The sequence below is a fragment of the Melanotaenia boesemani genome, chromosome 1 (assembly GCF_017639745.1).
Source record: "Melanotaenia boesemani isolate fMelBoe1 chromosome 1, fMelBoe1.pri, whole genome shotgun sequence".
NCBI lineage: Eukaryota > Metazoa > Chordata > Actinopteri > Atheriniformes > Melanotaeniidae > Melanotaenia > Melanotaenia boesemani.
In genome coordinates, this window is record NC_055682.1 from 22,829,474 (window position 1) to 22,960,173 (window position 130,700).

At 37.4% G+C, this 130,700-nt stretch overlaps 8 protein-coding genes across 10 annotated transcripts; all 8 read left to right on the forward strand.

Moving 5' to 3' along the window:
• The first annotated feature begins 17,465 nt into the window (after positions 1-17,465).
• LOC121643964 (heterogeneous nuclear ribonucleoprotein C-like) lies at positions 17,466-59,440 on the forward strand. The gene is made up of 7 exons (XM_041991625.1): positions 17,466-17,648; positions 21,282-21,357; positions 46,325-46,375; positions 51,346-51,515; positions 57,232-57,345; positions 58,448-58,605; positions 59,005-59,440. Exons 1-7 carry the CDS (start codon positions 17,627-17,629, stop codon positions 59,041-59,043), a joined length of 630 nt encoding a protein of 209 aa, XP_041847559.1. The 5' UTR covers positions 17,466-17,626; the 3' UTR covers positions 59,044-59,440.
• A 122-nt stretch (positions 59,441-59,562) lies between these two features.
• Positions 59,563-63,633, forward strand: LOC121643972 (5-hydroxyisourate hydrolase-like). Of its 2 annotated transcripts, none has more exons than XM_041991633.1 (4): positions 59,563-60,623; positions 62,772-62,911; positions 63,010-63,145; positions 63,322-63,633. In XM_041991633.1, exons 1-4 carry the CDS (start codon positions 60,561-60,563, stop codon positions 63,409-63,411), a joined length of 429 nt encoding a protein of 142 aa, XP_041847567.1. In that variant the 5' UTR covers positions 59,563-60,560; the 3' UTR covers positions 63,412-63,633. The 2 variants fall into 2 exon arrangements, with proteins under 2 accessions (XP_041847567.1, XP_041847576.1); XM_041991642.1 differs by lacking the exon at positions 59,563-60,623 and adding an exon at positions 61,710-62,248.
• Positions 63,634-64,964: 1,331 nt separating this feature from the next.
• On the forward strand, positions 64,965-67,695 carry pdcd5 (programmed cell death 5). The gene is made up of 6 exons (XM_041986460.1): positions 64,965-65,164; positions 66,088-66,128; positions 66,273-66,334; positions 66,443-66,534; positions 66,631-66,702; positions 66,795-67,695. Exons 1-6 carry the CDS (start codon positions 65,099-65,101, stop codon positions 66,840-66,842), a joined length of 381 nt encoding a protein of 126 aa, XP_041842394.1. The 5' UTR covers positions 64,965-65,098; the 3' UTR covers positions 66,843-67,695.
• A 378-nt stretch (positions 67,696-68,073) lies between these two features.
• Positions 68,074-72,242, forward strand: mvda (mevalonate (diphospho) decarboxylase a). Its single transcript, XM_041986450.1, has 10 exons — positions 68,074-68,266; positions 68,433-68,503; positions 68,906-69,020; positions 69,132-69,281; positions 69,545-69,744; positions 69,917-69,991; positions 70,137-70,355; positions 70,725-70,840; positions 71,530-71,638; positions 71,733-72,242. The coding sequence occupies exons 1-10, from the start codon at positions 68,191-68,193 to the stop codon at positions 71,811-71,813; spliced, it is 1,212 nt and encodes a 403-aa protein (XP_041842384.1). The 5' UTR covers positions 68,074-68,190; the 3' UTR covers positions 71,814-72,242.
• A 1,071-nt stretch (positions 72,243-73,313) lies between these two features.
• Positions 73,314-76,017, forward strand: LOC121648805 (cytochrome b-245 light chain). The gene is made up of 6 exons (XM_041999585.1): positions 73,314-73,485; positions 73,781-73,850; positions 74,285-74,359; positions 74,471-74,554; positions 74,754-74,835; positions 75,203-76,017. The coding sequence occupies exons 1-6, from the start codon at positions 73,428-73,430 to the stop codon at positions 75,392-75,394; spliced, it is 561 nt and encodes a 186-aa protein (XP_041855519.1). The 5' UTR covers positions 73,314-73,427; the 3' UTR covers positions 75,395-76,017.
• A 1,418-nt stretch (positions 76,018-77,435) lies between these two features.
• Positions 77,436-97,936, forward strand: tcf25 (transcription factor 25 (basic helix-loop-helix)). The gene is made up of 18 exons (XM_041988879.1): positions 77,436-77,798; positions 80,379-80,522; positions 80,630-80,695; positions 80,943-81,064; positions 81,827-81,892; positions 82,037-82,119; positions 83,065-83,195; positions 84,067-84,166; positions 86,174-86,267; positions 86,414-86,506; positions 88,474-88,579; positions 88,677-88,836; positions 88,999-89,086; positions 89,309-89,467; positions 89,644-89,734; positions 90,600-90,679; positions 90,792-90,867; positions 97,511-97,936. Exons 1-18 carry the CDS (start codon positions 77,568-77,570, stop codon positions 97,676-97,678), a joined length of 2,058 nt encoding a protein of 685 aa, XP_041844813.1. The 5' UTR covers positions 77,436-77,567; the 3' UTR covers positions 97,679-97,936.
• A 5,718-nt stretch (positions 97,937-103,654) lies between these two features.
• Positions 103,655-104,626, forward strand: mc1r (melanocortin 1 receptor). Its single transcript, XM_041988891.1, has one exon. The coding sequence runs from the start codon at positions 103,655-103,657 to the stop codon at positions 104,624-104,626; it is 972 nt and encodes a 323-aa protein (XP_041844825.1).
• Positions 104,627-117,329: 12,703 nt separating this feature from the next.
• Positions 117,330-128,712, forward strand: def8 (differentially expressed in FDCP 8 homolog). Of its 2 annotated transcripts, none has more exons than XM_041992819.1 (12): positions 117,330-117,471; positions 119,492-119,614; positions 121,735-121,829; positions 121,972-122,121; positions 122,908-123,049; positions 124,188-124,352; positions 124,468-124,595; positions 125,884-125,997; positions 126,265-126,345; positions 126,666-126,806; positions 126,936-127,045; positions 127,236-128,712. In XM_041992819.1, the coding sequence occupies exons 2-12, from the start codon at positions 119,506-119,508 to the stop codon at positions 127,327-127,329; spliced, it is 1,329 nt and encodes a 442-aa protein (XP_041848753.1). In that variant the 5' UTR covers positions 117,330-117,471; positions 119,492-119,505; the 3' UTR covers positions 127,330-128,712. The 2 variants fall into 2 exon arrangements, with proteins under 2 accessions (XP_041848753.1, XP_041848762.1); XM_041992828.1 differs by having other exon boundaries at positions 126,717-126,806.
• Positions 128,713-130,700: the final 1,988 nt, after the last annotated feature.

The window sequence follows — 130,700 nt, forward strand, 5'->3', positions numbered from 1 at the left end:
GAGTACTTACCTTATTTCTTCTTTCAGCTTTTTAACAGCTTGCTCATATTAATAGGCCTCACAGACACTGGCATGCAAGTAAATAACATGATGGCCCTCAAAGAAATTCTATTGCAAGGGTAAGATTGAACAACAAATATGAACTCAATTTAATTATTTGTCCTCGCAATTTGTTTTTTTCTACCAGGTTTTATAAGGTAAAAAAAAAAAAAGAAAAAAAAACAATAGCATGAAAATGTGTATTTGTTAAGAAAGAAAACATTATATATATATATATATATATATCAGAGTTTTAAAAATGAACACAGTTTAATTTTACATCAAACAGTTATTCAGTCTAGTAGAAGGACTGCAGTGATTATTCTGCTCCTCCTCAATCACCATTAAACCATTATTCCTCCTTTCTTTATCTACACCATTCTCTTTCTCATTTTCTCTTTTCAATGCAGTCAGTATTGAGCAGCCCACAGCATTTGGATGCAAGATGAACTTTGATAAGAGTTAATGAGAATACAGCATTGTACAGGCAAAGAATAGCTCAGGCTGCACTCAAGAGGCTCCTCACCAGGAAATGGACTGGAAAGAGCAGCAGCCACCCACTCATCCAGGTTTGGAAACACAGAAGAGAGGAATCAGAGGAAGATGGCAGAGGAGGCCAGAGAAAGACACAGAGAAAAGACTGAGAACAAAGAAGAAAATTAAATATATGATTGAGGAATAGAAATGCAGAATAGAAGTCCACAGTACAAAAATAATGATAGATAATTACTATATTTACACAACCCTGTCTTAACAGTGTAAAATGGAAATGAGTTTTCTTGCAAAAAATATCCCTCTATGTATCACTGCATAAATTGTGCATATAACCAAAATGCAAGCATATAAATACACACATATATACATGCTTATACAGTGCAAACTTGTTAACACTAGTCTAAAAGGAAGAAAAAGTAAAATGGTTTCCACCAACATTTCTCAATGCTCTGGGAAAATGTATTTTATGTGTTCAGTCCAGCATCACACAATTCTGCAGTTGCAGGTAGCTCCAATCAGCATTTATGGTAACGCAACACCCTGGTGCATATTTTGATTTTCAATGAGGATATTGTGCTGTGGGTTTCAAGAATGCGTACAGCTCACTTTTCTTTACAGAAACACACCTTTTTCAACTGCCTTTTATTATACGGAGGCTATGAAGCGCAACAGCCACAATTCACAGACAAAAGAGACAAAAGTTAGCACAATTTTACTGTCTGCAAGACAGCTGCCAGCTCACCTGCCAAATTTGTCTAATACTGTAAGACCTTCCTTTTGTCATAGCTTATATACTTCTTTCCTAGAAGTTAGTGGTAGTAACTGGATTTAATATCTTTCTCTCAGAGTACTATGTGAACATATGACAGCTGCCAAGAAAATGATTTAATCAGCTTCTTTTAACAGGTATAGTATGTTCAGTTGGTGTAAACATGGTAATACATACGGCCAAAGTGATATAAATCACCCACCACCTGCATTTGGAGGTAAAGAAAACAGTGAGCACACAGGCTTATTACTTTGTCTTTACACTGAAAGACCTAATTTCCTCTTTTGTATTATTTTGTAGTATTCATTGCCATAATTCACTACGAATACACTGCGACATTGCTGTTTCTGATTGTATGTAGAAAATACAGTATAATACATTGTTATAAAGTATTGCTAAAATAAAATCGCCTGGTCAAGAAAAGTGTTTCAATGATGGCTGAAATAAAATTGAAAACTGAGAGTTTAATTGTTCAATGTTTATACTGCTGAGGTCTTTCTGGAGAATGTGAGAAAAGAAAATGGATATTTATAAAATCCAACAGGTTTAGCTTTACTGAACCTCCTGACAGAGTGGCTTGAAATTCAGTCATATTGGCTTATATTTTTTGGTTTTAATTGTTTTTTGTGTTTTACTGTACAGAACATTGAGAGACTGGGGTTGTTGTAAAAGTTGTTGTAAACGTGCTGTTTAATCAACTTGACCTTAACCTTGACTTTTAACAACACAAATCAGCAGCTTTTCTCTGCCTTGATCGTCCTGTGGCCTGGTTGTCAATGTTTTCTGGCTTCTCTGTAACGTTAAAATAATGTGTTATCATCTTAAAGATCATCCAGTGCTCAAAGAGGTGAACGTATGTTTTAATGTCTTTGTGCAAAAAGAACTTGGTTCATTAGCAGTCTCCAACTCTTGCTCCCAAGCTTTTTTTTTCCTGCAACCTGGTCCCTATTATGTAATAGTTTCCAGATTTCCTTGTAAGCCCAAATTCTCCAGGCAATGCAGCAAATGTACAACGTGTATGTTATCCACTGTAAGACTATATTAATAACAGAAGTTTTGGCACTGCTGGGCATAACTCTTAACAATTGCAGAACAGGACTGCATGTCTTCAAAGCATGCACTGGGAACATGGATGAAACCAGAAGCCAGAAAAAGTCTGACAAGGCCACAGCCAGGAGACAGCAGTGACTAGGGCCTACTTCCCATGTTGAAGTAGCAGATGCAAGCAATCAGTAGTCAGGAATGAGTCCTGCTGAGTGTACATTCATGATCACCCACCTGCACAAGGTTGAGCGACCAAGCAGGTGACAGCAGTTAGTCATGCTCACTCTCCTGTCCAGGTAGACTGTGGCTGATCTCTGGGTGGAACAGGCTTTGTTTCTTTTTATTATTTTTTTCTTTCTTTCTTGTTTTATTGTTAGACCTTCTGATCTTTTTCCACTGATCTTTGGTAGCAAATTAATATTTTTTTCCATTAGCCCTACTGTTAAATGTCTCTCTTCAAGTTGCACAGCTGTTTAGTCCCAATCCTGAGCTCTCTTTGCATCTGGAAATGCTTCTGTGGTAAACATCACTATCATATCTACTGTTGTATTCTATTTTGCCAAATGTTGAAACAAACCATGATAATTTCAGATTTTCTTCTACCACATTCCTCCTTCAAAGATGATGATTTGCAACATTATTAAAGCTTACAGGTTTTAATAATGTGTATGAAAATTATTAATTATTGTAAATAATAATAATTTGACCCCCTCTGAAAAAAAGGAACTTCTTTTTCACCTTGGTTCAAGTATAAATAAAATTCTTAGATTTCCATGGAAACAAATTACATGTATTTGACAATTATTTAAAACATGTTAAAAAGCAGAGAACTGAATTGTGATCAGTGACTTGGAAAATAAATGGTAAGAGAAAGAGGGATAATAAGTGGAAGAAGACTAAAAATAAACACATAAATAACAGGTTGGGAAGAGAGGACTTCTCAAGGTTGCTATATCTTAATTGAAAATGACAGCTTCAATTACAAGTGTAATAATTCTGACCGTTTTCTAATTAAAAGTGAAAAGACTGATAGTATTGACTCATTAACTTCAAAGAGTGCTGCAGTCTAACTGTGAGGGGGAAGTGTATCATTTGCTGAATGGAACACAGCTGAGTAGATGAGAAGTGGTGAAGAGGATGAAGAGGACCACTGCATTGAGGAAGGATAATCTGCTTGAAAAACAGCCCCTGGTTATTGAATGAGTGGTTAGATACAAACAAAGAGCAAATATTCAGCCATGGAGGTTATTATGCTTGACTAAAAGCAGAACCTTCAAATCAGTAAATGACTTTTTTCTTACTTTCTTTTCAATAAAAAGAAGCTTCATTGACAGTCTTGGTCTGAACAAACAATAACACTTATTTTTTCTTCTCTTTTTTTTTTTAACTTACCAAGAACACACACATTTGTATGTTGCTCATTACCTGAATCATTTACACAAGACCCTCTCCTCATGAAGAGGACTAACCCTGCTGCTGAGGCCATGCTCACTTCATGTGGGGATGACAGGAAATTGTTTGCAAAAAGGGGAGGATTAATAAGTTTTGAGAATTCTGGTGATGAAGGAATATTTCTTACTTTCCCCCTGGTTTATCTGGAAATTCCTGCTGATGCTGTCCGGAGATTCTTGCCTACAATACTTCATTTACATGCAGTGTGAGCATGAATCTTGAGCACTGTACTATTTAATGTCTTAATTTAATTTTATTGACAACATTTCTATAACATTCTTATTTTAAAATATTTTTGTATTGTAGAAGTAATTTAGTAGAAATGGTAATAATGGTAAGTTTTGGTCAAAACAAACATTTTTCAGAATTATTCCTGAATTTATTTGAATTTCAGAATCAAATGTCCCCTCAGCCTTCGATCAGTGTGTTACGGTGAACCCTCATGCGGCATTGCATTTAAAACAGGCATGATTCTGTCATGGGAATTATTGTAAACACAGTTCAGAGTGCCGTCCATGAATGGGAGTTAAAGCTCTATCATGCAAAAAAGAAATTATATGTGAGCATGCTCCAGAGATGCTATCTTCTCTGGGCCAAATCTAATTTAAAATGGACTGAGGCAAACTGTTCTATGATCAGACAAATTAAAATGTGAATTTCTTTTTTTAGAAACCATGGATGCTGCAGTTTCTGGACTAAAGAGGAGAGGGACCATGTGGCTTGTTATTAGTGCTTGATTCAATAGTCTGCATCTGTGATGGTGTGGAGGTGCAGCAGTGTCTTTGGAACTGGCAATTTGCATATCTGAGGCTCCATTAATGTTGAAAGGTATAAACAGGCTTTAGAGCAACACATGTGCTCATCCAGACATCTTTGAGGGAAGGCTCTGCATATTTCAGCAAGACAATGCAAACCTAAACATTGCATTTACAACAGGATAGCTTCATTTGTAGAATAATACCAATGCTGATATTTAAAGCAAATAGATCCAGCCCTCTGAAGCAGAAAGAATCCTACATCAGTCAAGAATGAGGTGACATCCCCTTAGGTGCAGTGCAGTCCACAGTTCCCAGTTATTTACCAGACTGTTGTCAAAAAAAGGATTCAAGGAATCTTTATTATCCCGTGAGGGCAAATTGTTGTACAGCCAGCAGTAAAAAACAATCAATCACAAACACACAAATAACGCAACATATTTAAAAGGACTATAATAAAAATAATATTTTTTTAAAAATAAATAAATAAATACATAAATAAATGAATAAAAAGTAAAACTCCTTGTTCAACAGGGCAATGGCTGCAGGGACAAAAGAATACTTGTGTCTGTTAGTCCTACATCTTGGTAGGATGTACCTGCGCCCTGATGGAAACAGCAAAAATTCATGGCTTTGGTCTGTAAGGATTAAACGAGCCTTGTTTAACACTCTGGCTTGATGCAGGGCCGAAAGGTCATTCAGGGAGATCCCTGCAATTTTCCCCACATAGTCTAACAATCCCCTGCAATCTATTCTTGTTCTTGAGAGAAAGGGAGCCGTACCAACAGATAAAAGAGAAGGTTAAAAGTGATTCAATAAAACAAGAATAAAACATTTGCATGAAAGTCCTGTCAACATTAAAACTACGAAACTTCCGATAAAAATACATGCGCTGGTGAGCCTTCCTGCACACAGTGTCCACATGAAGGTCAAAGGTCAGCCTGTCATCCAGATGGGTGCCCAGCTGGACAGCATGGTTTTTGAGGACCCGACCTCCAACGCCATCAGGACCAGGACTTTTCCTCTCCTTAACTCCACAAATAAGTGTAACAATGTTGCTCCTTTCGACAACAACACTACTCTGAGAAGAGACAATATTTCTAAAAACAGACAATTCTTCACTAAAAACTTTGACATTAAAACGGTTAAAAAAAAACTATTCAGTTCATTGGAAAGCACCAGGTCAGACCTTCCATTTAGGGAGACATGACATTTCTTTGGTGGCATCCCCATCATGGATTTCACTCCCTCCCATGCAGGGCGAGAGCTGCCTGCACTTAGTATACTCTCCACCTTGTCCTTGTACCTGAACTTTGCGAGTTTGAGCTCCTTTTTTAACTGTTTATGAAGCTCTCTCTGTTGTACAATATCACCTTGCGAGAAGCAAATGTTCCTTTGGGGGGGCTGCTACACAGTGATACATGCCCCTTTCCCAGATTTTTGAGACGTGTTGACATCAAATTCAAGATGTGCTTTTTTTTTTTAGTATTAAATGTGAAATTTCTCAATTTCAACATGGAATGTATTTTCTATATCTATCATGGATAAAATATTGATTTATGAGATTTACAAATCATTGAGTTAAAAAAAAAATGCATTAATAATAATCATTTATAATGTTATATTGATTTCCTGATGGAAAAATTTCCTGCTTTACTAACCTCTTCAATTATAAAGAATAGTGGAGCAGCTATTGAGCACAAGAGGAGAGAAGTGGACAGTGCAATCTTGTAGTTTTGGAATAAGAAAACATTTGTAAATTTATAACTTTTTATGATATTTGGCAGTATTTAAATGACTAGTCTGCCAAAGTTAGCTCAAAGATGATCTGGAAAATAAGTGCTAGTATACTGGCAGTGATGATGGAGATTATATACAGTGCATGTCACTGCTGTCTGGAAACACCTCTGAAACAAAAGACATACAAGGACAAGTAAATCAAAACCATAAATTAGTCAATGAAACATTTACCCAACCTTAAAATGGCAGGAAAGCAGTTTTCCAACTGAATGGCATCCTGTGTATACCCCTCTATTTTGGCCAAATAAGTACTGTTTGTGTGTTTTTTCTGTGTTTATCCTGCCATTATCATCCAGAATTTCAGTAAGTACCTTGTGTAATTTTTGGACAGTGGAGCCTCCAAAGTCCTAGTCCCAACCTTGATCTCTGTGATTGTGTATCACTTTGTAAGCAAAGCTTGTTTGTTGTTCCTTAACCCTAAACTGGGCCCCAGGATTATGCTTTGCCCCATTAGAATCAGGTTTTCCTCTCTCCGTGTAGTAATTGTCCAAATAAGGTCAGAGACATCTGCCCACACACAGAAGTCAATGCTTCTAAATGAAAATAGGCTGATGTGCAAGACAGAATCCTGACATTTTCTAGAAACACTTGTCTCCCACCTGAAATCCATCCTTTAGGTGGATTATTTCTAGCAAGGTTTTGAATCATGACTTGCAAAATGTTGCTATATGAAGAAAATAGAAAGCCTAACTGACCTTAATATTTCCAAAAACAAATAATTTTGGATAGAAAGAAAATGATCTAGTATCAATAGTACGTCAGAGAAAATCAAATGAGAATGAATGTCAAACACCCATTAACCCATCTACTTGTATTCACAGCACAAGAAGAGTGAACAATCACCTGACTAGAAGAACATTAATTATAGTTTAGGCTTTTTAGAGTCCAATGAAGTTAGCAGGTTACTATTTTACATCACATAAATACGATCAAAGCAGATTTTACTGATCCCTGAATGGGGATCACAGACATAATTTACAGGACAGTCCCAGAGACAAAGAGGATAGGACACAAAAACAAGGGGAAAACAAAGGGCAAGTTAAAAGTAGCATTGTTTACAATAGACACAGTGATGTACCCATGAGCTCTGTTCAACTTTAGAATATATAATAGAATAACGATGTGTTTAATCTGCTTGATCTTCTCATCCTCTCTGTTGTGCTGTAATCACAATGCAAAGAAGGTTCCAAGCCAAAGGCGACAAAGGCCCTTTTGCAGAGGCCCTAGAAAAAAGACGTGCTACCCTTTCTCGGACCCCCCTGCATATTATTATGCTGGAAAAAAATGTTGCCCTCCTAATAGTCCAGACACTGATGATAAAAACAAGAACTGGAAGAAGTTACTTCTAGTTTTTCCATTCATGCCAAACATGAGAGGCACAAACGTGCGATGATTGCACGGAGAGATCCTTCACAGAGCTGTAGCTGGTAATGCTACATTGACTTTAATTGTGTTTTTGTTGACACAACTAAACACATTTTTCTTTCTCATTTATCTGAAATTGAGACAAGATGCTGGGACATATACTGTTTCCTATCCTCGCTGAGATGGAAACTGAGAGATTCACATATTTTTAGTCAAATAGTTATGTCTTAAAAGATAAAACTAACTGAATTACTGTTATAATATTGCCTTAATTATACAGCAAATTCTGAAATCCTTGAAAGGTCTTTGTTGTATTATTTTCTCATGAATGTGCCTGCTAAACAGCTAAACAATACCCACCCCCGCTACACACAATCACTTAATTTCTTTTCTTTTAAATCCTTTAATTAGCCTTACTTTCCTAAATAATTTAGATTGTACATTTTGTTTAATCTGAGACAATTCTCCTTGTTGTAGGAAAAAATAATAATCCACAGCTTTTTATTTATTTTAGTCTCACTTCAGTAGACATCACGATAATTTGTTTTTCCATTATATTAATGACAAGTGTATTATAGATTACTTTACTCCTTTGACTTGGGGATTAATGGACCAGTATATAAAATAAAAATCATCCTTGGCTATGGTATGCATTCAGATTTGTTTGTTAGCAAGATGATTCAAAAACCATTCCAATTTTTATGAAACCTGGTGGAGCGTAGACAAGGAGGGATGAGTTAAGGGATGATGCACATCACAATCACTGCCTTGAAGACTGTAAGATAGAACAATCACTGTGATGGAGGATGCACTGTGCAAATGCCCCGATATCACAAAAACTATTCATGTAGGATTTACACAACTGTGGAAAATGGCCCTATAGTCTTCACAAGGAAAATATCGTATTAATAGATCAGTTAATGATTACTTGTTTTTATATTTTATCTGTAACATTGTTTTTCTTTATTTTCACGTTTCTCTGTCTGCTCAGATTTCTGTCAGGCCCCCTAGCATGAAGTCTGCATGTCTTATTAGTTAAGAGGGTCTTTATTTGTAACTGATGGGCAGTCCAAAGGCTATCCCTGACAAAGAGAGAAAGAGAAAGATGATGAATGGGGCTTTTTGAGAATGCAACTCAGTTCAGCCACACTCTTCACTGTGACTGTAACACTGCAGGATGCAAAGACAGACCTGTTAATACAAAATTAACTGAGATTCAGATTCTCACTATCTCTGAGAATAATTGAATTGTCCCTCTAATTACTCATCATAGATTGACCATTTCAATTGGATCACCCTCCCTGCTGCGTTCCTCACTGAGCTGGTTTCATTTGTTCAGGACATCATATGTGTGGCCTGTGTCCAGGAGGTGCCTCATCCAGGGAGCAAGAGCCTCATCCAAAACTGAGATCAACCTTAGATGTCTCATTTAAATTCCCAACTACAAAAGCAGAATCTGAGTCCATGTTTTGCAACACTCCTCCCTGGTCTACAATTTACATAGTTAATAAAAAGTCTCCACTTCATGGTTGTAAGTCCTTATGTTCCATTTTAAATTTTTATATCTTTTGAGGAAAAAAGTGAATCAATCATGCCAGTCTGTCTCACTGACCCCCTATTGAACAGAAACTCGGTTTCTCTGAACTAAACACAATTCTCATGTGTTTTTAACTTGCTGCCATTTAAATTCTGTTCACATTTGGGTAAAACAAATTATATCCATGCTTTTCAACGTATCAAAGAAATTGAATTTTTTTATACGACTTTTCATTTGCGAACAGCGCTTGGTTGTTCGAGGGGTTCTTTGAGCCCTCACTCATCTGTGAGATCTGTGTGTTTTGGAGTACCGGTAATGTGCTTGACACACGTGAGGTGATGTTGCTCCTTCTCCATTCATTTCCTATGGAACTTGTGCGATGAGGCGAAAATCGCTGCCCTCCTCCAGCCAAGCAACAGACAACATTCGTGCATGTTAAAGGTTGTGCTTGTTCACGTAGATGTGCACACAGGGCTTGTGATGTGACACAAGAAAATAGAAAATGTTCAATTTCTTTTTTGTTCAGGTCTCATTGAGTGACCAACGAGAGCAGGTTATACAGTGTCTGCAAACACTTTCAACATGGAGGAACAGACCATTTTAGCTCTGTCTGACTTTCCCATACTTTACAATACTTCATGCAAAGATTATAGAGATGTAAAGAAAAAGGCAGCAGCATAGCACCAGGGTGAATTTGTCCGAACGTAGGTTCTGGATTTATCTGGATTAGCCTTGAGATCCATCATTAAATGATGATATTCACTATGCTATTTCCATCCATTGTCTGCCGCTTATCCATAGTCGGTTCGAGAGGGCAGCCCCCTAAGCATGGAAGCCCAGACTTCCCTCTCCCCGGCCACATTCACCAGCTCATCCACGGGGATCCCGAGGCATTCCCAGGCCAGCCGAGAGATGTAGTCCTTCCAGTGTGTCCTGGGTCTTCCCCAGGGCCTCCTTCAGGTGGGACATGCCCGGAACACCTCACCTGGGAGACTTCCAGGAGGCATTACGACCAGATGCCCGAGCCAGGCAATTCCCAGCCAGACAGTTCCCATTCAGAAAGTTCCCAGCCAGACAGTTCCCAGTCAGATAATTCCCAGCCAGACAGTTCCCAGTCAGATAGTTCCCAGTCAGAAAGTTCCCAGTCTGACAGTTCCCAGTTAGGCAGTTCCCAGTCAGACAGCAAGTTCATTACAAATATTTTCTAACTTAAATCCATATAAATTTTTATACATTTGATTAGAGTATAAATTCTCTATTTGTATGTCTCACTTTTGTTTGACAACTTACAAAAAGTAGGACTTTTTTCAGAAAGTCTATTACAACTATATTATTATTATTATTATTATGTATAGTTTCAGTTTCAGTAGCAGTGGTTTGGAAGCAACAGTAACAGTCAGATTAGCAAAGGGAAGCAGATGAAACATAACACTTAATTCTATAACGCTCATAAATATAATATGAATAATGGGGGGCCTGGGCCACTGTAGAGCCCTATGTCGCAACGCGACGCAACGCCCCTGCCCTCAGTCTCTGTAAGCATAACTTATTGATTATGAAAGTCTTTTATCAGGCTCAACAGATAGATCCCGAATAACCTCAGCTGTCAACAATGAGTGGCTGTTATTTATTACTGCACATCTGAACTAAACAGGAAGCCTTAGTTTTAATATTGCAGGAACTCCTGTTTTAACATCAACACAAAAACTTAAATCTTGCAGCAGGCAGACGTAATTCAGTTCCCCAAAAATCAGTAACATTGCTATATATACAGGATCCACCTGCTCCACATTATGTCTCTCTGATAGTACCTGGATAGTACTTAATAGTACCTGCCTGCAGCACCAAAGGACTCGGAGTAAAGTCTGTCTCCGCCCTAGCAGCACCTGTCCTCGTCCTCTTCTCTTTCGCCTCATCACCTCTGCTTCTGTGTTATGGTAGATTCTCTGATGTTTAATGAAGTTTGCTGGCTTCACACACATCAAATTGTGAATTGTTGCTGTTTGTGGAGCTGAAATATCTCCACTCATCACTGTGTGTCGGACTGATCACTGAGCAGTGAATGAAACGCGCTGCTGCGATGTGACACTGCGTCTTTTTCAAACATGCCTATGGCAGGCACAAGAAGAAGTAGTTCCTACTTATCCTGGAAGTTTAATTATATAAATGTTGGTATAGAATGAATAGATATTTTGCTACTGATCCGCACATCACTACTATTTATTCTTCTCAGATAGATCATATTGTAGGCCCGTTCCCACTTATTTATTTATTTAGTTATTTAGTTAGTTAGTTAGTTGTTTCACTAGGACACCGGCCCACAAGTAACGTGGCTCACTGGGAATCCTGCCGAACCCCTCCGTTAGCCAACTTTGCTCTTGATGTATATTTCAGCATGAAAAATCGGAGGATTAGCATGAGAATTCACTCATATGTGAGTCTCACGGCCAGTGTGTGATAGTTGTCAGCCCTACTGTCAAATTTCTTGGAAAAATGCTATTTGTCACATCCTGTGTGTTTGGTTTCACGGTGGCGATGAGTTTCCGTCACTGTCGTTAGTCGAAATGAAAACGAAGAAGTAACTTGATCAGCCTCTTGTCAACTTGATCCACTGGTTATTGTTTTTAAAAACAGTGGTTGCCACACAAATTCAGCAAGAAGATCCAGATATCAGACAACACGTGATCCCAAACTTACCAGTCACAAGGGAGTACCTCTGTAACCATCTGCGTATCAGGGGTGCATATCAGGTCTGGAAGAGGTGCGTATGGAGCCTCTGTGGAGCTACGCCTAGAGTGCCTGCACTCTAGCTACGCCGAGCCTACGGCGGTGACGCAGATGCCACACGAGTATAAGGGGCCGTCCCCCACGACGCCAGATTGCAGCAAAACCGCTAAAGTATTTTAGCAAACCACCCTTTCATCCTCACGAAGCCAGGGATTAGCCTCCATGTCTGAAGCCAGGTACCAATGTAGATCGGTTTGAGTCCTCTACCATCTGCGGTACTGTGCGGACTGCAAAACCGCACAACTCTAGGATATGACGCCAATGTGATGAACGCGCCGATTCCCAATCCACCCTTCCTCGAGTTTTTTATGCTTTATAGTCAAGCATTTTTTGAAGAAGAAGCTCAGCTTCTTTATTAGTCCAAAGAAATGTTTCTCTTTTGCTTTGCAGTGAATCCTCAGCTATATTCTTTTCTCTGCTTCCCATGTGAACTTCCTGCAACACGCAGTGAGCCTTTATCTGCGCATGCGTTGTTTTGCGTTAGCTTTGGAGTGCTACTCTTTAGCACCCCCCACAGCCTGTAGTATGTACTACAGCGGTGTCGTGGGGATGTTGAAGCCTTTCTACTAGTTTTTGCCACCGTTTTCACACCTGAACTGGCTTCGGTGCCATGTGGACAGAGCCTAAATCTGCCTTTAACTGAATTTGTGGTCAGGATGGGTCTCAATCTTAGGTGACTTGGCAGTCAGGTGTGTATTACAATCCTCCAACCTTCTGACTTCTAAATGTGGGCTCTAAATTTTTGTTAAGAAAATGGTAATTGTAATGCACAGCATATCAATGAACATTAAGAGTAATTATCCCTAGAACAGCTCTTATTGAGCAGCTGATAGTGTGGGCAATAGCTGAGGGCCAGTCACAAACTGAGTAAATGAGGTGCTGCTTACAGTCTTGTGAACATTTAGCTGAGTACAGGCCTCTCATCTTACACTAAATGGCTCAACTACCACAGTCATTCAGCTCTAAAAAACAAAACAAAAAAAGAAAAAAAAAAAGAGGGAAATTACACTCTGATCAGGCCCTCTTTTATTCACACAGTACATATTAAGGACCTGTACACACAAACAGATATGATCCACACTCACTCAACACAATACAAGGCACACTGGTTCAGTCTGGGACTATAACTTGCTGTCCGATTGAGTTTGCAGGTCCAGCAGGAGAACATAATGAGGTTTTCGCACTGAGACACTCAAGCTAGAGAGTGGGGGTGGTGGTGAGGGGTGGGGGTGGGTGTAAGTCAGTGGGTGTGACACAGAGAAAGAAAGAGGGAGGAAAGAGAAAAGGCACTCAATGATAATGTATGAGCTGTCTGCAGAGCTCCACGGTGAGGGAAAGAGTGCAGTGGTGCATTTAAAAAGAAGATTATCATGTCAAGATACAGTACTACCTCACCGAACACTGATTCTCTTTGGTTGTTGGTCCTCTGCTCCATCTGCCTGGATGTTAACACTCAGAATGGCTAATCAGAATAAGAGGGTGTATGAGGGAAATGCTGGCTCCAAGTCATCTCATAAGCAGACCTAGAAGAATTAAAATGCGGGTAAAAATTGGTAGTGTCCTTTGTATTTTAAGGACAGACAGAGGTCTTTGACCAACCCTAAAGAGGCTGGAACAGATCAATTTTTATGGTTCATGAAAACATTAGCTGAACTGGTATAACATTTTTATTTTATTGAGCATAACACAAATATATACCCTTGGTGTTCCACAATGATTTATCTAGTTATTGCCTTTTTCACAAACATATGAACACACACATGCACAAACACTAATGGCAATAGAGCTGCTTGCCTGCTATCCTTAGCATTGACATTCACTGTCTGGACCAAGCATCTTGCAAACAAAAACAGGATGTAACCGGGATCCTGAAATTAGAAGTCAGCCTGCTCTTCACAAGTTGGCCTAATCTAAACTCTAAATGATTGCTAATGTTGCTGTTCTGTTGGGAGACAAATAACAGTGGACAAGTAGCACAAATTAGCTGAACAGAAATAATCCATCTCCAATTTTAATAATAATAAATCTACAATGAATTTGGCAATTTTCTGAAATTTACCAAATTTCTGTATTCTCAATAAAGTTTCTGCATACCTTGTGTCTTAATGCTGCTCTGGTTTAAAATTTCTTTATTATTTTACACTGTTTTACGGCTTCTTTATTTACTGCATTCTCATTACTTTTGCAATCATTCCAAATATCTCCTGTGCTGTAGGGTAATTTTCCCTTTCTTTGCCTTTATTTCTTTTTGCAGAACCCCACCCCTCTCAGTCTTTGTTTAGGTTAGTAAGACTGCTGGACTGCATCAAGCTCGGTTCTGCTCTGCTACATCTTTCCCTCCCTGTTGTGCCTCTCTCACCCCCTGAGCTTTCTGCTGTTTCTGTTTTTAATTTTGGTGCCTCATAGTGATCACTTAAACTTGAGCCAGAAAAAACTGAATCAAATAAAAACTATAAAGAAATCAAGATAATATTTAAGAATTCTAAATGTTTTCAATCATTTACGATTGGTGCATGTACATAATAAGAACTGCAAGATTATCTTGAACATCGAAAGCTTGTGTTGCTGTTTTACAGTCTGAACCATGATGATGTCTGGCCCAGAATCTGCGTCATGTGTGACCATAGATAAACAAATAAACCAGACACAAAACATATGTTTCAAGGCTCTGAGTTAGTCATACTAAGTTGGAATACAGAGAAATACAAAAAGTAATCTCTCTGAATCATGTCTTATTGCCGTGTACATGTGCGTGTAGGTGTATTTCTTTACAGAAACAGAGCCTTTATTTCCCCCTTTGTTTTTCCTTCATTTCATAAGTGCATAATGTTTGTAAACTGCAGCCTTTAGGAGTGGACATCAACCAGTTTTGATCAGTTTTAATTCACGTTTCTCACACACACATTAGCACTCAGAATGTGGACTTCCTTATAAACTTCTGCGACACAGCACCTTCCCACAAGGTTGTGTACTAGTGTCTATGTGCTTATTTGTGTTTTAGAATGTAAATCCTACAGTGACATGCAGTGAGATTCATGACTGGTGAGGCACTGACTCCTTTCGAGTCAAATTTATAGTAAAAATATTTGTTCAAATGGCAGCACACATAAGGACAGACAACTTGAGACCGACAAGACAAGAGGGACTTGGGCACTTTTAGCACTGGGCTCTTTATATAGAAACAATCCAATCCAACTTTATTTATAAAGCACTTTAAAACAACAAAGTTGACCAAAGTGCTGTACATAGCACACAGCAAAAAACAAAAAGAGCCCTGACATACTTTCCCCTCAGCACACTGTGGGGTGTATTGGCTATGAATTATGAGAGGTGTGTCCAGAGTCAGACATGCACACACCGGCACACACACAGGATGCTCACTTCACTTTGTCAGTAGTGATGGGATGTTCGGCTCTTTTCAGAGAGGCTCTTAATTTAGCATCTTTTTAGTTAATTTACATTAACTTCTCAAAAATTAATGAATTGTGTTTTGAAAACCCTTTTGTATTCAGCTTTTTTTTACAAGAAGCCTTATAATTGCCTCCTTTTGTGCATTTATTCTGATACAAAACCACTTACTTTTGTTTAATATTTCAACAAAAATCTTATATTTATATCCACAAAACAGAATGAAAACCAAACTGAAGAAAGCAGCATTAATGTCCTCAGTGTAGTTTGGCATTCAGAAAAATAAGATGCCTCATCTTGGATGGCTGATCCAGTGTCATCCCCCCTGCTGCAATACCTACTCACTGGACCAGCAGCTATTATTCCCTGGGTTTCTAGACTAACCCCTAATGTCCACCGGGTGCGTATGCGCTGTGTTCTGGCTCAGCCATGATTTTGTTCCAACCTCTGTGGGGGTCAATCCACACCAAGTGCGTCTCAGCACCCGTGAGTGCAGTCCAGCTAGCTATATCCGCGAAATCATGAAATCACAGGGAAATAGGATAAACGTCTCATCGTCCATGATGAAAAAAACAAAACAAAACAAAACAAAACAAACAAACAAAAAAAACACTGAGACACGCTGTATCGAACATGACCTGCTAACACTTTAGCATGGTAGCAACAAGCACCCACCAGCTCACGTGTGCCCCCTCGAAGTGCAGCAAAGTTCTGTCTGCCTCATTTAATGACTTTTTCCACAGTTTATTTTCTGATTAGCAAGAACAATTATGTCACACACTTACACTAAATACATTATACAGACTGTAGAAAGTCATGGTGTATAATAAATTTTTCTGTGCAGCTCTCAGATCAGCATGTCTGTTAAAATACGTGTAAGAAAGCTCCTCATGAAAGCTGTGATGGTTGTTTTTTATCACGTGTAAGTTATCAATAAATATATAGCAGCAAAAGTCTACAAAAGGATGTTTTCAAAAAGCAGTTTGCAGAATATATCTACAAGAACTGAAATCATGTTATACCTTAGAGACTCATGGCCCCTTTGCTGATTTAGCAGCTTGTCACAGCCCTGGGAGCACAGTTATTCAAGGGTTAACAGTTTAATAATGCAATTGTGTCTGAGTTAAGCGTAGTGTGAAAAGAGGTAATAATCATTTTAGAGTCAACTAAGATTAAAGTTAGGCTTGCAGCCAGTCTTACCCTGTGTTGGCTGTTAAAGGAACTAATTAAACCCACATAAAAGCCCTTCCTCAGGAGAAAGAGAGATAAAACATCCTAAAGTGTACTCCTACAGCCACACAACAAAAATGGAACAACCCCAAAGCATGCAGAGTGCATTATGTACAGTGAGTAACTAATTAATTGTAACAAGAAATCCAGCTATGAAAATGATGTGATAAGTGATATAATGACATCGCTAGACTTATACAATAAGGGCCTCACTGTCTTCTCCTCAGTACAATATTTCTGTTTTAGCATTTTTATTCGCTTATTAGTTCATGAAATATTTTTGCTTTACTTGATGGGATTCCTTTAGCTACTGTCTCACCTAATTACACTAGGGGGAAGACACTCCTTTCTTCATAGAGCATTTATACATGTCTTTAGTGTATGCATTACTGTCCAACTGCCTCTCTTAAAAAAAAAAAAACATTTTCAAATAAACCAGAGAACAGATCGCTTTGGTCTGCAGTGTTAACAAAATGTGAAGTGAAGCAAGTGGACTCAATTTTCTGACTTCTGCTCTTTGACATGTGTATTAAGGCACATGCACACATGCTACAGCACCTTTCCCTTTGCTTGGCTGGAATTTGTAAGCACTGAGCTTCAGCCAAGCTCCTGTTGCTGAGGGGGAACTAGCTGCACATTCATCCAGTTCTCCTGCCAGTTTTCTGGCTAGTGGAACAGCTTAGTGCATCCCTGTCCACCCCCGCCACAAAAAAATATTTGGTACAACCCATTAGTGCTTCTCTGGCTGGTTTGTCACTGACTCAGTAGTATCACAGCAGTCAGCCAAACGGCAGCCTCACCACACGCTCACACTTAGACACACACACAATCAAAACAACACACACCAAGAGTGAGGACATTACAAGAGTTACAAGAGAGAAACAAAAAGATCCTTTGGCTATAGCATCTACGCTCTCAGTCTTCTGGTGTTCTTGCATCTCTGATATGACCCTGTTTAGTCCAAGATGTGAGTATAGATGAACAAATTTCTGTATGTGTGCATATGTGTGTTAATGGCTGTTTGCATGCTGTTCTGTGTTTCTGAAAGACAATATTTTTCACAGTTCCTCTCATGGGTTTGCCACTGCCATTTTACCTTTTCAGGCATTTCAGCCTGTAGTTTCTCATCACTGCTCCTCATCCTGCAACTCAGGATCCTTTTCATTTCTCTCTGGCTCGCTTCATTTCATCACATGGATCCATTCATATGGTTGTTAGGAAAGGATACCGTGGTACTATATGGGAAGCTCTGTTTAATGACATTGAGATACAATCAAGTGTTGAGACAAGTTTATCTTCATTCCAGAACTGTGAGGTACTTGATCAAAGCTAAACTTGTTCTAACATTAGCAAGGACAGCACCTGGTATTTGAGCATAACGGCTTGTGAGACTGAAATTGCTGAAGGCTTAATTATGTCACTCCCAATCATTAGGGATGGATTAAGACTATATTTTCTGTTCTTTCTTTTAGTTTTTTTTTTTCTGTTTACTGGTATATTTTATGACCAATTCTTAATAAGCATGTTTAACTAGGAATGCAGGCAGATCATGTTCATCTACCTACAACTTTCCTGCTACTGTAGAAACCAGCCTCCTCTGGCTTTAGGCAAGTTCAGTGTTGGTTGATAGATTTCACAGTGAAATAAGACTCATCTTCAGCTGTCTCTGAGTGATTTTGGGGGATGTGATTTATCCATATAGCTTAGCTGAAGGCATAGCTGAAGGCCCTTCACTATAATACAAGAGCTTTCAATTGCTGCATCCTGTTCACAGCATCTGTCAGCATCTCTCATTATACCAAACCAGACTTATCTTTCCTATTTATTTCCTTTGTCTTTTAAATACTACAATGACAATTAATGTTATATGTAGACAATAGTGCCTGTGATTGCACTATTTAATCATGAGGTTGGAAATTAAGACTTTGTGGTTGCCACTTGGTGCTAAGCCTGACCTGAGTTTGGTAGCATTGCAGGAATATGTAGAGAATAGGTCATGTCAGCAAGCGGTTTGAATAACCACAAACTACCTTTAAATAGAATACCAGTAAGGCATGTAATAGAAGTGCTCTTCTTATTTATAAGACAAAGAAAATGTTAAATGAGAACAAACTGATAATCTGAATAATTGTTGAGGCAAAATGCAGAATAATGATTGCAAAATCAAATGAAAAATGTCATTTTGTTGTAATTAATTAAAAATTTTTGAAGAAACAGGCAGAGAAATAATGATATAGTACAGCAAATTTAGCTCTACTTTTATCTGATCATGCAATTATTCCATCTCCCACACATCGCTGGTTACAAGTGTGTGCAGAATATTGTGCAGAATTTTATCCGGCCAGCTAAAACAAAAATTGGTACAATTTGCTCCAACGCATGTAACACATTTCAGTCAGTGACTGTCTGGATGTTTTATTGTTAAGTGTCACACTTGAGTGTTATATAGCTTAAAACACGTTTTTTTTATTTCAACTGTGGTTCAGATTTTCCAGGTTTGAGGTGGAGTTTTCAAGGATCTTATTAGCAAAGTTAGTATTGAATGGTATTGCTGGTATTCAAAGGGAATCCAGACAATCTCAGGTCTCCTGCATCCTCTGGAGGCTCAGAATAAGAAAAGTCTTTCTGTTGTGTTGCTGTGTAATTTTTGTTTCCAGGTAGTTTGTTTAAGTCAGCTCTCCTTCTGGCTCTGTTTGAAGCAGAAGTCTGGCACTCAGCCCATTACAAAGCACAGCGACAGACTGTAGACTGTAGCAGAGGCTGAAGCTTTATAACTCATTATGACTGATTGCATGTGTCCTTGATTTGTCATTTGCTCCTGATTTACAAACCAACTCTGACTGTTAAGTTAAACTAAAATTTGATTAGTAAATCTACCTGCTGTTTTTTAAGATCTCTTGAAATCGTCATCCTAAGAAATCTTCTTAACATTATACAATGTTAAGAAGACTATATTTTTACATTTTTAGAGTTACGTTACTGTTCCAAAGAGATATAAAAAACATGCTAGCATTATTATTTAATAAAACAGTATTCAAAAATACATGTCACACTCTTTCTTCTTGTCTTAAATCTTAGTAGCTGTCCTGTAGTGTAAAAATATTCCTTTACAGCGAAATTTGTAAGGAACTTGTGATTTCTGGATGCTGCAATGGAGAAGATTTTCTTATATGTGGCCAGAACAGAAATACTGTATATACAGAAACAAAACAAAATACATTTGTATATACTGTATTGGTTCAGGTATATGTAAAGTCTGCATCAGTAAAGCTAACTATAGCATGTAGGATTCTGTTTACCAAAAGTCAGTCTGATTACCTCCTGAGGTTTTTGCTCCTGTTGTTAGAGACAACTGTGCTCAGCAGCAGCCTCATCTCTCGTCCTGTGTAATGGCTTCATCATGCAGTCAATCATGCAGTCTTCATGTTGCTTAGCAAATGCATCAAAAAACTAGTTTTGTTTTCCAAGCCCATATAAAGGATATTGCTTGTTATATTTTTAAAACATGGTGTGCATGTTGTTCTTTTTGTGCAAGAAACAGAACAAAAAGTACTCTTGTCTATAGATTGAAATTAGTGGAGCTGTCTCTGTTTGACCTTTTTTTTCTTTGTATACATTAAAATAAACTGCATTCACATTATTTTTAAATGGTTTACAAACAGCATCCAAAATTACTTTAATATGGAAACTTTTTTAGTATTTGAAACATAATTATAATCAGTCTGTATTTCTCATTTTCTATGTAAGAGTTTATTGGGTGTGCATAAGTGCATATAGAGAAATAATTGTTAAGGTGTCTGCAGCAGAGTCAGTTGCCCACCAGCAGAGATGTTGTTGGCTGCAGAGGAGCCATCTATCGGACACAGTTTGGCTACAAACTGTCAGGAAATTATCTCTGCTGTGGGAGGCAAAGGCGCATACACATGTCTAAATTTCCTTTCACACATTCAGACCCATACTTAATTAATTGTAGCTCCCAGCCATTTGACAATCATGCTGTGTGAGTGTGTGTGCAGCTGGCCTAGTCACACTCCATTCACTGCCCATCTGTCCATGTCAGACAGGGCGCCTCTCCTCTCTTCTTCTTTCCCCCTTTTCTCTCTTGTGATGTCCATTGATAAATCAACACTGCAGGACCACAGAGCAAACTCTAAACTGTTAGCACACACTGTAATCAAGGTGATTAACTAAGTGGGTGGGTGGAACATGTGTACACATATGTATGCAGAAGACATCCAAGAGGCAAAGTCATGAAATATAGATTTTCAGACATGAATGTACAAATTTTCTGATGCTTCTTGCAACAAGGAGAAAAACAAATGCGAGCAGCTTGTTTGAGGAGGCAAACAACAGGAAGTGAAAGAGGATGGACAGGAAAACAGCTACTGTCAGTCTGCTGGTCCTTGTGTCATTAACATGTCAAAAATGACAGCGGGCACAATATATTATATCTGTTTTGCTGAGATAAAGTAAACTTAGAATGAACACTGCAGATTAGTTAACCACCTTAACAATATTTGTGTGTTGTCCAATTGTTTTGTTGTGTTTTGTTGCTCTTTACTGTATCAGCACAAAGTTAATTGGCTGCTCTTTCATGCAGACATGAGCATGAGTGGAGATTTGAAGTCAAGCCGCTCTAGGGCAACCAGTAAGAGGGCCAGCAACACCACTTATGGGTGAGTATGACCCCCTCACATTAAACAGTCACACTCTCACACACACAGACACACAAATACTCACCTACCCCCAACAAGAGATAATCACGCAGTCTATTATTTGCTGCAGACCTTTATCTGTAACTCAATGGTTGCATCTCAGCTTTCCAATAAATTGCTATTAGCTTCATACCTGCTGTGCATGTAAGCTGCTATTGATTTCAGCCCAGAGTTTCAGTCTCTAGCAGTCAATGTTTTAATCTGTCTGTTGATGTAGTGCACACATATGATTGGAACTGATTGCTGTTTATTGCTGGCAGTTCAATATAACACTGTGGAGTAACACTGACTCTGTGCTGTGGCTAAGGAGGGGAATAGGGGGCTATAGGAAAGACAAAAGTGTGTGGACTAATTTGAATTTGCTTATGCCTCCATTACTCTTAACTCCAGCCAACTCCTTAAAATGAATCTCTTAATCTTTGGGCATGAGGTCCTCTAATGAGCACAAACTGCAAAATACTCTCTGTCAAGCTGAAGTACTCTTATTTAGTAGTTTTTAGACCTCTAAATCAAATAGTGCATGTCTGGCAGGTGGTCTATATATCAACAGATATAATCATATTCTGACCAAGTTGTTAACCACAAGTTTAACCAGCAAATCTCATTTTTATTCAAATTATCTAATTTTATTCTTGAGTTGACTTCCGTTCAATTGGATCTCTACATATGTTTGCAGTTCCACAATAAATATTGATATCCTCTTTTTTTTGTTTTGTTTTTTTTTTCGTATCATACAGCAGTATTTAGATTATATGTATACATGCTGTAGTATGATTCCCAGCAAATGTATTATGTTCCCAGCATGTCCTTCTAGTTAATCCAGCTCTCTGCCTGCACTTCTACCTACATCCCTTCTGACCTGAACCTAAAAGCTTATTCACCCTTTTCTTCATTCAGTTATTCAACAGCATGCCTCCATGCATTAATGAGTTTAATCATACAACACACATGCACGCACACAACAGAAAACACCTAAGGTTTTAGCCCTGCTATGGCCTGATGTAACCAACCTGATATTTTAGAGATGCTAAAGTTTTGTAATGAGTGTGTAACGCCTGCAGCATATTGTGCAGGTATGCATGTAGAATTTTCCAGGTATTTGTTGAAGGAAGGAAGGAAGTCGTGGAAGGATCTAAATCTGACATCATGCTGGAGTGAGATGGATCAGCAATGGTGATGCGTCTAGTCCTGAGGGATGTTTTTATTAGGGTATTGATATTTTGATACTTTCCTACTGGGTGACTGGTGAAAACTGATCGGCCTTTTTTCTCTTGATCCTTTTACCATCTGTGCAAAATCTGGTAACTCTACGTCCACTTTTTGTTAAGACACAACACTGAAAAATCCATAATCCACATTACACAATGCTGCCAGCTTGCTGCCTCTATCCGCATGTAAAACATAAAAGATGATTAAGATTTCTTTCATGATATTTGGACGTCATTATACCTCTTCAAATAGCATATGAAATACATTTAGTTTTAAGAAATAAGTACTAAAACAATGTATGTAATATTCCATCTACATGCTTGCTTCCCAGACACAAAAACTACAAAACAGCTACAGTCACAAATGTAAATCATGTAGAGACAGCTACCAAAAATCCCTTTGTCCAGACTCCAATCGTGCTGCTTGGCGCGCTGGCAGCAGAGTGGTCCGTCTGCTGCCTTCTCCACTGCCCTCACAAAGCTGTCCAACAAACACTTCTGCCCGTGGCCTAGATTATTTCACAAACTAACTTTAAAGCTCCCGTCTAAGACACTGTTGCAGTATAATCTGCTCATCCAATTCCATGCAGGCTAATAGAATCTCTTTAACTGCTACAATGTTGGGTTAGCAGTTCAGAAGCTGAACTTCAGTTCTGATCCATTGTAAAGCCAGTGAAAACTTTTGATTTCATGTTCTAACATAGTTCACATCATTTCCTGTCTTATGATACCAGGCCTGTTTTTCTTTCTTCTTCCTCTCTTCCTGTCTCACAAGTCTCCCCCAAGGCTATTTGCTCTAGAGCTACCCTGATGACACATGAGTGTTGTTATCATTTATTGTTACTTCCTGACTGCCGTGGGTCCCCTCCAGCTCACTGAGCCCCAGCTGTGGAAGCAGAGCTAGGGTGGAAAAAATGGCAAGCATTTTTCAACCCAGGCACAGGTGCTGCTGCAGCCGCTGTCTCTATGAGCTCTGATGCACAACTACAAAAGGTCACTGTACTGCACTGTGTGGCCTTTTACAGGGAGGCTCAGGTGCCATTAGAAAGATCTCAGAGACCTGTGTGTACCCATGTACATATATATATATATATACAATAACCCATGGCTAGTTGGAGGATGAGAAAATTGAAAGGCTTTTATTGTGAGGCTTTTTTTGTCTTTTGTGTTTTTATCCACTTACTTTTTAATAGAGAAGAAAAAAACCAAAACATTGCTCCAGAATTTGATATTTACTTAAGAAAGAGATCCATAAGCAGAATAGGTCATTTATCTCATCTTGGTTACCTCCTCCTACCCTTATTTTCACTTCAAATTTTAAAACAAACCTCATACTTGATCCAGAATTTTGTGGTCATAGCTTTTCTCAGTCTAAGTGACCATTGTGTATCAAAGTTATTGCTCATTTTATACTCCACTCCATTTTGCATCACAGTATTGAGAGGAAGGAGGGAGAAGAGGGCACTGGCCTTGTCAGTGAGTAGCCGAGTGTGGTGAATATTGCTGGTATTTTCATCTGCTTTCTCTGCCTGCCTCCCTCTTAATATTCTATCAACAGTTTTAATTATCAGAGGGGCCAGTCATAGAGGAGTTTGAGTAAAGCAATGCAGCAGGCCCATCTGTTGGTATGGGTTCAAAGAGGCTGTCAGGGGAGGCAGAGGTGGATTTGCCAGGAGAAGTCTATAAAGATGAGGTCTTATATAGGTGTGATACACAGTGAGCCAAAACTGAAAGAATAGCCTGATGGGCAGTGATGGAAAATAAGATGTTTGTATATGTTATGGTAACATTTGACCTTTCAAAGTTCCTAAAGAGAGAAGTTACCGTCATAGTGGAAAAGTGTGATTTTTGAACCAAATACCAAATAACTCAAATTTATAAAGAGGATAAAGCTTAGACTTGCCTTTTGTATTCAACTTGGACCTACCACTGACTTTTGACATGCACGATTTACATATACATTCCCATATCCATACACATTCAGATGCAACCCCTGTCACATTTCATTATAAAAATGAAGCCATGTCGTTGGAACTCAGCTTAACTTTGGTGCATGAAATGTAAATGTAACCAATAGAACTTCTTGGCAAAACGATTACAATAAAGAACAGTAATGTAAACCACAAAGATAGTATGGCAATACTGGGATTTATCTGAAAACTTACAGTATGTAAGTTTTTTTTTTTTTTTACTCCCCTCTATCTCATTTGCTTTCATGCAGCATTTGACACTTGTTCTTACAGATTGTATGTGTGTATACAGCCTGGGGCTTAGTTGGTTGACATCTGTAAATCCACCTCAAGCAGTGGAAAAGGGCAAATAGAGGCAAAGCTGAAGTTTACAGTTTTTTTTTTTATCATCACTCTTGTTTGTTACAACACAGCTGTCTTAAAGATGCTTTGATGTCAATACAGTTTTACATGTGTTTTCACAAAACTTTTATCATGTTTTAATAGTACAAAAATATTTTGCCATGAGAGTGGTGCATATTGCAGGAATGCAGTGGGGTAATTAATAACTTCCTTTTTTGTTGTTAATGTGATGAAATATGTTGTTGCTTAATAAATAGGCTTGTAAAACAGATGCAAAGATTGATTACTACCACCCTCTATGCTCATCCCAGCAGGCTGACTTTGTGTTATGTTAATTGTTCACAGTTGGTTCCTAATGAAGTCCAGTGTGAGCTTATGCTTGTGACGTAATCACATATTTGGATACAGTAAACATCCAGCAGATCAACTCATTCATTTCCTTACAGAACATAAACATAGTTTTTCTGCATTTGATTTGAGAAAAGGCCACTGGTAGGGTAGATTTTTATATATGAATGTTTTCATTTAGATGAGAATGAAGGGAAAAGTGACAAGAATGAAATTCACTATGTTGCAACATTACTTTGGTTTGTGCCAAGAAGCACATTGGAGTGTACTTCAATTTACAGTGATGAATTTCTCGCCATTTACTTTCTCCTCACAAATAGAATGCCAATTCTGCTTATGTCTGCAAGGCGGCAAAATGAAGTTAAAGCAAGTGTGCCCAGACTTCTTTGACTTCGTGACTAATATATCAGTGTTTTTACGTGCGTATCAATGTTGATCTGGCAAATGTTTAGACCATTCATCTCTTTAACAAATGATCACATTTAATATGATGGCTCACCCCCAGTCAATTGGATTTTAGTGTTATTCAACATACAATATAAAGCAACATGAACAACAGAATTTTGGGTTTACTCTATTATAAAAGCAGATCCTGTAAAACTTAGTTCATTAAAGCATTAAACTAAAGCATTCTGTGACACATATATTCTAACCCCAACTGTCTGTTTGGTACAGTTTAAACCTGACATTGGAAAATATAGTGAAGGATGGGAAGTAAATATGTAAACTTAATTTACCTCCACCATGTTTTCAACATCACAACACCCAGACTTCCGCCCACTTCACAAAAATTAATGTGACCATAGCAAAACAGGTGCAGTTACTGTATTTTAAACTGTAACTCAAACTCTCACCAATTGGATAAAATGGACAAAAATAAAATAACTATACATGGGCAGCAGGACCGGACAGGGATGCAAAATGAGGTCCGGAGTCATATACTCACTCAGGCCATCCCAGGCATATGCCCACACTTGCACAAGTACACATGCAAACACATATAGACTAACTAATCATCAAAGCTCCTTTTTCAAGACCAGCATTCACACAAAACTGCAAAATACAAGTTCAGTGTTTTTCTCTTTAACTTCATTAAAAGGTTCAATACAACAGTCAAATCATGACTCCTATATTAATACCTGATTGTATCATGTTGAGATAAACATGACTGTATCATTTTGTCAGCAAATCATTGAGATACCAGTTTACTGTAGTACATATAGTACACCAACATTAATATTCACCACAAAAGTAAAAACAAGAAGTAGTCAACAGCAATTTCATTCGATGTGATTTATGTAACATTAGAAAACTTTAGGAGGCGTTCCCAAACTTTATCATGCAGCAAAACACATGTGGAGGTATGTTTGGTTTAGCAGGACCCACCAAGTAAAATAAGCCATGTCATTACTATGTAAACAGAAAGAGATCCACCAACACACACTCCAGACATTGTCAATTAGCCAACAAGCTTAAAAACTGCAGTCACATTCTTTACAACCAGATAAACACACTGACACACTGATTAAGTTAAAAAGTTCCTTCATCTGCATTTAACCAGGGCTAATGAAATGTTCCTCACAGTTCTGCATTTCTTTCTAGGTTGGACAAGGACAGATGTGGACTGGCATTAGCCTTTTAGTGACAACTGACAAGAACATATAATTTAATCAGTGGGTGGATTCCAGTACCAGGCAGGCCAATCAAAAGAATCATGTTTACCTGAACAGAGGTGCAATTTAACACTTTAACCACGTTTCCATTGTCATCAACATTCCAATGTTGATGCCCCTTTTTTAAGGTAAGGCAGTCTGCAAATTGTTCTTTGGTGTTGCACCACAACACTTGCTCAACCTTCGGTGTCAGGACAAGTTCCTCGATGCTGTTTATCTCCAGATGGAGTCTTTTCTCAGAGACTGACTATGGATTTCTGTGCATCAGCAAGAGAATATCTCTGTGACACAGACTATGGGTGGAGAATGCTCAGCACTGCCACTTGTTAGTTCAGAAATTTTTTTTAGAAATAGTGCATTGTCAGTTCTATCGGACATTGCCACTGTTTCTCCAGCGAGTGCACCCTTCAAAATCAAATCAAATCAAATCAACTTTATTTATAAAGCACCTTTCATGCCACATGCAACACAAAGTGCTTTACATGATTAAAAACATTTATACATATAAAACAAAACAAAGTAGGAATACATAACAATAGAAACACTCACCAAAATATTTCCTATCACCATCCTACTGCCAGGAAAGAGGCACTTACTTTCCGTGTTCTCTCATAAGAACTATCAGGTGTCCTTCATGCCTCCATCTAAAAGATTACAAGACAAGGCAGATATAAAATCTATTCCCAAATAACAGATGTGGCCATGCTCCTCACATCCAACTTGAAAAGCTGATCTCAGTTTAGGTATTACAGTTGGGGAGAAACTTTGAGAGATGCTAATTTTGCGAAACGACTATTGTCTTTGACAGATAACTACCCCATGTAGCCAAAGGAACTCTGATGCACATGTGAGAGAATCTTTTTGCAACTCAGACACTTCTAACTTGTCAAACCGTCTTCTTACTAGTGTCCAGTGAGTGTGTTTCTTCAACTTTCTTGAACTCTTTATCCCTTCTTGTTTGGCTTAGTTAAGTCTCCTCCTGTCATAAATGCATCATCGCTGCCTCTGTTGTATCATCATCTGTGACAGCTGGTTCTATCTGAATGTTCTCCTGCTGTCAACTGAATTTGTTTTGCCTGCAATGCTACTGGGCTCCAAGAGTACCAGATTTTACCAGTTTTTATATTTTCCTGTAGCTTTGCCTGGATGCCCTATGACTTGCTGCGTGTGTAGAACCCCATCCTTGTACTTCAGAACTTGTTCCTTTTTGAGCTGACCATAACGTTCTAGCCCTATAAAGCCCTATATCAGCCCTATTGTCAGTATATTGTCAGTATTTCCTCCTCACACTGACTCTGCAGTTCCTGATTCCTTTGTTCTTGTTGAATGACATTATCATCACCTACCTAGACATGGCCATTGTCTTGAATATCCTGGGTTTACAAGGTCATTGAACCTCACTGCATAGTCATTTTCCATATCCAGCACGGTTTCTGCTCTTTTCATAGATGCCTTGCTCTGGAGAAGTGAATTTTGGCTGGGACAGCTTTCATTTCAACAAGACACGCAGTCTATCCAATTTTAGTATGGCATTTTCAATATTCTGGTTGAGTCGCACATTTTTCCATTTTTAAAACTGAAGAGTGTGCAAGTGTGGATTTCAGACTTCTTTAGATTTTTTACTTTATTTTGACTTAGCTTACTGATGTAGCTATCAAGCTATTCCTGTCCACACACAGGTGCATGCACTGTCAATTATGACACCACAAATGTGATTAGTACTGCTTTGACTTGTTCTGTGTTTTCCAACTAATGCTACAGCTACGTTTTAACATGTTGCTACTTTTTTAGTATCCTTTTCCATGTTTGTGAATATACACAATCACATCAGATCAAGCAGGACTTTTTTACTGTAAAATCTACGTGTTCATCTGGATGGGAAAGTATCAAAAGCTGAACACATCAAGAAATGGAATCAACCAAATGTCATGTGAGAGAATAGAAATCTGCAAATATAATAACTGTAATATTTTATGAAATACTTACTAAGCAAAGCAGGCTGAAGGCTGCACCTTGAAAAGTAAACCTTAGAGGTTCAACACTAGATTGCAGTAAACTCTAAGAGGTTGCACACAATCCAACACTAAACAGTTATAATTAAACTAGCTGTCTTGCAAAATAACACAACTGCCACTGAACACGGAAAGGCTACATCCTTTTATCCCCGAATGAGGCAGTAGCAGCAGCAATTGGTCCAGAGGGCAGTGAACCAGGGAGCAGGTTAGGAAGGTGTGGCAGAGTGCAGCAAATCCCTACCAGGCAACGGTACATAGCAATTTACATACAAAATGAGAGGGAACAATTAGACCAACAGCCCTAAGAGTGTCAGTTTTTGATCATGCTGCAGCCAAAAACAGGCTCACTAACTATTAATTTAAACCCACTGTTTCCTCCTCCTTCACTTTAACATCAGTTTTACACCATAACAGACACTTTCACTTATATGCCAGGCTTCTGTCTTTGTCCCTTGACAGTTTTCTCTCTGCATGAATACACAGACAATGTGCTGTTTGCAGTCCATTCCTGAGAGGTGACTGGGCTTGTACTGTAGGTAAAGGTCAGTGCAGTCTGAGGTGGATGTACTGCTGAGGAAAAGGTCACTCCCTGCAGAGAAGGGAGGAAAGTGCATCTGCTGTTTTCAGGAACAGTGACAATGCCTTTGAGATGGTTGAGAACAACAGAGAATATGACATGGTGGCTGCAGAGATGATGTTAGTGGAGATAAATTCATGAGCAGTGCTAGACACCAATGGTTCAGCTGAGACACAATAGCATGAATAAATACAATCACGTGACATAAAAATATTTTCTAGCTATTTCAGTGTGTGTGTGTGTGTGTATGTGTGCTGGTTTATATCCCTGTATACTGTGGCTCAATGTATCACCAAGCCAGATGAGTTAGCTATCCTCTCCTGCAGGCTTATCATTCTGTGTGGGTTTGTCCCTCTGCTAATGAAGTCATCTCTACTCTTCCTTCCTACTCCATGCTGCAAGGAGAAAAGTAAGGCAAGCAGGTGGAAAAGTGAGTAAAAAAAGCAAATAAAGATTGATGCAAAAAGGTAAAAGACAGCCAGGATGTATTACACAGCAGCCGAGGACAAGTGTGAAACAACTGAAAGAAAGAAGAGTACAGAACAGAGAAAAATGCAGAGAGAGGAAGAAATAACATCAGTCAGGGAGTGTGAGGGGTGAAGAAAGTGAAGGAGAGAAAGCAAGTGAGCACTGCACTGCGTGTCATTGGCCCCCTGGCATGAACAATCCATCTCAAATTGATCTTCCAGCTCGGCCCAGCAGGGCATTCTGAATCAATCTCAAATTGATCTCTGTGCCAGAGGTCGGGAAAACTAGCAGTGGAGCTTATCAGAAATATAGTGGTGCTGGGAGGATCTGACAGGGAAACTTATCACACTGCACAACAGGAAATGGGCTCTGAGCCCCCGGGGCGGCAAGAGGACGAGCCTGCTCCCTGTACACACACAAACTGCACACACAATCTCACACAGATTCAATGTCTCTGCATGTACGCAACACAGCCATTCACTGACACATGCTCCCCAGTGTTCAGCACAGTACAGAGATTCATAGACAGAAGCACATACACAAACTCACACAAGCTCACACACAGAGCCCAGGTGTCATTACACACCTAAAGGCTGCCTCAGAAAATACAAAGTTTGCCAGAGCCCAATATGTCAATATATTTTAAGTTAGATGCTTAGATTTGAGGCCTAGAGCTCTTAATGACTAATAACACATTTAATGTGTCCTCAGCAAGGCTGTGTGAAATGCCCAAGGAAGGACGATCAATACCAGCTTGCATTTAGACACTCAGTCAGCTTAGGGGGAGTAACTTGCCTCTTCAGGCTCAGTAAAAAAAAAACAGGCATATAAACAGTCGTTCAGTAGTGACTTTTGCCAGGATATCTGGAAATTCAGAAAAAATAGTTAGACAGTCAACTTAGTGCCAACCGTGCATGTCACAGCTTCTTTAGCTCATTGAAAAATTGCAGTTTTCTAAGTGCTGGTAGGTGCTGAAAAGAGGAAGCCTGTGGCCAGCAACATTTATGTTGCCTCATCTTACTTGTCATAACTACCTGGATTAGGCTGAACCTGAAAGTGACTTTACAGAGTATGACCAGAACACACAGAAAACTAACTGATTTAATTTTGATGGCAGAGAGAGCTGCACAATGACCCGAAGATAGGACAAGGGGGGCAATAAAAGCAATCAGTAACTGGGGGAGTGTGGTAAAGGAGTGAGAGGAGGGGTGTGTTTTTTGTGTGAGAATGTCAGCATTTGTGAGACATCAATAGAGCCTTTTCTATGGGACTGGAAATGTTCCTGGCAAAGGCAGTTTAGGTGCATGGGAACAAGCATCACCATCCATGACTCTAGTGGGCCCTCACATTACAGCCACAACAATAAAACCACTGACAGCTTAAAAAACACCTGTAAAGGGGCTGGATATGTTAGGCAGTATGTGCACTCAGAACTTGGAGCTAAAAAGCTGCAAGTAGAAAAAATATATTAGTACAAGAATTGTATGTTTTTTGCAGTAGTCACAGTAGTGTCATGAATGCAAAAAAAATCATTGGGTCACATAAAAGGTAAAGGCTGGTTCAGTCCCACAGAGAAGATGCTGTTGATCAAATGGCTGGAAAGGTTTATGGTGGATATGACAAATTTGTCAAAACTCATCTGCAGACCTGCCAAAGTACTCACCTCTGAAAGTGTTTACAGGAGGCTTATGGGTATCATGAAGATCATGAAGAAATGGAAGTGGGTACCTGATCTGATGAATCATACTTAATTATACTTCCTGTTAAGTGCATGTGAACAGTTTAACTGAGAAATAGATGGCAGCGGGATGCACTATGGAAGCTATAACAGTAGAAAGTGTGACGCTGTGGGTAATGTTTTGCAGAAGACACATGGCTCCTGAAATTGATGTAAATATAATTTTGATGTTTACCGCTTACTTTGATATCATTGTAAACATCTTACATTCTTTAAACGGAGGGGTATTCTGATGGCCATGGACATATTCAGCAGAAAGATTTGTTCATACAGAGCAAAATTAAAATTAAAAAAGATAATGAGATGACCCAGTTACCAGATCTCAATTTAATGAAGAATCTGAGCAATGTGCATGAAAATCCACAATCCAGAGAGGTCCCACCTTTTATGACATTCAGACTTTAAAAGATCTTTGTTTCTTAAGCAAACTGGAAATACACACATTCTTGACTGTCATCCCACTGACAGTAAACAGCTCACTCTAATATCTCTTTAAAAACAAACTATCAATATAAGTTTAGCAGATTTATGGAAACCACATATATAGTATATTGGGTCATTTTTCTAAAGCAACTTAATTAGCTAATATGCTGTTTTGTGTGACTGAGTTCTCTGTATTCTGTTTTAAGGGCAAATTTGATGATTTGTTAAACCATTTCAGTGGAAACTAATGGAAACACAAACTTTATAAGCAAAACAGGCATAAAATAAGGCAGGTGGGTAGGCTGGAAAAAATATCCTTGCCGCTAGAAAAACTGCACAGAAAAGGTTCAAGCCAGCAAGTTCCTAAAAGATGTTTGTGGAATGAAAAGATGAAAATAATAACAATAATAATAATAATATTAATAATAATAATAAAGTAGCAGAACCAGTGTTGAGAAGGCATCTTTGTCACAATTCAGGAAAGTGCAAATTTGACTTATTCTGCTTAAATAAAAACAGATCTAAACTGAGCTTGTAGAGTGCTGATCTGGCACTACCTTGCCACTCAATTTATACTTTCTATATAAATACTCTGCTCTTAAAATTCACTTTGCACTCTGAGGACACAGTGACAGCTAAAACCACAGTACTGTGCATGGAACACCCCATGGGATTAAATGGAAAAAAGTCCTTATCAGCTTATTTGTAAATTTGTACTGCAATATCAAAACACTGTTAAGGATAAAATAATTATATTTCTTGAAGATCAATTCAACAATGTCAGTGGATAAATGAAAAGAATTGGTCGGTTATAGGTCTCTCTAGAAAAATGCAATACTGAGCAAATTTGAAGTAGTTCATCATTGTAAAAGAAATAGTACACATAATCAGTTCTGTCATCAGTTAGTCCTGTTGATTGATTGGTAACATTTTCCACTGATGTGTTGCAACCGGTTTTATTAAAGGGACAATGACCAAAACATAAATGATGTAGAACAATATCCCATTACACAATCACTTAATGTAGTGGGTGATCTTTGAAAAGATCCTGATCAAAAGCCTCTATGCTTAAACAGTGTGTTAGATTTAAGTCCTCAGCTTATTTTCCTTAAGGACCCCTTTTCATGCAAACACTAAAAAGCCATGGTTCCCCTGCCCCACCCCATGCTGAAACCATAAGAGATTCTCACCATAATTAATGTATTCTGACTGAGTCCTGTCCCTCAATAAACCCAAAATTAAATGAACAACATATAGCATTACTTTTTTTTCTAAAATAGGGACAGCAAGTGGACATTAATCATAATGGTTCTGAATGTTCAAAGCCTCGGGGCTCCCTGTACTCTTTGATCATTTTGTTCTGCAGCATTTCTCTTAAATCTCCTTGAAATTCTGCTCTATATTCACATGGTTTTAAGTCATATAAATGTCTCCTTTCTGTAACAGATATCTACAGCCATATTCTGTCTTAACAAGAAAAAAGGAGGATGTTGACAGAGCTAAGCAGATGTTAGCTGAAACGAAAGTTTTGTCCAGTGAGGATTGCAGACTGCAGTCTGAAGTTGACTCAGCAAATGTCAGTCCTGTCAATCCCAGTTAAAAACCAAAGGTGGTCCTCAGGAGGATGTATCTGAATGACAGCTTATTATTTGTCCTGGATGTCCCGTAAATATTCACCTTCTCTTCTGATAGCTTTATTGTCTGTATGGTAGGATAACAAAGTCTAAAAAGACACAGCTGCTCATACACACTGACAGCATTTGTACTTTTGTTGCATCCTTGCGGCAGTGCCTTGTCTTTTTTCCTTTAGGTTGAAGAAAAAAAATGTTAATTTTAGCTCAGGGTAGCTATGTTGCTTTATTCTTCTTAGCTGAGCAAAACTGACTCTTAGCTCTTAATACTTCAGTGATTTCAGAACAACAGCAAAGTTCAGGACATGGAAATGATGCAGGGACTTGCAAGACTTGAAAAGGTTGGAAGGATTAATTACTTCAGGCAGCCTCGGGTAACCTTTTTAATGTGCCATTTTAAGTCTGTGATGGGGGCCCTGTTAGAAGGGGTGTGTTGATATCGCTGCTCATCATGCTCCTTAAAGGTAATGAATGTGGAGGGGTCTTTGTGAGCACTTTAGATGTCCTAAGTCACCTTGTGTTGTAATGCTGCTAACTGAATCTAAATGTTCTTATCTGTGAAATTTCCAGTCGTTGCTTCCAGCAAAACCACAAGCTTATGATGAATGGCACTAAAGCAGAAGATGGACTTCATGCATGCCTGTTTATAAAGGGATATGTGCATCAATGACAGTGTAGTGTCTAATTATTAGCATTACGTAGGTAGTTTAATCATATTTAGCTGTACTCAGCAAATTTAGGCACAAGAGTCTGTTTCTGTAAGTATCACAGGGACCCAGGAAACTCGACGACCTTTTAGAGCATGGTGGACATAACAGAGTATACCGTTACATGTTTTCATATGCAAGTCTCATAACTGGTTCCAGATGTTAGCTTAGGAATGTTCTTTGTTCGGGACTCTATATAAGGCCACTGGTATGGATAGTTAGTGGGACCTCACAGAGCTGCAGATCTGTTTAAGATGTCACTTTTTGTAATAACACCTTCTTTTTTATTATACATCAAGTTGACATCTGGAGACCTTTTTACCTCAAACTATTTTTCCCACATCCACTGCTTCAAGTAGTTCACTACAAAAAGGCATCACAAACGAGTCACCACACTATTGCATCACCTCAAAAACACTTAGATGACACGCTAAACAGTCCATGTTTCCAACTACTCTTTTTAATGAGCTTTAGTTCAAAAGCTGTCAAAAGGTGCTTTAAAATAAAAATGAGCATCATTTTGCTCATTTTGTTAAGTACTGATTCATATGCAGATGGTCTTAAGTCATGCAGAAGAATCAAACTTATCCCACACCAAACACTGTCTCCAGGAGGATTAGGCCACGCTGTCAACTGAGGGGACTTGTTTCTACTTCTAACACACATTGAGCTTAAATCCACACTTATCTCCAAATGTACGTATATATACATATATATATATATATATATATATATATGTATATATATATATACAAAGCTATATACAAACCTAAGCTATGCCCCCACATTGCTGTGCAAATTGTCATAACTATTGCTCTTTTGGTGATTTAAATTAATCTGCTGAATTTTTGTGGGGCTCCGTGATCTTTTATTTTTAGCCTTGCTTTGTATTTGTGTCAGACTGAGGACAGCCAACTCACACCTGATCAGATTATCTGAAGAGTTGTTGTGTGAAACAACAAATATCTACTGTTATGTTTATTTATTCACATAATGTCCTGTTGGCAAGCTTTACATGACCATTTATAAATATTACATTTGCTATGGCTTCCCAATTTTATATGTGTGTCCATATTTTGTATGTTTCAGAGCTCAGAGTAATTTGAATCTCCTCAATTATAATTTGATGTGTAATCGAAGCCCCTCTGTAAATTGTGACATTAAGGTTTAATGGTTACAGGCTACAATGGCTCCATTACTGTGCCTCTTGAATTTGCACGTGGTATAATAGTGAGATTGTTAGTTTTTCCATCACTGCTCCTTGCTAATAAGCAAGCCCCCCCCCCAAAACACACACACACACACACACACACACACACACACACACATACACACATAAGAATAGAGCGCCTTTGTTCTAACTTGCTTCTGACTTACTTCTGCTTCTAACTTCTGTTTGTTGCTGGCTGGCTAACTAAACAGTAACCATACCACAACTCATCCCTGCCACGGCTGATCCTTCAAGCTCATCATATCTGTGAGGAATGTCCCCACCCTGACAGCTGTAGGACAATCTGACTCATTCCTTCCAGCTGTCTATTTAACAAATGCTCCACTTTCTGTTGCTGTCCTATGTTGTGGAATTTTTTTTTTTTAAAAAAGGCACGATGAGAGGTAAAGTAAAATTTTCAAAAGAGAATTTCATTCTGACCAGAAGGCACACAGTAGTCTAGGGAGTGTTCCACCAGACACATTATCAACATTACAGAAGACAGGTGGACATATATCTAGCTCCGCTCTATCTGGCCTTTGTCCATCATGACACCTCAAGGACGGAAACCCAGACAGCACCGAACTGGACACTGCATTCTTTAAGCACACAACATAAGTGCAGTCAAGATAACTAAGTAAATATCAAAAATCTAAATTCCATTACATCTCTCCATTCTGTCCAATCTTGTTTAAGAGTACAAGTTGACCTCTTTCTGGATGAGTGTGAGTTTACAATGATGAGTATCCTTAGAAGGAGAAATAAAAGGTGAATTCTCATGAACAGTTGGGTTAGAGGCCCAAACATGAAAATGTCTCTCTCATATGGAACTCTCCATATATAGTCTCCTCCTCCCTGATGAGAGCCTGCTATCTGAAATTTACTGCCTGTTATGCTCCATCTCTACTCCTAGTGCCTGTTCAGTGCCTTATTGATGTTGAAGCACTCCTCAGCTCCCCTCTATGAATTTACTGCTCTTCTGCGCTTCTTTTTGATTGTGGCTGTGCAATCAAACCTAAAGGGCTGTCATCTATTCACTAAAGAGAGGAAGAATGACTACAATCTGGCACGTAACTCAAACCTTCATCCTGCCATCTCTCAAACTGAATAAATTGCACTCAGGTTGTAATTTAACCTTGATGCATGTAGGATATGAATTTATGAGCCTCTATTTCTCTGCAGACCACTAGACCAAGCAGTAACTGATGTGTAGAAGTAGGTTTCGTGATGATCTGTTATTGATCTGCTACTACCCAATTCATGTCATTGATCAAAGCAGCAGTGTAAGAATCTTTAAGTATGTTCCCAGTTTGTCAAATTTTAGAACTACCTAAATATTAGTTGTGATTGTGATATCTTATGTGTGTGAGGGGAGGGGATGGCTGAAATATTTTCCAATTATGTAATTGAATACATAATATTGTCATAATAATTCACCTTATTAGCTCATGAGATCTTTTATAAATGAATTATTTATGTGTTCAATAATGTCAGACTGGAAAAATCAGAAAAACCTTTCAACCTTGCCATGAAGCAGTCAAGCTTGCTAGTTTGAAAGATGACTTCAAATGAACAATAGACAAAGATTTGTGTAAACAGTATAACCAAAATGACTGTCAAGGACAGCGAAAACTGGCATTTCTAACATAAACATAATGCTTAAAGATAATAGCTATCTTTGTGGTTTACACAGAGCTTTGTTCTACTAGAAAATACAGTGTAATAGCTCTACAAACCTGTATCCATGTGTTCATTTAGGTACTAATAAACGTGTTTTTAAAGCCACTTGCCTTGAGAATCTCTGATGCATTTTACAAGAAACAAGAGCAGCTAAGAGGAGTAAACTGTGAATGTGAGTGGAACGGAGAGACAAACAGCGAAAGTGATTAAATGAAAGGGAAAGAGGGAGTAGATTAGCTCAGAGTCCGTCCTTAGAGAGTGTCTGAGAGGGCGAACGAGTTGCCAGCACTCCCTTCATCTTGCCATCCTCCCCCATCAAAGCCTCTGCTCTCATCTTGATCATGCTCATCCTCATCATCCAGTGCTCTGTCTTTCTTCTCTTTCTCTCTCTATCTTTACTCTAATTGTCAGTCTGTGAACGTTATCATGTTTTTCTCATTTTTCATTGACAAAAAAAAAAAAATCTTTCTGCTGTTTTTATATACATATCTCCTTTCTTCCTGAGTGCACGCTGTTGTTTTACTATGTGTGGGATCGAATGTGTTCTTGTGTCATTATTTAGCTGTGTTATGATTTTCATACATTTCTTTATAACTTGTAATTATTACAGGTTATAAAGACCTCAGAATGCAGGCAAAACGAAAGCAAGAAAACTTTGAAACTCTATAGAGATAAAACAGCTCTCAAATACTGAGAGCTATGAACTGCCATAGATGCTGCATGCTGACTTTTTTTTGATGAAATTCTAATACATTTTCCAAAGTTTGGCTCATCTGAGACCCGTTTCTACTCTACAATTTGACTGTCTCTCCCAAGGTTTCATTAGCTGCAATTTTGTCATGTTTCACTGCACTCAACTTTGACTCACACAGTGACGCAACCCTGTTTGACCTTTGCCTCTCTATCACAAATGATATGAAGCTCTGGGAGTCGGTGCTGGATTTTAAGAGACTATGAATCCCAGAGGGGACATAAAAAGGCTCATAATCATCCTCCTTCTTTTCTGTTATTCAGTCAAATCTTTACTTGAAACAAAACCCCCTTCATTATTTTACCTTTTAACCCCTTGGAATCTCTTAAACTGTATCCCCCTGTTGGCTAATTATGCGTTTGGCAAATTATAAATATTACCAAAGCTTTTACACATTTCTTTGCAGTTAAGACAAATTCAATTGGTGAATTAACATTAAAAGATAGATAAATAAAAATAGGTGTTTAAGCTTGGGGACATAGACCTTTCTAATAAGTGATAAAGTGCTATCGCAGATTATATTTGCAGCGAGAGCACTATTAAATTCTGCTTGCTGTGAGCAATCATCTAGACGTCCACCTTGAATAGATTTATTTGGTTTTCTCGGTATTCAGGACTTCCTGATTCCTATATGATTTTAAGATAATGAGCAGGGAGCAGTTTTCTGTGTTCTGTTGATTCAAAACAACATTTACATTTAGTCTTTTAGTAGATATTTTTATCAAACCCAACCCACAAGTGAGGAAGCAACATTCAAATCTTTAGAAAACCCTGGCCTGTACAGAGTGCTAGATCAGTATGAAGCTAACTAAATACCAGACTATAAATATCTGTCATACACATTTCTGCATTGGTGCAGTGGTGGGTAATGATCTATATTAGCTGACATGAAGAAATGATGAGATGAGATTAATGAGAATCAGAGAGCTGTTCGATGTTCAAAAATAGCAAATATACTGATCACACTTGTACACACTCATGGTAGAGGATACTGACTGATATCCCTTAAGCAGCTAAATTAACTTGGATATGAACCAAGCAATTTAGAAATGTACCCAGGTACCTTACCCTGTTGTGCTGCTTGACATGTAATTACCCGAGTGTTATTTTTAATCCTAGACCAGTGTTGGGGTAAAGTGTTCTCTGTTCCCTGCTCCTTGTGAGAATCACACAACTATTGGTTGATAAATTTATATGGAATAAATTCTATTGCCAAGAAGATACAAAATCATGGATTCATTTATTTGTTTGGCTTTACATCTAAGAAAGAAAGAAAGAAAGAGCATAATTTTTTAAGTTAGCATGAATAGACACATGTAAAATAACAGCTTTATTTTCTCTTCAAAAGTCTTCAATAAAATGTTATAATTTATAGATATTTTTTTACTAGAGATTTCTTGTGAAACCATGAGTGAAAAATAGACCTTTTTTGTATTTTCACCTGTGATCCTCACCTTCTGCTGGTGCTATAACTCTGCTGAGCTGGTTTTGCAAAGACATCCTTTGTACTGAATGAAGCTGCCATCAAACTTAAAATGACTTGAAATGCTCAGAAAGATTTCTTTCTCAAAAACACTTTTCTAAATCCAAATATACTGTAAATCAATAGCATCACTGCTTTGGACGCAATTATACATGGTAGATGTTTAGAGTCAACTGTTACTAATATCATTTCCTTCGCTTTACAAGATAGACCTTAAACATAGCTGCTTTTTTTCCTTATTTGTCCTTAAATCCTCCTATAGGTCTGTTTTACTGTAAGCAGCTACTGTATAATGTTTTGAATTATTCATTTATGTTTATTTTAATAATCACTTAAACTCTCCAACTTTTTAAATGAAAAATTATTCACACATAAGATCAGCACGGCCTAATTGTTTGTCACAAAGAACATTACAAGCTCCACCTGTTTAATAACATCCTAATAGTTTCACTCATACACAAGCATGCAGTCCTTTCAGCTGGTTATACAGAACTTGGGAATTTCTGATGTTAAATGTATACGTGCTGCAGGAAATTCCTGGAATGCTTTGTTCACAGAATCAAACTCATCTTTTCCCAGAGTGCACATAAAACAAACACACACATATGGGCATGCTGAGGCTGAGATGATTTATAGCCAGGCACGACTAATGGATTGTTTTGGCACTTGAGAAATTATGAAAAGAAATTAATTAGCCTTTAGTGACCCCGCCGTCCATCTGCTGCTCTCTCTTCTGGCTGAAGCGCTCGGCTGCTCTCTTCCTTTGTAATTGCAGTTTAATAGGCTGTACTTACCTGTCGCAGATTTATCTTGACTAAATCACATGAAAAAAACTGACATCATTTAATTACTGTACACTCTAAAAAACAAGAAAAGTTGAGAGAACATGAAAAAGTAAGGTGACCAGCTGCACAGCTTTTTTGGGGGTAAACTCAGCTAAAGGTTTCTGTATTGCACCAACCTAAGAGGGTTAATCATCGTGTAATGCTAAATTAGTCAAATTTATGATCAGTAGTAATTTTGTCAAATTCAGGATTACTTATTCCACCAACTAAAGGATTAAGAAAAATATCTTAAATTCAGATGTGCTAAACTTAATCCAGTTAATCCACGGAATGTCCAAGCCAGCAAACCTCCTTTTATCTGTCCCCCTCCTATATGGTTTTCTTGAGAACTAATATATTTTATTAATATCCAGTCTGACAAGTATGTGAAAACATTTTACCTGTCAGATTGTACACTAAGATTATATTATATTATATTATTTAGAAATATTTATGTTGGTGTAGTGGAATTGTTGCTGCTGCTGAAACATAAGGTCAGTGTTTCAATGAGTCTGCCTGTAACCTCATAAACCACATTAATTTGATAAAATTAAGGACATTTATAAACAAAATTGAATGTTATGTTATTTTTACTTAAATGCACAAGTAGATATGAGTAGAAATCTTAGACATGCTGAGATTTACACTTTGACTAATGTAGGTTGCTGCAATACAAAGGCAAATAAAAGTATTAATAAAGAAAAGCTTTGCAGCCTATCAGCTTACTTTTTTAAGTTCTTTAAACATTTTGTGTGTGTGTGTGCGTGAGTGTGTGCGTGTGTGTGTGTGTGTGTGTGTGTATCTGACAATTTAGGGACCTAAACATAATTTAAAAAATTAAAAAAAAATTAACTTGTATTTGTACATTTGTTATTATAAATAACACCTACACTGTTTTTTATAGAAAAAAGTAACAAAATGTAAATTTAATTGCTTTTTCCCTTCATTTATAATTAACTGCTGTTAACTGGATGATGTGCATTTTCCAGAAATGCAAAACTTAATTATACAACACAACTACATTCTCTTTCCTTAATTTTTCAAAGCCCGGAGGATCACTGCCTGGATCCAGGAGGTTTTTAAAGGATTCTTTACTATGGAGAGATAGGCATAATTTTTCTGTCAGAACTTCTAGCTCAAAAATAGAGCCCACATAAAAAAAAAAAAAAAAACTTTATTTGGAAGCAGTTTGCAGTACGATTGACTTTAGTTACATCATTGAGATCCAGAGGTGAATCTACTGCCACTATGTCACTAAGGGTAAAAATAAAACAAAAATGGAGATGAAGGCTGAGCCAGAGGGAATTCAGCAGGCCGCAATTTGCTACTTAGCCACTAGATATCGTTAAATCCAACAGACTTCTCATCTAGTATTTCCTATTGAAATACTTCAAAGTACAACATTAAACAGACTAGAATCCATTAGTAAGTCATAAATAAAAAATAGCCTATATTAGCTACATTTTTACAAAACAAGTGCAGTAATTTAACAGGTGGCAGTCTTGCCAGAGAACCCATCAAACCCATAAAAAGGAATAAATGCCATAACAAAAGCAATGAAAAAGTAAGTGAGCAGCAGCTTAGTTCCCCCTCAGTGAGGATTATGTTGAATAGCTGGTATTTTCCTTCTTCTACCTGAATTCACTCAGAAAAGGAAAAAGGTCAACTTAGCTGAGAAACTGAGGGAATGTTTTGCTCTATAAACTTGTCTGTACCTCTGTTACATGAATTCTTAACTGATGCAGGATGCAAAAAAAAAGTTAATTCTTTATAAAGTCCTTCTTATTTTTACATATTCAAATGCATGACAAAGATATTTCAAGTTGTTTGACCAGATAGGTTAAAACAGCACACAGAGCTTTGGATCAGAAAACAGTACTGAAGTGAAATTAAAATGAAATTCTACTTTGTATTTTTGGCAAGTGTGTCAGTCAGAAATGAGCACTTATTACGAATCATTTTGAAGTTTCCTATTTCCTGAGCTCTGAAAACCAGCTTGCACAAGACAGGAAAAAGAAAGAGAAATGCAGGAGATGTGATTACAGTTCACTCCAAAATAAGTCAACACTCCAGAGCAACATAAGCACACACACACACACGCACACACACACACACACACACACACACACACACACACACACACACACACACACACAGGTTGTTAGAATTGTTTTGTTTTTTATTTCTCTCTGTGTATTTACTTGTGCACACATTTGTCTCTGTGTGATTCTGACTATGTACAAGTGTCCACTCTGGTCCTCTGATATTTGTCCTGACAATAGCATTTTTTCTTAATGAGGAGCTGCAGACAGTCAGGAGACTTGCCAACCTCCCGAGAGATTGCTAAATCGATGGCTGGGACTCTCAGTGAGCTAGCTTCTTAAAATGTTGTACATATCCTAAGATAAAAAAAAATCACATTTTATTCTGACACTGATTCCAAAAGTTTTCAGTGAAGTTGATTAAATGGCACTACTGAACGTTGTCAGATTTCTCCATTTTGAAGACTCCAAATGAAGGCTAATTTGATATCCGTCTTGCTTCCTTTTTCCTCTCTGAGGTCTCTTCAGCCAGTAAAAGTCAGTTTAATGTTGAATTTTGTCTTATTGCATGCCTTATCACTTTCTCTATTTCTTTTCCTCACTTGACATCCAGTTGCTGGTGTGTGACATGGTAATCTAAAGCAAAACACAGCTATCATGTGATGCTCCAGGCTGGAATAAATAAATAAACGTTTCAGTATGTGATTTCTCAGCCGTGGGATGCTTCAGGGCATCAATGACTCCAGTAATGTGCATAATGAATGTTGGTGTGCCATCAAAATGAGACAGAAGCACAGTGTTTAAAAGGTTGGAAGCTCGTGTTAACATCAGACTGGCTGGATAGACCTCATAGAAGTAAAAGGATGTAATCCGGATGCCTAATTAGCCTTCATGAAGAGGCGACAAAGTGTAAAAATCTGCCAAAGTTTAGCTGTAAGACTCTACGTCAACTCCTGATTTTTCTATTGCATCATCATCAGAGAAATCTAATTTTTAGTAACTTCAAGACAATGTCTGTCTAGTGGATTCAGCCAGTCTTACAAATAGTGATGCACTATATGAAAATTTTCAGCCAATAACGATAACCAATAATTTTCTGCTTCTCATGGCCGATACCGATAAGTTAATATTTTCATGTTTATATTATAATCTGCAGTTTGTGCTGGATGCAGCAATGAAAAACTGATATTTAAGTAGCTCTAGCTTATTTATAACCACAAACAAAAGGTTTTGACTCTTCAAATGTTTATTTTTATATATATATATATATATAAATATATATATATATATATATATATATATATATATATATATATATATATATATATATATATATATATATATATATATATATATGTGAACAGGTTTTGCTAACAGCAATTCTATTGTCTTCTGCGACCAAGAAATATGACCATACTTGTGAAGACCATAGACTGTAATCCCCCCCCCCCCCCCCCCCCCCATTAATCCTAAAATGGATTTTTGTACCAGATTTTAAACATGTTTATTTCTGGCCTTTTTAACGTGGGGGGGTCTATGGGGATTTGATCTGTTTTGGAGCCAGCCCCTAGCGGATAAGGGGTGAACTGCAATTTTTTTTACACTTTTTTACACTTTTTTAGGTTTCACATTTCAATGCCGGAGGTTGCCGCTTGGTGAAGACATGCTTGCTCATTATTAGTGAGGCAGTGACAGGGCCAGGCTAGGAAGGGGCGCATAACCAGCGCTTTTTTTACCATCTTGGCCTGCTTTAGGCTACTCTGCATGAATAAAACACCCCCAAATTTCATTATTATTGGGGTTTTTTATCGGAAAAATGTACCTATTGGACCGGTTTAAAAAAAAAAAAAATCCCCATATTGATCGATATTTTATTGGTCCGATAAAAATCGTGCATCCCTACTTACAAATACAATGATCTCCCACAGAGAAAGTTGGAAACAGCATTCTAAAGGTCCACAGTCCACAACATCACAACATACTTTGGTCTATAACTTAATCCCCTGTAGTGCATCTAACCATACTAAGTGTTCAGTGTTTTTCAAGACACTGTTTTGGTTTTCTGGTCCACATTGTCACAGGCTTGGTTTCGATCATGCTTTTCTCTTCTCATGAGTGTAGACATGGGTGCAGCAAAATGCTCTTTTCAGTAAAATTGATAATATTTATAAACTGCTATTGGTATAACTGCTCAAGGATGTTACAGCATGTTACAAGAAGGGATAAGGTGAATTAAGGTGATGCTCACAAGAACACAATTATGAAATGTTTGACAAATGTATCAGACATTCCCAAAGGCTTTCTCAGAGAAATTGTGATTGAAAGGTAGGTAGAGACAGGGTATGCTTGAGTTCAATGAGCAAACAGTTTTACAAGATGGGAGCTACAGTGAGGAAGGCTCAATTTTAGCAGGACACCATCTGTGGATCTCAGTGGTTAGGACGGCACATACCAACTCCATAAATCAGAGATCTGTTTTGGTGCAAGGTCTTTAAAGGCTTTAAATCTAAACAGTAAGAGTCTATAATAAGTATGAAATATAAGCAGAAGCCATTGCAAGAAGGTATGCACAGAAGTGATGCGCTTGTGCGTTTTTGCCCTAGCAGTGCTAACTGCAGTATTTCAAATCAACTGGAGACAATAGAGGGAGGCTTGACAGACACCTGAATAAAGTAAATTACAGGACTCGGCGAGAACAGACAGAATGCATGACTTTTTGTAAGTCTGTAGTTAATAGAATTGACCTTGAGGGTTGGGGTTGTCTTAAGCTGAAATAACAAGATTGAACATGTTTGATCTGAGCATCAAAACTGAGGTTAGAATAAAACTCCAAGAAGATTGGCTAATAGTATTTGAAAAACTGGCAAGATAAAAAAAATGATTGAAAGAATTTGGGAGACAAAACAGATGACCTTTGAGTAATAACCAGTGAATCTATAGGAAACTAGGCTGTCCACAATTTAATGTGAAAAACAGGCAGGCTGTGAGAATCGCAATGTGTGTGTAGGATGTGTGGGTTTTATCTGTGTGTTTAGCTAAGTGTCATTAACATAAAAATGGCAATGTACGTTGTAGAAAGATGATCAACCTAATGTTTGATATGCAGTATGTAATCTACTGTCCATCATTCAGCATACGCAGAATTCAACTTTAGAACAGATTTAGAAATTAATGCTGAGAGTGAAATCAGTTTAACAAGGAATTCATAAGATAAATGGTAGAATGAGAAAGACAGACAGGAAGGAGTGAGTCATCGATACAGACAAAGAGACAGAATGAGGGTTTAGGCACATGGAGGGATTATTAGCGACTCATTGCAGAGATTAGGGAGGAATGCTGAGGTCTGACACACCAAAATGTGATTTTGCCATGGCTTAGTGTCATCTTTCTCTCCTCCATTTTCCTCTGGACTGTTCTGCAGGTATGCACCAACTACCTGCCCAAATATGTTCACTGTCACTTCCCACCCCGGCATCTAATTTTTTTCTTGCTCGCTCACACTCATGCCTCAAAGCCCCAGCAAGCTTACTCATCAAGGTGTTCAGTGGCTGGTACAGTTTGAGCACGATTCAGTTTCTATGGATTTTCCACCTGGATGCTGCAACAGAACAAATCCAATATTTTTTTCTAGCTGGCTGGAGCTTGTGAGCACTGTATTCTTTCCAGATGAATTGGTATACATACAGCTGTGTTATAAATAACTGTCCAGGTTAACACACATTAACTGTGACCCACACATGCCTTTTAAATTTATGACAATAAAGTAAAAGTACCAAATTAAGTTTTACAAATACTTTAGAAGCCTCTTCCTCTGACTCTTTCTCCTCCTCTCCTGCAGATCTGACTTTGATTTGGACTACGACAGCTACCAGGAGGACTACTATGACAGGTACTGTCAGGAAGCTAAGCATGGCAGCACACACGTTATTATTTGACCATTTGTCACATAAGGCTAAAAGAAAAAGCTACAAAGGATTCTTCACTCTGGGAGTCTGTAGTCTTCACTCATCCTTGCTGTCTGCCTCGCAGCCATCAGTCATTCTGGCTTTGTTTATAGTGTTGTCTGTTACTACTCAGCAGACAGCTTGAGTCTTGAGCTTACTAGTCACACTCACAAACCCTCAAAATATACATTTCCATTAGCATTACTGCAAGCAGTATTCTCATTTATGGATAGAGTAAGGATTGTCTTCTAATAATATTAACACTAAATCTTTATATGTGTTAAGGTGGATTTAGATTTGGTGATTGTAAATGCTTTGACGGGTAATTGATTTTTTTTTATAATTTTTCAGAAATGTCTAGAAAAGATTCCTGAAATATTTGACCATTAAAATCTGCATATAAATATTCATAATGAAGGTTTTGGGGACTGAAAATTGGTCCCCATTTTGTTGTCTGCTTGTAGTCTGCTTGTAACCAATCATGTAACAGGTGCAGTATGTGGTTTAGCAGTGTCTTGCTGAAATGTGCAAGGTCTTGCCTGAGAAAGATATCTGGATGGGAACATATCTAAAACCTGTAAATATCTTCCAATTTTAAAGGGGCCTCTTCAGATGTGCAAGTTTCCCATTATATAGGCACTAATCCACTCCCACACCATCAGAGAAGCAGGATTCTGAGCGCTACTAACAAGTCAGATGGCTCTTCAGTCTGGAGGACATGGTATCCATGACTTACAAAAATCGTTTTGAATTTTTGTAGTGATCTTAGAATCTAAACTCAAGAAATGGTAATGCTCCTGGATCATATTGATAAATGGCTTCTTCCTTGCATTCCAGAGCTTTAACCTTCACCTTTGATTTTAAGGTTCTTTTAGTGATTTTTAAATGTCTTAATGGTCTTGACCCTTCTTATTTATCTGATCTGCTTTTAAATTCTGAGCCCTCGTGGACCCTGAGGTCCTCTGGTACCAACATTTTGGTTATTTCCAAAGTTCGAACCAAAACCTTCGGCTGGACCTCCTTCCATCATTATGGGGCACATTAGAACAGCCTGCCTGAAGGTCTCAGGGCTGCAGACTGTTCAAAAACCTACCTTTTTAGTTCAGCTTTTAAATTCTTATTTTTAATTTCTATACATTTAAAGTAATCTATTTTCTCTTTTTTCTTAGTTATTAAATTTTGTATTTTTTCATTTTATTTATTTACTTACCTATTTATTTACTGATTTAGTGGCTGGATAGCTCAGTTGGCAGGGCATTTGCTCCCTTGCAAGAGACTCAACTTCAAATTCCACAGGGGACAAATATTAACACTTTCTAATTGGGTCCTTAGGCAAGACCCTTAACCCTTCTGCCACCTTCAGATGTAAGCTGCATAGGAGAAAAGCATCTGCTAAATGACTAAAGAATTTAATTTTGTATCTATTTTCAAACTGTGTCCTGTTTATGTAGTCTTTTTAACTCTGCTTATATTTTAACCAAGTGCATATTTTTGTGTGCTTTGATTTGTTTTGTGATGTATTATGGTGTGTGATTCTTTGTGTTTTTAAGGTTCAAAAACTGTTTTTTATGATGTAAAGCATTTTGTGCTGCTATTATGCATGAAAGGTGCTTTATAAATAAAGTTTGCTTTTATTTGTCATGAGGAGGCAGACTTCAGCATGACACAACCCCTTAAAGTCTAGGATAGCTGTGTGAAGTGTCTGTAGACATTTTGTAGACACAGACTAAGAATCATGAACATAATGATTTCCTTTTCTTTCTTTTTTTTTTTTTTTTACTTGCCCACATAATGTATTCCAACTCAGTGACATTCAAAAGGTAACTAACCCTGCTCTCATTCACTTGTAAAATGATGTTTATACAAAAACCTACCTCCAGTGGGTTTTGATTTCACCTTTTGCTCTTGTTCAGTTTAAGTAGAGAAACATTCCACAATGCCAGACTTATATTCCAGTCTGAGTCAGTTGCTAAAGTAAGCACTTTTACTTTGTGCCAAACATTTGTCCCATTAAATCTCACTGCAGCTGTTTCAAAGTGGTCGGTCATGGCATTTAGCCTAAATATGAAAAAAACATTTTTGTGCCTATAATGTACATTCAGATATAATGGAACACAGATCAAGGATAAACCAAGGATGAAAAGCGTTAAAGGGTTTATTAAGATTTTTCTGCAGAATTTGCTGTTTAAATTGCTACCTGGACAGCAACTTAAACTGCTGCCCAGGCAGCAAAGGCTTTAAAACAGCTTCAAAATACTGTCTTGAAAAACACTGAAATCAAGTGTATTGTTTCTGACCTTTCATGAACTCTTGGCTCAGCAGTCAGTCTGTGGTGTGTGTTTGCATGGTAAGTGCAGCAGTCAGGTATATGAGGCGGCGAGCAGAGCTTTATTCACTGCTTCTCTGTATTATTGGTCATCCACTAAAATTGCTTTGGGACCTCCTACTTCCCCACGGCTTAACTCATAACCACTTCACTCAGCACATCTGCGTAACAGGAGGCAGTCACATTGAACACACACTTACGTTTATATAAAATGGCATTTTATTTCACAACTTTCCTTGAACATATTCATGCTCAGTTGCTCTGAGTATATTCTCTTTTTTTTTTTTTTTTTTCCTAGCTCTGCATTTTTTTGTTTTCATTCAGAGTAGAACACTCAGTACCGATTTTCACTTTGTAACAAAGTGCATGGTTATTCCCCATGCTGCTGGCTAACACGTCCAACAACTGCATGTGCAAGAGAAATTCAATATTTATGTATGCATGTTTGCCTCAAGGTTTAACTTAGTAAAGACTGTGTGTATATGTGTATGTACATATATCTTACTTTGCTGTTTGTGCTCATCAATATTTGGGGAAGAGAGAAATGAGTGTTTTTGTCCACAGTCCTCTTGTTCAAACACAAAAGTAAAGTGTCTTTCAGCACTCAGATAACAGCTCTAGCTGACAAAGCTGCTTTCCGTGTGGGGTCTAATCCATAGAGACAAACACTCTCTCAAACACACACTCACACACTTTTCTGTAATCCTCACTCGTCTGCTGTCTCTCATTGTCTGAGCATCCATTCTCTGGGATGACACTTCAAAGCCGGTGTGACATCACATTGTGTATCTGCCCCTGCAAACTACTCTAAAAGACTTTAAACTCCCATAAGTCTTTGGTCTCCGTGTCTCACCACATGGACAATGCTCAAAGCCTCTAAGCTCACACACTTATGGTGTCCTAATGCACTTCATCCACATGTGACATTCGGATCTGTATACTGTGGATGTGCAAAGAATACAGTCTATTCAAAAAATTTCAATGTTGAGTATAGCGGCTTCACAGAACAGAACAGTAAATAACTTAAAAACCTTTTCAGGATGTCAGGCTATGTTTGAATGACTGGGTAACAGTTCAATCAGTGAATCTACATTACCATCTCACTCTTAAGTCCTTGCGGCTGACATCTTGTCTCCTTGTTGGCTTGTAATATACAGCAGAGGAGTTTTTTACTCTCCTGGTTTTGCAGACACCATTTGGGCTGCGCTCAGACCGTCCTTGATCCAGAAATATCGAAATTGTGACTAGATTTTAGTTGAATTCTTGATACCAGACAGATTTGCCTACAACTTCTCTAAACTGGTGGTCTGATTTGCTACTCAATCTGTTGATCATTTACAGCTCATACACCTACATAAAAAAGTAAAATAATTAATAGATTAACTGATGATTTGTTGATTTTGACGCTGTGGTTGTGTTTTATCTGGTCAGTGGGTCAGTGAGTGTTGCGGTCACGTTTTCAGTCACAACATTATTTCGTTTTTTTGCAGAAACAGCCATGCACAAAGTAACCCACTATAGAGGTTGACTGTGATACACCCCCTGTCACCAGCACTACTAGCCTGGAGGGGGGCTGTTGATTGGCCCTGACAGAACCAATTACATTCAGTGACAGATAAAGACATGGAGCCGTCTACAGGGAGGAGGCAAGAGCAAGAGTCAGACTGATTCATTCCCTCACTCTTGATAGAGCCCAAATAAAAGACAAAGAAACACTGAATATACGTACATTTATTCACATGAACAGCCATTTTCTTATTCTGCTTTATCATCTTTTTTCTTCTACCTGTATAATCTGTATGTTTTAGCTAGATATGAGTATGATTTGAATTATTTAATAGTAGTGCCAGCATATAATTTGATATTCAGTCTGAATACTGCATTGTTGTTTTTATTATGTAAAGCACTTTGTGCTACTTGGGTATAAAAAGTGCTTTATAAAAAAAGTAAGATTGATTGATTGATTTTTTTTTTTTTTTTTTATAGATCAAAGGTTTAAACATGTTCTTCCACAATGTTACGCTTTGTAATAAGCAAAATTGCATATATTCAGTGTACCCATGTAAGATTAATTCATAGATAAGACCCTAAAAAGAAGAAGTTTCAGACAGGATTTTTTTTTTATCAAAGAAAGCAATTAGTGGCACATATCCATCATATCTCTGAATAAAGCGGGGTTTAATACTTTACTTTTATTAAATATTCTACTTTAAATCAATCCTGTTGTAAAAGCAATGTTCTGCATCAGTTTTGCTTTCTGAGTAAAGGTTAAAGTGACCTTTTGTGTTTGAAACATTGACCACCTGTTGGCCCAAACTACAGCTCTGAAAGCTGTGCACTTTCCACAGGGGTTGTGGACAGCTCAAATTTTCTGCAGAACAATCATCTCTGCTGTCCATCCACTTGCACAGTTATGTTATTTTTCACCACGGTGTGCATAAATGCATCATTACCATGTTCATGTGAAAAGGCTGGGCAACTGAACAATGCAAGGTCACAAAAATATTTCTCACAAATACAGCAGAGACACAAGTGGGTGAATGGCTATATTTAAGGTTGACTTGTTTTTAAAAACTGCTTATTTTGCAGGACATATGACTACCAGCGTGTGCCAGCATCCCTCTCTCCTCTACCCTCGGGACCCAGTCTGGCCAAGAGATCGCGTTCGTCCTCCTACATCTCTGGGCACAGACGTAGTCGAGACAGAACCCACTCCAAAACCTCCAGAGCCCACTCCACTAGTTCAAACACTGCCAAGTGTGAGTAATATGAATGGGCTGTGACTGCGATTACATATAAGCTGCCTAAAAATGCAATGTAAAACCAAATAAAAGCTAAGAAAGTTTCTCTCGAAAGGCATTTCTGAGGAAAGGCAGCGTTATATACTGTAGAATATCAGATCAGCTTTTCTGCAATTAAACATTAAAGTTTCAAGATTAAATATGTCTGGTAAAAGCAGCCATCCAGTATAAGGTGCTGCTCTTATAAAGCAAAGTTGCAAATCAGAAACACTATTTCTTCAGCTGCTGTCCAAATTCATAACTCTATTAATGTGGGGTGTTTTAATTTAAGCATCTCAAAAGATTTACATGTTTTTAAACTTCTTTTTTTTAAGTAACAATTTAGATGGCCACTTTGTTTCCTAGAGTCAGATGACAGGATCAATATCACTCCTACAGCCAGAGTTTTCAGAATCACAGGGGTAACTTCCTATTAACCTGGCTGCCTGCGGTAACTGATGCTACACCCTTTCACAGTTTTATTCCTTAAAGCAGGCATGTCAAACTGGTCCAGCAAAGGGCCGTGTGGCTGCAGGTTTTTGTTCCAGCCAGCCAAGAGCACACAGTTTGACCAATCAGCTGTCTGAAGACTGAGATCAGTTGATTGAATCAGTCAAATCTGGTGTGCTGCTGCTTGGTTGGAACAAAAACCTGCAGCCACACGGCCCTTTGCTGGACCAGTTTGACATATGTGCCTTAAAGCATTCTTTGTGACTGATATTAGTTTTCGTTTTATGGTATCATCATGCAAACTTGTTGAGCTGTATCCTAGCAATGTGACAGAGAAAGGCTGTGCAGTTACAGTGCAAGTTGCTTTTGCGGCACAACCACAGGAATCAACATACATTCAGTTCAAAATATTCTGTTACACTTGGCATGTATTTTCTGTCAAGTATATTACAACAAAAGAGTTTGTTGGTCTTTTCTCCAATAACTAAAATATTCCTTCTTATATGGCAGATGCCTTAGTATCATGTTAACGTAGTAAACTTAATGCTATTTTTTTCTTTTTGGGGTTGTGTGAGGTATTGAATTGATGCATCACATCACTTGATAAAAGACGTCCTTTTTGGATGCAGTTGTCTGTTGCTTCCTGTGTTGATCATCTCTTGAATACATACTTTTTATAATGCAACCATCACTTTTATGGACACAATAAAACAACATGTTGTGACAAAATATCACAATTTCCTGGTTGCCTTTACCACTCACAAACTCCATCCACAAACACTCATCCACTCCCGATGGCCTAGATCCAGGCCCACCTCCTTGTAAAAAATTCAGCCACAAAATTTGTTTATGGTCCCTTAAGCAATTTACTCCCTCTTACTGTGAGCCTTAGCTATGGACAGCTCTAAATACGTATTGTTTAGGTACATCAAAAGCCATGCAGGACAGGGGGTGAAGTGGCATTTACTGAGCGGAAAGCTTTTTCTCAGCTGTAAGCCCTCACTGCATTACTCACCATTTTCTCAATGTCAAACCTGTCACAGGCGGGTTATTCAGAGTGAATGATGTGGGGCTAATTTCAAACATCTAAGAGGCTGTTTAATCCATCAATATGCCTGTGAGCTACTTGTTTAATATTTCATTTGTTTACCTTTTGTTTATTTTTATTGCCAATTTAATACCTCTTATGAGTGGTCTTAAATTACTTCTTTTTTTGTCTTTTTTAAAACAAAATTATTTATTTAAATTTTTGTTTTGCTTTGTAAAACACTTTAGATTGCACTTGCGTTTAAAAGGTGGTATATAAATTGAGTTAAACAGGTTTTGATCTTCAAAACCTAGCCACTGGGACACTCCCAGAATATTTGAATGTAAGGACCTGCAAACGTCATACAGCAAAGAGAGCATACAGGTTCACTGATCACTTTTATTTATAATATCTTTTGTGAATACAGTTGTAATGATTTTGCTGATGATTTGGATTTGGAGTGCAACATTTCATGACTCAATTGAAGCAGAAAGCCGGGTCCAATTAACAAAATCAATTTTCTCCATCTCATGTCCAACGTCTTAGGCCTGAATGCATGCTGTAAAATAAACCAGTAAAGCTTGAAGATTAAGCAGCTCAAACCTATTGTATAGCACACATTTTTTTAAGTAGGTGAGATATTAGAGGTATTTGCCAAGTAACACCACTGGCCTTTAAAGCAAATCCTAACTTTAGACAGATGTAAAAAGTGGAGCGTGGAATGTCAAAATGTGTACACAGGTCTTTGAAGGAGCACAACCCCTTCTTGTTATAGATATTCCCAAGTGTACATATGCCCTTTTTACTGGGGCGATTGAACTTAATAGGCTGACCTCCAATTAACAGCCTGATGTTAAAGAGCAGAGCATGGATTCCATCCTGAGATCGCCACATTATTTCTGAGCTACACACAGAGAGTACTTGTGATACAACAGCATTTTTTGCAGACTGGAATGCTCGAATGCGCAACACTTTTGAGGAAATATGGACTCACTAAGCTCTCCATGAGGGGCATTATGGACTCCGTTTTTTACTGTTCATGTGTAGTTGCTCTCAGGACCAGTAGAGGTCTCATATTGTTATGTTAATCTGCCTGGATGAGCATATTTGAGGACAGTCACCTCAGGCTACTCAAAGGGTATTTCATACCAGAAAATGTGGATTATCAACATGAGTGTAGTTCAAAATTAGTCTGAAGCACAAAACTTTAAAAGTGTATGTCCTTCTCATGTGTTGCTTTAATACACCAGGTCAGTACCACAATGCATAAGCAAAGTACATTTAAACTTATTTTTCCCCAGTGTCTTGAAAAATGCCTTGAGTTGCTACTGTTTTGTTTTTTTGTTTATGTTTACTGTAGGAGCCATTGTTTCTCTTTATTGTTTGGTCCAGGTTTATTGTGGTGGTGGCGTTTGTTTATGTTTGGGATGACACAGGTGACCTGTACTCCCCTTGACCATTGTGTTGAGGAGAAGTGGATAAAGGCTTGGAGATGACAGTGCACTGGGTGCTTGGGTAACCGGAGGTCGCAGGGTTTTTACCGCTTCTAAATGCTTTAATGTCTTGACATTTCTTACCGTTTTTCCACCGCCTTTCGCTATACCTCCATCCCTTTCATAACCTCTGGGCCATCTATCCATCCTGTTGCTGTATACCGCCATCCTGGACTTCAAGTCATGTTTCATTCATTCAATAAATGGGAACACACCCAAACTTATCTACAGTCTGGACATTGGTTTAATGAAGCATGTTATCACCAGGATCCCCTGCACCCAGAGCGACTAAAAAGGATAGGACCATATAGTCGCTACATTCACGTTAACCGTAATAATTTTGCCCCACCCCTCCTCCTTTTATTATTATTATTATTTGGCTACAGCTTATTTATCATCCCATACTTGCAATTCAAAGGATAAACAAGCTTATAAATTTGTTACTTTACACACAATATGTACCACCACTCATATAACATAAAATAGCAATATTAGTAAAAATTCTATTGTTAAAAGGGCGGTTACAAAAAACTTCATACATACTTAAAATGTAAACAGAAAATAACTTCCATTTTAATTAAATGTATCAGAGCTGCTGTTGGTCTTCTCGATATGTACTTGATCATTGGCTCTTTTCCCTTTGGTGCAGTGCATTATAAGATAAGATAAGACTTATTATTCCACAGTGGGGAAATTTACATGTTGTAGCAGCAAAAGACAATGAAAAAAAAGGCATAGGGCATATGCAATATCAAAGGTTCAACCATTCATTCCATACCACTTAGTCCAATTTATGGTCGGGAGGGGCTGGAGTCTATCACAGGATGGGTAGGTGAGAGGTGGGGTACACTCTGGACAGGTCACGAGTGTATCTTGGACAGGTCGCCACTTTCCCTCCTGGGAGAATTTAGAGTGACCGATTAACCTAACATGCATGTCTTTGGACGTTGTGAGGTGAAGCCGGAGTACCCGGATAGAACCCATGCATATACGGGGAGACCATGCAAACTCCACACAGAAATGCCACTGTTCAAATCCCTCCCCAGTTGAGGCTCAAATCAGCGACCTTCTTGTTATGAGGTCAGTGCTTACCACCACGCTACAGTGCAGCCCATATCAAAATATATTTAATTATTGAGAACAATGAACAATGTTTTGAACTAAAATAATGCACATGAATATTGCACATGAATGAGATCAAAGGCTGCTGCAAAGTAATGACATTGTCAAACTTCATAAGTGTGTGGATTTAATAGAGCTGTTATACAGTCTGATGGCCGTGGGCAGGAATGACCCACAGTAGAGCTCCTTTCTGCACAAGGGTTGTAAAGGTCTTGTATTGAAGGAGCTGTGTGGGAACATAGCTGGATAGATGACTTAGAGGATAAATAACGGAACAATCTTCTTCTTCGGTTAACTGCTTAATGAGTGTGTGCTTATTGTCAAAGTATATTGCAGTGCAAACCATTTTATTTTCATAGCTAGCTTCTAACTTCTTCCATTGTTTTTTTTTTATTTATTTTTTTAGTTTAACTTGTCTTTAGCTTGAATGTTGCTGCCACCATGTGGTCAGAAGTAGCTATACAGTAACCAAACAAATTAAATAAACTAATTGTTACACTAATTCCTTGTACCCCATTTCAAATACTTAAACAAAACAAATAAATTAAAAGATACCTTAAAGATACAACAAGCTTCTCAAGGTCTCCACAACAGAATGCATTGGGTGGAGTAATCAATAATGAGTGTCAGCTTAACCAGCATCCTTCTATCTGCCACCTCCTTGATGGTATCCAGTGGGCAGCCCTGGAGAGAGCTGGCTCTCTTAACCAATTTAAGTCTCTTTCCATCTCTGTCCATGTTGCCACCTCCAGCACACAATGGCAGAAAATACTGCAGACACCACAACAGTGTCTTAAAATGTCCTGAGTAGAACCCAACACACACCAAAGGACCTCAGTCTACTCAGCAAATGAAGGCAACTCTGGTCCTTCTTGTATAGGGCTTTGGTGTTGAGGTGAACACCCAAGTACATAAATTAATCCACTATCTCAATTTTCCAAGCCCTGGATTTTCACTGGTGTGGGGACAGTTTTCTTCCATCTTGCTGGTGTTTAGGAGCAGGTGGTTCTGCTCAGACCCGTCCAGAAAGTTTGTGATGCCCCCTCTGTACTCCTGCTTGTTGTCCTCTGGAACACAGCTGACAGTAGTGAATATGTTAGGTTAGTTAATCAATACTACACTGATTTTCACAGTGAATCAGATGCTGTAAGTATGTAATAGATTATATAAAATCTTACTTATACATTCAACAAACACTACAAAATGGAAACCCCATTTACTCCACTATCTAATGAGTAGTGAGGGATTTTGGCCCAACTCCTGACCCTATCAAACAAATAGTGGTGTTGGAAAACTACCCGTCATTTTCACACAGTGTTTTATACAGATTAATTAAAACTTATGACAAATGTTTTTTCGGAGAGAATAAGACTAGTTCTTTCTCCTGTTTCCAGGTTACAAACTGCAGCTCATATAAAGACAATAGATGTGTGTATTCCCAAAAATGTTCAAGTGTCCCACTAAATAAAATTATCTTGGCAGAATGAAGAGTGGATCTTTGTATTTCCAGTGTTTAACATATTGGCTATTCTTCAAACTTCTCTTTTTTCAGGTTCTGTAATTTCCAGTGTCACTTATATTCTCTCTCCCTCTATCACTGTAGTGGGAATGGAGGAGTTGCAGGTGATTAAAAAGGAGCTGACTCTGATAAAGACACAGATCGATGGGCTGCTTGACAGTCTTGACAGGATGGACACGCAGAGGAATGATCACAAAGGTGAGACACTTACTCAGAAAGACAGTGGAAGTAGATGGCTGTTCGATCAAATGATAGATAATCTATCCATGAATCAAAATCTTTTTAGGCCGATTTATGCCACCTTCAGATTTCTTCTTGATTAGCTTCTCTAGTCACAACCCAGTCAGAATTATTTCAACTCTATGCTGCAAGGAAACAGGGGAATGGAAATGTCCTGCGTGAATGGAGACACTCATGTTTTATTTGACAAATCAATTATTTTCCTCTGGCCAGAATAATAAAAAAAGGATTAATCTAGGTTGATGCCACCTACAGCAGTGGTGTGTTGATTGGAGGTTTTGAGCAAACTATGAAGCATAAAAAACAAAAAAAAACTGTGGTTTTAGTCTGGTGAGGCTTCACAAAACATACAGGCGTGTTAATAGAAGATCAGTATCATGTTGATGTAAGTGATGTTGCTGCCCTCATGTGGACATTTTGTATGTAATTACACTGGCAGCAGCTCAGGAAATGAACAAGACAAAGCTTTATTATCCTGCTGGAGAAAAGAGTTTTAACTGCAGCCTTAATTAAACTGATAATAAACTGAAACACAGCTAGCACCCCTCAGATGGTGCAGTCTACCCTCCTCTGAGATCCAAACTCTCATTTGCTGATTACACTAAAATATTCTCAACTATAAATGCTACTATAACCTTGAAGTCATTATCATAACAATCAACTAAATGTACATATAGGCAGTGTGCTAAAAGGAAATGGTGTGCTGGTCCACTGCAGTAGCTGCTGTGAATGGACATGTCTGCCATGTTTGTATTTTCCCATTTACTCTAAATGACCTTGAGCGATTGATAGCTCTCATCTTCATATTAATTTATCGTCTGATCCACTTAATTCCCCTGTCCCTCACTATCTATCCATGCTGTCTCCCACCTCCCTATCACTATCTGCACATTTGTCTTTCATCCTGTCACTTTCACTCTTGTGTTCTGCCTGTCATTCAATACAAAGCCAGCAGAAAGCTTTTAACTCAGACCAAACATGCAATTCCTTCATGTTGATGCCCGAAGTGGACAGTGACCTCTTAACTTTATGAGTGCATCTGTTTCTTCCTGTGTCCTAGGATCTCCCCTGAGAGAGGACAGTCCATTTGGCTCATTGTATGCTGTGTCCGCCGGCAGCCCAGAACATTCCTTCTCCTCCCTCTCTCCACCCAGTTCACGTCATCGGATCCACAGGGACAGCCCCAACATGAGGTTGTGCAGCGAAGATCACCACACGGTACACGAACCTTAACAATGACGCATGCCCTTTTCTTAATGAAAATATAAAGAAAAAAAGAGAAGACATCAGTGCACTCACTTTTTCATGACTGAATCACTTGCTTTTACTAAAAGTCAGGCTGACCCAGTGTTTTTTTTTTGTTTGTGTTTTTTTAGAAAATGTATGAATTATTCCAGTTATTTTCAGACATCATTGCTTTGGCTGGGGAAAAAAAATATCACATGCAGTCACATGCTGACAACCATGTTATGAGGTGCATATACATGTGACAAGAATTATGCGGTGATATGAAGTTATCAGAATAAAATTTTACTGAGTCATCCTGCCCCAGCCAAATAATGAATCTCTTCTTTGTTTTCCTCTCTCTACCCTGTCTAACCATCTTGTCTATCACAGATGAGCAACCACAGCTCAGACCCTGAAGAGGAAATATGAGGGAGAAATATGAGAAAATGTAGAAGATGTGGATTGAGTGCCAAATGTGGAGGAAGAAAACATAAACCTACGACCCACACCAGAGGCTCAACATAGGCTGGGCATTTAAAATGGCATTGAACATCCGACTGTATCATATCAACTTGTTTTTATGTGACCCAGAAATACTGATGCAGCTTACTTTTAAACCAAGTACATATATGTACACACATCTGATTGATAAGATTTAGCCAGTTTGGCCAGAGAGAAAAAGAGGGAGATTGAGAGGCTATCTAAAGCATATTTATAAAGAACAGCTGGAGACAAAGGGATAAAATGACTTGACGTTAATTCTGTTCTATTATGTAAGAGGATTTGTTTGAGCAGCAGTGCCCAAAAATGTCATCAAAATGTTGCAGAATGAAGCACCACTATACTATAATCTATTACCTGTTTTTACTCAGATTTAAGTTTGTTTTGTTTTTGTTTTGTGTTATTTTTTTTTCACAGAAAACAGGAAAATATTTTATGCATCAAATTATGTACATTATTAAAGTGTTTCTGATGCTTTACATACTGTTGCTTGGCCAAGAGCCTTCCTCATCAGTTTCTTACACACAGGTAAACACCCTTTGACTGGATGTTGCCAGTAATCCTTTGGTTGCAGTAAATGATGCACTCGCTATACCTAGTAAAAAATGACAGGACAACACAAAGTGTTTTATAGTGCTAAGTTATCATCAACTAACACAGACCAGGTAGGTAGTTTGAAAGGAGACAAAGAAATGCATGTGACTCTAAGAAGTGATTCACTTACTTTTTTAATGTCTTTATTTTTACTTCCAGTCTTTGTTTTTTCCACTTCCTTCATTCTGCTTCTGGATTCTACTGCTTTGTTTGGCATTCATACCTTCTTAAGCATTAAAAGTACTTGGTTAAGGTTAGGTACTACTTGGTTGGTTTTATGTATTACATGTATTTGCTTTAGGATAGAAAATAATCATGACTAAGTGTTAATACACACAATAAAATGTATTTTACTGCAACAAGCTTCACCAACATGTTCAGCGTGTTGAAAGGGTTTCCTCAGCATTCAAAACAAAATTCAGAGGGCTCCTGAGCAAGCTTTAGTTTTGATGAACTGAGAGTGAGGACAGGTTTATAAAAGTGTGTGTTAAAGTCTACAAGGTGACATTTTTTATATCATTGTTGGGCCAGATTCTGTTTTGATATATAGTGCATAAAAATATAGACATATCATATAAAACCCCTAAACATTGATCTTTATTTTATAGGAACTTTGAATCTTATTCATTTTCAATGTATTGCTATATCTGGAATAAATAAGAATCCACTTGTGCTTTGAAAACAGCACGCTCTCAAATGAGATCGATCAGAGATCAAAGTTTTTTTTTTCCCTAAAAGATCAGAGTTCACCTGCAAAATCATTCAGCAGAGGAAACTGTTTTCTGTTTTTAAGCATAGGTATGAATGGCCAGTTATACCTGTTAGACCTGTGAAAGATAAAGTGAGTGAATATGAGAAATGCCGCAACGCTCTTCCTCTGTGTTTTTGGCACTGTACAATGTGCAGAGGTCCAGGTCAGTGTGTAATATTGTGTATTATTGTAAACTTTACTGTAATTGTTTAGTTGTGTAATTTTAAACTTGCTTTAGGACTGCTCATGTGTTAATTTTCTAAAAAAAAAAAAATAATGATGCTATTATATAATTCCTATGGTGTTACATGTTTCTGTTTGCATTGTTACAATAAGCCAAGTGAAAATACTCATTGTCTCTGTAGTAAAAGTATTTTCATATTGAGTATAAATGCAGCACATTGTGGTGTGTTTTTATTCTTAGAGGCCACTACAGGAAGGAAGCTGTTGAAAACAAAAGTTAAAACTTGTTTAGGAAATTATACACTTACTGGGGCTATATTTTAATCCAAATAAAAATAAGAAAGAGCAGTGGGGTTATATTTCATTGCTTCAAATAGACTAATGTGAACTAGCATTTAATCCCCAAACAGCTTTTTGTCCAAGCTCTCAGACAGATGGTTTTAGTAAAGGTCTTTGTGAACTTCATGAGACTGTGCTAAGTAACATTCATGCAGTGTGTTTATTGATGTTTTTGATGAATGTTAATTTGTACAAGATATATTAATCAGTCTCAGACTGTAGCATTTTCCACCTAAATTATTTGCCTGACCACGAATAAACCTCTGTGTACGGCAACATAGTTGCTGTATTGACAAGAGATAGGTGAGGGACTCAGTGTAAAGACAGTTGTAGTGAAAAAAAAAAAATCTGTGTAATCATACCACTCATTGTCATTGTTTTCAGCAACTTACATCACTGTGCTAATTCATTATACTGACACAAAGTCTTGTTTTATGCAAGACTAAATAAAGAAGTGATCCCACCTGCAGCTTCTCCACCACCAGCTGTCTCTCTGGAGAGCCAGCTACACCAGAGGGAGATAAATCATTGCAAATGGGACAGATCATCAGATCTAATGAGTCCACACAGGAAAAAAGCCGCCTCCAACAACTTTAGATTAAGTTTACTTTTTTATTCAGTAGTGTGTAAACACAAAGAAAAGCAGCCTAAACATTGAAAATTTAATCATGACATTGTCCCTTTCCCCACTAAAGTTATTTTCTGTTGGATCCGTGCTGTATGCTAACAGTTATAAAATGTGTGAAAAATATGAGTATCTGTTATTATGATTGACACATGCACATATGTGCAAGTTCTAAATTTTTATGTCTGCAGATATCACATTTTAAAATATTATATTCAACACTTCAGTTTGACTTGCATAGCATTTTCCTGTTAGCTCATTTGTGGGACTTAAGCAGGAAGTTTGACCTTTTTAGCTTTAATTCCATTGATTCAGCTGATCTCCATCAAGCCCAGTCCCAACTCTGATCACCCATGTCCCATAAGTTCAAAGTGCTGAAGCAAAGTGACAAAAGCAGCCCTTGCACAACTGGTTTACTGTTGACAGAAAAGATAAGCTCATGTGAGCTGCAAGTAATACTGAATAGGACAGTGTGCAGAACTTCACATTGGTAATGCGTGTAAAATTCTAATTTTGTTGAGCAAACCGTAAAATTACATTTCTTGGTAAAGCTGCTGACCTAGTTTCAAGTTTATATACCAGTGAAGATGAGTCTGTTCAGGCTGCAGAAACTGAATGGTCATATTTTGTCTGAAAATAAGGTAAGTGGAAAGCTTTTAAGATATGTGGGATTAAAAAAAAGACATTTCTTTCTTATTAAATCAGGGTAATTTATTTTTTAATATTCTCTTAATTGTTATTTTGAATATAGACTATATCATGTGCCTTGGATGATGTGACAATAACAACAGTCTAAAATCTGAAATAATGTATTTGATAATTGTTTGCATTCAAGAACATAAAGTCTTGTGCAGGGTTCATATGTGCTTGTATCACCATTTTACAATCACGTTGTGAGGGAGGGATGTCCCCACAGATAACAAACCTTTAATTGTTCTGTAAACTTTGAAATTCTCATATTATATCTAAATATTCCACTGCCCCATAGAGCGGTAATGTATGAAAAATAAACAGATGCCAAAGACTATTAGATATTATGTGGGGTCAGTGTTATTGGATCTACACAGATTAAGCCAGTACGGAAATTAATCTAATTACTTTCAATGTTACAGTTAAACTTGGATACTCCAAATGAAAGCTGAGTCTTGTTTTCTTGTTCTGTAGATCACAACAATGTCAGGCTCATCTAGTCCCCTGACCACCCACGTCCTGAACACTGCAATGGGTGTTCCCGGGTCAAACGTTTCCCTCAAACTTTATCGGCAAGACCTCGCTAGTAGTGTTTGGGATTTGATAACCACTGGGTAATAACCTTAAAAATGCCTCACCAATCATGAATTTACACTTGTTTTGTAAAATCTGTTTTCATTCACATATCTTCAAACATATGTTTTCTCACCAGGACCACAAACGATGATGGGCGATGCCCAGGACTAATCACATCACAACTGTTTACATCTGGTGTGTACAAAATGCACTTTGAGACTGCTCAGTACTGGGCAAGTATGGGAGAGACATCATTTTACCCCTATGTTGAGGTGAGGAAAGGCTCACAGCTTTCATCTCAACTGTATTCATTTATTTGCCTTGTTGGTGTTAATTTTATGCAAATATATCCACAACTTAGGAGCGTTAGGAGCACACATTGGTGTGAATAGTCTTGACTGTATGTCCTGTAATGGCTGATTTCTGTCTTTTTGACATTTTGTTGCAGATTGTCTTCACTATAAATGACCCAGCCCAAAAGTACCATATTCCACTGCTTCTGAGCCGTTTCTCTTACAGTACATACAGAGGGAGCTAAACACCAGTGTGAAGAAGCTTCTTTCGTCCAATAGCTATCTTTGACTTCTGTAGCAGCCCACTAAGGTTATTCATGGCAGAAACCAGTGGCGTAAAAAGAAGAATACATGGATATTTTACTCAAGTGAAATTAGCAATGTAATATTTCAAAGGTGACTTAAATTAAATAATTTAAGTATCATTATAAAAATGTATTGTACATTAAATATTCATTACACACTCATTTGGGTTCTGTCAGTTTTTGGCATTACTTGTTTTACTATTGTATTATTCTTATTCTTGATCCTATTTTTCTTGATTCTTATTGTTATTTTTGTTACCTTAACACACAAGTAACATTTGAACACTGTAGCTGACTGAAATGTCACTGATTTAAGCCATTTAATACACAGTCTTAAATAACATTTACTGAAATTCATGGTAGGTTTTCAAAACTTATTTGCAGAAATGTAATGAAAGCTGGCATCCAATTAACTTGGAGGATTCGAAAGAAAGAAAGAAAGAAAGAAAGAAAGAAAAGGAGTATAACAGCATGACATTAAAGTGATAAAGCAGGCTTAAAAAATTGTACAACTGTACACTGCAGCAGCACCAGAACAAAATATTCTTATTCAGCTATCAGCAACAGTTGGAGTAGGACAAATTAAATGCTCCACTTTTATGGTCTGCACATGATGTTACAGTTAAACAACTTTCTTTCTATTCATATATTCCTTATTCTATGTATATTCTAGAAAACTTAAATATTTATTGCATTTTAAGATGTAGCCCACGATTTCTAAATGTCCAATAAATTCAAACTTTATTTATAGAGCACTTTTCATACAAAAGCAGCGTAAAGTACTTTACATACTAAAAACATATATACATATATATATAAATAACCTTCACGGACTCAATTATAAAGCATCAAATTTCAGTAAAACACACCTGATTATACTTTCATTCTCACACACACATCATCACAACCACACCCACTAACATCAACTGAAAGATCAATATAAATAAACAAGACTGGAGATAAACATCTCAAGATAAACATCTGGCTTGACGGCGAGCTGAGGAAACAATATCTTGGGGTTCCGTCCACACCAGGAGCTGCCTCACCCTCACCAAGGACCACAGCGGGCATCACCACAAGGACTGCCCAGATTTGGGCAGGCAGGGTCCACACCACAGTCCAACCAGGACTACAGTGCAGGACCCCACTAACCAGCTTGACCAGGGCGATCTCCACAGCAACGACCCACAGACCAAGTAGGCATAGCCCCCATTGTGGAGGATCCCAAGAGGAAAACATTAACAATATGTTTGAATTTTCTTTCACTTTTTCAATCTAATCCAAATTATTTAAAGTGTCATTTTGTATAAAATAGGCCTAATCCTGCTATTTTTTGCATGTACTCTGTCCACGTAGAATTCAAGCACCTTGAACTGCCTTGTAAATGAATCGTACTATACAAATAGACTTGCCTTGCCTAGATTAGAAAATGAAGAGCCTGCTCTTTAAAAATCCTAACTCGGTGTTCGATTACTCTACCCTGGGCGTTGGATCCCCCCCGCCCCCGCTGTTGATTACACTCCCCTGAGCTTTGTAGGGCCTTGCTATTGCTAGGAGTGTTTTGTGCATTTTGGTAAAATATTCTGTCCTACCTGAGACTTTAACGTCTACATTACAGTAATAACCAATGGCAGACGACGAATTAGAGGCGATACGGCGGCAAAGAATGGCGGAGCTGCAGGCAAAGCATGCGGTAAGGACTAAACATGAGTTAAGAAGCGTGTCTGCGGCCCCCATATAAGGAGATACTGAAGTCAGTATGCTTGTTAGCTAGTATAGCTAAGCCTAACATAAAAACTACAGTAATTTATCTGACATTAGAAGGATGAAGTACACCAATAACTCGTGAGATCTATGCATGGATTAAGTGGAAGCTAGTGATTGTAATAAAAATTATAACAATAAAATGATAACAAGCACTACCTTATTGCTAGCTTTGTGTTCAACTCAGCGCGCACCCCTCTGACAGCGTTATCAAAACTGAACGAATTGTAAAAATAACTCTTATCTTATTTAAAGCCAGAGAAATTAAAACTAAACAGTGGACTTGTGAGTTAAGATTTGTCTTGGGTTAAAATGATCTGTTGTTATCTTTATCCAATAGAAGAGTTAAGCCATTTCATACTTTGATACCTTAGCAACATCTTTGTTAAATTTCAATTACTGACATATATACCGACTCAAAGATATATCAGTTCTGGTTCATTATTAATGCTCAGGGTGCCTCTAGGTGGTACTGTATTTGAAATGGTACAAATAAGCATTGTCCATATCCACAGATAGTACTGCTAACTAAGCAACAGTGAAAACGGCCCAGCATATAGTAGATGAGAGAGGATTGTGGCGTTATGGCAGAAATGACATCATAGTTTGAAACATAATTGATAGCTGAGTAAGTGGAAATTGGGTTTCATCAAGCTGTCCAGATGAGCTTTCATTAAGAGTGATATATTGACTAGCTGAGTTATACTTGTTCTTATTTATTGTTAAGGTTTTGCTATTACCAAACCTGTTGGATAATTGGCTACTTCGTATCAATATATTATACGTACCTGTACGTCTCCCAGTAAAATGAATGCAATATGTGGCTCTACTGTCACTTGTATTTTTTTTTAGGATGCTCCAAATAATCAGCAAGGAGAAGAGGCCAAACAAAGGTGAGATGACTGATTCTTATAAAAACAACTGTAAAGATTTAATTTAGCTGTTTTTACTACTTAGGCATGGAGTAAATGCCTAAATAAAAATATAATCTGTTTTCTTTTCTGTTGAGCCACTGTTATGTTGATCTCTATTCACAGAGAAACGGAAATGAGAAACTCGATACTGGCTCAAGTTCTAGACCAGTCGGCCCGTGCAAGATGTAAGTGTGCTTTCAGATTCATACTACACTAATAAATGTTATATTTCACCCAGTTGTCACTTTGGAAACAAACTAGATTCCTTCATTTTACTTCATTTTACTTTTCAGTGAGCAATCTTGCACTGGTCAAACCAGAGAAGGCAAATGCAGTTGAAAACTATCTTATACAAATGGCTCGGTTTGGAAAATTAGGAGGAAAGGTAAAGGAAAAAAACTAAAACACTGAATGGTTGAAGGGCTTTATGTTGTTGGGGGTCTTCCACATATCAGCCATGGTCACAGTTTTCTCTTGTCAGATTTCGGAATCAGGCCTGATTGAGATCCTAGAAAAAGTCAGCCAGCAAACAGAGAAAAAGACCACTGTCACAGTAAGTTCCTCTAAAATGTTTTATATGAATTATTCATTTTCAGTTAATTGTACATAATACATGTCTAATAATACCCTGTGCCTGGATGACAGTTCAACAGACGGAGAGTGATGGACTCCGATGATGAAGACGATTACTAACTTTGAGCAGATGTCCTGGAATGACCCAAGAGTCCAGGAGTAGATATGATGAGTCTAAAAGGATCATTGACTTGTGTGTTCTTCTTATCAAACTCCTTTGAAGACACACAAGCTTCACTATGTTTTTGGAATGGACATACCAAGATGGAAGAACAAGGACGATTGTTTGATGTTTTGGCTTGTGGTGGGGAGGTGGATACACAGTGTCCAGGAAGGTTTTCTTTTGCAATCTTCTCTTGAGTGGCTACAGATTTGTACAGCTTGTGTTGTACCCCTGATAACTGATGGCACTGTTTGACTCCTTCAGTCCTTCACAGTAGTTACTTTTTATTTCTCAATATAGTTATCATTTCTGTTCTCAAACATAAGAAGCTAGACAAAATGCAAAACATGCTGCTGCAGATGCATTTTCTCTGGACTGTTTTGTGAATACTTTTTTTTTTTTTCAGGGCTAACATTACATTATCTTTGGGTTTTGCTTTTGGATATATTTTTTTGACTTGCCCGTCATTCAAAGGTTTACATAAAAGAAATGGTTAAAAAAAGCCTTAAATTTAAATGAGTGTTTTTCTAGTGAACCATTTCGAATTATTCTCTATCACAAATTATTGTTCAGGCTTCTGAAAACGGTTACATGTTAGCTTTTATGCAAGTTATTGTATGTTCAACTGAGTTGCACAGAAATTTTTGCAGCATCAATCACAGTAACTTCACCCTCATAAAAAGTAGACTAGGCTTTATCTTTGGATGGTTTGTTGAAACAGTGTTCATAATTTGAATTTAATTTTAGAACTGGGGTTAACAAATGCCAAATGTATCCTATAACTTTTTAAATAAAAAGCATTGGGAGAAATTTGGTTATATATTTATTTTGTTCAGATCTATTTAGTGAAAAGTCACCACTTATGATCGTCATAGTTTTCTACATAAATAGGTTGTGTTGATGTGTAGCGGTAAATGAACATTAATTTGTAAAAGTTGATATTTTTATATGTAGTTAATAATATTGAAACAATGTTTTCAGTCAGATTTTACAATAAATATTCAAGCAGTTTAGGTTCTATAACTTTAATTTCCTGTTAAGTCGGTGGGTTGGTATCACCCCCACCCCACTTTGTCACGACTGTGGCCAGATAATTTCTCATTGGCTGTTCAGACTAGTTTGACTCTGATTGGTGTTGGAAATAACCACATGTTCACCACCAGCCAATAGGATGAACCTGCATGGAAACGCTACAGTAAGGTGGACTTAGCTACGCTGAAACTGCTTAATATCATAACGCCCGTGCAGAGTTTTATAGTTAGCAGATTGTATTATTAACACAAACATTGGTTTACAGACAGAGTTATGCCAGAAGAAAGTATGGACAAGCCATATATAGCTACATGCACCGCTCCCGTGAATATAGCTGTCATTAAATACTGTAAGTATCACATCGACTCGTGTTTAAGTTAGCATTGTTAGTTGTATTAGACTAGGGCACAACGACAACCCAGTCATGTATGTGTATGGTGACTCGCATAGCGTGCTTGCCATTAAATGAATGGAATAGTCAAGTTATGCAAAGTGTATAACACCTTTCTTTTCAGGGGGAAAACGAAATGAAGAATTAATTCTGCCCATTAACTCGTCACTGAGCGTCACATTGCATCAAGACCAGGTATTCAAGTAAAGTTTGTGTGTAAGGAAAGTCAGCTTGCTTCAGTGTTGTCTGCTCCTGTTCAAAAGTAATATATAACTACTATTGTGTACTGTTGCCATTTGAAGACCTGCTAAACTTAAGACTAAGGTATAGAAGGGCAAGTATGGTCACTTTGAATGGCTAGTCATGAAATATATTCACTTATCATCATTGAGAGATGATGGAAAGATTGCCCCCATTCTTTAACATTAGTACAACTTGTACCACATGATCATGATGTCCTCATATATGCTCCAAAATTCCAAATCTGAAATTATAGTAGTAATAAAATAAGTAGATTTTAATATAGGTCTGGCCTGCTCTCTCTCTCTCTCTCTCTCTCTCGTTCTTTTCTTCTTATTATTTTTTTCTTTTTTTTAGTTGAAAACTACTACAACAGTTGCAACCAGCAGAGCATTTCTGCAGGATCGATTATGGCTCAATGGCAAAGAAGAGGACATAACCCATCCAAGGCTCCAATCCTGTCTGAGAGAAAGTGAGTCATATTAGTTTAATTTTTATTCTTTAAAACCGTACATGGGACAGGAATAAAAAGTTAATGAAAGTGTCATTCACAATATCTTTATTTAATCTTTTTTTTCTGTAGTTCGCCGACTAGCAAGAAAGAGACGTAATGTTGGAGGCCCTGACTCAACAGATTTGGCTGGTTTGTCTCATAAAGTCCACATTTGCTCTGTAAACAACTTTCCAACTGCCGCTGGACTCGCCTCATCTGCTGCTGGATTCGCTTGTCTAGGTGAGAGGGTGTTTGAGTGCTTTTCTATGAGCTGTGTAATACTGTAGTTTATGGCTTAAAATTTGCTCATTTTGTTTACTCTAAGTAAGAAAAGTTCAGTCTATATCATGTTGCTATGCTAATCAGTTCTGAAACCATAGTGTGTGTTTCTTTGATTAGGTGGTGAAATGTTATAATACAAAACAGGAAAGTTGTCTGTAATTCTTGGGCCATTCTGCTCGTGTTGGATAATGTTCATCGTTTTCTTTTGATCTTACTTCCAGTTTATAGTCTAGCTCAAGTGTTTGGTGTGGAAGGAGAGTTGTCTGGGATTGCTCGTCAAGGCTCAGGCAGTGCATGCAGGAGCATGTATGGAGGGTTTGTCCAGTGGATCATGGGAGACAAAGATGATGGGAAAGACAGTCTGGCCCAGCAGGTGGAGCCAGAGACTCACTGGCCTGAACTCAGGATCCTTGTACTAGTGGTAGGTCTGATTGCACTTGAATGTGAAACAAAATGAGAATGAACGTCCACATGTGAGTCAGTAATGAACTGTATGTGTATGCAAAGAAAATATATTTCCTAATGCACAAATGTAAAATTTGATTAAAAATCATTAAGTTTTTTGTGATACTGTGGGATGCACTTTTCGTCAGGCCAGTGCTGAACGGAAGCCAATAGGCAGCACCTCAGGGATGCAAACCAGCGTACAAACAAGCTGTCTATTAAAGGTACTTTATTCAAGATCTTCTTTTTCCATGTCAGTATATTAATGTTTTAATCAATATTTTTAAGAGTGATGATTACAGTGTAAACAGTGTGAATGAGAAGTCAGAGGGTTTAATATGACAGTTGTGCGTTTTTGCTTTTGTGTAGCACCGGGCTGAGTCTGTCGTCCCAGTCCGGATGGAAGAGATGATTGAAGCAGTGCGAAGAAAGGACTTCCCTGCGTTTGCTGAACTAACTATGAAGGACAGCAACCAGTTTCATGCCACCTGCCTTGACACATACCCTCCTATCTTTTACCTCAGCAGTGTTTCTCAGCAGGTCATCCACTTGGTGCATCGCTACAACAGGCATTATGAGGAGACGAGGGTGAGCAGCTGTAGAGTTGTTCTTTTATGTCGTACTTCTTTATAATCCATTTTAATCTAGTTACTAGCTAATTAATTTGGATTTATTGATTAAGGTCCTGAAAGACATTTTAAAGAGGAAGTAGTCAAAATTGAGGCAATTCTTAAGAAAATTCATGCAATATGACTCTGCTGATTATAGAAAATCATTCAAAAACTGCTGATAGTCTATAAAAGTGTCAGTTTTATGATGTTCTCCTTTTCTTTGTATACAAATGTGTCTAATTTCCATGCAACCAAATTTCTCAGATTGTGAAATTGGGATGTAAAAGCGATGAGGTGATTTTTAAAATAGGAACAGGAAAGTACATCTCTGTTTGCTCTCTTGCAGGTTGCCTACAGTTTTGATGCAGGGCCCAATGCTGTGATCTTCACTTTACAGCAGTATGTTCCAGAGTTTGTTCGAGTGGTTCAGCATTTCTTCCCCCCAGACACCAACGGAGAAGAGTATGTTAGCAGATATCTGTACATCTTAGTCCTTCAAGAAAAGTCTTGCCAAACAAAATAATTTATCTGATAGTCAGTTCATTTCAGACATTATTTATCCCTCATTTATTCCCAGAGAACAACTCAGTTTGACAGTCTTCAAGATTACACAACAGCATCATTATTTAAAGAATTACATTTTTTTGTTGACAATGCTGAGAATTAATCATATAAATAGACAAATGATGAGACAAAAACTGATTGCGAATTGATAATCTGGAAACACTATGGCAAAGGAACACCCAGTCCTGCTCATCCGTATCTTGAGGTTCTTCTCTGTAGAAGGTACTAAGAGACTGGCCCAAATCCAGATGTGTAAAGCATGTAGAAACATATGCATGAAAGTCTGAAAAGGTAGCTGTAGTGTTTGAACAAGTAGACATTTGTGAGATGCCACTTAATAGTTTTTAAAGAAATTTTCTACAAACATTTTTTGTCCATCTCATTTATTGGACGTTGACTCTAGATTGACAAGCTGTTAGAATTAAACCTATAACACTATAAAAAGTCCAAAATAAAAAAGTGTAAATAAATAAAGAACTACACAGTGATAAGTAGGTGCCTTTGACTCATATGAACTTCTGAATGACACTGCTGCTAAGGTGTGTTTGCTTTCAGCACGTTTGAATTCTGTTTGTCTCTGTCTGAAGTTTTATTAAAGGTCTTCCAGTCAAACGCGCCACTCTTTCTGAAGAGCTGAAACTGGGTATTGGTCTAGAACCCATGCCGAAGGGAATAAATTACATTATTAGTACCAAGGTAAGCACTCAATAAAAACCAATAATAAACTAACAAACACAAAGGATAAGTCTCTTTTTGACTTATGTGATCTTCTTTTTGTCATATGTTTAAGGCAGGACCAGGCCCTCGTGTTGTAGAGGATCCCACTCAGCACCTGCTGTCACCTGATGGGTTACCAAAGAAAACTGTGTGAAACCCACTGCCCTGAAGAGACAAGCTCCAGGGAGCAGTAATACAGCCAATTCAACAAACAATAAATATGTATTAGTCTGGTGTGACTAGGTTTTTAGAAATCACAGCAATAACATGCATCTTTTCTACTGGTGTGGATACTAGCAGATCTAACTGTACTGGTACGTCTCCTCATCTTGCAATCAGTCTTTCTCAAGTGTCTACTTTTTGTTTGTTTGTTTGTTTATTTACCACTGGAGCTGGTCCTTTTCTCTCTTAGGTTTGTGAGAGAATGGTTTCAGTGTGTTTATATATCATTGAGTTTCAGCAGGTTCCAATGATCATGGCTACTTGTAGTTTTTTTATCTTTATAAACAATTTCTGATCAGCAGAACACAATTTAGTTATGTGAGATTATTGTTTAAAAGACAATAAATAATATATTTTAATCAAGATAATGTCTGGGTTATCATTTAATCATCAGACACAAGTTATTTTTGTTAACTGAGAATAGTTTTAAAACGGTAGGATGCTGATTTTATAATGTTAAACCCTAAAAACCACTGGAGCACATTGTTTTGTTGTTGTTGTTGTTTAAGTTTATGAACAAAACAGGCCATTATAAGCACTTCAATTTATTTTGTGTATGATTCCAATAATTGTTAACATTTTCTTAAGAAAATTCGCTGAGTTTGCAATGAGGCAGCGGACGAGTCTCACCTCACATCTGAATGCGCGATCCCATACACACCGAGCTGGTATGGTGCGCGCCCGTTTCTGTTTCTCAGTATGTCGCAGCAAGTTTATAGAAAGATTTATTATATACCATGACTTTCTACAGTCTGTAAAATGTCTTTAAGTGTGTGACATAATTGTTCTCGCTGGTGAGACAATGAACTGCGAAATAAAAGTCATAAAGTGAGGCAGACAGAACTTTTCTGCACCTCGAGGGGGCGCACGCGAGCTGGTGGGTGCTTGTTGCTACTATGCTATCTAAAGTCGGCAGGTCAGCGGTTCAGCTTCGTCTGACTGCCCAGGTGGAGGATTACAGATGTAAATTAAAATGAAAAGACTGAAAGCACGCATACAGGAGGAAAGACTTAACTCTCGGATGGTCCATAATCTCTATTTTTTTTTTTTTTTTTTTTTTTTTGGAGGAGTATATATGCTCATGTACTGCATATACAAAGACAGGTTAGAGCACAATTGGATGTCAGGTTTTTTTAAAAAAAATAATAATAATAATGTGATCCTAAGTTAAATATTCTACTTTTTCTTGTTGTCCTCTATCAAAATTTATTAAAACATCAAATTAGCAGAAGAGATGAGATATGAAACATTACCAGTGGTCAATATGCTGCCAGTTAAGTAGATGTTGAGTTTTACAACAATTGTAAATCTGAGTCATTGCCTCACCAGCCATGGACATTACCGCACGTCACCGTCTGGTAAGGTGGACTATTCCTCTCCTGCGATTGTATTCGGAAATGACGACTGAAACTGGGACTGGCAGACATAAGCCCTGCCTCTTCCAGTCCCTCACGTCTAGTAAACACACTTAGTTCCTTTTAGAGATTATTTAGACCGCGACTCCCCGCGAGGAAACTTTTAACAGACTGTCCAGCGGCTGAACGCAATGGGGAAGATAGAATGGGCGATGTGGGCCAATGAGCAGGCTCTGGCTTCGGGGCTCAGTGAGTATGAAAACTTTATTTTAGCGTGAAAAGCAGCAGGAATAGAAATTAGGTGATAATATATATATATATATATATATATATATATATATATATATATATATATATATATATATATATATATATATGTGTGTGTGTGTGTGTGTGTGTGTGTGTGTGTGTGTGTGTGTGTGTGTGTGTGTGTGTGTGCGTTAGACTGAATGCACGTACCGTTCAGCATGGACTTGCCTCATTCTGTTGAGTCCCAGAAAAAGGTGTATTGTTTAATTTTTTTCTTCCTGTTTCCTTCTTTCAGTTCTTCTAACTGGAGGGATTGTAGGAGTGGCTGGCCAGTTCAGAGGCTGGCAATTTGCTGCTTATTCAGTGTATCCTTCACACCTTTTACCACATTCTGATCATCTTTGAAAAAGTGAGACTTCACGTTTCTCTTTAAAACAGCCCATACATATTTACAATAGCAAGTGTACATGAAGAAAATCATTTAAATATGGCACATCAAAGAACAGGCTGGTTCACAGTTATGTGCTATATTACCGTTCAGACTTCGCAGTATTTTCCTCCTAAGTGGGGCTGAATAATTTGCTTAAAATGTGCCAACTTATTGATTCTGAAAATTTATCAGATATTTTTCTCCTTCTCATTATTGTACGAGTCCTGTTCATAATTTCTTTTTCTTATTCAGCCTGCTCATGATCACTGTAATGTGCGGGTTTTCTTTTTCATCCTGACATCCTGTCTGACTTTTCTTAAGGGATTTTCATTTCAGTAGTATAATAAAATAACCTTGACCAATAAAAAGTGCTGCAGGGGTGTTTGTGTGTCTCCTTGAGTATCCCAGAGGCAAGAGAGCCAAAGGCACAAGTGTGGAAAGAACGTAAGCATTTACATATTCTGGCAGCTAATACTGGCAGTACTAAAATGACCAAGTTCTGTGTGGATCACCTGTAAATTATGGTGCTTACTACTGTGTTATCTTGTCTTTCAGGGGCCAGTACTGTTTCACAGTATGTGTCAAAGCCTTTGGGCCGTTGACAAGGAACTACTATGTCAGGGCGTTTTTACATGCTGCGTAAGTTTATTAAGCTATATTTTAAATGAACCGTCTTGCGAAATGTATTTTTGAGTTGGAATCAATGTTGAATGAACCTATTTTCTGAGCCACCTTCCTCTTGTTCAGCAACATTCCCCTTGTTCACAACCAACAATAGGCTGGCTGTATTATAGTCTATTGTCTTAAAATCTCTGTTTATTTTTCTTCTTTTTTTTAGAATCTGTGTGCCTGGAGGTTTCATGCTTGCTACAGTCCTCGGGTGTGTCTGTCTTGGCATCGCCAGCCTTATCTACCTTGCAGTAAGTCTGTAACTTTTACTAGTTTTTTTTCTACTCTAACCAGTTTATTATTTTCAAAATTGATAAAGTAGTTTGCTGAAGCAGAGAGTGACCTGTTAATGGAAACAAGGAAATGCTAACTAGGAAGCGCTTGCTTCACACCTTTGTTGAGACATGACCCTGTAATTATGAAACCTGACCCATGGGTGAGACTGAATTCTTCAACAGTTCCTAATGTGGAAACCAATGTTAGAAAATGTCCTAATTGGCATCATTTTCTTAATATTGCACCCATATTTGGCCATGTGACAAAATATAATCTTTTTATAACAAACTTGTTTAACTTGATCTCACAGCCAGTCTTCACTGATATCACCCTCCTTTCTAGGCAGCTATCCGAGGTGAGCACTGGGAACCCATTCTTCCACGGAAGGATGTGCGAAAGCCAGTTGCTGAGAGCATCAAGAGTCCTCCACAGAATCCACCACCAAGACCTCCTGCAGAGATTCGCAGGAAGCAAGCAAAGGACCTTGAGGGAGCAGCCTACGACAACCCCATGTCTGTTACTGCTGATGAGTAGCCAGTGCAGTGTCCTGTCCTCTTTATGTCCTCGCCTTAAAACCAGTCACAGTGAGACACCATCAGTCTATGACGATGAATGAACACTTTTCTGAAGTTTAGTGAAGCTAATAAATGGACAACACAATGAGTACCCTTTTTTTTTAACTCAGAAAAATGCCAAAGAGAGAATTCAAAGAAAGATGGATGAAGTGAATGTTGTATTTTTGCTATGTTTGAAGGAAAAAATAAACATGTCACATAAGATAAATGCTGCATGCTGCTAGGTGATAACGATGAACAAATAATGCCAGTTTTGTATACTGGAGGTATGTCAGTGTTTATTGCTCTGATAAAAGTTCTAAATTTTAAACCAGTACAAGTTCTGTGGCAGCCACCAACTTCAGTACTCACACTGTATTCCTAACCCCTTATGTAGGCTAACTGTGTCTTTCTTGAAGGCATCTGATTAGAATAGGATACAGTTCTAGGATTTTTTTTATATATATATAATTTATTTTATTTTATTTTTTATTTTTTTGCCATATTATTTCTTGGCTGTAACTGGTTGATTTTATCCATGTATTAGATTCTTTTTGATCAGACTATTACTGTGTTGAAAATAAATCTGTTGCTTTCTTTGAATCATCATCAGTAAGCTTCTACTTTTCTACTTTCAAGTTGTTTCCTCTGGCAAATTATTTAGAGAAATTACTTTTGCAACTTCCTCTTTACACAAACACATTTGAATTTCAACACCTTGGAATTTCCCTTTCTCATCTCAAGTCCTTTTTTTAAATAACATATTTGGCACATTGCCATTCATTAGATGCTATGTAGGAAACATTTATTTATTCATTTGGCTGTCAGACACATTTCACATCTTGGTGCCACTCAGTCATTTATGTTTTGAGCTGTTTTTTTTTTTTATTTTTTTTTATTTTGTTTTTTTTAGGGGGGGTGGGGGGTCACGGTTGATCTGTTCAGCAGTTACTATTTCTTTGGAAACCTTTGAAAGACAAGAGCACTTCCTCATTTTAGACAGGAAGACAGCGCCAGCTTAAAAATTACTTGAATCTTATTGGTGTTTCTAAGTTAAATCCTTCTAATATTTTGTTTGCAATATGATCGGTATCTTGTAGTTTTCAAAATTACATGTATTTTCAACCAGAGCAGAACACTTGGCAATCTGGCTGTTTTGTTCAGGCACATTTGTTTAGATAAGAAGAAGTCTACCCCTGCTGCATGAGAGAATTACAGTTAAAGTGTAGGAACCGGTGCATCAGATTTTTGGCCAGTTAAGAAAAATAAGTTAATTTACTGCAAAATTCATAAAAAAATTATGGTTCCTAAAAGTTTCTCTCTCTTTCTCTCTCTCTCTCTCTCTCTCTCTCTCTCTCTCTCTCTCTCTCTCTCTCTCGCTCTCTCTCTCTCTCTATGTCTCTCTCTCTCTCTCTCTCTCTCTCTCTCTCTCTCTCTGTCTTTCTCAATATAGACTTATTAAACTATCCATTTGCAAAAAGAGTGATTCTGCCTGACATCAACCAATTAAGCTTATAAATAGAACCAACCAAATTCATATAACGTGAATAATGAGCCAGCTCTTAAAGAACATATAAGATATTGTAATTCAAAGTAACTTTCCCAGTTGCTTTATCTAAGTCCTGTTTATAAGTACATATGATGTTTTAAATAGTTGTTGCAGTTATTTAAATTCCTTCATATTTGTCTTTGACCTGGACTTATTGTATTACGTGTCATATCAACATCAAAGGTTTTACATTTGAAGCAACAAAAAGTGGACTTAGCTGAGTAAATTTAAATCCTGTAAATTATCCTGCTTGTGCCATTTCTTTTGGTTCTTTTGGTATTCATATGATTTATGTTGACTGTTTTAGTTTGATTTACATGGATACTTTTGTATTTGAGGAACTTTGTATACGAGGAAAAAAAAGGTTGATGGCCAAAGTTAAACTGATTCAAAAATGTGTTTGTTATTAGTGGAAGTTTTTAAATTTTCCTGTAGAGGGCGGTAATACAGAAAGTGATGACACAAAATTCAGAAGAAAAAGACGACGAAGAAGAGAAATCCAATAAAATTCACCCTCATTTCATTGCTGTGTTTTATCTGTCAGCTAAAAAGAAAACAATCCTAGCTGGAAGTATAGAAGTGTATGTGACCTTTAAACAGTAAAATGTCTAGCCGGGCTCTGCGAAGACTCAGAGGGAAACAGCGGGGTCAGGAGGCCTTGGACCTCGGGGATTTAGGAAGTTTGGATGACAGTCCGGAGGAGCAGGCTGACGGTGAGGCTGAAGAGGAGCAGCTGGACACGGCTAATGTTTCTCCCCCGTCTAACAGCAAAGGCAGCCACCCCAAGGGAAAGAAAAACAAGCCTCAGAAAAACTTGGGTAACATTTATGAACTGGTAAGATCGCCGGGTATGCCTCTCCCAGCACTGTTTAGCTTGTTTGCTTGTTGGCTAGCCCCGTGAAGTCTGTTTATTTCTTTGCTAATTTAAATATACTAACATGCGTTACTTTGGTAAAGTTAACTAGATAATTGTTTCATTCTAAGTTGTATGCACCGCCAACCTAAGGAAAAAGAAAAAAAAAAAATGGCAGGAAAGGTTGCAAAGTGCTGTCCAACAATGTGTTTGCTAACCATACACTGATAGACGGAGTAGCTGAAATATTTAGTGGACATTTAGTGGGCGAAGCACCTTGAGATTAGCCATCTACTCATGAAATGTTCCTTAACTGAAATATAAATATAAATATATATATATATATATATAATTGCCTTTGGCAAAACAACATAAATGAAAACTGTCAGGTAAACATCAAAAAGGCTAGCTGTAGGTGGACTCAGAGTAACATGTAAACATGTAGATGTACAATAACAATATTATATAAAATAACTGAGGAAAATTGTAAGTTGTTCAAATGGGGTAATAGGTCAAAATGCCATTACTGTAAAAGAATAAACAAGGTGTGAGCTTTTTTTTTTTTTTTTTTTTATCTATGTGATGCAAAGATGCTCAAATTAATCTGTATAGATGCTAAACACACTTTCTTTTTTCAGTTATAAGCAAGAAATTATGTTAAAGCGGTTCTACTAAACTTTTGATAGATGTTCATACTTTGGTACCCATTAAGAAAGACTTAGTTTATAAGCATCCATTCTCTAACCATTAAAGTCAGCCTGATGCTAATTCTGGTGTCATCTCTTGCACTGCCACTTTCTATCTTTCTTTTCATTGTTTCCTTCAATAATGTCCTCTTGGGTTTCTTTGCTGGCTCAAACATGGTGCACATTAAAAACAGCCAGTGTTGATATCTAGTTGCTGCTGTATGATTTGGTGCCATAAGTGAAAGGGAGCTATAACATAATGTCCTGGGCCAGATAGGTAGGTAGGTAGGTAGGTTTCTTAATGTTCAGATCATATTCTGAAACTTTCCAAGCTTTAATATCTTTGTAGTGTAATTGTATCCGCGTTTTAATGCCTTCTAGCTTAAAACAAGAGAAAAAGAAGAAAAAAGTGAACATACACTTCCACACCTTAACGACATGTTTTCTTCAACAACACTTAACATTTAATTACAGGATGCTTTTATCATAAGCAACATACAAGTTCAGATTACTAAAGGTTGTAAGGGTTTAGTACCATGCTCAAGGACACTTTAAAATGTGAATTGTGGAATTTCAGGTTCAACCTTCCAACTAATCCATTTTCCCTCCAAAGCTACCGTCTTAATTTTTAATTAATTGTTGTTGAATCTCTCTATATTATTCATCACAGTTAATTGTATTTAATTGCTTTCTTCTCTTTACTTTTCCTTAGACTCTTAACAAACTGGAAAATTGAAATGTATAGAAATTATTGTTCATTATTGCAATGAAACCTTTAGAGACTATTTTAGTCTGTAAAATATTAGAAGTATCTTATAACATGTATGTTCTTACTTACCTGTCCAGAAGAAGAGATGGCTCTGAGTCAGATAGTAGCATTGTTAGCTCTTGCAGTGCTCTCCACTTTGGAAATACAAGGCCAATGTTAATCCCGGTTATGTCCGATAACTTCTTTGCCAACAACCAAAGGGTTTTTTTTGTTTGTTTGTTTTCTTTTTTTAGAGGTAATGTCAGATCCCGGTTTTCTTCTGCTTCCACCATTTCGCTCATAAAATATGAGCTGCCATTGTTCGCTTGGCAATTTACATGAACGTACATGAACACGCAGCTGGACTGGCTTTTAAACACGGGGTTGGACATCTCAGACATACAGTGTGAAATATCATGCTATACTCTAGATTAAATTATACCTCTAGTTCTTTACATAGCGGTTTTTCTAATTCCTTCAATGTAGAAATAATTAATTTCCTCTTATTGCCTATGATTATTAATTTGAACTATGATCCTCTTTATTTTGTGTAACAGTTAAGTTTTGAACTATCTCCAGACAGTAAAAACAATCCTATATGACTCTTATCTTTTGCTCCGTTTCTGCCTGTCTTTTGTTTCCTCTCTTCCTCCGATAATGTCTCCTAACGTTTCTTTGCTGAATGGTACGCGTTAAAACCAACCGGTTTGTTTCCATCTGCTTGCTAGCTTGTGACATGTAAACAAAGTGAAACTCAGCTGTCACACAACATCCCAGATGGAAAAAGTTGCATTGTGTGGTTTTTCAGCTGCGGGACGCTGCTGGGCAGCGGCAGCTTCAGAAATCCACATAGTAGATGTCACTGTGCCATCAGACCAGTCTGGAAAGCGTAGTTTTAAGGTTGAAAATTTATGGAGTGGGTCTTTAAATCTCAATCATAAACACACAGATCTGGTCTCTGAACATGTGGTATTGGATTTGTTTTAGATATGGAGATGGTTTGATGTCACAGGGAAGAGTAGGAGAGTTTTTAAATACAATTTTCTAGCCATTTGAGGGTTTGTCCTTTGTTTAAGCAACACTTAATCCAATAACTCCTGAAATTGTGTTTTGTTTTTTTTTAACTAGATATGTGAGGCAGACAATGAGGTGGAGAAAGTTTCACCTGATGAAGAGTCAGAGAAACCAGACAAAAATAAAGCAAGCGGTATGGTGAAGAACAATAACAGAGAGGCTAAGAAAGATACAATGGATGAGGAAGTGTCCACCAAGGTAAAATTCAAATGATAAAATAAGGATGTCTTAATACAATCTTTCAGTTTGATTTTATTTTTTTTTCAAAGGGGAATCTTTTGACTCGTATCTATTTTCTTTAACAGTCTGGAGACAGAGTTAAAAAGAAGAAGAAAAAGAAGAAGACAAAAGTGACACAAGAAAATGGACAAGTAAATTTGTAGTTTATTTTGCTTGATAAGACTGCTGTAAAGTTTAGCTACAAACTAAACTTTCTACTTGCTTTTAGTTAACACTTTATCATATCATGTAACACATTACATTGTCTTACAGTCATTCCTTAGTGCCATACTCTACATACTCATTGTAAAAATTGTGTTTTTTAGTTTTTCTTATGAAACAAACAGCAGTTAAATGTTGCCACAGTGTAATAATGGTGTTTTTTTAAATTGCTTTCAGGATGCTGTGGCAGATAACATCGATTTACTACTGGAAGACTTGGAGCAATCCAATAGTCTGAGTCTACAAAGTGAGGATTGTGGAGGCTGTGACAGAAGAACTGTGCTGCATGTAGAGCACAGGTGTGGATCCAAAATCCTTTTATAAAGAGATGCATAGACTTTGCTTGGGTGGCAAAATTATTCATCTTGATTTATACCTGTGCACAACACTCAGGTTTTAGTTCACTATTTTGTAAAAACTCATTGCATTTGAACAAATGGATTGGCTTAGATTTAATTGGCAGGAGAAGCAGAAAATTATAATCTGATAGACCAGAGTGAGGATGGGTGGGAGGGCTTGTAGCTGCCAGGAAAATCCAGGATTTTATGTGAAATTGGTATGACATGATCTGGTGAATGGTGGGTCTTTTAGGTTTATGTTCTCTACTCTCAAAGCCACCATGAGGTGGCGCTTAGCTCACACAGGAAAAAACATGTAGGCTGTTGCCTACTTGTGGAGATGGAGGGAATGGCTTTTTCACTTTGCCATCAGAAGCAAAACACCTGTACTGAAAGCAGGTTTCATCAGTCCCACCAACATGGAGCAGGAAGTCTGCACTTGTTAGATGTCAACCACTTGTCAATTAAATGTGTAAGCTTTGTGAAGACATTGTGTCATTGACAAAAACAAAAAAAAAATGTCCCGAACATCCAGCTGATCAACAACCACTGAGGCTTTTTGATGAGTTCTACTTATCATTTTGCATCCATGGAAATCTAACAGTACGCGCCCCAGTTCATCGATGGAAGAAACGGATAAATGTGTAAAAATTAACTAGGCCCAAAACAGTCAGAAATACTTTTTTGCTTAAATAATTTTGCATTTCTGTGTTTACTCATAAGAAATCTCAACCCAGAGACGGAGTTGAAGAGATATTTCGGGGCTCGAGCTGTTCTAGGGGATCAAAGGTAAAAGTTGGAGGGGTTGTTACACATTAAAGATGTGCTTGTTTGTATTGAAATGACCTACATTATTTAACTCTATATACTGGATTGCAGTAAATTCATGCTCAGTTTTTTGGGGGTTTTTTTTTTTTTTTTTTTTTAAACCAGACCTCGGCAGAGAAACAGACAATTTCACCGCAGCACTTGGATGACTAGTCCAAAGGACAGTTGGCCTCGCTTCAGCCGCCCAGGTAGATTTTTCGGGTTTAGACTGAATTAAAATTGCATCATTCATTGTCAGTTTGAATAAATTTTTGTTAAAATTTGGACATTGCTCACAGCAGTAATGAGATTTAGGCATACGACTTTACTCTGTTAAAATAAAAAGCGATTTTGTATGTTATCCATTTCCTCATCAAAATGCATTAAACTGTACTTTTAACAGTTGTATGTGCAACCTTCCATCGTTAATCTTTGTAAAAGTTTACTGCAAGTTATATTGCTGCATATCTAGATTTCCCAGGATGAGGATATTTGTACTCACATGTATGTGCATGTTCCAGTCTCAGAACAGAAAGGAGAAACACATTCAAAAGGACTGAATAAATTGTGTAAAACTATTCTATTCAATTTAACCCCTCTTATAGCAGTTTAGAGCTTCCTATGTACTCTCACAGTAATGTGTATACTTTAAATTGGTAAGATCTTTATAGCCCCAAACACAAGATAAATAGTTCTCCAGTTTGTTGTTCACAGAAAGCACAATTATTTATTAATAGCGAGAGCCTTTTACCACCTTAGTAACTAAATATATTTTCATATTTAGGCAGTAGAAAATGGGCTGAAAGTTTCTTAGGATAATGATGTCATCACAAATACTGCCTCTTTATGAATACACTCAGTCACCATTCGTGACGCGTTGTCTTTCTGACAGATAATTGTGCTGTGGCTGCATTTAAAAAAAAAAAAAAAAAAAACTCACGAATATCAGTTTAAGTTTGAGTAAAAGTAAAAATTCAGCCTGACCAGTACACACATTACAGTGTTTTAGATGTGTTTGCTACTTGCCCAGACTATCTTTTGTTAATAATTGTGCCCAAAACATTATTTTGTTGAATAATTACATGTTGAATATAAGATGTATGGATTGTATTTTATTTAGTTTACTGTTAACGCTCTGCTTTATGTCTCTTCAGGAATCTCAATGAGCTTACTGGAGTCAAAGGATGGCATTCAGTACTTTACCTTTGAGCACAGTCGAGACTACCAGCAAGTACAGTTCAAGTTCCTGGATGCTGTTGAATCCATGGATCCCAACAACATTGTGGTAAAAGAAAGAAAGAAAAAAAGAAGTTATTGTCCATATCCAAAATCCTGCCTCATCTGTGTCATTACAAAGTTCACATTTACATATAAAAATGGTGTTCTACATAGTTTTATTACTTAATAATTACTTATTATATACTATATATATATTATATTATATATATACTTATTAATTAAAAACTAAAATTTTATTCTCAGCAAATATCTTTCTATCTGAAAGAGTCAAATCCAAACTGAATAAAACTTCAAACTCCCCAAAAATAAAACAATTTACTAATGGGAATAATAAAGTAAAAACAAAACACATGAACTTAAACTGGTGGTATTTGACTTAAATATGTATTAATTTTTTGTAGTTGTATGTGGAAAACTTGACTTTTTCCATCTCATACATCAAAGTAAATTCAACTTAATCTTGCATTATTATAAGACTAGATATTATGGCTGGGCATGATGATGTCTGGGATGATGATGATTTGTTGCATCTGTTCCCACCCATCTGTCAGGGAAGCTTGCCTTTGTGATTCCAAAAATGGGTGGGAGGGCTTGAAGCTGCCAGGAAGATCCAGGATTTTATGTTAAATTGGTATGATGTGATCTGGGGAATGGTGGGTCTTGTAGGCTTATTTTCTCTACTCTCAAAGCTACCATGTGGTGGCGCTTAGGTCACACTTCAAAAAACATGTAGGCTGTTGCCTACTTGTGGAGATTGATGCTCACCTGTTAGTGCTGGGATAGGCTCCAGCTTACCCCCGACCCGTAATGGACTAAGTGGTACAGAGAATGAATGAATGAATGTTTCCAAAATGTAGTTATTTGTCAGTGTCGAGTTCCACCAGATTGATTATAGTCTTCTCCCTGTTTCTTTCCAGGCCCTGCTTCAACTCAACCCATACCACATCGATTCCCTCCTGCAGCTTTCTGATGTCTGCCGAATACAGGAGGATCAGGAGATGGCCAGGGACCTCATTGGTGAGGATCAAGTTTTCTTTTCAATAACACAAAATTAAAATATTAAAACAAACTATAACCAATCTATTTAGCAGTAAGACAAAAAATGTCTTTGACTCAAGCCCGGTCTTTTTTAACAGTAGACAAGTGACATAGCTTACAGGCAAACTGACTGAGTATAAATTTAGGAATTTCTTTTATTTCCATCCATCCATTTTCTGCCACTTATCTGGGGTTGGGTCATGAGGGCAGCTGCCTAAGCAAGGAAGCCCAGACTTCCCTCACCCCAGCTACATTTGCCAGTTCGTCCGGGGGGGTCCTGAGGCGTTCCCAAGCCAGTCAAGAGGTGTAATCCCTCTAGCATGTCCTGGTTCTTCCCTGGGACCTGCTCCTGATGGGAAGTGCCCGGAACGCCTCACCAGGGAGGCATCCAGGAGGCATTATGACCAGATGCCCGAGCCACCTCCTCTGGCTCCTCACAATGCAGAGGATCAGCGACTCTTCTCTGAGCCCCTCCTGGATCACCAAACTTCTCGCCCTCCTTCTAAGGGACAGCCCGGCCACCCTGCGGAGAAAACTGGTTTCGGCCGCTTGTATTCACGATCTTGTTCTTTCGGTCACTACCCACAGCTCATGACCATAGGTGAGGGTAGGAACGTAGATCGACCGGTAAATCGAGAGCTTTGCCTTTTGGATCAGCTCCTTCTTTACACGACAGACCGATGCAGAGTCCGCATCACTGCAGACGCCGCACCGATCCACCTGTCGACCTCCCGCTCCATCCTTCCATGAACTCCTCCACTTGGGGCAGGACCTCATTCTCGACCTGGAGAAGTCACTCAAGCCTTCACTCCACTCTCTACTTTATTCGGGATACTTTATTTTACTTTATTTTTTTATTTTAAGATTTCTAGGCCTCTATTAAATATTACAGCTGGGCACAGTTTATTTTAAAGTTGCTTGTATGAAGGTTTTTCAGAGTGAAGTAGAAGTTAGGTGCCAGACAGTCGTTTCTGTTTTTGCCGGCTGGATACACGGGCTTGTTCTGTTCCAAGTTTGTCATTTTACAGACAACAAATTTTGTCACAGACATGAAATAAAACAGTCTCTCTTCAGACAATTATCTGCTGGTTAGTGCAGGTCTGTTTTTCATCATTGCTAAGAGGGACCAGTCAAATACTGTACGTTTGTTAATGTTATTGTTATTTTTTTGTCATAGCAGAGTCAGCATGATTATTATACAGTTTTATAATCTATGTTGAACTATGGAGAACCAAATACAATCCACGGTTACTCTGTCAATGATTTTTGTTTTATGTATATTGCATTTTAAATGGAATTAGTGTGGCATTGCATCCTTGCAGTTAAGAGATCACATGACTAATAGTTGAAAACATCTAATTTTATAAATTTAAACAGTGATCAGTGTATTTCAGGTGTTATATTACCTTATATAATGTGTGGCATTATAGCCACTCGTTAGAATGACTTTAAACAAAAGTATCATACTCAGGCTAAATGACTAATTCTTGTTTTTTGTTGTTTTTTTTTTTTTTTTACATTTTATCAGGCTGAATAATTTCAGAGCTGTGTACTTTTGCACATAGTGAACCAACAAAACGGCCACTGTTAACAAGTCAGAGTTCATGCAAAGCACAATGCTACGTTTATATCACAGGCCCTGTCCTTAACGGGTTAGCTAAAATAGTCTGAGGACCAGAGGGGTAATTTAACAAAGGGCATTTGTCTTTCTTCTGGGATAATTTCATTACATGCCATCAGCCAAACTAACAGGACAGAAGTAAGACGGTGGTTTTCAGTTCTTGTATTTTTAGGATCCATAGCCTCATCTCCAAAGCTTAGTATATAAGGTTACTGCTATCACAGCTCCTGTGCTATAGTGGTGTGTATGTGTTTAATCCTTCTCTCCATAAATGAACACAATATGGTCTTTCTTTAGCCAAAATGTTATATTTTAATGGTTGAGATATAAATAAAAATTAAGATGTCTTCTTTTTTTCTGCTCAGAAAGGGCCTTGTACAGCTTTGAGTGTGCTTTTCATCCTTTATTCAGCCTGACATCGGGTACCTGTAGGCTGGATTATCTCAGACCAGAAAACAGGTATGGTCTTTCTGTTTTCCCCTGTTTAAGCCTTAGTTACACATCTCAGTTTTGTGAAACATATGTTTGACCCTAGATTATTGCTTTACACTTAAATGATATTTATGGACACAGCAATCTGGTAATTTAATAAACTTTGTTTGCAGAGCATTTTATCTGGCTCTTTATAAGCACATGATGTTTCTGGAGAAGAGAGGATGCCCACGGACTGCTTTGGAGTACTGCAAACTCATCCTGAGGTATACCAACGCCAGCGTTTTAGGAAAAACAGCCGTAAAGTTGAATTCGTAACGGGGGGGATTTTACAAGAAAAATCCACACATGCTTCCTCATTCAAAAGTTAAACAACTAAGCTTTACTCAGATATTACAGCCATGTTTCTTTTATTATTATTTGATCTGCTCCCATTATTTTTGACCATTTATTTCTACACAAAAAGACATTTAGCCTGTTTGTGTTGTTAGGGCACCCTTTGTCTGTTTGAGGGTCACAGTGGTAGATGTATTTATGTAGTTTTAAAAAAGAGATGTGTGTACATAAAATTGATATAGTGAGATGCAGGTTAATGTGATATAATGTGCCTGACACAGGAGGAAACCACGATTAAATGATTTACATTTGCATGGTCATATAGTGAATCTGAAAAACAATATGTGTTTGTATGCTGTTGCTTTAAAACTGTTTCAACGCACTGCTGCCATTAGTGTGTTATTGCTTGAGCTTTACAGCAGTTAACTCTGACTTTGTAAGAGTGACATACTGGTCCTTTTGTAACACAGGATAGTTGGAATGAAAAATAAATTGACTCCATCTCCAACCAAAAGCTAAATTTAAGGAATTTAGCTGGTCATCTGCCAAAGCTTCAGCAAGTAGTCTGACAGCAAATAGTTGAGGAGTCATGCTTTGCTGCTCTTTCTTGTGACTTACTTCTAAACTCAAACTAAATGTCAGCTATCACTAACGGTGTCTTTTAAAGTCGTTAATCGTGCTTTTCCCATTATCTAGTAAAGCAAATTTTAAAAAATATTGTTCAACATAAAATGCCCATCAGGCATGCTTCCATCACCTGATTTGGAACAAATAAACTATGTTATGCAATGTATTACACGGCTGTACTATAAGCTATATAATGAACTGATGTAATAAACTCAGCAGTGATTGCTTGGAAATAAATCTGCAAGGTGAAAGATAATTTAGAATTTCATTCACATAATCAATTATCAACAAAAATGTTTATTTTTTTATGTATGATTTTATCAAGCTTATTTAATTTACATCATTAGTAAGTGTAGTGTGCTTCCTCAAAGTTTGTTTTGAGTCAGCAGCTATTACTATGTCATGTACGCACTGAAGCTCAAACTGCTGACCTTCAGTTTGAAAACAACTAGAGGGTTGGACAGTACAGTTCCCAGCTGCTGGAGTCCCAGCCACACTGACTGAGCTCATCTACAAACTGTGCTGGAGTCATAGAGCGAAATAAGTAATACTATAAAAGACTTTGCAGTGAGGTACAAAATGACTATTTTCCAGTGCCAAAGACAATGGATTTGGTATTTTGTCGGATGGTCCACATATTTTCACAACTGCTCTGGACTTTGTGGCACCATCAGCACGTTCTTACGCTCTGTCACTTTTTGTACATGTCGAACCATGTGTAGAAACTGCTGTATGTAACCTTTTTTTCTTTGTGTACCTGTAAACAATGACTACATGATGCCCCAGGTCTTTAACTGGCCCAGAGGATCCAAATGTTTTTATTTAACAGTATTTCAAATATTTGAGTCAATATGGGGCAGCACGGTGGTGTGGTGGTTAGCACTGCAGCCTCACAGGAAGAAGGTCTCTGGTTCAAATCTCGACCTGGGGGGGGTTTGAACCTTGAGGGCGGTGGCCTTTCTGTGTGGAGTTTGCATTTTCTACAGAGAATAAATGAATGATTCAATATGCTGGGAAATTGAATAGAAACACGACTACTGAAGAAGCTTTCTTTGAATTTCCTTTTCCTTTTTCTTATTTCATGACTTCAGTTTATGCATTAAAATGTTGTAATAACAACATAAAAGTTGAATATCAATTGCAGGTTGGTTTTTATCTAACATCTCAGAGATTGGGATTAGTCTCTAATTCAGCCATCAGCGCTTGCTCCATTCATTGGTTCCTTCATGTACATTAATTGATCGTTTGCTTGTGGTTTTCTCTGTTCCAGTTTGGACCCAGATTCCGACCCACTTTGCATGCTCCTGCTCATTGACTTTCTGACCCTGCGTTCAAGAGAATACAAGTCTCTCCTTCAGTTATATCAAGACTGGGAGGTAAAGTGCTCATTTATTTGCAGCATGTGCATATTTATATGCAAGTGTGCCACTTGAGCTCTTTGAGTGTGATACAGGAGGTATTTCTCATTTTCAGGAGCACAGAAATCTGTCTCAGTTGCCAAACTTCGCATTCTCCACGGCACTTTGCCGTTTCCATATTAGTCAGCAAGAAGATGTGGATCCTGACGAAAGTCACAAACAAAGACAAGAAGCTAACCAAATGCTCCAGAATGCTCTTATTATGTTCCCTGGAAGTAAGACCCTCAGAATGTAACCACTATCATCAGGATATAAGTACTTAGATGCATCTGTCCCTCAGGCAGTTTGTTAAAGACATCTATAAGTTACTACAGCATATGTAAAGTGTAAAAGAATATTTTAACCAGCTAATGTTGTTGTGAATATGCTCTCTGCAGTGTTGATACCTTTACTGGATCTGTGCACTGTGCAGGCAGATGCTGCAGTCACCTCCCATAGCTTCTTTGGTCCAAAGAGTCAAATAGGGTAATGTATTCTGCCTTTGTCCCCTTAACATTTTTCCATGAATGTTAACTTTATTAATATAGCGTAGCATGATTTATCTTTCTAAATCATGCAGCCATGACAAATCTATTATAGGACTGCTGCAGTCAATTTCACAGTCTTTATTTTTAGCTCATATTTCTATCAGTTTTGCTTTTACTCCTGTGTCAACTGGAGCCCCCATCACTCTTTCTCTGTCTCTAGGCAGCCACCAGCTCTGGCTGAGCTGACAGCTCTGTATGTGGGGAGAACATACAATCTGTGGAGAGAGGCAGCTGTCATGCTTTGGCTGGAAGAGTCTGTGAAGGAGGTGCTGCTTCGAGTTGATGCCAAAGACCCTCTTGTGGAGGACAGCCAAAACAAGTTAGTTGTAGATATTCATTGTTTGTACATTTATTGCAACTGTAGATTCAAATTTGCTAAACAGATGTAATTGGGATTTATTCACCAAAGAACTGCCTCTTACCCCCTCTGCATCTTGTTTCTCTTTATTGATAAATGGTTCTCAGTGCCTTTATCCTCACCTGCTTGTTTTTTAGAAGAAAACAGAGGTACCAGAGTGCACCAAAGAACATCCATCGCCACGTACTCCTCTCTGAGATCAAAGAAGCCACTGCAAGTCTGCCTCTAGTAAGAGATCAGAAGCACAGTTCAGTTTTCAAAACTATTAACATGTTTGTTTTTTTCTTTTAAAACTTAGACACAGAAAAGTGCAGAAAATTGTAAACCCAATGCAAGTTTCTCTAAATGTGCAAGTCTTTGCCAGCGATACACTGCTTGTTCATTGTATTTTCAGCTGCCTCACATTTAGCACCGCTTTATGAGTAATCTTAAAAAAAAACAATTAAGCTACATATTATTCACACATTCCACAACATCCTCTGTCTCTGTTCACTATACAAACTATATGGGATGCTTGCCAAAGATACCAATTTTCAATATGAGAATTTAAGATAATAAAATCTTGTTAATCTTCAGCGGAGTGCATGCCCCAACAATCCAATTAGTCCCGATTTATAAATTGGATTTCATGCTACCGAAAACCTCTGTGGATGTAATTTTAGAAGAAAGTGATGCCAGAATTGAAATGGATTTAATCCTCTATAAATGTGACCTCATATGACTTTTATTTATTTATTCCATTATTTTTCTTTTATTGGTTACCTACCATTGACCCAAAACATCAGAGAGACTACTTTGTGGCCTCATCTTTCTACCTGTGGATAAAGTCCAGATATTTCTTTTAGTCTGATTTAGCTAAAAATTGATCTGGCTTGAGAGCAGCAATCACCCTCTCTGGATTTGTGAAAAAGTTAAGCATGTATTAAAATAAGGTACATCTTAAATATTTTAACAGGTTTTTTTTTTTATATATATTTTGTCCCAACAACTTAGTTCTGCAGCTTGGTTTTAGGAAATACAACAGCGTCAGGTGAATGGTGGTCACGGCATCTGCGGATGTGATGTCTAACTCTGATATTTTTGCTGCCCTCAGGAGGTAACCACTCAGCCTGTCATGGGTTTTGACCCTCTGCCTCCACTGGACTCAGTGATATCATATACACGACCAGAGCGGTAATGGTGGACCCAAACATCTGTACACAAATACAACTTTTTACTAAATAAACATGCTTTATAGGCTTATGCTTTTTGTTTTTTCTTTTTTTTTCTGTATGTGAATATACAGGCAGCGTGTAGGAGCATCTAATGAAAGTACATTATCTCTGTTTTTCCGGTCTCTGCTGCCAAACTTCAATATGCAGGTAAGCTTTACAGATCAGGAGAAATGGCTCTGGTGGGCAGGTGTGTCTGGAAAATTGATTAATTTAGGATTGTGTGACAGATGTTTCACATAGAGTTAAAATTATTGTTAATGCTCATAAATAATAAAAAAAAAATTTAAAACGTTATTGAATTGTTTTTTGCAGTTAAATGAAATGTTTATTTAACTGCATAGACATTAAAAGAAAACACAAATTAAGATCCCATGCTATTCATGTGGAAAAGCCATGTGATTAGCAGCTGTAAGTTCCGACAAACAAGTCATTTGTCTCTTAGCAAATCCTGTTACTCTGAGCTCAGCGCTCAGTCTGTATTCACTATGAACTGCCTGCTACAAAGAATGTGAAGTGACTCGGTCACGAAAACTGTTCCTGATATTGTCATTTCCTGCAGGCTGAGTGTTGGGTTGCAATTCCAGCAGCTTTTGAATAACAGAAGGGCGAGGGTGGTTTAGCATAACATAAGAGCCCCGAGCTTCAGCTGAAGCCAAAGGAGGTTCAGGAGGCTTTGATAAACTACCAACAGCTACAGTAAAAGAGATGATTAAAAGTTTATGCTTGTGCAATGTGCCATCCATGATGTGGTGGGTGTTTTTTTTTTTTTAGTTTTTTTTGCTGATCTATTCATTTTTTAGATATGTAGTTTATGACTAGAGACTTTCAAGAAACCTTCTGGATCATCAACACACTTGTCAGTTTGTTGACTTTAGAAACCTTATGTGACTCTCTAATATAAAAAAAAAAATTGGTTATTGAACTAAAAACGCATAGATTTGTGACTAAATTCTTTTTCTTTCTTATAATTATTATAATAGGAAGCAGTAGTAGCTTTAGGGAGTTTCCTCCTTTTCTAAAACATTCTTTAGTTTTTGCTCATTTTCATGACATTATATCCCATCCAGAGAATGAGAAGTGATGCAGTCCTGTAAAGCCGCTGTTTTCTGGTTAACAGTTGCAAATATATCACAGATTATCCATTTATCAAGCCCTGCAGGGCTTGTGGTATCTTCTGAGCTGCTTAAAGCCCTGGGAAAATATCTTAACACACATCTTTGACTGATGGAACATTTCCTCCAAAGACTCATGGTTAGCCTAGAGGTATGATGGCTGAGAATTATCTAAGCAGGCATATGACCTTTTTGTAGTTAATTCTGTCTTCCATTTTCCTGTGTCAGTACAGAATAAAACAATAACAACATTCACAAAATGTTTGAGTCCTTGCTAATAATGATGCATATTTATTATTTATCAATGTGGCCAGTTTATACATTCAGCTCAGTGTGTTTACAATGACTTAACAATAATTTAGTCAATCTTAAATGTTATCTGGTTTTATAAGCAAAAAAATGCTTTAGAAATTAAATACTTATTAGTTCCTTCTACACATAATCCAGCTGTTAAGGCCTATGTTTCTGCAGCTTATGAAGCAGGAGGAGGACAAATATACAGAAGACCAACACAGGATAAACAGAACAAAAATAAACAGGACAGTGAGACATATTATGAAAAAAATCACATTTTTTTTCTTAACTTGCCAACATTTCTTTGGGTGTCTGAAGTCACTCCCAACTCAAAATCTCTGGGGCAAGAAAAGAGTTCTTTGTTTCGTTCTAGCTAGAACTGAAAATATACCATCCATTGGGCTGTTTAGATTTGCAGAGTAAAACTCATAAAGTTATTCAGCCTCTTTTCTCAAAATCTTCACTTAGCTTTACCTTCAGATGATGCTGCGTTTGTACCTTTAGAAGTTTGAAGTTGAAACTCTTTTGTTCTTGCTATTAATATCAATTCTTATTACACGTTTTACATAAGAAATGAGCTAATAATGCTCTCCCAGTACTTTGTCTTGTTTGGTTTCTATCCTGACAAGAAAACTTGATGTTTTTTTTATTTGTACACGTTGACTGTTAAAATTCTGATTTTCCAAGTGTCAGTGAATGCATCATCAGGACAGCGCTTATAAAAGCCTAACCAAAACTGACATTGGTTAAATATTTGCCATGAAAGCAAAAGTTCTTAATGTTGGCCTTTCATAACACTGGGGAAATGAGTACAGTGCATTATCCTGTGCTTTGCATGTCAGCTCTGAGTACAGAATGTATTGTTACCTCAATAATGGTTAGTACAGGGCATAATGATGGTACTGCTGGCTTTTGTTTAAAATTTGATGAGATAAAATTATGTTAATCGAGATTCTATTAGATGCTTAGAATAAAAAAAATGATCTGGTTATACTCCTTGTGCAGCGAGAGTCCTCAAACAGGCTTACATCACTCATTTTAATCCAGAGCAACGGCAGATGTGGCTGTCTGTTGCACACTTAACAAAAACAAAGACAGACAGAGGTTGCTGTGGGGTTTAGCTGCAGTGTACAGTTTGATTTCAACAATGCAGGCTTGCAATACTTCCCGCTGTACATCATTTAATTTATTTCACTTTCTGTCCATGTGTCGAGTTCAAAAGAGTTGCTATTTAAAAAGCTGGAGAAACATATAGTACCAAAATTAAAATTTAAAGTTTGGAAACTTTGAGATTTGTAATTGGATTTAAGGGGAAAATGTGTCCAAACTTTTGACTGGTAATGTAGATTGACATAAATATTAATTTTGTCGTGGTATCAGTAGGTGAAGAAGACAATCTGTAGAAGAGTTGATGGTTTTATTACTTCTCGTCATTCATTTCATTCATTCATTCATTCATTTAATTTTTATTTTGAACATTAGAAGAATGATTACAACAAACGAAAAAAAGTATAAAACAAAATACTGTTCAAAAAGGAGTGGGAAGAAGTTACAAAAAACTTATTGAATTCCAACCACATTGCTCCAAACAATTAATTTAGCTTTCCTTCTGGTGCGAGTTTTATTTTTTCTAAATTTGTACTGTCCTCTTAGAGGATACCCTCCCTCTATATTCCTGAACAAATTTTGTATATTTTTAGGCAACAAATTTTTACTTGCTTTATGCATGATTTGTGCAGTTAAATAATTTACAATGTCTGTAAGTTTTAATAATTGATTGAAGAAATAGTGGGTGAGTATGATCACGATAACTGGCTTTATGTTTTACACGAGTGGCCCTTTTCTGGAGAGCAGTGAGTGGTTTTATTGAAGTGATGTAGTTATTGCCCCAAATCTCAGCACAGTAACTAAAGTTTGGTAAGATTATAGAACAATATAACAACTGAAGTGATTTATAATTCCAAAGATCCGAGTAAAGAACTCTACTCACATGTTAATCATAATACATTGAGTGTAATATTTCTGTGCTGAAAGAAAAGGATAAGATATAACTTTATTAATCCCACAACGGGGAAATTTGTGTATTACTACAGAAAACAAAGTAAAGAAAGCAATTAACAAAATATAAAATACAATGATTAAATACAAATACAATAAAATAAAAACTATGTACCACAGTAACTAGTGTTCTATGTACAAGCATTCACAGTGTGCATTATGGAGGAAGGGTGATGGAAATATGGAATTAGATAATACTATCTGTATGTATTGACATACATATATACACACACACACATATATATATATCTACCCATACACGTACATATACTGTATATTCATACACTTATACATTTTCACATATATACACATACTTACATAACTGTCTACACACCACTGAGGTGCATTATGTGTGTGTGAAGTTGTGACAGTGGAATAAATGACCCAAGGCTGTACTATAGATGGGGTCATATTCTCAGTACTGTACTTGGTACAGTAATAGAAGATTTAAGCATCAGCTTTTGGATAAAATGGAAACCATTCCAATTAAAAGTAAAGTTATGATTTTAACTATATAATCAAACAAGCACCATGTGGTGTGTGTGCATTATGTGGGTATTTCCTGTGTGAAAGCAAAATTGAAAGAAAGCACTGAAACAGCAAATAAATCAACCCCATTTCTGCCCATTTGTTTTATTTTTCTACAAACACAAACCATAGAATAAACTGAAAGATTATTTCAACAGTCTGTAATGTTTAGTAAAATGAACTTCCTCTCCATAAGAGGAGTCAAAAGCTACTTGGAATTTAAGGATGATGTGTGTGTTGCCTGAAGAGTGGAATGACTCTGATTTATATCTAAATAAAGTTAAACAAGGGAGGATTAAGAATTTTACAGTCAGGTGCTCAATGTGGAACAGTGTGTACTCAGGAGATCATAAACTTAATGTATTTTGTCCACTTCCAGTGTGCAACACAGACCAACCACAGTCCCAGTAAAAAGTGCATCCACATATACAGACTAGTGGTACACACTTAATGTTAACAGATGTGCCGATGGCATGTTTCTATCTGGATGTTCAGTTCATCCTGATCATATTATTCTCTTATGAAGAGGAAGAGATGCAGTATGGATAAAATAAACATACTTAAGGCTAAGAATAATATACTATCAAGTTGTTCTTTTTAAAATATCATACATGAAGGATAGAAAAAATAGCCCCTCTAATAATACATTCTGACCAAACAGGCTTTGTTAAAGGTAGACATTCCTCTACTAATATGTGTAGATTAATTAACATCATAGATTATTCTACTCTACATATTCTGGAATCCACAGTCATTTCTTTAGATGCAGACAAAGCATTTGACCGAGTAAACTGGGAATTTTTATTTGCAACATTAAACAAATTTGGGTTTGAGTCCTCTTTAATATATTAGATAAAATATTATATAACAACTCAAATGCATGTATGAAGACCAATGATCAAACTTCTCCAAGCTTCTGTTTGCAGAGAGGCACCAGGCAGGGCTGTCTGCTTTATCCATCACTTTTTGCTATTTTTATTCTCGAATCAGAATTCTTGAATCTCTATGCCCCAATTAAGCTATTATCAAAAATCTATAGACTAATAAATCAGCTAGAATAAATAGCTAAATAAGCTAGATAATTCAATCTCTCTCCTAACTATAAAATGGGAGGCTGACTAATCCAATAACTTTATTCAAAATGAATTGTCACAAATGTTTTAACACCTTTAAAATAATTAAGAATTCAAATGTCCAACTAATACAATTCAAAATTCCACATAGAACTCATTATACAGGACAAAGGATGTTCAGGATGAATAGAATAGAATAGAAATACTTTATTAATCCCTTCAGAGAGCCCTCAGGGAAATTTGGGTACCAGTAGCAATACAACACCAACAGTAAAGCAGGACAAGCACAAGACACAACATATACAGGTACAAAGCAAAATAGAGGCAAATAGAATGCAATAAATATAACAATAATAACAATAAGATAAGTTAATAAAACAATATAAACAAGCATTGCACACAGTAGAGGTGGTACAGATTCCCAGTTCACTATTGCACGTATAAGTTATTGCAACTGTTTGTATGGGTTATTGTGCATGTGTTGTATCAGGCGGACTGCACACCTCCCTCTCCCCCCTCCTTCTCCCCCTCCTGCCTAATGCAGAGTTGTACAGTTTGATGGCTCGGGGGACAAAGGAGTCTCTGAGCCGGTTGGTCCTACTCTTGGAGAGGAGCAGCCTGTTACTGGTCAGGCTTCTCTGTGCACTGATGATAGTGTGCAGAGGGTGACTGAGTCTGTCACAATCAAATATTTGCTCACACTGCACTGACAACACGATTGAGAACTATTTCCATGCCTTGTTGTCCTGCACAACTGTCCGCAAGTTCTGACCTCTGGTATGTGAAGTCATGGCAACATGGCTTAAATGTAATATTCCTGCAAACCCCACACTGTGCCTACTAGGTGACTTGTGTGAAATTAACATGGCAGTTAACTCTGCACACATGATCCTCATGGCATTATGCATCGCAAAGAAAACTATCCTTGTGAACTGGAAAACCAGAAGTAATCTGTGTATTCAGCAGTTTAGGAATCTCTTAGTAGACCACATCAGTAGTGAGACTGTGTCTGCCTCCTCAAAGAATCAGTTAGCTGAATTTCACTCCCACTGGTCCTGTAGGTGGAGGATTGTGACCTCGTTGCTTTGGGGATTGGATATTGGCAGAGGAGGTGCCTAATGGCTGCGTGGTGGGGAAAACTTGGTGGTTTCCCGTGGTGGGGATCTGGGCTGTTCCGCAGCGGGGGGTGGCTCTGTGTCTGGCCCTGTCGGGGGCTGTGGTGGGTCTGCATTTGGGGTCCCCTCGTCGTAGCTGGGTGTGGCCACTGGTAGGGCCTGGGTTGGTGGGTGTTGGCCCTGGGCCGGGTGACTGGGCTACTTTGGGGCGGGCTGGGTGGGGATTCTGGGCTCTGGTGCCTGGGGATGCCCCCCTCTCTTTTGATGGTGGAGGGGTTGGTTGGTGCCAGGGGGTCTGGGCCTGCCCGGGTGTGCTGCCACGGGGTGGGTTGGTGCATGCCCTGGTGTCTGATTGCTGCCCCGGGATTCAGAGTATGGCCTGGGGGCAGAGAGGGGTGTAGGGGTTCGAAGGGGGGCAGAGTGGGGTTCAGGGGATCGTAGGGGGAGGTGCTGGGGCGTGTTTAGGGGTAAGACTGGGAGGTATGTGTGTGCGTGTGTGCTTATGCTGTGTGTGTGTGTGTGTGTGTGTGTGGAAGAACAAATATTTGAATTAGAAATGGTGGTGACTTTAGAACTGGGTAGTTTAATTGAGCTCTCTTTCACTCTCAAGGGTGGACCGAGGCTGGAGGATGACATGGAGGTGGCTCGAGCTGGCCAGGAGCTGAACCAGGAAGTAAATCGTCTGATGGTGGCGATGAGGGACATGCTGGCAAACATCCGGTTTCAGGAGCCACCAAGAGAGGACAACCCCTATAGAGATGAGGATGAATGGGACTGAGAAAGGAGAGGAGGATCAGATGTTGGACAGGACTTGACATACAAAATAAACTTTAAAAAAAAAAGCAAACATATACTAATTCTCCATAATTTAAAGATATGGAATAGGACAACTAAAAAATGCCTCTTTTTTCTTCTTTAACAGTCAAAATATCAGATTGCTGTACTCTACTTATGCTTTGGGGTGATCCAGGTGGTTCTGAACATTGAGGGCTTTCTGACAGTATCAGAAAACAGATTAAACCTATTGTGTCACAAAGATGAGCAGTTTTTGTCGATATGAAGCACCTCTCCTCTTCATCTCTCTGGCCCTGAAAGGTTTTCATGTTTAGACGATGCTAACTGTTTTATGAAGTTAGTCCAATTGAAACCATTCTTATATTGAATGGAAGGAAGTTCTGCATCCCAACTTCAGAACAGTCTAATATAAATTACTTTTACCACAATCAATGTCCTTATTGTCACTTACTGAGGCCAGCATGGTCCTGGTAATTACTGAAATTCAACTTTAATGAATCTTACTTAATTGATGCTGGTTACATAATTGATGTTTCATTAAGTGTGAAAATACTTGGACGTATTAAACTGATTTTAATACATTAAATTATAATTACATATACCAGCTTTTAATTTATATATATATATATATATATATATATATATATATATATATGTATATGTATATATATATATATATGTATATGTATATGTATATATATATATATATGTATATGTATATATATATATATATGTATATGTATATGTATATATATATATATATGTATATGTATATATGTATATATATATATATATATATATATGTATATGTATATGTATATATATATATATATGTATATGTATATGTATGTATGTATATATATATATATATATATATATATATATATATGTATATATATATATATATGTATATATATATATATATATATGTATATATATATATATATATATATATATATATATATATATATATGTGTGTGTGTGTGTGTGTATGTATGTGTGTGTGTGTGTGAAAATAATAAATCATGAAGGCATTCTTTCCAGATAGCTAGGTATATTTAGCAGTAACATACTTAATTTATCACCTGTCACTGAAATGCAGCCTGAGCAGCCCAACCTTTAGGAGAAAAATATGTTAAGCAAAGAGTCAGATTAAAAATTACTATTTTTAAATAATTACATAAAATCATGTTTTCAATTAAGAAGAAACTTCACAAATTAAACCGCATACCCTCCTGTAAATGTACACATGAAATAAAGTAAAAATGATGCCTTGAACAATGCTGCAGAATGTTTTAAAAGTGTCATTCTCATATCTTTGAGATTTCCAGCTAAACTGATACTTCACTGTCCTTTCAGACTGTCGTGGATGCTTTTAAGCCACAAAAAATAGATGGCTCCTTAGTTGACCTGTTTCGTTTTGGAAACCTGATGACTAAATAGTGGTTAAAAAGCTCTTTGGTGGCAGGGCCCCTGGGGTTCTTAAGCTTCAGAGTTTCTTAAGGCCCTGGATGTTGTGGGGCTATCTTGGTTGACACACCTCTGCATAGACATCAGGGACAGCGCCTCTGAACTGGCACACTGGGGTGGTGGTCCCCCTCTTCAAAAAGGGGGACCAGAGGGTGTGCTCTACAGGGGGATCACACTCCTTGGCCTCCCTGGTAAGGTCTATTCAGGTGTCTTGGTGAGGAGGGTCCATCGGATAGTCGAACCTAGGACTGAAGAGGAGCAGTGTGGTTTTTGTCCTGGCTGTGGAACAGTGGATCAGCTCTCCACCTCTCTCTTGCCAGCACGGAGGTGATGATGCAAGATTTTATTTTTAGTACAATAGAGTATTGTAATGCCCTGCTCTCTGGTCTTCCCAAAAAGTCTATTTCAGTCTTACAATTTCTTCAGAACTCGACGGCACGCCTTCTGACGAGGACCAGAGGGCAGGAACACATTACACCAGTTTTAAAATCGCTGCATTGGCTCCCCTTGTGTTTCAGGATTGATTTAAAAGTTCTTTTACTGGTTTATAAATGTCTTAATGGTCTTGGGCCTTCTTATTTATTGGACCTGCTTTTAAATTATGAACTCTGAGGTCCTCTGGTACCAGCCTCTAGTTGTTTCAAGAATAAGGACCAAAACATACAGCGAGGCCTCTTTCTATTATTCTATTATTACGGCCCTCATCTGTGCAACAGCCTACCAGAGCACCTCAGGGCTGCAGTGACTGTTCATGCTTTTAAAGGAGGCTGAAGACCCACCTTTTTAAGCTTAGCTTTTAACTGAATTTTATTTTATCTTAATTTGTTTTATATCATATTATTGCATGCTTTTTTATGGCCATTTTACTGTATTGCTGTTTTTTTTTAGCACATTCCCAGGCCTGGGAACACCTCGGGATCTCCCTCTGGATGAGCTGGCTAATGTAGCCGGAGAGAAGGATGTCTTGGTTTACTTTCTTAAGGCAGCTGCCTCCGCAACCCGACCCCGGATAAAGCAGCAAGAACATGGATAGATGATGACTAATTCAAATTCAAATTTCCTTGTGGCTATTTTCACTTTTTACTATAACCAAGCACAATCTGGTAATCCTCTGTTTAGACCTTTACCGAAAGAGATAACATTAAATATCTTAAAACATTTAGTAGGAAAACTGAAGTTAGGGTGACACTCCGCTCACATCTCCTTTGTTTTCTGACTTGTGGCTTTTGCTTTTATGTACATTTATCATTTACAAGGCCAACTATTTTACTGCTCCGATTATCCCCCTCTTACTCCTGCTGTGTTTGGCACAGACTCTCACATTTCAGTTTCAGTTAACTTGCCTATATTTGATTATTTCTGGCTTGTTACATCCAATAAAACATTACATAAAATGGGCCTAAATTTTCCAGAAGTCCTGTAGCTGCTGCCCATTGAGTTATGTTTATTGTATAAGAACTGAAGATGTACACTAAATTTAGCTTAAACTGATTATTAGATTGGATGTTATCTTTGCTTTTTTCACAAAGATGCTCTTGACCTCTCATGATCACTTTTTTACAGCATCTGAAACCTGAGACTGGAACTTTGCTTCTGGCATCACACCAACAAAAAAAGATGAGTATTTAAAACCTGATCAGTATTTTTCACTGTTCATCTCACTCTTGTCTCACTGCTCTTTCAGATGACTATCACTGGGATAGAGTCCTAAAATATCTGACAGCGTGCAGGAAGCTCTTATATAATTTAATTTGACACAGTCAAGACTCTGCCTCATGCTTTGCTTAATCTTGTCCTGAAACCTCTTCACTGAAAAATAACCCAGTGCCACAAGAGTATCACTTTTATTTGTCATTTTTTTAGCCATCCACAATAATAAATATCGATGCAAAATATTAAAGAACAAAATAACACTAAAAGCTTCTTAATAAAACTGAGAACATAAACTCTGAGGACACTGACCCACCATCAGCACATACTTTCCCGGCCATATACTAACTTAGTTGTTCAGAGAGCCACATGATCTGTGTAACTGTGCTTGGTGACCAAAATAAGTTTTTGTACTTGTTCACCTGGAGCTATAGCTGAGGCTGGAAGAACTTTTCATGTGATCCATCTGCTGTATAGAAAGGCTTTCACATTCGGACAGAGCTGTGTGGCTCACGGAAAGTCTGATCTGACTGCCGTTTTCTGCTGCTGAACATATTGTGATGGCCATAAGTAATTAGAACCTAAAACGTTAACAGACGGATAAGGAGCAAAGGTTTAAACCTACTTTTCTTTAAAGAAAAACATGCAATAACATCAGTTACACAAATAGATGAACCTTTTTCTCATCAGATAGTCAGGGTCATGCCAAAAACAACCCAGTAAAAGATGTCAGAGCCCCAGGTTAAGTCTTCACCTCCCTTTATCACATCCACACAGTACTGAGGATTCTTTTAATAATGTAAAACACAGTAAACTGCAACTCCTCACATCTGAAAAGTTAATACCAGGGAAGGTTTCTTTTGTTTATAAGTAAAGAAAACTGAAAAAAATAAGAAAAAATAGATTGAAGTCATCCACATCCAGGCTTGTATACTGTACTTGACAGTAAATAATGGATTGTGGCTAAACCTTTCATGACCACAACTTTAAAAACAAAACTTCTGAGATACAGTCATTTGCAGACTTTTGAGACTGAAAAACAAACCTATTAGAAAATAAACTTGCAGTAGTATTATACTGCCCTGATATTCATTAAATAACTGAATGCATAGAAAAACACTACATATTAATGCAAGGCAACAGATGAATGCCCTCTACTTGAATTCTTTTCATTGTCCTCAAACCTATATTTGTCCCAACTCTTTAGTCAAATGCACCCTAATGTTTCTGCATGAAATCTAATTTACTTCAATTCATGACTTTATCATTTTCTGGTCAAAAGACATCAAGCTGATTTGGTCCAAGCATTGTGCATATAAGTGGTGCAAGCAACATAAGGTCTACAAGTTCAAGAATTGAATGAGGTCATGCCTGTAAGGCATTATGAGCACATATTATAAGTCACTGAAATGCATACCTTTTAATTATATTACATATTATATTATATAAGGTTTGTCGATATGGCATACATTTGTTACATTTGCACAGACACTATATCCATGCAATTTTGTAAAATTTCCCTCACAGGATTAATATCTATCTGTGATTATAGGTCTCCATTTGTTATAGGCATGATCTTCACAGAATGCGGGAAACTGTTTTATTTCACAATAATTATCTCTTGTTCAGTTCTGCCACAAAGATCCCCCTAAAGGTTTGTTTTTCCTATACATGGGGTGTCTTTATAAGAAACAGTCAGCATCACAAAAACAGTAACCTGAACATAAATCCAAATGTTAATAAAATTTTTATTTAAAAAAAATGGCTTGAGGTTGTGAAGTTCATTCATGACAGTGCCATTAGTCTTGCTTCATTACCCAAGGACACATTTTTGCTGTACTCATGGACATGTTTGGCCCTTCTGTAGAAACACTAACACTTTTGTTAGGGAATGTCTGGATTAAATTAGGACAAAAAATCAATAACTTTATTTCAAACAAGTTTATTGATTGTGCAATAATAAAAATGAGGGTTTGGTGAATTGGTGGTTTCTGGCAGGATTTACGAAACCTGACATGGAAACGTAAAACCAAATCTATGAAATCTTGTGGAAAAATCTGCGTTAAGGAAAACTTTAAACTTAAAAAAGTATTACAAAAAGTTTTAGTATAGCCTACAACACTAACCTTGATCGAGGATGTGCTATAAACATAATAGGCGAATAATAATCAGAACATCCCTAAAAATCAAGACATCACCATCCGCTTTGCGCGCGCAGTCCTGAGACATGACCAAAGCCTAGATGACGACTGTGTAAGGAAGAGGAGGAGTCTGCTGAACTGAGCATCTTTTTCGGAGTAACTAAAACAACATAGTCTCTAATTCCCATGACACAAGGACACACTCCTGCAGCTCACCGCCATCCCGTTGTTCAGATCGTTTTGAGGAAGAGCGGATCGAGCGGAAAGTAAAATGTCATAGGTCTATCGAGAAACGCAATGTTTTGGTAAAGAAACTATGGGTTCCAGTTCAACTCAAACTGCATCATAAAAATGAGGAGGACCTGGATGAAGAGAGGAATTATTGACATGCAAGAAAGCGCCAGCATTCCGGATCCCCGCGGCGCGTTCCTTTGATTTTTCCCTCCGCAACTGAGAGCTGTTTAATCTACTTATTGGCTTAAACGAGTAACACATTAAGATTTGTGGATATTGAACATTGTGATTTCACACATGTTTGGATAAACGGTTTCACTGTTTTACTTTGCTGGGAGGCAACTGCAGCAGCTGATGCCGTATCATCCTCCGAGCAACTTATGAAACTTCCAGCTTTGCAATTTGCTGCATTAGATAGTGAACCTGAAAATCTGTCAATTATTATGCAAAAGTAAGATATAGAAATGACGAACGGCTCCATGCATTACCCGTCCATTCTCCACATGGAGCTCAACCCTCTAAATGACATTATGGAGGAAAACGAGACCAACTCTACTATAGGAGAGCGAAACTTGTTTGGCTGCGTTCAGATCCGCATCCCCCAGGAGCTGTTCTTGGCGCTGGGACTTATCAGCCTTGTGGAGAATATCCTGGTGATTCTGGCTATAATAAAGAACCGCAACTTGCATTCTCCCATGTACTATTTCATCTGCTGCCTTGCCGTGTCCGACATGCTTGTCAGCGTCAGTAACGTTGTGGAAACCATATACATGCTTCTCAATGACCACGGCCTCCTGGACGTAAACCCTGGCATGTTGCGCCACCTGGACAACGTTATCGACGTAATGATCTGCAGCTCTGTGGTGTCCTCACTCTCATTTCTGTGCACAATCGCCGCAGATCGCTACGTCACCATCTTTTACGCGCTGCGTTACCACAGTATCATGACCACGCAGCGCGCAAGCATCATCATCGTGGTGGTCTGGCTGGCCAGCATCACTTCAAGCATCCTCTTCATCGTGTATCATACCGACAACGCTGTCATCGTGTGCCTCGTCACCTTCTTCTGCACCACTCTGGTATTTAATGCAGTGCTGTATCTGCATATGTTTCTCCTGGCCCACTTGCACTCACGACGCATCACCGCTTTCCACAAAAGCAGGCGCCAATCTACGAGCATGAAGGGAGCAATTACCCTCACTATCCTGCTAGGGGTTTTTATTTTATGTTGGGGACCTTTCTTTCTTCACCTCATCCTCATCCTCGCCTGCCCCACTAGCCCCTATTGTAACTGTTTCTTCCGTAACTTCAATCTTTTCCTCATTCTCATTATTTGCAACTCACTCATTGATCCGCTCATCTACGCCTACCGGAGCAAGGAGCTGCGTAAAACCCTGCAGGAGCTGGTCCTGTGTTCGTGGTGCTTCGGCCCGTGAGACCTCGTAGAATGAGGAAGAAAAAGAGTAAATTAGGTTGTCGACGTTCAAAGCTGTAGTTGTTTTTTATTGCAGCCTGTTGAAGCTGTAACAAGCCATGATTGATTCGTATTTAATATTGCAGATGACACTCAAGCGTCAAAGACTTTTGGACGTCAACATGGAATTTACGTTAGTTTTATTTTACGATTTAGTCTATTTATTGTTTCGTTCTCCAGCACAGCTGACTAAAGAGAACTTTTAAATGGACAATTATTCTCTCGAGTTGGAGGGATAGACTCGCTGGAAACTGGACTGAAATACAACTGACAAGCATAGTTGCCTTTTCTTGACTGGTTTGCTTTTTCTGTATATCTTGATCGATTTTTGTATATAATATGTGACTACCTTTCCAGTCTGCGGTTTATAAAAGACCATACTGAGCCTTTTTAAGCTGATCAGAAAAACTGAAGGCGTAACTAAGTTTCCTCTGAAATAATCCAGAACAAAAATGTTTTATGTCATATTTTGAGCGATTAACAAAATTAGCTTTGATAGTCGAGGCTTTAAAGATTATGTGGCACATTGAGAATTTGATGCGATTATTTTTTTGTGGATGTGCGCAATACTTTCTTGGAGATGATTTAACACATTAAAGAACGGATGTTGATGCACATGCAGCAGCCAATAAAAGGAAGATGAGTCCAACGAGAGAGACATATACTGTAGATTATGTTCATTAAGGCTGTTTGGTGCTAAAATGGAGAGATCTACAAAAACAAATAAAACATCTCATAAAAATGTTTTGCAGGTTATTGCGTGTGAAAAGGTCGCTCACAAAGTGAATATTGGAATGACTGAAAGGGGGGAGGAAAGACGGTCACATGAACGTCCAGCTGCCTGAGGCTCATGGCATGAGACGTTAATGAAGGGAGGCATATCAAAGTTAGGCTTATATTTTTGGCGACGTGGTTCTTGGAAATGTACCGTTTGGGATTCACAGCCTGGATAGATTTGGTTTGGGATAGACTGTAGGGAAGTTCTGGTAAGATAATGATAACACAGACAGTATAACTGATATAGAATTAAAGACACTAAATATTATCCAATTTTCCAATTTATTAAAGGATATTAATCGATTATTTTATCCTGTTTATCATTTGCAGTAAATGCGGCCTGTGTCTTTTATTGATTAGTCTTTTTGAATCCTTGGTGGGGGGTGGAATGCGTGGGTGTTTGTTTCCAGATGAAGAAAAATACATGCAACCCCATAATCAATCCGCCTCAAGAAATCACATATTATTGTCTCTACACAGTTTAAAGTTGATAGCAAGCATGCAGTGTAGTCATTCACGCAAATAATATTAGAGGCTCATACTTGAAAAGTGCTTTATACAGTATTTGCTGCTGAGTTAATTTACACAGTCGATAAATTTAATTAAATGTTTGAGTGTAACTTTTCTATTAATTTTAAAAAAATATTATTATAACCCTCCTCCCTCCTTTTACCCCTCTTTTTAAACTGTATTTATTTAGTTACTTAACTGCCCTCATTTTCATTGCTAATGTGGGCCTTGTTACAGAGAACTGAGATTGTACTTACATTTTTTCTATCTGTTCGTTAAAATAACCACAAAGGTTTAAAATTGGCACTTTAGTGCATTTCCTACCACAAACATGAATCAGATGTGACTTTTTTTTTTTTTTTGCCTTATAACTGTTCGTCGAAGGTCTGAAGGGCCAAGCAATCTTTTTTTTTTTACGGGTTGGTGTGGTGTTGAATTTGTAATTAAATTAGTGGTGAATATGTAAATGTTACAATGTGATATTGCATAAAGTCACCTACCAGGACTTACTGTATTCATCGCTGGATTAAAATATGTTCAATCCCGAAATTGTAGTGCATGTAAACCGCGTTTTTATATCCTGCTAACAAGACTTTAAATGTTTTTTCCCCCATAATCAGGCTGCAGACAGTGGGAGTAGTTTTTCCAGTCAAAAGCTATTTCCATTTAAAACTGTAGTTAATACACTGTGTTCTGTGGATGTGAAATGGTCACTGTGGTACAACAGATGTTGCAGATGAGTTTTCTTTTTTTCCTAATAAAAACGGAAATCATTTCTTTTGTTCACATTTAATCCATGTCATTAATTAAATTAAATAAAAACATTTTTTGTTTAATTAAACATATATAAATGGAATGATGCAGTGATAATGTTGAATGAATGACCTAAAGGAGAAAAAAATTACAATACATTTACAAAGAATGAACAGATCATAATTACCCAACTATAATATTTAAGTTCATAGTGACAGACATTCAATTTAACTTCAATTTAATTTATTGCTAACATATTACCTATTCTACTTTGCATTAATGCATGGGTTTGAAAAATATTTTCTCCTGACCTCAGTAATGTTACTCTTGCAAAGGATTTTGCTTTTAAACATAAAAAGGAAAATCTTTGACATGACAGAAGGTAATTTTGTCACCTCAGCAATTTTACTTGGATTCTTTTTGGTAGCTTGTCAAGTTTATTAAGGTGAGAACCAAGATAAATGCCTAATGTCTGCTTTTATCTCTATCTGTATGATCATTTCTTATTATGTACAACTTGCTTTTATAATGATACATTTCTAATCTTTATTTTTTTATTTTTTGTTTGTTTTATTTCAGTTGTTTTAATTAATGTGTACTTTGATGTGTTTTCTCTGTAAAACACTTTGGGTTGCTCTTATACATTTGATAAAGTACTATATACATTAGGTATAAGAAATAGATGAAATATGAATTTGTCTTCTGAATTAATAACATAGGTGAATGTAAATGTTAAATAACATAGATTCAGTGTTATATATGTGTCTAACCAGCGGGCATGAGGCTGGAGTGCAGTCTGAGGGTAACCTTCTGTTAGACTTGTGTGAATTTGTGTTAAATGTTTGATCATTCGTTTTTCTATTTGTTCACTCTGCAATATGTTCAGAGCCTTTCTTTCCTCTGTGAGATAAAGGACTTTATCTGTTTGTAACACCAGTTTGCTCTCTTTCAAAATTTATATCATGTATATTCTTTGAAATCTGTAAAACAGTGTTTTGCTTTTTTTTTTTTTTTTTTTTTTATTGAAAATAGCTTAAAGCTGTTAATTAAGGGTTTCCAGACATCCAGTAATTCTTACACTGATTCTAATCAAAGTTAACAATAATCCTACTGTACATTGTAGTTGGTGATGAATGAATGAATGAAATGAATGAAAAATACTTTATTAATCCCAAAGGGAAATTCAATATTGTAGTAGTAGTAATTTTTTTTTTTTATTTTTTTTTTTATTTTTTTTTTAAACAATCACATTAATTAATTCAGGGCTTTGTTCTTCAGCCTGATAGCTGCTGGAAGGAAGGATCTTCTGTATCTCTCTGTCTTGCATCGGACTTGAACAAGCCTCCCACTGAACACACTCTGTTGTTTCGTCACGGCGTTGTGTAGAGGGTGTGAAGGATCTTCCATTATCTTCGTCAGCTTGTACAGAATTCTTTTTTTGATGATCAACTCCAGCGGCTCCAGAGTTACTCCAAGCACAGAACCGGCTTTGATGTCTATTGATTGGCCACTCCACAACAAATTCTGTCCTATCTGGCACCTCATTAAAAATATCATGGGTATGCCTCTGCTCCAGAGGCGGTAAATAATTTATTAAATTGTCCTTGTTGATAAAAAGTTCAAAAAAAAAATTTGTCCTTGTTGTGCCAATTGTGTAATTTGTACATATTGAGGACTGAGTCATTCAAGTAAAATGTTGTTGAAGTCAGAGAGAATAACACTGTTTTCAACAGTTTATTACCCCTGCCAAGGTCAGAGGGGGTCATTTTGACACTGTGCAGCATAAAAATGATTAAGGTGGCTGAGTTAATTTTTCCCCCTTTAAATCTTTTTTTTTTTTTTTTTTTTTTTAGCATCCAGAAGTAGATAAAGCTTCAATGGATAAATAATTATTTGATTAGCATGTGGGATTACTTTGAGCTTGTATTTCAAATAGTAAATGTCAAATATTTATTAGCTCAGCTTACAACATTCACTTATCATCTAACATCTAACAAAATAAAATAATTTGTGAAGTGTATTTCTATTTTTTATAAATTATTTGAGGAGGTTTAATTAGAAAAGAAGCATCACATAATGTTAAAGTAACAAGACAGTCTGGCACGTTGATAGCTCCATAATGAACGCACACCGCTATTCAGTACAGCCATCCAATCCAATTAAAATCTAATTTTATTCATAAAGCACTTTAAAAACAATACTGTCGACCAAAGTGCTGCACACAGCAAAGGTAAAAGGCAGCAAATAAGCACAGCAAGATAAAACCTCATTATAACATCATACTAATAAAATAAATAAATAAAAAGCCAATTCTAAAACTTTATAAAACAGCACAACAGGTCATCTTCGAGCTGCAGCTCCAGATGAATACTGCCTTGGCATCTTGGCAATGATGTCTACTCTTAATTGTAGTAAGAAAAGCTCATTCTAAAACAAGTCAATAAAAATAGGGGAAAATGAACCATAGATGTTTGCCAGAATTTTCCGTTATTACGTTTTAAAGGAGCTTGTTCTGTATTCCTCCACCCTGTCTTCTTGTTGTGTATCATTGGCGGGTAACAAATAACATTGTAGTTGTGTATTACTGCCACTAACTGCTCAGGACTGTTGATTAGGACAGGTAGGTCACAAAAAATAGTAGAAAAAAACAAACAAACAAACAAAAACTTGAAAAATGCTGTTATTGCATAACGGCATATGTGAATGCATTAATGCTGAATCATGCTGGATGACTAAAATGAAATGCACATAGGCCAAAGATGCTGAAAACTACACAGAATAAATAAAATTACATAAAAAACACAGTAAATTTTACTATGGAAACTGAAGCAATTGGCAGACATCATACAGGACAATATCCCAGTGTGGATTTTAAACTGTGACTTTAGGAACCACTGTCATCTTACTTAGCCATCCAGTCACACAGTACAGGATTAGGCAGCAGCAGAAAAATGTTTTTAATTGACAAGGTAATACGTCTTAGTATTGTTACAATGGTGCAAGTTGAGGAGTTATTCAAAACTGTGAAAGGTTGAATTGAAATAGTCTGAAGTAGTTAAAATGGTTTAAAATACTTTGCAGAGATAATTATTAAGCTGGAGTCAACCATAGAAATATAGTGTTTTAATGTGCTAAAATGGTGGAATGTTGAATAAATGATTAAAAAAAACATCTGGTAAATTCATGGCCGATATTTCAAGCGTTTTTTTTTTTTTTTATTATTATTATTATTCAAACAATTAGTCCTTTTGTGCAGCTTCAATCCCCTTTGATCCTGCAGCAATTGAACTTTTGCAGAAAACTTTTGCTAAATGCTGCAGCTGAGGGCAATACGTTCGATCATGCAACTTGCAGCAGTTGAAATGATAACAGTAATAAGAATTGAAGTGTCAGCATGAAGTTGTATCTAAACTACTGGATTTGAACCTGCATCTTAAGGGTATAGCTATCAAAAAGCATCTTCAAGTAAACATGGGCAGCCATAAACACTGGCAGCAAAAGGCAGAACTATAGTTTAAAAGTTGTCAGTGGTGAGAGGAATGTGTTTAGCTAGACACTGCTCAATGGTGCACCCTGCTGAAGAGGTTTACAGCTCTTTTTGCACAAGATTGGGCTAAAAATTCTGCATTGTTCACTCTGCATTTTGCCTGAAGGGCTTCTGTCAAATCAAATGGATGGATTTAAACTTGTACAAAATGCTTAATAATTCAAAAAGTATAAAAGTTGGAAATGACAAAACTCATAGCACCCCTCTCCTAAATTTGCTGAAAAGTTTAATATTTGAATAGTTGAAATGGTACAACCGGTGTAGGAGATAAATGCCATAGTCTTTGACCATGGTTTGCTAAACCCTCAGTGAAGGTCTTCTTCCTGCAATTACCAAAATCCCGCAGACGATCATTCTTTTCAAATAATATTTTGGCTATGGAGGCCTTTAACTTACATTAACTGTACAGGGAAAGAGGGTCACGACAAGCAGCAAAATACTCCAGTCTGGGTCATGAACCTGGGCCACTTGTACAATGAAGCTGATGGTTCTGCATATTAAGGATGCTGAACCAGTTGAGCTTACACCATGACTGTGAGAGCAATGATGATTGATTATGATGAACATGTAGTCTTTTCTGAAGAGCCAAACCCAGCACCAGGTGATAGGCAGAGTACACCTGGACAGGTGTCCATCGCAGGGCAAACACAGAGACAAACAACCACACACACCCACACTTACTCCCAGGGCGAATTTAGTGACCAGTTAACCTAACACGAGGACCCGGAGAGAGCCCACATATTCACACTGCGTCGAGAAGCACATCTTAGGACCGAGAACACAGAAACTGTGGACGAAAAACCCAAAGCCGGAAGAATTTTAGCAGTTGTGACTACACTTTTTAGCTGTGGTAGCGCCTTCAAGTTCACTAATGCGCTGCGATGTGACGTCAAATTCACAAGCTCCGTTTCATTTCGAGTTTTGAGACCTATGTGATGAAATATCTATCTAAAGACATTAAGTATGTTATTTGTTGACTAAATTTTTTCTGTAGAAGACTAATATTAAGTTTGAGACAAGTGAGTTATGCTACTGTTTTTTAAATCTGCTGTGACTGAAGCTAAGACCTCTTTTCTGTAACAGTGTTGTTGAATGAGTGATGTGCCGCTAACTGGACGCGATTGCTAATTAACAAGCTTGCGTCATTGGCTAAGTGACCCAACCAACCATGATTGATGTTTTTCAACTTATTTTAAGCAATGGTTTGTTGGTAATTTGTTGGCATTAAGCTCTGTACAAGTCTGCTAATGAGCCATTAATTTGAATCAGGTGTGTTGCAGCAGGGAGACATCTAAGACCTGCAGGATAGTGGGCCTTGAGGACCAGGGTTGGGGACCTCTGGTTTAGACAATGACTTGAGTATTTATTGTACTTTTAGTTACCTCTGTTAATATATTTTTCAGTTGCTATATTGACACATCTACAGCAATGTGGACTCACAACAGTCAAATGTGATTTGAATCCAAAATTCACATGACTCTTGGCTGTCGAGATCTGAAAACCCACATGTTTATATACCATCAAGATGTAAGAAAATGAGATTAGCAGTTGTTATGACGTGTCCTTGTTCTGTTACTAATGTAGCTGAAGCATTCATATTCTTTTTAGTCTTTCTGGGAATCATTCCTGAAAGGGGAGCAAAAGCAGTAAAGGGGAGAAAGAAGCAGCACGTTCCAGCAAGAAAGCTGAAATTCGTCTCAGGACTGAATTATAAGAGAATCAGTGGAAACATACTGAACATAAATTTTGTTTGAATTATGTTTGTGAAAAGTAGAATGAGTTGATATTTGATTGTTTTTTTCTTTCATTAACCTCCTAAGTCCTAGGGACTTTTCTTTTGTAATGTTTTGTTATGAGTTAAGTATTGTGGTTGAAAAAAACATTGCATTTGTTTGTAAAATACATTGTTATTCCACGTTTCTGTGGCCTGTCTCTTGTAGCGGACTTTGGGGTTTGTGTTACACAGAATGTGATTATGTAATGCCATGATACTGAGTTTATTTTTATGTGCTGCAATGTGATCCTAAATGAGATTTTTTTTCTTGCAGTTGTTGGTAGTGTTTTTTAGTCTTGTTTCATTGTTTTCAATTTTTAAAATTTACTTTAAAGGACGCATGACTTTTAGGTCTCAGACTCATGTCCTGCACAGAAGACAGAAATGAATTGCAGGGTCACTGGAATCCATAGAAAAATTGATTATTAATAATAAATATTTACAAAAAGTGTTATACTGATACATCTCTATTTCCCTCATTTGAATCTCTGTTGCACTTCAGAGGTCTTGACCCAGATATATTTTTTTCACATATAGAATAATCCCAGAAATATTGCCCACTCTCCCAGACAGTAATGAGGATACAGCCAGAGAGTTACCATATATTGAATGAGGCTTTTTGATTAAAATATATATCATAAACTTTTCTTTACTAAATTTTAATTTCTTAACAAACACTACTCTATTGACGGCTGTGTCCATAAATAAACTGGAGCATATGCTGTGAAGGTATACTGTAGAGTTTCCTGTTTTTGGATTAACGGCAGTGTCCGTATAATAACAGCGCTCTTTCCTGGTAATTTCCTGCCAGCAACTTCTCTGTTTTTTTAAAAGATCTTTTTTCTTAAAGTGCTGATCAATGTTTCCCCATCTGACTCTTCCTCATTCATTTGTTCATTTGTGTTATTACATTTTTAGTGGTGTTTGTCTGTCTGTTAGCAACATAACTCAAAAGTTTATGGACAGATTTTTATTACATTTTCATGAAATGTCAGAAACTGAATAAAGGAACAAGTGATTACATTTTGGGGGTCCGGATCACCGTCTGGATCCAAGAATGTTTAATTTATTTATTTATTTATTTATTTTTATTATTTGTTATTATTATTTTTTACCATTGTAAATAGGGATAAATTTGCATTACAGCTTCTAACCCATCAGATAATGTCCAGAATCATTGCCAAACAAATAAATAAAAAGTGCAAGATGTCATCATGGTAGATGTTATAATCCAACACTGTTTGACCCCAATCATGTTGATATTCTGGATCCAGAATGATAAAAATATAGGGGGTACAGGGTGGGCTGTTTGGTGTTTTGGGGTTTTGGGGTTTTTCTCAGGGATGTGACCCTATGGCTTGGCGAAGGTCTGCGGTTTCTGAGTTCTTCTAAGTCATTGTGAGATATTGTGTTACAGCAGATTCTAAAAGTCAGGCACTGCTATGAAACTGATGGTGATTCTGTAATCTCAAAGATGAAATGTTGATGCTTTGATGATATAACCTTTTTTTTATTACAATATTATAAATAATCCAACTCAAATCCCTTAAAAATGACACCCTCAAGGCAGTGTGACACACCAGCACCAGTCACTATTCATCATATAATGGATTGATTAAGACAAAGCAGCAGCTAGCAATGACTGATTAGCAAAGCAAATAGTGCTAGTTTGCTCAGAGTTGACCACACTGTATGACTGATATTGCCATGTCAACTCAGTGAACAAAATAAATAGTTACCATTTTACATCTTTTAATACAACAAATTCTGTCATCTGGTTGTTTCTCAATCTCTAATATTGTCTTGATGCACCAGCAGCGGTTATAGCTGAATCTAGCTAACAATCAAGCTATGTGCAGTAGTGTTTCCTTTCCTTTCCACTATTCATGTTGGGGTTTTGTGTCCAGTTGCATCAAAACTTGAGATGTTAACAACAAACTCTAACACATCCTGTGGCAACATTAATTCCTCAATAATGTATTCTTCCTGTGCATGTTGCTGCAAGCCATTTGCTTGGTTAGCATGTTGTTAAAATAAGATTATTCTGAGGCTAAATGTCTATACTAAAGTCTTCATTTATGTGTACACTAATGAGATTTTATCCAGGAAATGACTGTGGAGAGCGTACCATGGTAAAAGTGCCAAATACGGAAATGGATATATAATTTATCAAATTATAGCTGCTGCACTTGGCTTCATAAGTTAAAATTTCAATTAATTGCATTCTTAGTATCTCTGCAAATCACATCCTAAACTTTACAAGACATCTTTGAACATAAGTGAATTAACATGCAGCCCCCCCACCCCCCACCTCTGTTTTAGATTAAACAATTATTCAAGACAACATTATCTCACAGAAAACAGTAGAGCCATTGACATACAATACAACAGAGGCATCTTTTTAAAGGCTCCATTTAAAAACTCATGATCAAGTTAAGTTTCCTTGCCTTAAATAACAGCATTGAGTACAAGGGGATTTCCATTTGGTACAAAAATAAATCCTCGTCCCGTCCTCCACCACAAAATGAAAAATCTTAATAGTTTAAGATTATGCTGTAGATTTCAGAGTTTGTTATAGTTCATTTGTGGGGTATTGGTGGGACATGGTTCATACAAACTGAGTAATGAAGTTTTACATTATAAGAGAAAAATGGCTGAATGAAAGCAAATTGTAGTGACAATAAGATAATTTATGATTTTATTATTATTTCACACTGATGATCAATGAAATTAAAGGGGCTCAGACCAAAACTGTATGCAAAGGACAAAACAAAATAAACATCATTACAAAAATAAACAATTAAATCTAAGTCATATAATCTAAATAAGAATGTTAATAAGAATATATTCAGCAATTTGATATTTGCATGATAAGTTATGATTCTGCTGTTTTAGTTAGACTGACTGTACATGTTTGTTATTTTGAAGTAATTTTGTCTCTTCTGCAAAAGACTGTCATCTTCTACTCCCATCATTATACAAGTTAATCTTAGCTTTATTTGTTTAGGGAATCTTGTTTCAGAACTGATAGTTTTTTTCAGAGCATTTCTCTTAGGAAGTCTAACCTGGTCTTTCTTTGCTTGAGTGTTTAAGTGGTTTGAATCCTCTGGTCTTTACAATCAAAAAGTTATCTCCAATTTCTAGTCTCTTACAATTCTATACCTACCTACTCCACAGTTTTCTTGAATTATTTCAAATAATTCTGTGGCCATCATCAATCTTTACTGGTCTTCGGTGCCCAGATGTGTTGCTGAAAGTAGCACAGCATTTCTTTTTTTTTGGCTTACAAAATAATAACCTGGCCATTCTACAACTTTCTGCCTTCTGTCTGGCAGGTCTTTTTTATGTGGCTTTCTTCAGTAGTGCCATCACTTTTTTAACTGCACATTGATGTTCCCATGAACATCTAACAACTGCATATTCAATGACCAGCCACTTGACTTTAATTACAGCTAAATTATACCAAAGAAGGACAAAAATGTGACTGTATAATTAGCAGGAAACAGCATGTTTACAGCGAGGCAGAGTGCTTCATTCTGCAGTACAATACAGCTCTGTTCACAGTTCAGAAAATCTCTAAAACGTCCATCTAAATAACTAAAATACTTAAGCTATGATGATTCAGGGACATCAATACAATGTTCAAAAGTCTTGAGCCACACCTAATTTCTTATATATGAGTAGGAAATTATAAGATTGATTATTGATAAGATAAGATTGATAAGATATTATTATACTGGCAAAAAATGGGATATTAAGCATGTGATTTTATTTTCTTTAAATGTGCAAACATAAGCAAATGTGCAATGTAAAAACAAAACAAAACAAGAAAAAGAAAAAAAAGTCTGAAAATTTAGCAAGTTTGAGAGTCAATATTTGTTGTGACCACCTCTATTCTTCAACACAGCCTATAACCTCACAGTGACGTTGTCTTGGAAATAAATGATCTTTGTGACAGTCTGCTAGTCACAAAGTGCTTAAAGATAAAATTCAAAATGGATTGTTTTCTAAGTTGTATGTTGTGTATTAACACAGGTGACTTTTTTATGTCAGTCAGTGGCTAAACAAAGAACGCATATTCTTTTCAAAACACCCGTGGCTGCTGATAAAAACATTTACACATTTAACTTATTAAGCACAAACCCCTTCAGTGTCAAAAGTTTTCAATTTATATCAAATACTTTTACTTTAAAACCTTTAAAATATTGCTAAAATCATATTTATAATAATAAGCAAGACTCTTACATGTTAAAATTTCTTAAACAGATACTTAATGATGCTTTGTGCAAAGTTATTTACATGTGAGTATTGGAGGTATAGTGTGCCTGTGAATCTTCATCAAAGACATGTGGACCTTAGGAAGCCAGGAATTGGGCGAGTGACATTCTAAATAGTGTCAGTCTACCTCCTGAGTTGCATGCACACCTCTTTATGAAACATCAATTTATTGCACAGGCTACACTACTGTGGCTTTACACCATTAACAACCATGTTGTGGTTATATGCTGAACCCTTGACTCTTTTATGTGGTGATCCAATGGCTTTGTTCTGCCCAGGGGGTCCAGTTTTCTCCTTAGATCAAAGGGGATTTATAAATTAATACAACGTTATTAAGAAAATACTTAGTGGCTCATATACAGAGGCAGTATACAAGAAGTGTCTGAGCTGGGTCAACTTTACTTCCTGCAAGGTGCAGGTCCATGTGTGTTCCACATACTTTACTGGTCTGTTGTAGTGAGTACGTCTATGCTGTGTATGCTAGGAATCGGGCATCAAAGTAAAAGACAGCAAAAGACTGAAAGCAAAGTATGTTGTTGGCATGAAGCTTGCCACTCTGGGGAAGGTGGTTGGGGACAGAAAGCTGGCAAAATACCTGACAATAATTGACAATAACTCCCACCACCTCCATGACACACTGGAGAATCTGTAAAACAGCTTAATTAAACTCTCTGTCTAAAGGCATGACACGAGCTATTTCCTTTTTGAAAAAAGGTATCATACATCATGTGCATTCCTTGTCTGTCCCCGTCAAAAATGTCTAGACTTGCTTATGTCTTTAAAGGCAAGCTTTGCCAACCACAAGCAATCACAATTCATTGGTAGGTTATTTTATTTTCAAAACAAAAATCAAAACATTACTTTCATATAACATATTTTAGTGCATTGTAAAATAATTAAGATAAAGGATGTATAGAAATCTTAATTTCTTCTTTGGCATAATCACATTTTGCGGCTTCATGGGAAAGATGATAATGCTTTTGTTTTGAAAATAATAACCGGAAATAACATGTTTAAAAAGTTTGACTTGACATCATTCACTTGTGATGCTGCTGGATGACAGGGGCAAAACAACACTAGAAGAGTTGCCCATGTTTACCTCAAGAGTTGACCATAAAATACCTTTAACAGCAGCTCGTTCCCTGATGTTTCTACGGATAAAAACGGGGTAAGCTTCCAACGATATAATATTCTATTAGCATAAAAACAAAACACGATAAGCTCGTATTGAAGCTAGTTAGCGCGCTAGCATTAGCCATCTTTGACATTTTTGACATGAAATTAATTTTCCTTTTTACACTGACAGTTTTACAGAAACCTGTCATATGCTATCTTCAACATTTTCAACAGTAATAAACAAAGTATATCCACAGTTGTAGCTTAATTGAGGAGAACAGTCTCAAGATGAAGCTTTCACTTGCGTCTCGCAGGGTTTCACAGCATTTTTTGCTGCTTGTTTTCTTGACCTCATGTCCTCGCCCACAGAATGTAAAATATAATAAAATGAATAGATAAATTAAATAAGTAGTGCACTATCTAAATAAAAATAAGCCTCTACGCATTACGTCCTATTGGCATTTTAGCCAGTTAAAGGGTTTCTTCTTCTTCTTCTTCTTCTTCTTCTTCTTCTTCTTCTTTTTTCTTTTCATTCATCGTCAATAACACTTCGATCAAAAATACTGACGTCACCTCTATATTTATATCCTGTATAGCAGTTTCATAAGACTGGTAATTTGGCTGTTTCAGATCTATTGAAAACCACATGGAAGTAATAACAGTCTGAGCTTTAGTCTGACCAGAGTCTAACCTTCTTGTTAAGGGAATATGTATATATATATATATATATATATATATATATATATATATATATATATATATATATATATATATATATATATATATATGTATGTATGTAACTCATTCATATTTATGTTTTTAAACTTTGTTCTTCACTAAGGCAAGTTGTTAGTTAAGACACTTATCAGTAGGTATATACATCATATTCTCCTGTGCCTCTGGGGCAGCTTTATTCAATTATAGAGTGGCACAATATATATTATTAGGGCTTGCTTGAGTGAAGAGTAGACAACAATTTCTAGTAGACATGTGTTAGGACACAGGCATACGGGATACAAGATACCTGCAGCTTTCCTGACCAGTTTCATCAGAGCCCATAGAAGTTAATGCTGGACAGAGATAACATAAAGGTTCTCTTTTTTTGCATAGTTAAGTTTGAAGTGAGATTACTAATTTGTCGTAGAAATGTAGAATTTGACACAGGTTTCCACAGTAATGACTCACCCATCTGATTATCTCAGCAACTGATGAGCGAGTGTTCTTGATGCAGTGGTTTATGAGGAATTGAAGATCACAGGTGAGGCAGGTACCCATTATGCAGTGTAGAGGGAGAATTATATACATTTCAACCAATCTGTCTTTGAGAAATATTATTTTTAAACATTTAAATGTTTTTCTCATACATTTGTTGACAAACTGAAGAGCATCTGCCCATCTTTGCTCCTCAGTAACTCAGCTTTTATAACTGCTGAGATTTTACTTGTGTTGTATGATTACTGTCAGATGACTTTTTACACATTGTCCTTTTAAAATTACATCAAAATTAGAATTTTTCCTTTTTTTTTTACCTCATTAAAAAAAACTTCGCCCTATCCCAACCTGCTTTTCAAATGTATTGCAGCCTGGCATGACAAAATGAAAGTGTAAACAAATGAAATGAGGTTGAGACAAAATCATGAAATGTGAATGTAGAAACATTGTATTATTATTATTATTATTATTTACATAAGTACACCATAATATCCAAACTTTTTCTGGGTGTGGGTGAGATGGAAAATTGGATTGAAATTCATCTTAGTAGGTGAATGATCTACTGTTCAACTGTTGCATAAAGATTTGATCATGTTTTTTTTCAAACAAACCCACAAAATTTACAGAATTGCTGTTTGTCTCATAGGTCTGTGAGGATGCAAAAATTGTGTTATGCTTTGCATCATGTTGCATCATATTAGGGATGGATTCATTTCCCTGAAAATCATCTTTGTGGTTTTAAAGTGATTGAACAATACTCAGATCCTGAAGAGTAAAACAGTTTAAGCGGAAATAAATAGGAATGCACATCACAATAAACTGTTGTAAAGCAGTCTGACTACGTGTTTTGTCCTCCTCAGATGTAGCCAATAAAATGGAGTATGATGAGAGACTTGCACTTTTCCGCCAAACTCGCCTCAATCCCTTTGATCGTGGAGAGGAAGAAGATGGTCCTCAAGAAGGCAAGACACCCCCTCAGCATGGTAACATTAATGATAACTATCAGTTTATATTGTATAAAAGTAGAACTGCTTCATGATTTATTTATATATATATATATATATATATATATATATATATATATATATATATATATATATATATATATATATATATATATATATATAAATACACATATATATACGTAAATGGAGGTCTGTGCTGTCTGAGTGCTTTTAGTTTATTTATCAGTCACCCTGACAGATTGCACCGCACTTGCACACTCACAGCGTTTTCTCGTATTTGTGACTCTGCTGTGACTACGAAACATTTCTTTTCTCGCTTCCACCTCACTAACGAGCACTTCAATTTCTGTCTCAGAAAAATATTATTATTTTTTTCACGTTTGTTGCCCTGATTTCCTCTTTGATCAGCCGGCTTCTTAATATGCAACAAGCATGATATTCAAGTTCTGCTTTGCATTGAGCATATGAAGCTGGTTTGGGCGTGTTCAGGGCAGGATATGAGGCTGATTCGGGTGCGCGTATTTCCAAGCAGTCTGTGATTTATGAAGGGGAAATTGCTTGTAGGTGTGTGCGCGCCAGGGTTTATAGGCTTATGTATACTTTTAGTATAGCTCCTACGCAGTGTTTTATAAATGAGACTCCTGGAGCCTAATTCAGTTCCCAGAGAGTGAAAGGCAGGGTACACCTTATATAGATTATCAATCCATCACAGGCCCAACTCACTTGTTAAATTGATTTGAAAATCTGTTGACTCAAATAAAACATTTTCATGTTGAATAGCTCTGATTCTACTACATGAAGGACAAGCACACTGGACTGTTGTTGGAAACTCTAAGCTTGTGGAACAGGAAGTGGGAAATGCTGTAGCTGACCCAGCGTAAACGAGAAGCAAGTGTCAGCAGCATTGTAGTAACACTTCCTCGATTTTAGGATTTAGGAATCAAGAAACATATTTTTGACATATTTCAAAAATATTACAAGCAAGACCTACACACTGTTGGTTGTGTAGACGCTACGCTTTTAATTTTGACATTCCTCCTCACCTCTTCTCACAGTCTGGCGTTAAGAAGCTAAATTAACATGTTTTGTTCTGAAGTGTATGCAGGTAATGGCATTTTTCATCCCTTTTTTAGTTAGATGAAACACATGTTTGATAAAATATGTGACTGATGTAAAATGTAAACCTAAAGAGAGATTAAACATAAGCCATGTTAGCATTGATTCACTTATTTTGTTTCAGTTCACTTTGCGACATTTATACTTAATAAAATTGACTTTATTCTATTTGGCATGACCACAGTGTCTTATAGGTGTTGACCTTTTCCATGGCCGTTTCCTGCCTTATATTTTATTGGTGTTATGTTACTTTTCTGCTTTTGCATTTCATATGGTTTTCTTTGATTTTCTATCAGTCCTCAAAAAGATCTGTAAGCAAGAACTTAGAGTAAATATTTCCAGCCGATCAGACATTGTGCTAAATACAGTGCTGTTGGTGATTAGCTTAGTCATTTTCCTCAAGAGAAAATGACCCTCAAGAGAGGGTGAAATGTCTGCCCAAGGACACAACGGCAGATGACTGGGAGAGTGGGATTCAAACCGCCGACCTTCTCTACCACCCGAACAACTGCCACTATGAAGTACTCAGTTCAGGTGTTGTGCTGTTACTGGGTTCACGACTGAAAGTAACTGAAACTGTCAGCATACATGCAAACATATCGTACCAAGGATGAAACAAAGTTTTATACAAAATAGTTGATAGTTGAAGGATTAGTTGTTCATGGTGTATGTAACAGAAAAATGTTTCACTGTGGTGCATACCGAATGAATAATTACAAACATTTGACAGTAAGACACCGAATAGCACTTCAAAGTTCATTCATGCAGGTGACCGGCAGTATTATTGACAGAGTAGGTGCATGTTTTAGTTACACATTGCTAGGGTTGATAGGATAATTACCAGCAAGTTTGTCGGATTGCCATTTTGTGCTCTTTTGCTTCTGTAGGGATTGTCTCAAGCAACCATTTTTATGTGTGTTACAATGGTGTAAATGAATGGTATGCTTTAACAATCATAGTTGTCTCTGTTTGTTTACAGGAGGAACTTTATGTCATGTTTCCCTCTCTGTTTTATTTTTTAGAAGCAAGACCTGAGCTGTTTTCTGGGAACAGAACCCAGAGTTCAGATCGGACCATGGATCTCGGTCTAGCTGAGGACCACTTCTCAAGGCCTGTGGTGAGTAATCCGTTTTTTCCTGCTGGTATTAAATCAATTGGTTTAAAATTTTCTAAAAAAAAAAGAAAAACATATTGAAGGTGTTTGCTTGTAAACAGAACTTCTTTTCTTCTTCTTTTGCGCTCCATACATGTACTTGCAGGGTTCCTTTGTGGCATCAGACATCGAACAGCTGAAACTGGCCATAGAGGAGTGTAAGAAGCTGATTCTGGAGCTGCCAGAACATTCAGAGAGACAGAAGGACACTGTGGTGAAATTAATCCACCTGCGCCTCAAACTGCAGGAACTTAAGGTCAGTGATCGGCATGATATATTTTTTTTGTAGGTAATTTTGTTGTTTTCTAGGCCATTGACCTACAAATAGTTTTTCTTTTTTTTTTTTTTTTTCTTTTTCAACCAAACCCCAAATATGTCCACAACGTTTTGTGGATGTTCATTTTGCAGTTTTGCCCAACATTTGAAATGTACTGCTGCTGTCTTTGATCCTTAGTGGGGATCAGCGTCACAGTGGTAATAAAAAAAAGAGGACAATAAATTCTGCTAGGCTGAGTTAACAAGGTGGTGACTTTGCTAACAGCACATCGCACTCTGAGCTGTTTCCATTTCTGAGTTAAATAAGAGAGAGCATTGCAGACGTCCTTGTATTTTGGTAATTTCATTTCTTTAGTCTGATGTGAAAATCAGAAATAGTTCTGCCTTCATGTCTTTAGATTTTGTTTAAAGCATGACAACATTATTACTTGCAAATTACCGCTCTAAAGAATTCTCATACTGCTGAACTGTTGATCTACCTTTACAAAATCTCTGAGATCACTGATAAGGCTGTGTGGGTGGCATGCTGAGAATTTGTCATGCTGATTAGACTGTTACAGCATAAATAATGGTGGCAGTGCACAAAATAACTTTACTAAGAATTAGGATGCAACTTTTGAATTATGTTAGAAAAGCAAATCTAGTTGTTTAGCTTGTACCTTAACATTTGTATCTTACACGAAGCCTTTTTTCCTGCCATTTTGAACCATTTCATGTGAGGCAGCTAAATGCTACTTCAAACTATTTCACCTTTCTCTTTTAAAAGGACCCAGAGGAAGATGAGCCTAATCTCAGAATTGTTCTGGAGCACCGCTTTTCCAAGGAGAAGAGCAAGAGTGTGAAACAGACTTGTGACAAGTGTAGCACCATCATTTGGGGTCTTATACAAACCTGGTATACCTGCACAGGTGAGATATCAACTAATATTGTAGAGGTTTGTACTAAAACTGGAAAATGCCTGTGTCCAGCGTCAGAGCAGATTTAACATACTGACTGCAACCCTGAACGCTTGTGTTCATGAATTTATAGTACCGCTGATCAGATAGTTCAGTGTGCATGTGTGGGTTATGAAAAAAAATCTGGATACTGTCAATCAACATGGCAACATGTAAATAAAGAGCTGAGCTGAGCTTTTAATTAAATATTGTTTGGAAACAGGTTCCAACATGGACTATGATATTTGTCTTAAAAAACAGTTTGGCATAAAGGAGTCAGGGAGCTAACACTATTAATATGCTTGTTGGGTTGCCAGCACATTCATTATTTATCCAAATTGAATTTTCCTTAATGGAAAGCAATAAAGCTGGAGTCATGTAACCTTATGTTGCATTTAGTTATGAATTTTTTCAGTGACCATCGTCAGCCCAGAAACAACACTTACCAGCTGCCGAGTGCACGCTGCAATGGGCCCCCATCGGCACACACATCGTGCACATCGTGCGTTATAAATAGGGCCACAGAGGGCACATTCATTTGATCAATATGTCTTAGGCTAAACGTTTTATTTTGTCAATAAAAACTGTTGTTTGGTCACATACACTGCAGTCAGGTCTACTGCGTCATACCTGGTATTCCAGTCATCTGCTCTTCACAGTAACTGAACTGCACCAGTTGCTAAATATTGGACAGAGGCAACTCCTGTGCCGGCCCCCACCTGTCTTATTTGCCGTATTTGTATAATGAGCAATTTGTTATGGAACTTCGTCTTATATCTTGTCACCACTTCCATTTATAAGAGGCAACCAATATTTAAGAATGTCTAATAACATAATATCTAAATTGATATTCTAACCATGCTGGAAAGCTGTGGTGTGTGTGTTTAAAGCTTTCAGGTTATATCTGTTGTAAAATTGATTACTACAGTCATGTACAGTAAAATTTTGATGCAGTGATGTCCACAATCAATCTGAGGAAAGACAGTGTATCATTTTATATTGATCTGAGGATTGAAATATTTCTTCTTGCATTTGTTGTCCGTCATTGATCATATTAAAGGTAGTCTTCAAAGATCCAATAACTACTAATAATGACTCTTTATTGTTTCAGGATGCTATTATCGTTGCCATAGTAAATGTATGAACCTGATCACGAAGCCCTGTGTCAGGTCAAAGGTCAGCCACCAGTCGGAGTATGAACTCAGCATCTGCCCAGAAATAGGACTGGATCGGCAAGACTATCGTTGTACTGAATGTCGAACACCTATTTCGCTGAGTGAGTACTCATTTGCCGTTAAAGTTAGCAAAGTTTTAAAATCCATCCAATTTGAATGAGTTTTGCTGAAAAACAACAACAAAGCAAAAAAATAAAAAAATTATTTGTGTTTCAGGAGGTGTACCAAGTGAGGCCAGACAATGTGACTACACAGGCCAGTACTACTGTAGTACATGCCACTGGAATGACACGGCCATCGTCCCAGCTCGCGTCATCCACAACTGGGAATTTGAACCACAAAAGGTATCCTCAACAACCACAGAAGTAAAACACTCAGCATGTGAAAATATCTATTCCGGTCAGTGCATGAAGTATAATCATCAGCAGGTGTTTATGTTAACAATAATAAATGTCAGTTTACCTGTTTTTGTCTTAGTTGGTTGATCGTTTTGTACTGGACTTGTTCCTGAGTAACTTATTTTCTCTAAACGTTAATGCTGTAGATGGAGATGTGCAGTGAAGAATTAGGCATTCCAAGCATCCGCTTGTTCCTTTATTAAATTTAGACAATAAAAACAGAGCAAGGAAGTTGAGAGCGAAAGAGGTCACATTCAAATTTAGGGTTGTGTGTTTTGAAACTTATTTTTAGGAGAATTAAACTGATAAGCATCTCTAATAAATAAATAAATAAATTACTGTTATTCCCTGTAGCAAACTTACTGTTATGCAGTCATTTTTCCTGTATTTTGAAATAGTTTTTAATTCTTTTTTACACTTTTAAAAAAAATGAAATGCAACATTTCTAAGAGAAACAACTATAAATAAACGTGACAGACTTTACATTGGGTGGATTAATAGTATTGTTATATTGGCAACAGACCCAGTGATCAAATTGAAGGTCATGGTATATGATATATTTTCAGTTAAAGTTCAGAAACATCTAAAGCATGCAGGGCAGGGGGTCCTGAGGACCAGGACTGAGAAACATTGAGCTAACACTTATGCAATTATACATACTGGACAACTGCAGATTAAATCAGTTTCATGCATGGAGTCATTCATGTTTTATAAATCAATCTTGGACACTTACTGACAGGACATGAGCTAGAAAAAGACTTCTTGGGTTGAGTAAACCAACTCAGTTCTGTAAATGTATTATTATACAAATTTCATACGTGGTACTACTAAATGTAAGAACTGTGCTGAGTTGCTGTGCAGAAACATCAAACTCATTTGGAGTCCTCCACTACTTAGGACTACTTTACACGACCTGTGAAAACACCATCTGTCGCTCTACAATAAGGAGCATTGTTAGGTTTGAGAAAATCCATCAAGGAGTCTGATTTCATGTTTAGATTTGGTCACATAGGATTGCAATCTTTTGACTAATGGAAATATCTGTGAAAGCCAGACAGCATCTGACCCTCAGACTTCTTCAGTCAGGAGTAGTTACACATCTTGTCAGATTGTACACATTAAGTTATTCAGTGTGTGTTATAATGCAGGGTGAACCCGCGTGCAGTTATAAAAAGCGTATTGTTTATTGTTGAATGTTGCCGGTCTATGTGGTGACGGTATAAATCTTTTTCAGGTTTGTCGCTCCTCGCTGCGCTACCTGGCACTCATGATGTCACGGCCTGTGTTGAAGTTGAAAGAAATCAACCCCCTGCTTTTTAACTTTGTGGAGGAACTAGTTGAGATCAGGGTGGGTAGTTTAACCTTTGTTTTTGGAGAACCTTCTAAAAAGTTAGTTTCAAGTGAAGCCTTCTATAGTTCTTAGTTACTGATACTCTATAGTTATCGTTAGAGCCATTTACTCACCAAATCCACCCTAGCTCTTCTCCTTTTGCATGCAGGTAATGATGTTTACAGGGAAAACATTTTCTAGTACTGCTCGCCCATGCATGAAGAGAGAAAATATCTGTGCGTCAAAAGTCTGACAGCTCTGTGTGTTTGGGTGTGTCCTTCACAGAAACTTCGTCAAGATATTCTCTTGATGAAACCTTATTTTATTACTTGCAAGGAGGCAATGGAAGCTCGGCTGCTACTACAGGTCAGTACCTGCTTTACTTTATATTAAAGCATTTACATTGTTTTTCAATGCGCTGTCGTTTACACAATGAACTGTTGATAATGATACAACAGCGCAACCTTGTGGTGAAAGAGAAAAGTTTGTTGCCATACAGCATGGTTTGTATGACATATATGGTCTTTTTAGTTTGAATAGATTTTTTTCTTGGCTGTGTTGGTATGAGTTAGTTCAATTTCAAATGTTTTTTCAACAGTGTTTAACCTTATTGTGTTTAATTTGCCTGCTCAGGTTCTACAATGCACTAAACTGTTTTTTTTTATGCTTCACTTCATTTTTTCCAGTTACAAGATCGCCAGCACTTTGTTGAAAATGATGACATGTACTCACTACAGGATTTGATTGACATCTCAAGCGGTAGACTCAGCTGTTCCCTCACTGAGATCCACACCACATTTGCTAAGCACATCAAACTAGACTGCGAGGTGAGTGCATATTGTGTTTTAGTAATACACTACAAAACAATGGAGAGCATGACATCTTTTTAAAACAACTTTCTTCTCTGCCATTTTGCCTGTGTGTGTGTGTGTGTGTGTGTGTGTGTGTGTGTGTAGCGTTGTCAGGCAAAAGGATTTGTGTGTGAACTTTGTAAGGAGGGAGACATCTTGTTTCCTTTTGACAGTCACACCTCAGTCTGCCATGACTGCTCTGCTGTCTTCCACAGGTTAGTGACCACCAACCATTTAAACTGCAAAATACTGACAATTTATTTAACTGCTGAGAACTTAAAATGCAGCTGTGATGAAGAAGTAAAACATCATTCATAGCTTTGTAATTGCTGATGACATCATGAACATGTTTGTCTTTATTATAATGTTTTTTTTTGTTTTACGTTTTGTTGTATACATATCTAGAGATTGTTACTATGACCATTCCACAACTTGTCCACGATGTGCCCGAATGACGGAGCGAAAGCAGGACGAGGTGTCAGATGTGAAAGAAGCATGACTGCCTGAAGAAACACCAGATCATTTACTGGATGTTGCACTTTGCCTTGTGAGCGAACAAGTCTGAGCAAACAGTTAAATCTTTGTTCATTGTTTATTTTCTGTTCATGCTGTACCATCTCTTTTCTTTTCACTACATAAAGAAGCAGGGTCCTAAAAAAAAGGTCTGTCTGAAACTTGATATATCTATTTTTTATCAAACTGGAATTTGGCATACTGAACAGTGTATGTCTGTGTCAGGTCAGAATGTGTTGTGTGTTTCTGTGTGTATGTGTGTGTGCATGGCTTTTTACAAATGTTCCCCATAAAGAAATTCATTGACACTTTAGTAATGATGGATGCATAATTTACAATGATGACCTGGCAAGATACGGCACAAGAAAAATTTTTACAGCATTGATGGTACAGTATAAGGCAGATTTTTCATAGTGCTAATCCTAAGTGTTGTCATTTATGGTTTTGAATTGTGAAGACTACATTTCCAGTTTGACATAACAAAAACCACAAAATGAAATCAGCCAAAACATTTGCCTTTCAGCATCCTGTAAAATGCTTTTCACTAAAATCTCGTCTTCAACTTCATACTGGACTGTTAGCTCCAAGCATCAGTTCATTTTATAAGTTATGATTGTTTGGCTTCATTCGTTTCACTATCGGATTGGAATCATAATCTGCTGCTCTGTCTAACATTTTATGAGGTTTTAAATTGATATTTTAAGTCCTTAAAGCAATATTTATTTTCAGTATTCCTTCTGCAAGTTACATGACAGTGCAGGCTTGCTCTAAGATTTTAGATTTTCCCTCAGCTACCCTACATACTACAGAAAATAATTGTGACAAGATAGGTTGTATATATACAATCATTAACTCAAGAACATTAATACATATATCTGCAACAGATGAGTAATATAAGCATGCACCTACAGTTCACTTTATTTTAAGAAGTTGTTAACGGAAATAAAAATGTTGAAGTTATTAATTGTTCTTTCCTGTTTAAAACTGAAATAAATGTGTACCTTTGCTTTGTGTTTTATCCAGTTTTTTAAATGTTGTGTAGAAAATAGTGGATACTCATGAACTTTGTGTGCCTAAGTCAAGCTACAGCTGTTATCCAAACATATTAATAACATCATCTGAATGGTTTCAGTCTTAAAGTACTTATAACACATCTTCTCTACAGTTGATAAATGTAGATATACATATTAAATGGCAACTTGTGTAAACATGGACCTTAAGTATTTGTTTTAAAATAATGTTTTGGCTGTGTTATTTTTCAGCAGCATGATGTGCTGTATATTTTTTTAATTAATGGATATATGGTGTTGGTAAAAGCAATGCCATGCTGTTAAACATTGTATTAGTGCATGAATAAAGTAATTAAATGCATTAAATCTGCAGTGTCAGCTTTCACATATTGATGTTTTGAGTGTTTCTTTGTTTAATAAACAGCGACAAACTTCATAAAAGTATCTGGTCAAAATCAGCACATACACAGTAATCTCGGCATCTCCTGATTTGAATAAGCCTTTTGAAATTCTAACACAAAATATCTGACAGAAAAACATAAGCACCATAGCCTCTAATATAATAATGATAATAATAATAATAACAATGCACTTTATGTATAACCTTATGAGTTCCTGTATGGCTATGTGCTGTCTGGTTTGAAAATCTGTGGGTTTATTACTGTTGTGCTGATATTTTAAAATTGACCATAATGGAAACAGCAGTCAATTTCCAGTTTGTTTTCCTACAAATTCCAACAGGTTAGATAGGTTTACATATATATATATATATATATATATATATATACATACATATATATATATATGTTTATATGTGTTTACACCCCTCACATTTCTGCAAATTTTTAGTTATAACTTTTCATGGGACAACACTGCATAAATGACACTTTGATACAATGTAAAGTAGTCTGTGTACAGCTCGTTTAATCGAGTAAATCTACTTTCCCCTCAATATAACTCAGCCCACAGCCATTAATGTCTAAACTGCTGGCAACAAAAGTGAGTACACCCCTAAGTGAAAATGTGACTCAGTATCATGTGACTCGTTAGTGTTACAACTTCTCAGGTGTTAATGGGGAGCAGGCATGTTAAAATTGATGGTATCTCTCTCAGACTTTCTCATACTGGTCACTAGAAGTTCAGCATGGCAACTCATGGCTAAAAACCCTCTGAAGATCTGAAAAAAGAATAGTTGCTCTACATAAAGATGGACTGGGCTATAAGAAGATTGCCAGCACCCTGAAACTGAGCTGCAGCACGGTGGCCGAGACCATTCAGAGGTTTAACAGGACAGGCTCCACTCAGAACCGGCCTCGCCATGGTAGACCGAAGACATTGTGTTCACATGCTCAATGTCATATCCAGAGGTTGTTTTTGGAAAATAGACGTGTGAGTGCTACCAGCATTGCTGCAGAGGTTGAAGGGGTGGGGGGGTCAGCCTGTCATTGCTCAGCCCATATGCCGCACACTGCATCAAATTGGTCTGCATGGCTGTCGTCCCAGAAGGAAGACTCTTCTAAAGACGATTCACAAGAAAGCCTGAAACAGTTTGCTAAAGACATGCAGACTAAGGACATGGATTACTGGAACCATGTCCTATGGTCTGATGAGACCAAGATAAACTTATTTTTTTCAGATCGTCTCAAGCGTGTGTGGCGGCAACTAAGTGAGCCGTGCAAAGACAAGTGTGTTTTACCTACAGTCAAGCATGGTGGTGGGAATGTCATGGTTTGGGGTTGCATGAGTGCTGCACTGGGGAGCTACAGTTCATTGAAGGAACCATGAATGCCAGTATGTACTGTGACATACTGAAGCAGTTCATGATCCCCTGCCTTCGGAAACTGGCCCGCAGAGCAGTATTCCAACACGATAATGACCCAAAACACACCTCCAAGACAACCATTGCCTTGCTAAAGAAACTGTAGGTAAAGGCAATGGCCTGGCCAAGCATGTTTCCAGACCTGAACCCTATTGAGCATCTGTGGGGCCTCCTCAAACGGAACGTGGAGGAGCTGACATCTGTGACGCCATCATGGAGAAGTGGAAGAGGATTCCAGAGGCAGCCTGTGAAGCTCCGGTAAACTCCATGCCATGAGAGTTAAAACAGTGCTGGAAAATAATGGTGGCCACACCAAATATTGACACTTTGGGCCCAAATTGGACATTTTCACTTAATGGTGTATTCAGTTTTGTTGCCAGCAGTTTAGACATTACATTGGGTCAAAGTGTCATTTCTGCAGGGTCATCGATGGAAAGGTATAATTAAATATTTGCAGAACTGTGAGGGGTTTATATATATATATATATATATATATACATAAGGTTCAATAACAGCTAAATTAGAAAT

Coding starts and splice junctions, on each gene's coding strand:
- LOC121648805 (XM_041999585.1), top strand. CDS start 73,428: ATGGGGAAGATAGAATGGGCGATGTGGGCCAATGAGCAGGCTCTGGCT. Junction 73,486..73,780: donor GGCTCTGGCTTCGGGGCTCA/GTGAGTATGAAA, acceptor TCCTTCTTTCAG/TTCTTCTAACTGGAGGGATT. Junction 73,851..74,284: donor CAATTTGCTGCTTATTCAGT/GTATCCTTCACA, acceptor ACCAATAAAAAG/TGCTGCAGGGGTGTTTGTGT.
- mc1r (XM_041988891.1), top strand. CDS start 103,655: ATGACGAACGGCTCCATGCATTACCCGTCCATTCTCCACATGGAGCTC.
- def8 (XM_041992819.1), top strand. CDS start 119,506: ATGGAGTATGATGAGAGACTTGCACTTTTCCGCCAAACTCGCCTCAAT. Junction 125,998..126,264: donor AGGAACTAGTTGAGATCAGG/GTGGGTAGTTTA, acceptor TGTCCTTCACAG/AAACTTCGTCAAGATATTCT. Junction 126,346..126,665: donor AAGCTCGGCTGCTACTACAG/GTCAGTACCTGC, acceptor CATTTTTTCCAG/TTACAAGATCGCCAGCACTT.
- pdcd5 (XM_041986460.1), top strand. CDS start 65,099: ATGGCAGACGACGAATTAGAGGCGATACGGCGGCAAAGAATGGCGGAG. Junction 66,335..66,442: donor CCAGTCGGCCCGTGCAAGAT/GTAAGTGTGCTT, acceptor TTTACTTTTCAG/TGAGCAATCTTGCACTGGTC. Junction 66,535..66,630: donor TTGGAAAATTAGGAGGAAAG/GTAAAGGAAAAA, acceptor TTCTCTTGTCAG/ATTTCGGAATCAGGCCTGAT.
- mvda (XM_041986450.1), top strand. CDS start 68,191: ATGCCAGAAGAAAGTATGGACAAGCCATATATAGCTACATGCACCGCT. Junction 69,282..69,544: donor TGCTGGATTCGCTTGTCTAG/GTGAGAGGGTGT, acceptor TCTTACTTCCAG/TTTATAGTCTAGCTCAAGTG. Junction 70,841..71,529: donor CCAGACACCAACGGAGAAGA/GTATGTTAGCAG, acceptor CTCTGTCTGAAG/TTTTATTAAAGGTCTTCCAG.
- tcf25 (XM_041988879.1), top strand. CDS start 77,568: ATGTCTAGCCGGGCTCTGCGAAGACTCAGAGGGAAACAGCGGGGTCAG. Junction 80,696..80,942: donor TGACACAAGAAAATGGACAA/GTAAATTTGTAG, acceptor AATTGCTTTCAG/GATGCTGTGGCAGATAACAT. Junction 89,468..89,643: donor GTGGAGGACAGCCAAAACAA/GTTAGTTGTAGA, acceptor CTTGTTTTTTAG/AAGAAAACAGAGGTACCAGA.
- LOC121643964 (XM_041991625.1), top strand. CDS start 17,627: ATGACCCTGTTTAGTCCAAGAT. Junction 21,358..46,324: donor GCCAGCAACACCACTTATGG/GTGAGTATGACC, acceptor CCTCTCCTGCAG/ATCTGACTTTGATTTGGACT. Junction 46,376..51,345: donor CAGGAGGACTACTATGACAG/GTACTGTCAGGA, acceptor CTTATTTTGCAG/GACATATGACTACCAGCGTG.
- LOC121643972 (XM_041991633.1), top strand. CDS start 60,561: ATGAGAAATGCCGCAACGCTCTTCCTCTGTGTTTTTGGCACTGTACAA. Junction 60,624..62,771: donor TACAATGTGCAGAGGTCCAG/GTCAGTGTGTAA, acceptor CTTGTTCTGTAG/ATCACAACAATGTCAGGCTC. Junction 63,146..63,321: donor CATTTTACCCCTATGTTGAG/GTGAGGAAAGGC, acceptor ATTTTGTTGCAG/ATTGTCTTCACTATAAATGA.